The following is a 119,241-nucleotide window of genomic DNA, read 5'->3' on the forward strand; positions in this document are numbered from 1 at the left end:
ACCGTATCAAAAAGACTGTTAAAGTATCCATATGCTAGGCATTACTCATTGTTTTCTAAAAATAGCAATACACAAAAAATGATGCTATTATGGGAGGGAAACTGAATGACACAATAGCATAATGGCTCCATAATGGAAACCAAGCTGATGACTGAGGTCTGGTTAGCCCTTTTCAAAGGCCTCTGGGAAAAACAAGGCTGTATCACAGTTCAGGGTATTGTGATCTGCTGCATCCAAGCTCAAAAAGCCATTATGGCTCTGTTACTATTTAAAGAGGCAATCCAGCAAAACTGGGATGTGACTTTAATCGCTATAAAAGGAATACACTTCTTGTAACACTGAACATTCTCTTTTTTGGTCGCTTACAAATCCTCCTCACACTTGAAGAAGAGTGTTGGGTTGAAACATCACGGTATAAAACTTTAACGAGCACCAGCATGCTGATGTTTTGTGAACATAACTAATCCATGACGATCATGTTTGGGGCGTTGGAGTTGCAATTGGTCCTAAAGAAGACTGGCAGATATAAACTCAAAATACAGCAAACCAAACTTCAACAGAAACTTGTGCCAGCTTGACAGATGCAAAACTGACCAAACTAATGACCCATGAGGGGAACATACATACTGACTGGCAAACCCATTTAAGAGACAGGAGAGGTGAACACAATAGTTACATTAACTCCAAACAAACAGAGACAGTACACTTCTGATTCGGTATTAGCTTTGCAAAATATAAACAATATCACTCATAATTAAAACATTAAACTTCCATCCATCCATCCATTTTCTATACCGCTTATCCATCAGGGTCACGGAGGGCCTGGAGCCTATCCCAGCTGACAACAGGCGAGAGGCGGGGTTCACCCTGGACTGGTCACCAGTCAGTCGCAGGGCCAACACACAAAGACAAACAACCACACACTCTCACACTCACACCTAGGGGCAATTTAGAGTAGCCAATTAACCTAATGTGCATGTTTTTGGTATTGTGAGAGGAAGCCGGAGAACCCGGAGAAAACCCACACAGGCACAGGGAGAACAAGCAAACTCCACACAAAAGGCATTCAAACCTGAAACTCTCTTGCTGTGAGGCGACAGTGCTAAACACTGCATCACCGTGCCTCCCAACATTAAACTTAAAAACATTATATGAAAAATAAACAGACAAAAGGCTTTCCATGACACAGTCCATTTAATGTATATTCCAGAAAAAAGTTTCAGCAATAAAACAAGATAAGAAGCTACAAACGCTCAAACAGACTGACTTGTCATAATACAAGAAGTTCAATGATAATTCTGTTATTTAACTAAGTTATTAAACTTTTCTGATGGTGCTGAAGGTTTGCAATAAACACAAAATTATAACTGAACAAAACACAGCTGTGAACTGATTTCAAATGTCTTGTCCGAGACCCTATAATCTAGATGGGCCTAATGAAGATAAAAAAAAAATATTTAAAGGTTTTTTGAAGGGTGTTGTCGTTTGGGGGCTCTGGAACCTGTTCTTCTCAAAACAGACTTGCTCGCATATGAACAATAATCAATATATTAATGATTACGAAAATACTGCAGAAAAAACAAAGTCCAAGGACATGTCATTCTGTGCCTCACCCTAGGTTCACCTGCAAGACACCCCCCGCCTCTAAATAGAGGATGTTCAACACGTGTATGGCATTTGAGCGGCTGCGATTGGCTGCGACCGCCGCTAACTCCCGCCCCTCTAATTGTACGTCACCGCGGCAGTGTCCGTGGCGCTCTGCAGCGCTGAAGGAGAGCCGCACTGACGAATCTGGACGGGGCGAGGCGGCGATCCCAGTGTGGCCCTCATCCATCATCGCTATGGGAATTACCAAAGCGTTCTTTCAGAACCAAGCCCTGATCCCGTACTATCTGAAACCGGTCCACCTGGAGACACGGACTATAAAACACTGCAGTTGAGAGTGCCGCTGCACCAGAGCCCGACTCTGCTTCTCTCCTCCTGTAAACTGAGGAGGAGGAGGATGATGATAAACATCTAGAGATGAGAAGTGTTTCTCCAGCAGACAACTTGGACAAGAACGTTTGCTCGAACCTCATCTGTGTTTTCTAATTCAGGACGATGGCTGCCATGTGTGTGTCCGCAGTGGTGAGTGCTTTGCCTTTTATTCCCCTCCCTGCTTGTTTTTATTCTTTATTCTAAGGACTCCTTCAGCAGGTTCTGCACTTAAAGGGACAGTGCCTGTTTTTTTCATCCCAGACTGAACTTCCAATGAAATAATTTCCAAGTTTGACTGTTAGATTAACTCCAGAAATGCTATTCTTTTGTCTTTAGATTTAACATGTGTGTCTCAATCCTTTGTGGATGAACAACAAAAGAGAACAGTGGAAGGATGGAGAAAGAAAGGGCATCCAGCAGTCTATTGTTTACCCCAGTATGCACTCTGGAAATGTCAGTCAAATGACTCTTGTCTCTTGACTGTCAAAGACAAAGGAAATTCATACAGTTAAAAGTAAATGAGCTTATTGAGCATTTAAAAGAAAATGTCATAAGAATGTGAGCTCTAAAAGGGGCATTTTATTGTCATCAGAACTTAAATATCGAGGATGGAGGGATGTTTTTTTTTGTCATTAAGCACAGTACCAGGCAAGATTTTTCTCATTCGTGCGGTGAAGGTGTCCTTTTGTTAATGCCAGTAACGTGTTGACTAATCGGCTCAGTTTGGCTGTTGGAGCCGTCTCATCATCCCCAGTGAGTCAGATGAGGTTCCAGCACAAAGACTTTGCCCTTGTCTCCTCACAGAGCAGGGAGGCAACATGGTGATGTTGACTTTTTGAACAGGAAATCTCTTAATCAGGACTGTCAGTGTCATGCAGACATCCAGTTCACTTTTCAAGACTTTTCTCATGGAATTCAGTGGTTTGACTTTAGTATGTTTTAAGACAGGATAATGGTAAAAACTGGACATAACCAAAGAATTTCTTTTTCTTTTCAAGCGTATAAATGGATGTGAATTCATTGTTGCTGTATCACCACAGCCTTTTCAAGATGATACATGTACAAAAAGCTTAGTTCTGTGGGGTTATTTTAATTTTTAGGGCCACACGTTCATTTCTACAAATTTCTAAGGGCTTGACTTTTTTGAACACAGAAAATACAGAACAAGAAATCTTTTGGACTAAAACTGCGACATAATTTATATAATTCTGCTCCCTGACTCAACCAGCGGGAGTTGCGTCAGGAAGCTGGTTGATTATTTTTTATTTTCAGAATCTTCCAGTTATTTTCACCTTTGATCAATAAGTTGTTTGCTCATTAAAATGTCTGGTAGTGAAGTCTCATCATAATTTCCCAGAGTCTAAAGTGAGGTCTTTAAATTGCTTCTTTAGTTCAACCAACAGCCTAAAGCCTGAAGACTCTTCATGCACTATCATAAGTGACAAAGAAAAGCAGTAAATCCTTAATTTCCATCCATCCATTTTCTATACCGCTTATCCGTCAGGGTCGCGGGGGAGCTGGAGCCTTTCCCAGCTGACTACGGGCGAGAGGCGGGGTCCACCCTGGTCTGGTCGCCAGTCAGTCGCAGGGCCCCAATCCTTAATTTAAGAAGCTGGAAACCAGCAAATATTTGACATTTTTGAAGTGACTGAAGCAATTCATCGATTGTCAGTAGTTGGCAACTAATTTTCTTTCATTTGACTAATTGTTGTAGCTGTGCCAAAGGGTCCAAATTTCAGGTCAAGCTCGGACCTTGATATCGATTATAGCTTTGGACTTTGGACATGTTCTGGTTTGCATTTTAATATATGATAGAACTTGGTGGTATTGCACCTTTTCTCCTTGGCTCTGCCAAATGAGTCTGCGCATATCTTTTCTTTCAAGTAGATTAATATGTCCAGCGAGAACAGAGAATGAGACATAGTGTAGCCAGTGCATTGCATTTAGCCTGTCAAGATAGTGGGCAGTAAAAGCTGAAGTGAAGGGAAGATGTAGCTTTACATCGACGGTTGCGTTTGGGTCTCAGATATGGCTGTCCAGCTCTCAGATCAAGGTCTATGCAAGCCTCTGTAGGCTTTATGCATGGAAGACACTTTGGCATGACACAGTAGAGGATTAGCAGCACTGGTGTAAATAATAAAATTAATGATGGCTCAATTCCATTTAGAACGGAGCCAAAATTCATTGGTCACAGTTATGCCTTTCCTACTATGACAAATCAAAACCTCTGCTGTGAAAAAGGCTCACTCAATCAAGTCTAATGTATATTTTAACTGTTGGAAGAATTCAAACGGACTACTATTTTATCATCACATTTTTGACTGCTACCTCTTTACAAATGCACAACAAAGAGAATCTGTCTTAACCACAAAGCTAAGTCTACCGAGACGAATGTATGCACGTTGTATTTTCGCAAAGAATGAGCTCAGTTCATCCCAGTGCTTCATGCTTCAGTCATTAGCAGTAAACTCAAACATCTACACAAATAATCATCGCTGACTATTGTCAGTGATAAATTCAGTGTGACTGAATCCAAACAGAGTCTCTTTCTCTGAGCTGAAACGAGCTGCGACATGAGGACACACAGCAACAGGTGCTGCTGCACTGCCTGCCATGTGAGTAAGTGTGTGTGTGTGTGTGTGTGTGTCTGCCTGTCTGTCAGGGAAGGGGGGCAGTGAGTGTGTTTTTGCGTTAGTGTATATGTGTGCATGTGGTGGGCCCTACTTTAATTGGATAGTAATTACAACTTAAAGACCGCTACACACACATGCACACACACTAACACAAACATCCCACCCACGCCCAAATGAGTGTATGCATATGCTACATATGCTCATTATGTAGCACACGTGGTCCAACACTTCCACACACATACACACACACGCACAGAGAGGCTCGATCCAGTCTACACAGTAGATTGATTGTTATCTGTCATGATCCACTGTGTTCAGTTAGTTAATTCTTGAAAATTTTGGAAAGACTTACAATACTGAGACAACTGAAGCTCCTCTTGGGCCTCATTCTAATTCCTGCTCTGTGGTACAGCTTGTTCCTGCCATGCATCAATCACAAGTCTTGTCACACAGCGAGACTGAGTGCAGTTTGTGTGACCATGTTGCGACGGCTTGCACACAGACATCTCCTCTGTGATGCTGACATGCTGTATGTGGTGGCCTGTCAGTCCATGTGCCCACACACAGTTTATTTTAGGCTGTTGTGAAGAAATATAAAGACACTCGAAGGTGCCTCTGAACGTGGTCCATATCAAGTTTCAGGCGCTTGCGTTCTTTTGCCCTTTCAGTGGTAGTCACAGGGCTTTGATACTGTGTGCTCCAGCTGGACATTAAGAATATACAGGATTATAGAATCAATTCCAACATTGATTTTCATAAAATTACTACAGTAGTACAGTATTGATCAGTATTGGAGGCTCCTGCTGTTTCCAACACAAACAGAGCTGCAGGTGTCAGTACTTCTCATAATAGTGAATAGACTTTGGAATAAAGTCATGATTCAGCAGTTGATTGTGGTATGCACATAAGCATTTACCCATAAAACACTTCCAGCATCCTTTTCAGACAGGTCAGAGAGAAAAATTTCTAATTATTTAGGGGCTCTTTGTTAGAAGAGAGTTTTTTTATGGGAAATGTGGTTTTATTTTACAGAAAAACAGCACAAACTGGATACTAAAGCAAAACTAGAGATTTAGTGTTACACTTCCATAACGCTAGGTGACCTGCAAGCGACAAATTTTTTAAAAGATGGTCTGAATCAAAGCAGCAGAGGCTGATGTATCCTGATATTTAGTCTCTAATACAGGTCAAGCTCCAAATACACACTGGATCCTACATTTCCCATCATGTAACTTGATAGCGTCTTTTGTTTGTGAGTCTCCCTGGTAAAGGCTCATGTTTCTGTCCAGTTATTAATACTGTCTGTATATCTAATAAATTTATTGCAGAGATAATCTTGATGACATCACTATGATATGATCAGGGCTATCTTCTCAGATTTCTCAAAGCTCCTCTAAAGCCACAGAAGACATTATAAAACTGTTTATACAGGCAGCACTTCCTGTAATGAGTATTTAACTTGGATCTGTAAAATCAGTTGAGTGCCCCTTTAATGTACATTTCCACTAACAGCCACTGTATTCTGTCTTAAAGAAAACACCACCTGTATTGAAATAAATGGGAAATCCCCCAGTGTATTCCTCTAATACAAAGCCAGTACACCTTTCCACAAAAGTTTGGGATCCTTGAGAGTCTTGAGTCTTTTTTAAAATGGTAACATTGTGATGTTGATTGATGTTCATTATAAATGTACTTAATTTAATAAAAAAGACTAATAAATAAGAAGAACATGTTAGTTTGTTTGACAGGAGTCTGAATTTGTCACACTGAGTTGTGTTGGTTACCAGTTATTCATCCAAGCTCAGTGCTATTCAGGATCCATTCAGGGTTAGCTGAATATTGTGGTTTAGTTACTTGAAAAGGATGGTGGGCAGCATTAAAAATAAATCCAGGGTACATCACGTCCCTCTAGAAACTTATGAGTGACATTACAGGTATTTCTGTGCAACAATTCCACAGTCATGAGTCATTAGCTGCTCATTGTGAACCTAAGACATGGCTTCAACAACACACTGATGTTAAAAAATGCTCCAGGGAAACATATGTTGTGTGATGCATGCAGCCCATTGCACGAGGAGACAACGGTTTGTGCTCACGCACAAAAAGAGGGAAGTGAGAAGAGGTTTACGTTTAACTGCCTGTCACCTAAAAAACATCTGACCGATCAGCTGTACTTCTGTTCCTATGCTTACAAGCAAACTGGGTCCTGGGCGTGTCTCTGAACGGCTTGTAGCTGCTGCTGGAGGTAGAATTACAGGGTGTCCTGCTCAGCCTGTCAACCAGCAGGCAGGGAGTCACAAAGTCGGGAGCTGAGGTGTTTCTTTCATTCAATGTGTGTGTGTGTGTGTGTGTGTTGTGGGCGGGCATGCTCAACAGGAACCTGCTCTGCAGTGGTGCCACAGTGGTGCCTATGTGATGTAAACAAGGGCTGCCTGACCCACGTCTCCACCCTCAGATCCCTTCCTTCACCCTGTGTTCTGTCCTTTACTCTGTCCGTGAGTCGCAGCAGCTGACAAATCCCTCCACATTTTCCACTCACAGATTAAACCCCAACATACAGCAAAAGCAAAATCCTTGGGATTGGGTTGCACCATTTATTTATAAATAGATCCTTATTAATACTGGTTAGTTTTAAATTAGAGAGTATGGCACTGGTTTGTTCCATTCACAATACAGGCACTGTTTTTTCTATAACGTGTGATTCAGTTAAGAGGCAAACTATTATGCACTATGCACGTTATTTGTCAGAAACTCATAATTAATCACAACTCAGATAAGACATAAATGTGTCATTGCTCCCTAACATGGGTCAACTCCAGAAACTTAGCATAGCATTTTTTTATTTGGACCCTCTTTGCCTTCTAAACCCATATGTCATATTTTCTCAGAAAACTCCTCTAGAGCCACAGAAGACATTATGCAAACAAGGAAACTGGTGTAGTACACTTTTAACCGCTTCATATTGAAGTGGAACAGGTGTAAGGAACCAGGCAGATGTAGTTTATGGACAGTGCAGTAAGACAGAGACAAAGTTGGTTCAATAAGAGCAAGGCTGGCAGCGGTGAGACAGAAGTTGATTCATGCATTGCTGAACTAGGTCTGTAGAAAAGATCTAGACAGTGTCTGTGATCTCTCTCTCTCTCTCTCTCTCTCTCTCTCTCTCTGTGTGTGTGTGTGTGTGCATATTCCTGTAGTTGTTGGGAACAAAAACCTGTTTACACAGTCACATTGTGAGGACCCGCCTTACTTATGGGGACAAAATGCAAGTCCCCACAATGTGACTCATTAAATATTAGGGTGAAGACTCACTTTAAGGTTTGGTTGAGGTTGAGGTTAGGTTCAGGTAACGGTTAGGATTGAAACAGTGATGTTCATTGTTATGGTTAGGTGGTGGTTAAGCCTCCAGGAAATGAATGTAAGTCTATCTAATGTCCCCAAAAGTGATGGAAACAAGACTGTGTATGTGTGTGTGTGTGTGTGTATGTGTGCATGCATGCGTGCCAGCAGGAATGTACTGACAAAGTGCCAGCGCTGCACTTTGTTTCCTCTTCTGCTTTTTTGTATCTTTTGTGTTGGCATTTTATTTTCCTAATGGCAAACAGGAAATGCAGTCCCACAAGATGTTTGTGTCTGAATGGGAAGGAGAGATGCTTAGGGACACTGTCAAGACAAAACCACAGACAGACACCCACTGACCAGATGTCAGCATCTATTTTGCTGCCATTATCTTACTACACTCATTGTCTGACATGATGAATAGCAGCTGTTGCAGTAATTAACCTCATTGGTTTAAAACCTTAGCTGCAGACGGAGTTGTGTTCGTGTGCCTCGCTCAGTTTTCACTCACCTTTCAAAGGCTGTCCTGTCTTCCTTTAGCTTCAAATATCACAATGCCTCAGAGCTGTGTCATAGTGGAGGGTAAATAACACGCAGACTCAACGTAGACAGCTTTGTAAAATATTTCCAGAGTGGCATAAATCATCATGGCACAGAAACATTATGGCACATAAATGGGTGTAACAATACAGACAAGGCACTGTGTGAGAAATAAGTAATTAATAATTAACATTGATGTGTAGGGTTGCAGAGATTGCATTTGTTTGATGCTGTCACTAACCTGCTAACATTGCAGTGTGAGGCCAACTGGTCAATATGTAACTAAACTAAACTTTACATAGCTTTGTTTCATTGCACACTGTACTGGCTAAATAAAAAGAAAAAAAACTAGTACAAATACAACTTTAGGTTTTTGACAGATCACACAAATATGATAATAATATGGCATTTAGTGTGTTTTAGAGGTCCTGGTAGGCAGAATTTTTTAACCTTTAAACAGGGCTGGCTGTTTCACCCAGCTTCCAGTCTTAATGCGAAATTAAGCTAACCACCAACCGTCCATAACATCATATTTAGCATTCAGATATGAGAGTGGTATCCTAATGCCTCCTCTCATCACCAGTTTGGTGACTGGATCATGGTGTAAACCACTGTGGCTTTTATACTGGATTTTACTTTAAATCTACAACATAATCTGTTGCATGACATTGTTATCTAACTCACAGAAAGTGTGTTTGGTGTTATCCCCCCAACATTCAAATGTACTCAAAATGCACTCTTCAATATACTGACATAAAAATATAAATTAAACCATTGCCATGCTAAGATCAATCAAGCACCGTCCTCTCAACAAATCGTTAGCAAATGCACTTATAAGCATAGCTAAACTCGACAAAAGCCATTAGTGTGACAACTGGTTCTAGTGTCATGGTTCAGGTCTTCCAAATTGTCAAAGTGGTGTTGCCATACCCCTGTATAAGCTGTAACTGAACTGCTGTGGCTGCATATAATCAGTGTCAAAACTGTCCATGTTTTATTACCCTAAATTAAAAAGTGGACAATGAGAATCTGTGAGATACTTATAGGCTATATCACTGTAGATAGTTTTTGTAAAATGTTCATTCACAATTTTATGAATAGTTATGTGAAGAGAACCAAGGGAAGCAGAGGAGAAAAACCCACAGTCGCTTTGGTCTTCCCAACATTAAGTTTAAGATGCTGAGGCTATCATGTATGCATGGTGTATAGTACATACAACTCTGCATGAACTTGCAGATGCAGAAGTAGTTTTTTTAACCTCTTTGACTCTTAAGAGATGCTTGGTATTTTTTAATGAGCCTGTTTCCCCAGACAAAACAAAATCAGCGCCGTTGGTAACAGCATGAAAAGTACGAGCATCCCATACTAAGCAATCACAAAGTTCCTGTTTAATACCGCAGCATGCCATTTCTTCCACAGCCTCGTATTAAATGGTGAGTGATACACCTTAATTGTTGTAGTGTTTAGGGCATGTTGTTCCAATAATAAAATTCTACAAACAAGCAGAAAGAGCCACAGGGGGACCATCTATTGTCCTGTAACAAGCAGAATGTTCCCATTTACTGCTGCACACATTCTCTACCAACATCTCACTTGTTGTTGATGTGAATAAATGCATTGATGTTAGTGACGCAACTAAGTTATGAAGCAGCATGTCGAGAACATGCTCTGATGTTTATGGATGAGATTTCTGTGAATGAACACAAAGAGCTGAATGGGTGGTGTGGTGAAAGGGCAATGGGGCGGTGCAAGAAAGGACAACTTTTTCATAGAAGCAGATCGTATTCAAACAGGATGTCCAAAGCACATTATTGGGATGACCTAAAATTACTGGCTTTGTTCGGTGGGGGAGATTTGGATCAAAAAATTGGATGTTTATTTTCAAAGCCACAACCTTCTCCTGCTGCTTTTTTTTTTAGCTTCCTCAATGGAGTCCACAGCTTCTTGGAGTTTGATCGTGAACTTCTCCAAGTCCACATGAGCCTTCTGCAGCTGCAGAATCGGCTCAGACGTGTATCTCCTCTCTTCAGTTTGTGAGGCCTTAGTGGAGTTATGAACACAAACCATCCTCACATTTGAAGCAGTGTTAGCACTTTACAGTTTCTCTTACGAATTTTCGTGTTAGTCTTGCAACTTTTCTCTCAGAGTTGATCAAGTCATGATATGCCTTCTCTAGCTGAGTCTCCACTTTACTGATGCTCTTCTTTGCAGCTGCTAGTCTGTGTTCAGTGCTGTACTGCTTGAGTTGAGTGTCTTAAAGCTGATCTTTTAAGACAGCATTTTCTCTCATCAAATATTTTAATTTGTCCCTCAGGACAAGAGATTCGTCCTAACAGGCAAAGTCTTTGCTTTTGCTGTTTCTGGCTTTCAGCTTTCAGTTTTTTCTTTCACTGGGCCTCCGCATTTCTTCTCTTCTTAAGGTCGTTCTCTTCAAATGACGTTCTTGATTGAGGCAGTGAAACGACTGACTGAACAAACTGAGTTGTCCACGAGTTTAATTTCTTCAGTAAGATGCAGACGTATATTTATTTGTAATAAAACACAAAGTTATGGAACCAAGACAACAATAAAAGCGTTGGGTCTTTAAGTTTTCAGTATGATTATTGACATATGATATGAAGTATGACTGATACCTGATACATGGTACATAAAGTTTGATTAATTATGTATATGACTGTTAGTACTTTAGATAACAGCAACAGAAGGCAAGAATTTGCTCTGAAATCAATAATCAGAAAGACATTTCTGCTTCAATGAGAAGTTTGTGTCTCTTGTAATCATACTTTTCATATTTTGCATTGATGAGTACATTCAAATACTTTCTGTAATTACATTTTATCATCGGTGTCAAATATTCCAGTGTAAAAATAATCATAGAGTTGCCACAGAGTGACACCTGTGTCTGTACTAGTAACAATGATCTGTTTTGACCTCTTCATTTTTATAATGTATTTTTATAAAATCAACCTTGTTTTAGTTGAAGTGCACCAGGCCAAGCCCCTTAATCCTGTGTGAGGTTTCACTGTGAACAGAGACATCAATTTGTGTGTGTGGTGGTGGTGGTGGTGGTGGAGGGGGTGGGGGTTTATTCCCAACAACCCAGTGAGCTGTTGGCTTCCCAGCAGAGGTGAGAGCAGCTCCTGGAAATAAAAGGAAAAAAAAACAGAAAAACACTGAGAAAGTTAGAGTCATATGTCCAACTAAAATCTCAGTTGTGGTTGTAAAGTGAATCTGAACTTTTGGGTACTCAAATTAAGAGGGACAGGATTAGTCACGGGAGTGACTAAATGAAATGATACTGAATTAGATACATTTCTGAAAGAGACATACCATACTTTAGTGTTGTGGCTCTTGATTCATGACCTGATCAGACAAACCCAATATTAATAAAGGATTTGGACAGAGTGAACATGAGTCTCAGTTAGTTTGCCATGAGGATTTTGTATTCTTTCTGTCAGTTCCTCCATTAAGCCAGCTGTCCATCTGTCTGTCCATCTCCAACCCGATTAAGAGCAAGAGAACAAGATGCAGTATCCTACATATTCTTTGTCTCCAGATGAGGATTTCCACTGCATGTCTTCTAGTTCCACCTTTTCCTACCCATGTCTTTTGTGGGGGACTGGTTTAGAGGATTATGACCACAGTTACAATTTCATTAACTTTTCTTCAGCGCCCCAATTATGCCAGCAATTTTACATTTTACGCAAGATTGACTTATGACTACTTTCCTGTGGTATTTGTTATGGTTAGTCATATTCTCCAGATGGTAAACTTCAGTGACCTTGGACATACGTTGGTACATGGTTCCATTGGAATGACAATGCTTCTCTGTAACTAATGGATGTGTAAATAACAACTGTTTTCTAACAGGATTTCTAGATCAACTTATTAGCCGATAATATCTCATTGTTAAAAAAACAGTTCCTGCAAGTATTGTGGGACTTGGGTATTGTGTTTAAGTATTGTGGGACTTGGCTACTATATTTTTCCATACTACTGTCAACTTTCAGACTTCTCTTTAACGTCACACTTTCTTCTCTTCTCAGCTCTTATACACAGTGCTGGTTCAGATCTCAGCCCGGGTTTTGACCACAACCAGCACAGCTGACCAGCCCCTTCTCTCCTCCCGCCACTATCAGCATACTGACCCCAACTCGGGCACCCAGCTGGTCTGCGACAAGTGCCCAGCAGGTACCTATGTGTCTGTCCACTGCTCCCCGGCAGCTGTGAGGGAGTGCAGCCCTTGCCCTGTAGGCACCTTCACACGGGGCGAGAATGGGGTCCAGCAATGCCATCGCTGTCGGGCTCCGTGTCCTGCAGACTTCATTGAGAAAGCGCCCTGCACACCCACCCAGGACCGTGTCTGCACATGTCCCCCCAATAGCTTCTTGTCAGGAGATGGTGGCATGAAGTGTAAGCCCCACTCGCTGTGCCCTCCAGGGTCCAGGGTGAAAAAGAGGGGCAGTGAAACAGAGGATGTGCTCTGTAAGCCGTGCACCAAGGGGACTTTCTCAGATGTAGAATCCAGCACAACGAAGTGCCGAAGCCACACGGACTGCCCAGCTCAGGGGCTGGTGCTGCTCACTCCAGGGACTAGAGATACAGATAATGTCTGTGGACCTCCTCCTACAGACCCTTCTTCATCTGTGTCCACAACCACTGAGCTGGTGCCTGCACAGGCGGTGCTTGTACAGGAACCTCTAACTTCTTTTTCCTCATCACTGGCTGGACCTGCACAGAAAGGTGAGAACAGAGACCCAGCTTCTTCACTGTTATCTTTAATGTAGTTATTTTTTTCAGATAGTTCAGAAGTGGCGTTATTACTCATGATGACTTAATAAAATGGGCTGAATTAGCCAAAGGTTAAGCATGGATGTACTATATTGTTTCCAAGTGTGTATGAAGATGCAATTTGCATTCCTGTGCATTTAGTATGGGGTTGAATACAGGAGCCAATCAGCCTAGCTTAGCTTAACAAGTGGAAGCAGAGAAGGAAACAACTAGCCTTGTTTTCTTTAAAGTACAAAAATGTAGCTTCCTGCAGCTCTAAGGCTGACATTAACATGTTGTATCTCATTAATTACAAAATAGAAATATAAGTGAGACAATTTGTGGTTTGAGAAATAATAACAATTTTAATACTATAACCATTAGTTCATTGTGAAATAGCTCCAACACATAAATTCTAAAACCAAGAACTGTAATTCACACTGCTGTTTGTGTACAGATTGAAAAAAGGTTTTACAGTGTGTCTCCCAGGAAGTATTTTTTAGCCTTTTCCCTCTGCCTCCAGTCTTCAATTTAAGCTGGGCTCACTGCCTCCCTGCTCCACTCATATTCCCATTTGTTTTCTCTCTAAGGAAGAAGTATGCATTTGATATAACATATCCTACAACAGGCATCTTTCAAACAGAATGAGTTGAAATTAAAATGAGTTTTATTTAAGTTTATTTAACTTTCGTTACACTATACAGCAGAACCAGTTACTGAGACTCAGTTGAATTCAGCGATAATGATTTTGACACATTATTGATTGTTTCAATTCATGTTAAGTTTTTTGTGTAGAGTGGGTTATACAGGTGTCTTTACACCTCTTTATGCATCATTGCTCAAGCTGCAATAGCAGTATAATTACACAACACTGACACACTGGGGTTTTCCTGTGGGAATGCCTGAAAGGAAGATTTGTAGACATGGAAACAAACTGGTGGCAGCTCCCTATCTCAGGAATGTTACTATTTGTGATCCGGCAGAGTTATGGGTGTTTCTGCCTTTTCTGTCACCTTCCTTTTTTTCTTTTCCCTCCCTTCTTACATTTACATCAGAGAATGTGAAAACACGTCTCTGTTCTCTGTCCAAATCCCTCCCTTGTCATTTCTCTGCTTTTACATCAGTCTTGACTTAGTCAGCTGGTCATTTCTCAGAATCAACCATCTGTAGCCAGTATACCCCTCCTCCCCACACAGACCCCCACACCATAATACTGTCACCACTGTTTGTGTTGGCATGGGATCGATGGCTTCCCAGACAGTTAATTTGACCCCATCTGTGCTGTAAGAGGGAAAGTGGGGGTGGGTGGGTGTGGGTGTTGCACACTCATGAGGGCTATTTTTCACCCGTGTTTTACTGTCAGTGGAGAGGATGGGAAGGATCACCTTGGGAAAGGAGCAAAGAGTTGCAGTACACAGCTTTCACCATTTAACATAACAATAACAGCAGTGACAAAAGGCACTGAATTTACTATATTTCACTTTACCTCATTCCCTAGCCATAAAGAGACTTTGAAGTTACATCACAAATCTCAGAGCAACCACAGATGGCCAGCAAAGAATTTGCTGTGAATGTTTAAATAAATATGTTGTATATATAAAGCAAGCTCAAGTTAAGAAGATACCAGGAAATGTACATTCATGGAGAGTGGAGTGGATAGTGTTCACAGAGAGAGTGGACCTTTATTCTGCACCAAAGATCTTTTGCTTCAAAGTATGTTGATGCTTTGAATGAGAAAAGTGCAGATAAGAAAAATATATTTTGTAAAAACTATGTGTACATGACATATCTACATAACCCTCATCATGTATTTTTGTATCCATTGAAAATATATTTTAACATAGTCTGGATATCACAGTACTATGAATGCTAAGATCATAGTCATATTGAGAAAACTGTGTTAAATTTCATATTGGTACATACCTAATATGGAGGTGTATCATATGGTATCATATGATCCAAAAACCAGCATATTTTATTTATTTATCATAGTTGATCCACACACTTGACCATTTAGGACTACTGAAAAATGTTGGTCACCTTGCTCCTTGTTAGCAAATGAGCAACATTTGTTCAGGACCAAGCAAAAGTGATAAGTAAAAGTCCTCTTTATTACTCTCAAAAGTTGACTAATAGCTAACAGCTAACAACTAACAGCCTAAATTTTAGGATTAGACATTAGACCTGTACCTGTGTACCTGTCTGCTGGTAAGAGGATGAGAGGGATTAACACACATCCAAGTAACAATCCCGAATTTATAATCTAATGTCATTATAAAACATCAATCCCATTAACGGCACTACCCTGGCACAGAGCTAGGGTAGGTGGTAGTGGCCGTACTGATAATCACTATTGACTGACTATAACCGTTTGTTCTCATGTCTGAAAAACACTGTCCCTGCTGTGGTTCATTTCACAATGACAATTCTACTTGTTCTTCTTCGTTTTAACAGATGGCAGGATTGTATGGCTGTGAATTGTTAGATCAATTGACCAATCTGTTTTTCTTTTCAAGATATTTCAAATTGTTCTCATAACTGACGCCCAAGTCTGATTAGATTTGCCCTTAGCTTAAGCTTAATGAAGAAGCTGACTGTGGGGTGAGCAATTCAGAGCTCATCTGCTGTGAGATTATGAGGTGGAGCACAGCTGGGCCTCAGTGTGGTGAAAGGAGCACATGCAAATTTCTTTGCAGTTTAGGAAACACGCTGATTTTCACTGATAGCACAGTGACGCAAATTAGATATGTCTGCAGCTGATGAAGCCTGACCAATGATGACCAACTGTTACGTGTTTTATTTAAATGGGCTGATAGAAAATTGGCTGACAGGTTGTTTTCTGGATTTTTAAACTCTCAAACACCATATCAGCTTCAAAAAACCAATATAGGTCTAACTTTGGAGTACACTGCCCACCGAGAGTGGAAGAAATGAGCAGAGGAAGCAGATGAGTGAAAAGAGAAGGAGGAGGTTATTCCTCCTTCTATTTGTGTGGCAGATTGCTTGCATGGATTAAAGTGTTAGGATTCCCTCCCGTGATGCCTTCTGTCTTCATCGTCTGGCTTAAGCAAATCTCTCAAGTGAGTGAATTTAATTCCCTCTCTCTGTCTGTGTTGTCTTTCATCTCTTACTTCTGTACTTTTTTCTCTCTTTGCTCTCTTTGTTCTCTCTGATTTCTCTTCTTCTGCTTACTTGCTCTATCTTTGTCTCCGTCAATCCCTCTGTCTCTCATTACAGGCAGCTATAGTCAGTCAGCAGGTATTCAGCTGAGGGGTAACCTGGGTGGTGAAGACCACCGTGCGGAGGGGGTACTCCTCAGCCGACCCAGTACTCCCACTCCGCCAAATCACGATCCTCCACGGACTCCACCGCTTCCAGTTCCCAAGCAAGTGATGGAGCGTGAGCATCAGGAGGGGCAACCCAATTCTGACCCTGTGGAGGGTCTGAAGGGTGCAGAGATAGTCAAGGTTGGGACAGGTATCGGCAAGGAAGCTGGACAGGGGAGTGGAGGTGGAGGAGGCGGAGTCTCTAGCTACTACAGGCCCACTCGCAGGGGATCCCCAAGACCCAGCACCCACAATGAGTTTGACATCAATGAGCACCTCCCCTGGATGATAGTGCTGCTGCTCCTGCTGGTCCTGGTAGTGATTGTGGTCTGCAGCGTGAAGCGGAGCTCCCGTGTTTTGAAGAAGGGCCCCATGCAGGACCCTAGCAGCATCATGGAGAAGGCAATTCAGAAGAAATCTTCTGCGCCTCCAACACAGGTCAAAGAAAAGTGGATCTACCATTCCAACGGGCAGGGTAAGCTCAGTTTTTCTTTGATTTCTACGAGAGCGGTTCTGGTGAAAAATCATGAGAAACTTTGCTTTGGCAGCTTTGGCACACAAATGGGTGACAGACTAAAAGAAAAAAACAACTCAAAGTGTCTTGGGTCACCACAAGCACCCAGAGCTTCAGTGAGTCTTGGTTTAGATTCTGATCCTCTTCCTCCAAAAGCTGTTTTTTAATTTCATGTAACATACTGAAACAAGACCATTCGCACATGTCTACATGACAGAATCAGAATCAGAATTCCCTTATTTCTCCTTGAGGGAAAATTCTTTGAGACAGCCATCTTTATGAACCATTTCCATCTTTAAATAGTGGTTAAACAGTTTTAAAAAACTCATTATGAGGTCTTAAGAATATATGATGACATATCAATATCATTGTGAATCTTCAGCTGTAAGCAAGACCGTGATATGCCCTCAGAGAAAGTGTCTTATCACAGCTGTGCCATGGTGCTTTCTTAACCTCAGGTGGTCCTGTATGGCGAACGTCTCCATCTAACGCAGGGGTCACAGACTTCTAGTTGTGTACATATCGCAGACTGTTGTGGATGTATGTCTGCTCCTGAGCTGCGTAGAACCATCTGTTCTATCTAATCACTCCTACCCCACAGCACATGGTGTGGAAGGCAGTGGCTGCACTAGCAAGGACTTGACCCTGTTGTAGTACTATCCTGCTGTCACTATCCACACACACACACACACACACACACACAGGTTGTCTTACTGGTCTCAGTTCTTCAATTTCATCTAGTTATCCTCTTCCTTTCTTCATTTGTCTTGATTTCCCTTCTTACTCTCATTTTCTTCCCTCTTCTTGCCTCTTTTTCTCTGTTCTTCTATTTCTGCTCATTTCCTCTTCATTCCTGTTGTACTTTTCTGTCACTCTTTCTGTTTTTTCCTCTCATGTTTCATTGTGGCTTATTTATTTTTACCTCTGCCTGTCTCTAACTTTCTTTCACTTCCTTGTACCTTTACCCGTCTTTTCCCTCTTTTCAGTGCTCTCACCTCATTTTATATCCCGTGTCTTGATGCTTGGCGTGTAAAGCATTTCACACTATTATTAGATACACACACTCCTCTTTAGCTCTTGCCTGTTGACCCTGTGGCTGTCAGCAGGTAGAGGACATTTTGGCCCACAGCTGAGCTTCTGATTTCACACTGAAAGAAACCCAAACTCAGGGGACACCTCCTGCCTGATGCACTTGACTCTCCATTTTGAAACTCTGTATGTGTGCGTGCTGTGATAAAGCCAAGTCACCCGCCACCCTCTCTATGCTCCCTCAGTGCTGGACCACAGAGAACTGGAATAATCTGGTTTCAGCTGCATCAGGGTTGTTGTTTGGTTGGCAAGGCGCATTAGTGGGTCAATTGGGTCTCTTACAGAGCAGCAAAGACATATATAGACAGAGAGCAATGAAGAGCAATAGTGAGATGTGCAGGAGTTGTGTGTGTGTGTGTGTTGTTGTTGGGGGGGCGGTTATGCTGTTGTTGTTAGCTAACCACACAGGGGCTTCCCTGCTCTTGTCCTACAGAGAGGTGTAGACATAGTAAGGGACAGATAAGGGCAGACTTTCATTAAACAAGAACTGTATATAGTTAATCTGTATATAGTTAATAATCAGTTAGATAGTCAACATGTATATTGTTGTTACTGTGCACTGAATGATCAAATAATCATGATCATGATGCTTGAATAATCAAAAGAACAACTTTCCTTAAAGCGGCACCAATTATTATTCTAAATATTATTGAATTAAAATATGTGTGAATTAAACTAAGTGCGTGGGTCACTTGGACAAATGAACGTTTTTTTGTGAACAAAAGCGGTTCCTCTCAGCTCTAAATAGTGCCTTAGCATCTCTCAGATCAATGTTTTAGTTTTGATGGTCTGCATGATTACTATTTGAGTTCACTATTCCAGCAGCTGGTAGCTGATCTGGATGACCCTGACATGCCAGCAGACATGCCAACTCTATTACATTCACTAGCAAATAGCTGGTTCTGATATCCCAAAGCTGTTTGGTTGTCATTTAAATGGGTCACATTGATTTTACTGAAAACTGATGCCATCAACATTTGAAACAGTCTCTCTTTCACATTTGGTTCTTCAGGCTGCCACTATAGGTTAATAATTGTAAACATGTCTGGCTGTGTGCTACGATGAGTGTTGAAGCTCTTCAGGTCTTCAAGTGTCATTTTTAAATTGACCTTCAGTGTGTGTGTGTGTTTGTGTTTGTTTGTGAGTGTGTGCATTGCGTGCATGTCTGATTGGATGAGTAATCTTGCACCCATGTGTATGCATTTACGTGGAGATGTATATATGCACATGCAACCCAAACAGCCATTTTACACCACTATTTACTCTGGAACATAAAACAAAACAGCTTCTTAATCCTTCCAAGGTGTGTGGCTGGCTCCCCTTGAAGGTTGTAATGCCCCTTTACTAGAGCAGTTAAAGCACACGGGCAATAAAGGGAAAAAGAGAAGGGAAACGTCAAAGCACAGATCACACACATACAGCCCTTGGCGTTTGCTCAGAGCCGATCGGGAAGTAGTGAAAACTGCTACTCTTCCACAGCAGGGCTGAATAGGGCTTTCCAGGGACATGGGCCAGACTTTTATTGCACAGGATCTGAAAAACGCATTTGTTTATCTGAAACAAGGGTGCAGCAGTCAAATTAAATGAAAAGGAATCCCAAAAATGTTGTATAAAGGTCAGCTTGAGGCTATGGTACGCTGACCTTGCCGTTAAAAACACTTTTGCCCTAAATTTTTGCCCTCAGCACAAACAAATGTCGTTTCATTTTCTCACTTAAAGTGTTATGGATGTATTATGTTGCTGTTTGCTGCTCTAGATTCAAAGGCCTGAGTACCATACTTCCATTAAAATGCTTGTCGGATTGTCTTTTAGTCTTCCAAAACATCATGCAGATGTTTAAATGAGGGTGAGCTGAAACAGACAGTGTTGGTTTTATTTTGAAAAAGACAATCATGCCCACTTTACACTGTGATTGGTCAGGTAAATAAAGATGTGGAAGTATGCAGGGTTTCAAAATTTCTCTCTTTTAGCAGTTTTCAACAAAACTACATCCTTTTTTGTTTGTACAGTATGACACGCACATATCATTCTTTTATCCTGTCCACCAAAACATGCAAACATCACAGAATTGTTGGATTGTGATCCGGGAAATGATAAGACAGCCATAACTGCAAGCTTTTTGTGCTTCCTTTAAGTGTAGACATTCTAAACAGATATTTATAGATTTGATTAAATAATACTGATTCCTTAATGGACCCTGCTGGTGGTTTTACATATTGCAGCCTACTAACTATATTGCATAAACGTGACTAAACAAGGAGGTGGGAGCATATTGTTTGAAGTACTCGGGAGACATAAGATATGACCTAGGAGGTCCAGTTTGACTGAAAGATCTTATCACACTGCATAATGGTTTGTAATACTGACAGAGGATATTTTACATCAAGTTGTCAGGGCAGCAAACATGTTTTTGGTGTGTTCAGGGACACCGGGAAATCACAAATTTGAGAATCTGCCGAAAGACACATTTTGTCATTCTGTCGAAGCAGCACAAATAGCTTTATGAATGCTACGCGAAGCCAGCATTGTGTTGTTGTACTGGTGAATGTGGGTACATAGAGATGTATGGACAACAGTCCTGGCTTCTTGCATGTAACACCATGAAATTTCAGAATTCAAATCAACCTTGCATTGTCTCTCATGGTACACAAGGTAAACTCGCAAGTGGAAACTTGCTCATGTACAAAGCATCTACGCCTATTGCCGACATGCCAGGATTTGTCACTGTCTTGCAGGCATCCATGTTTGTTGAAGCTCTATTAAACTACATCTGTACAGACATACCTTGGACCACTTTGCCATTGTGACAGTCAATTGAAGTGATAGATGATGCAACTGTTGGTCTTTAAAAAACAAACAATCAAACAAAAACTCTTCAACACACTTATAACAATAAGCAGCATCAACTTCCAGTGAAAGACATAAAAGACAAAACATAATAATGTAAAACATTGAAGAAAGGGCTGCAAAATAAGAAATGAAAACTTTTTAAAATGACTCCAAGTGGATTTTCGCACTGCATTAAATAAATGTCATAGAGTGTATACATTTGGTAGTTAATGGTCATGAATATGGAAAAACACCATAATAGTCCTTTAAGAGAACTTCAGATAAAGGCAGGTTGTGCTTGGTGTGGTCACCAGCCATACTGTTTACAACATACATTTCCAAAGTGAGATGCAGATTGTAGAGGAAAACACAAAGGAAAACAGCATTTTACCTGCCCACCATCCTCCCTTGTTAAACATCCACACCGTTAATGAAGCCAAGTTCCACATCCAAGCCCAGCGGGGAGCCACGTGTTAGAATATACAGCACTGTGCAGTACCAGGGTGGGCCGAGGTAGCCTGCTCGTAGTTTAGCCTGGGTTTGATTGTGAAGAGCAGGGTTTGGGGGGGTGGGGGTGTTGCCTCTTTGGAGGTATACAGCGCCTGTTGTGCTTTCACAAAGCCACACACACATTTCACCAATTTACCGTTGCTTGTTCCCAAATTTGAATGGATGTGAGAGGACCATGTGATGTGATTAACAGAATCGTTTTTTAAAGATGCTGACGCACACAGCACCCTGCTTCACATCAAGTTACACACAATAACAGGTTGAGGCCACTTGTTGGATCCATGTTTTGTTTTTTTTTTCCTCACTTAAAATATCTTATTTGGATGTTTTATTTTAACAAAATATTGTTATTGCTTAAATCAGAATCAAGACTGTAAAGTGTTTAACTTCTGTTCCTGGCAATCACATTGTTTATATGATGTGTTGGACGTTCATGCTACAGTACTCATTAGCCACAGCTGTTGCTATGAAAAAAGATTAGCTATGGAGATTAAAAGCTTTGCATCAGAATTTGGTGCGATTGTTACTGTACATTGTAGTGAGGTTTGCAGAGTTGTTGAACTGATCCAAAATCCTAAACTGAATTCAAAAATGCAAGGTTTGTCAAGGCCTTCTGAACAGGTCAACACAGTATCAGCTATTTTTTCTAACTCAAAAGTTACCATTGATATACTCATATATTGACCACTTCCTTCCATTGTACAAAAGTGAAGCCAAAATATCCCGGATGCAAGTGCTGCCATCTAGCACTAATGATGTAATTTGGAGCCAGAGTCTGTGTGGTAGTGATTTAGCAAGCAGCATTCAGCTTTTATGATGTTTTTCCCCTCTTTCTTTTAGTATCAGATAACTAAAACCAAAGTTATCAGAAAATGAACACTTAAACATACATCAGTGTAATGAAAAGTAATCTAATCTAATCTAATCTAAAAGTGACAGAAACCATCTTTGGGAAAAATTTACCTCTTGTGTACTTAGTTGTGTCCATATTCTGTCTACTAAAATGGACATGGAGGGGTTTAATCGGGGCCTTTTAAGGAGCCAATCAAGAAGTTTTGGCTTCTCTTTTGTTGAGATTTCATGTTATCAATCTTTATATGCAGTCAGTGAAGATTACATTCCTGTGCAGCATTACCAAAGTGAGCAACAGAAAGTTTAGTGGCTACTTAGCTCCCCAAGAACAATGAAAGCCTTGCTCCCAGTAAAGGAGTTCTTAGTGTCTTCCTCACAACTGAGGTTAAGATGGAACAGGAGGCTGTAAGCATGAAGAGTCTAACAACATTCTGGCTGGATAGAAACTGTGCTCTCACTGGTAAATCCCGCGGTGATGGTGTATGTGTTTACATAAATAACAGCTGGTGCAATAATGCTGAAGTGGTCTCAAGTCACTGCTCTACAGACAGAGTTCTTGACTGTAAAATGTAAATCCTTATGTTTGCCCAGGGAATTTACTGTTATTTCCATCACAACAGTGTACATTCTCCCCCGTGCTAACACTAAAGAGGCCCTGAATGTTTTCTTTCGTTCCATCAGTGACTTCCAAACTACTCATCCGGAGGCTGTTTTCATTGTGTTGGGGACTTTAGTCAGGCCAACATGAAAACAGTTCTCCCTCATTTCTATCAGAATGTGGATTTTGCAACCAGAGGAGAGAATGCTCTGGACCTAGACTATGCTAACATCAAGAGGGCATTTAAGGCAGCACCCACCCTGGCTCCTCAGACCATCTCTCTGTGATGCTAATTCTGGCATACAAGCCCCTGCTCATCAGAGAAAAACCTGCTGTGAGGCAGTTGAGGGTTTGGCCTGCAGAAGCTATGGAAGCATTGCAGGACTGTTTTGAGTGGGATATGTTGCAGCTGCAATGTACAATCAACACACCAACATGGAGAAGTATGCTGAGTCTGTATCCACATACGTCCAGAAGTGCATGGAAGATGTCTGTGTCATCAAGAACTTCACCACACAGGCCAATGAGAAACCCTGGATGACCATGAAGGTGCGTGCAATGCTTAAAGCGCAGGATGACGATTTTTAAATCTGGCAGCATGGTGGCGCTTAGAACAGCAAGAGTCAACCTGAACCGCACCATACGAGTAGCAAAGCGGACCCATGGTCAGAAAGTTCAGAGCTTCTTCCATGACCCTATGAACACCAGACACATGTGGCAGGGTATCCAGGCCATTATGGACTATAAAGCGGCTCCACCACTCTGTGAGAACAATGCCAACTTCCTCAACAAACTCAATAAACACTCTGGGAGGTTTGAGGCACTCAACAACACTCCTGCGAGGAAAGCTATTCCTCGTCCTGATTAGCAGGCACTTGGTCTCGTTACAGCTAATGTCCAGAGGACCCTGTTAAGAGCGAACACACGGAAGGCAGGGGCCCTGATAATATACCAGTATGGGTGTTCAGGGAATGTGCTGAGCAGCTGGCTCAGATCTCACTGAACCATCATTTTTCAAAACTGCTACAATTATACCAGTACCTAAAAAACCTGCAATTACAAGTCTTAATAGTTACCAACCCGTAGCACTCACCCCATCATGATAAAGTGCTTCTACAGGCTGGTAAAGGGCCACATTGCCTCCAGACTCCCCACCACATTCAGTCTGTCCCAGTTTGCTTATCGCCCAGATCACTTCACAGAGGACGCCACTGCAGAGATGGCTCAGCTCAGCATTCAACACCATCATCCCACAGCATTTGGTAAACAAACTGGGCCCCCAGAGTTTCAGCACTCCTCTGTGCAACTGACTGTTTGACTTCCTCACCAATAGACCCCACCCTGTATGAATGAGAAACAGTGTCTCCGGTGTCATCTCCCTGAAGACTGGTTCCCCTCAGGGCTGTGTCCTGAGTTCACTTTTGTTCACTCTGATGGCCCAGGAATGCAGTGCCAAGTTCACTGTTAATCACATTGTGAAGTATGCAGACAACACAACAGTACTGGGCCTGACCTGGGACGAAAAATGAAGGAGATCATCATCAACTTAAGGGGGAGCAGGCACAGCCACACACCACTTCTCATCAAGAAGTGAGAGAGCATATTGACCAGCGGTCGGGGGCCTGCAGTGATTCAGACCTGAAGTCGCTACAGACAGAGACACTGCACAAAAACGCAGCCAGACCAGAGCTCCCAGAATTATCGTATACCTGACCCACTCACATCATGGACTGTTCTCCCTGCTGGCCTCTGGAAAGAAGTTCCACAGCTTGCGAAGCAGAACAGCCAGATTCTGGAACAGCTTCTTCCCCCAAGTCAAGTGCATACACACTCACATGGGACTGCTCTATACCAGATCACAAGTTTACACACTACTGCTGTACAATATATTTTCACACAAATTTAAGAGTACGAGTTTACGCACTACTGCTGTGCAATATATTTCATGTAAATATGCAATATATTTTTTGATTTTTTTATGCATAGTTTTTATCTATTTATTTCCCTGTTGTCCGTCTATCTATCAAACTATCGAAAATATTAAGAGACGGGTTGCTGCGTCATCAGCGGTAATGCTGACACTTACTGGACTGATGTGGTAATGAGGAAGCTGAACCTGAATGCTGAAGGTTTTAATTTACCAGTCTATCTGAAGTACATTCCAACCCTCAACTGTGTTCATGATACAATTGTTTGAAATTTGCCAGTGTGGCTGAGCCTCAGAGACCTTTCGAGAGTGAAGATCTCAGACATCTGGATGGAGTTTTGAATTCAATCAGTGCATCAAAAGAAGCCACTTAAAGTGGTTCTAGCATATCATTAGGCCTCTTCGATGAGTCCTTTTTAGAGGTTTTCTTGAATATCAAAGTGGAAGGAGATGCTTTGGCAGAAGCAGAACACACTTAAGGGATTACATGTCCCATCAGGGAATGCATCTGTTTTCTCTAGGAAGAGCTGAAGGACAGGGCTTGAGCTACCTTGCTTTATCTGCTGCCACTGTGACCTGGTGAAGATGCAGTAAATAGTTTGGTGAGTGAATGGATGGATGCCCAGCCTGAAGATATTTACTAGGGTGTAAGAAGAAAACAGAGAGAAAAGCAGAATTTAAGAAGCTGGAACTTGACACGACTGAACAATGGACCAGAACCCAAACACACAAGGAACAAGACGAACCAGCACAGGCCAAAGCGAGATGAGGACTTTATAAACACATAAGGTGAGGACACATGTGGAAACAATCAGGGCGGAGAGAGGTAATCCCAAAGGGGGGAAAACAGACAAAGGGAGAAAGCAAAGCTGATGACCACAGACCCAGACAGGAAGTAGTGACAAAATAAAACAGGAAATCACAAGACAACATAGACACGAGACAAAAGAGACTGATTAAATGAACTTAACAATGTTTCCTATACATGACAGAACTAGCAAATGATTAACATTTTCAGTGCAAGTGGATGGCTCTGAGGGTGGAAATGTTGGTTTGTCACTTGGTCGGTCCAACACTTTGGTCCATCTTGACAAATCGCTGTTGGAACCATTGCCATGAAGTTCTTTACAGACATTTATAGATAATGATTTTTTCATGAATTCTGTGATCCTTTGATGTTTTTCTCCAGTGATATTATGAGGCTGACATTTTAATGTTCAACAGGAAGAACATCAAAGTTTAGCGCAATGCACCTCTTCGCGTCACCGTAATGACTGTCGTTGATGGCCAGCAGCTCATACGTCCTGGGCCTGCGTGATAGAAAATAATGGCAGACCGTCGACTTGTGTCAGAGCCCTTGGACATATTTTGCAACAGAGGAACTGCTTCTCTCTGTCTGGGTTTTTTTTTTACTGGCCAGACGGAGGATACAAAGCAATTAGTGCCAAAAAGTCATTATCACCTGCTCTGCCAAATGAGATGAGTCATTTCTAGCACATAATGGGGATAGGATATGACACTTTTGTGTTACTTTTCATCACAACAAATGTTAACAAAAACTGTGCCTCATTATGTGCTGTAATACATGCCAAAATGACACTCATCTCTAGTCACATAACTTCAGGATAGATAACAGTTTGTCTCCTCCAGGCAGCTGTAGTGTGCTTTATATGACACAAAACATGCCAGTTTGGATAAATACCAGCAGCCAACAGCAAGTAGCTGCAGTTTGATATTTCAGTTTTCTATGGTTTGGAGAGCTAACATGTCTCCACATAATGCAGGAACAAGTGTACACACCCTAATGCACACAAATAGGCACACTTCATTCTACTACTTCACCATGAAAACACATCATCACATTCCCAGGCTGACATACTTGATCGTCACGAGACTTATATAGGTCATTTAAATGTGGTCAGTTGGCAAGCAGAGCAGGGGATTTCTCTTCTGTTGCTGTGTGTGGATGAGAGTCGACAGGCTCTCGGCCCACAAGGCTGGCACGCGAGGTCTTCTGACTCCCTCAAGGACTCACATGAGTGTATTAAATTTGAGCAGTAGTAGGAGATTGTGTGTGTATATGTGTGCACTTTACATTTAAGGCATTTGAAATGAGGACACTTTGCAGAATCAGGTCAAATAAAGCCAGATGTCACTTCTTCAGGACTGTGGTTTGGTGTTATTTAGTTTTAGGGTAAGGCTTAACTTTCAGGTTAGTTTAGGTTAGGTTAGGTTGAGTTTGACCATCTAGTGGTGAGGGTTCATGTGAGGGTTTAGAAGCAGAGATTGTGAGTGAAGGGTAGAGTGTTGTTGCAGTCATGAAGAGCGTGTGTGGCAAGCATGTGTGGAGGTTTCACATGTCTATTTATATTTACCTCCAGGCATGTGTGTGCTTCCATTTCTCTGTGTGTATACATTTGCGCACGTGAGTGTGTCTATATGTGTGTCAAACCATGAATTACTACCACTGGCTTACATCCATTTAATCTTCCTCTCTCATCCTGGATTGATGCACTTACCATGTTTGCTACACTAAACATTAATCAGGGATCAAGCTGATGCTTATCAAATGTGGTGGAATTAATTCTGTATTAATGCTCTGGAAGTTTACAGGCCCTGTAGTATAAAATGCTTCAGTGAGTAAAATATGGTTACGTATGGTGGTAACCTCAGACCTCAGGTAACGTGGGGATATGACAGTAGTCGGAGGGATGACCATATTAACACATACACTATATAGACAAAACAATTTGGACATATCACTTTATTCTTGAATTCAGATGTGGTATGGGGTTGTTTGTCAGGGGTTGGGCTTGGCCCCTTACTTTCAGTGAAGGGAAATCTTGATGCTTCAGCATACCAAGACAGTCTAGACAATGTTGTGCTTCCAACTTTGTGAAAGCACTTTGGGGAAGGTCATTTTCTATTCCAGCATGACTGTGCCCCAGTGCACAAAGCAAAGTCCATAAAGACATGGTTGGATGAGTTTGGTGTGGAAGAACTTGACTGGCCCACACAGAGTCCTGACCTCAACCCCATCCAACACCTTTGGGATGAACTGGAATGGAGATTGTGAGCCAGGCCTTTTGGTCCAACATCAGTGCCTGACCTCACAAATGCTCTACTGCATGAATGGGCAAACAGGAAACAGTGCATACAGTTACTGGACAAAAGGTATTGGAAAACAGAAGCTGGCAAATTGCTTTCCTTCATTAAAAGACTGTACTGTAAACCAATACATAAACTGTTTTTTGTTGCATTAAGCAGTAGTCACACCACAAAGTGACATTCAGTTTTCCATGTGAAATAGCTGGGCCAGATGTTTGCTACCAGGCTAGTAGTCACTGAGGCTACGTGAGATATTGTTTTAGTATCGACATTGCAATGTGCCTGTGTGCAACTGTCACATGGCAAGTCATGCGATAACTAAGGAAAATTAACTCAAGGACATCACGGTACTCTTTTTTACCAAACCATCAGGTTCTCGTTTTCTTCTTTTTTGCAGCCTGTTTGTCTTCAACCATGTGGAATAAGGAATATATTTTAACATCATCAGAAATGATGAACATAAATATAACTGTGACACACAAGTCCATTGGTAGAGTTTATTAAGAAACGTGTTTTCCCTCAATATCTCCCCAACTGTTTTCTCCCCTCTTGTCAGTATTGGTGTCAGAGTCACATACTTGAAACTGAAAGTAGACAGGTGGCAGAAGACTTGAAAAATGTCAGCTGGTAGCTACAACGCCATTTGGCAACACACAAAAACCTGCTTAGGTAATTGGATTAAGAGATACCTCTTGACCTAATTGTTCATGAACATCATCACCATCCTACCAGCTGAGTATCCCTGAACTGCTGTATCTGATGAGATATACTTTTGTCATGCTGCATGCATATTAATCACCTATTTTTATTAGGTTCCTGTGTCATTTGTGGAGGAGGTGACATTGAGCATTTGCACGATAAAAGGATGGTCATGGATATGGATAATTCACACAGGAGGAGCAGCATAGCCTTTTCTGAGTCACACAGAGCAGCTGAGATGTTATAGTTTTGCCTGACAAACAGATGAGTCAGCTTTTATATTTTCAGCCAAGTCATTGTCAAGTCACATCACAGTCAGGGAGGAAGTGGAGCAGAGAGCGTGTGAACAGGCAGCAGAACATCTGAGGGGAGAGCTGCTCGTGACAAATCAGCATTCATGGCTAGCATGTGTGTGTGTGTGTGTGTGTGTGTATGTCACCAGGGAGATCAGTATACAATGTTAGGTGTGAGTCTATTCGAGATGTATATATTTATTGGGACACACAGAGTTAAAATCAGTCACAAGTCATTTCTTAAAGTCAGGATGTACCGATAAGTTGAAAAAGCATCTGAGCTTTTTGCAGTTGCACTGTATTTCCATGGCAACTTGTTCCAGTAGTCAGAAATTACTCTGACAGCTGTCTGCACAGCTGTGACTAGTTGACTAAACAAAACATATCCAGGTCATGTGTGCATCTCTAAAAAAACACAGCTGCTCCTAACTTTACAAAGGTGCCTTTCCCAAGAGACCACATGTTATTAAAGTGTAGTTTAGCAGAACAGGGTCCAATGTAGGACTGTCACATTATTAAAATAACCTTAAAAACGAAGTATTGATATTTTGTTAATAATACATGGTGGTGTAAATAATCTAGTGCCTTGTGGATCTTTTGTTTATCAGTTCATCTGTTTGGTTTGCAATGTTCATTAATTAGAAATGCAAGGATTTTTTTTCTTCTTTATTTTTCTGCTATAAAAATGATATTTTGGAGGCCTTGCCATATTCAAAAACTCATGAAACTTTGCAAACCCAGTCATTTTGTCTCAAAAGAGCTTATCCTGTCCACACATTGCATTTGATCAGACAATTTCATCCAATCAGCTTCAGATTTGGTAAATGTGCTATTCACATGTTGATGATCAAAAGTTATTGAAACTTAAGATTTTAAAGCGGATATAATTTTTGACCATGTTCAACAGCTTAGTGTGATGCTAAAAAAACATGCTAATCTGCTCTAAACAGAAAGTACAGCTGAGATGATGGATGATGGGGATGCCAATAGCTTTGCAGCTTTTTGGTCGTGAACCAGAGTGTATTATGGCCGCATTATTGGAGTAAATGAAAAAGTTAGGTTATTGCACTTCATCTAGAGGGAAACATGAGGGTGTGTACCATATGTTACAGCAACCAAACTCTGTCTGACACTCATAGATAAAAAGTCATTTGCAAGAAAGGTTACAAACAGCAGGACTGTGAATGTTCTTGATAAGTTAACATAAAATAGTGTGAACAGCTTGAAGTCTGACTAATTTTGAGATGGAGGTTACAAAACTGTTCATCATAATAAACAGACCAACTTACTTATTTCATTAGATGACTAGTTGGAGAGGTGGGAAGAATATAAATCCAGACAGAGTCTCATACACACACCATACTAGAAGTTCAGACAGAAACTGTTCAGAGAACAATGGTGTATTGTGTGGAGAATAACATGAGGGCTCCATTAGTTAGAAATGAGGCAGTTTGTTTGGTGCTGCATCCTGTTAGCACAGCTTACAGCTACTGGCCTCCATTCTCCAAATTAAGAGGAAATCCAGCAATCATCTGAGTCTCATTTTCTTGCTTATTATATTGAATGGCTGATTAGTGGTTAAACAAATGATCACAAGCTGTCTTCATTCACCTTTAAGCTTGTGTTCTCTAACTTTTCGTTCTCTGCACAGGGGTAGATATTCTGAAGCTGGTGGCGGCTCAGGTGGGCATTCAGTGGATAGACATCTATCAGTCGCTGGCCAACGCCACAGAGAGGGAGGTGGCCGCCTTCTCCAACGGCTACTCGTCAGATCACGAGCGGGCGTACGCCGCACTGCAGCACTGGACCATCCGGGACAGCGATGCCAACCTGGCTAAGCTGATCAACGCCCTGCACCGACAGCGCCGCATTGATGTGGTGGAGAAGATCCGCTACGTCATGGAAGACAACCCACAGGTAGGCTGGATGGATGTGAGGATAAAAACTGCTTTCTTGACTAGGCTATCATCTTCAAATGTGTACTTAGAAAATAACTGTGACCTTTCTTGTATTCACATTTTTTTTTCCATCTTTACCTCTGTTAACTTCACTAGCACAAGCTCTAGTACACACTGTTCTCTGCAGCTGAAATCTAATCTAAGAAGAAAACTGTCTGGTGTCAGTAACCAGTGCCCTTGGTTTGCCAGCTTTCCTCTTGAAGCAACAGTTTATTTTGGGAGAATAATTTGATGAGTTTTGACACTCACTCTCCCAGCCATTCTCTGCATTGCATTATGGGAGGAGAGCTGGTGAGGGAGAAAATGGAGTGACTTTGGATCAGATTCTGTATGTGTACATTTAAGTTCTAAATGTTTCAATTTGTACTAACAATTTGCACTTGAGCTCAAGGAAGCTATGCATTGAATCAAGTGTAAAGAGAGACTGCAGTAAAGAAGTGTCTGCTGAACACTGACCTTTGTAACTAACATTGGTACAGTTGGTATATTTACTGTTGGGGCCAAGAGGTCTATAATGCACTAATGAAGTGAATTGAAAGTTTTCCTCACTTTCAGTTGGAACACACCTTGAAAATGCATCCGGTTGGATTCTTAGCTGCACTGCACAATGCTCAACACTGGAAGAAACTCAGTGTACTCAAACATGTTAACAGCTTCAAATCAAAGCAGCATGGGTATTTTCCAGATAATGACAGCTAAGTCCAAACATCTTTCCTGAACACGATATCACATGATCTTATGGAAGCATGATCAATTTTGCTTCGATATAAAGGTATTTCATATGAGTGAAAGGCAGAGTTCACTTTAAGTTTTACATGTTGTATTCTGGCTGGTAGCATTTATGAGTGCTCTAAAAATGTTCTCTAAAAACAAACTTAAGTATCACTTCTGTCTTTGCTACTATTTGCTTTTCACACCCACGCACACACACACACAGGGGACACAGGGGACACACAGAATCCTTCATCACCATTTACTCTCCTCCATCTTAAAGTGGTTGGTATCAAAAGAGTGCCCTTGACTGCACTCTCCAAGGTCAGCACTGCACAGTTACGGCCTTGTTCTGGTTTTAAAGACGCATGAGTCACCTGAGCTCAGTTCTTAAATTGTCTGTTGTACAGTAATTTGACCTTTTGTCACCACTTAATAATAAGCAGATCGTGTGTGTTTTCCATCTGTTTTTCTGGGTTGATCATGGATAAGGCAGCAGATGATAAAATAGTTTGGTGAGGACGAGACATGGTGATTACGATGATTATTATTATATTTGCTCAGAAAATCCAAAACACTCTCAGAATTAAGAATCACTTTATTGACAGTATATATATTTTTACATACACACACTGAATTTGTGTTCTGCATTTGACCCATCCTTAGTTGAACACACATGCAACACCCAGGACAGTGAAACACACACAGGAGCAGTGGGCTGCATCAAGCAAATTGCTTGCTCGAGGGAACATCTGCAAGCTAATGGGTTGGGGAGGGGGGGGATTTTTCACATTAATCACTCCACCACACCCAATTTTTTCCTGTCCGTCTGATGGGGGAATCGAACCAGTGACCCTCCAATCACAAGCTGCTTCTCCAACCTCGGCTGCTCCAATGTATGCTATCACCCATTTAGATTGGAAGCTTTACGTCCGTCACAGAAAACTGTTATATACACATTGCATCACTTCATTTTTTCTTGTTCTTTCTCAACAGTTTGCCCAGAAAATTTCAACCTGTTCGCTATTACTACAGTTGTCATGCGATGTTTAGTTCTGACCATTCTGGAGCTAGTGTATAGTTTACAGTCCATCCCCATCTGGAGATCCAACTCACGTCTCTGACAATATTTGTTGGTCTCATGTACCTTTTCAGTGTGCTTTTCGTCATGCTTTTTATGTTGCATGTTGTGGCAAGTACAACAGGTGAGTAATGTAGAACAAAGAGCACCAGGGACAAAACATCTGTTTAGGGAAGTTTCAACAAGAAGAAGGCAAGCAAACAAAAAGCAAAATGGGAGAGGAGGGGGTGAAAAAGAAAAAGAAAGTTGTGCTTGCAGTGTGTGTAAACTTGAAAAGGTCAGGATCAATAGATGCTGTGTGTCCTCACTCATTTCACACCAGGTCAGTGTGACTCACCGATGTTACATAACAGCAAAGTATGACATTGATGTTTTAAACACACAGTTGAAAAAAACATTTAGTGAATCGATGTTGCTCCCTTTGGAACAACTGAGTGTCAGCTGTCTGATGGATGATTCTATTTTTATCTCTGCTGCTGCATGAGAGTTGAAAGCAGACAGCAGAGTAACAGATGTGATTCTCTTCACCCGTGCTACTGTTCCTCCTCATTGTGAACAATGAAATTCCTCTGAGGAAGTGAGTTTGCAAAGCGGACAGTCTTATCAAAACTTTAACCTTCAGTAGGTGTAATCACCACAATGCCGCTGATCTGTCTCCAGATGTAAGACAGACCGAAAGTTCTGTATGTATGTCTTATTTTGCACTTTAAGGCAACAAAATGTATTGTGAACAATTGACAGGGAGCTGACAAATCTAATTTTCCAGCTATAAATAACATAACTCATGAAATTCTATTCAACCTCAGTAAAGTCAAAAAATGCATACTTTATTCATGCAATATTGAATGTTTAATAGAAATTCCATGGTGCCATTTGCTTTTCTGGCCCTGGGCGTCAGTATATACAAATAACTGATCAAAGAGCAGCCATGCTGTTTCATTTCAGTGAGTCTCCTGTGTGTGGATAATAGATACATGATGGCAGAGGCTGCTGCTGTCCTCAGGGACGAGTGAAAAACACAAGGAATCTGTAAAGGGAAAGATGGTGATTTTTTGCTGTTCTGTCTTTTCTTATCAACACAAAACAGAGTCAAGTATGTCTGTGCAAGTCCTTCAAAAGTCAAAGAAAGACTCAAGGGACAAACAAATAATAGTCCTTTAATAATAGCTCTATGAAAAATCACATTTGCTGTTGGTATGAATGACTGATCATCCTTCTCACTTATACTTAAGTCAGCCAAATCACAAATTGATATATGTATATCAAATATGTAAGGTGGATTTTTGGCATCTAAGCTTGGATGCTGGGGTGGACACATGGCTTTTGAAGACTTGGTGACTTCCCAAACTAGCTTGCTTTGCTTCATATATGTTTGTGATGGACTTTGGTAGAAAAGGAGGGAACATTGGTTGCTGTCGTAACTATAGTACTAGTATATTAACACACATTTCAAATCAGCTAGAACAAACAATGTCACAAATTAAGACTAGGTCTTAATAGGGGCTAGTAAACCAGCTGTCCAAACAACTGGTTTGTCAATGTCCATGGTTGTCTCAAGATTCACAGTTCACCTGTGCAAGCTGTAGAATTCTGGGTTGAAACTGGTCGCTATGCTTTGTATTTGAAAGAACCCTAATATTCTCAACAAATATTTGTTGTTTGTTTGTTTAGAGCAAAAAAAAAAGAAACAACATACACATATAACACATATAAGGCTAAATTGCAGTCTCTGTCTGGTCATATTTATTAGCATATTGAGGTTAGCTGTAGCAATATTGCAATGTTCCTTCAGAGATAACTTTGATGAGTACTGGTATCACATAATAAATGATGCACTAAATTATGAAAAGAAGTTCCAAGTTATAATAAACCAGAATTATTATTTGAGTTGAAGTATAAACAGCATATCACTTCTAAGTTGCAATGAATGACATTGCAAAACAACTGAATGAAACTAACTAATTCGTGTGGAGTTGCAAAGGAAGTTGCAGCTTTTCCTATCATGTATTGCACAAAAAAAGCAGGAAACTACCCTGGGCTGGTTGAAAGACCAAAAACATAATGCTGGGACACTTGTAACCCTGTGGTGTGACTGCACATCCCTACAGTCTACTGACACAGCACCCTTATGTCCTACCTGATAATATGTTTCTTTTTTAATAGATGGCACAGCTGTCCACCCAGCAGTTTTATTTAAAACCAAAATTCTCCATGTAGCCTCCCTAAAAAGACTTGGTTAAGAGGAAAAAGGTCAGACAATAAATGGCAAAAAAAAAAGAAAAAATTATAGATACCAAGAGGGGTGCAAGAAACATCATCAAAAAACAAAGACAGATGTATTCAAAACACAATAAGTACATTTAACTGTGGTGATACAGCAATTGCTGGGTTGTTGTGTATGGCTTGACTATGTTTTGGATGTTGGATGAGCCTGAGTCATTCACAGCAAGGAGTCAGGGTATGGTGTAGAGGAGTGGTGTAGGGCATACAGAAGCCCAGCTGGGCTGCAACATTCTGGTTGAGCTGCAGAGGTCCGATAACACATGCAGGCCAGCCACACCAACCAGGAACAAGTTGCAATAGTTTAGACAGATGAAGAGAAGAGCCAGGACCAGAAACTGCACTGTGTCCTGGATCAGGAATGTACGTATTCTAATGATATGGTAGAAGAATAAAGTCGGTCATCCTGTGTCACACTTGCAGTCCAAGCAGGGAGTTCTCAGTGGTAACGAAGTAGTCTCTGACATGATATGCCTCTCCTGGAGGGGAGAGCAGCTCACTGTTGTCGAGTTTGAGCTTCAGGTGGTGCACAGATCCACTCAAAGCTGTCAGTCACATAGTAAGAATGTCTCGCTCTCTCACCCTCTTTCTGCCTATCACGTAGCATTCACACCAGAGAAAAGACAGAATTAGTTGAGTATCATCTGCATATCTGTGGTAGGAAAAGCCAGGTGAGTGAATAACAAAGCAGAGTGTATGCAGAGGTAACAAGGGAGAAGTTATTACAGTTCATCTTGAGGAGACTGTGAATGTTTGCACCAAATTTAATGTTTTATGTTATTTTGATGGCACTGACCAAAAAGGATCACCAAAGTCAGTGGAATTCATCTCTTTGAGACAATGAATGTCTGTACCAAATCAATACAATAGCTATTTGTCAAGATATTTTGGAGCAAAGACCAAAGACCAAAGTGGGCCACCAACAGACCTCCTGACTGACCAGCATGGGCGTAGCTTTATAAAAGGATAAGATGAGAAAGTAAGACATAGGTGAAAGTAGAGTGTAGATTTTTTTAGAGAAATACTCTGTTCAGGGCCTAAGTGGGGAAGATTTTAGACCTGACAGGGAAAACTCATAAGGGAATGATGCATTCAGGGACACCAACCGAAATATGATGTAGTCTACCACATGAGCAGCTCAATAATCAACTTTTTGATATGTGCATGATGCCGTAATATGTATTAGGGTTTTTTTTTTTTTCAATAAGTGGAGTCTGGTTTTCAGTGATTATATTATTCACTGGAGACACACAAAGCCAGACAAAAACACACAGAGACAGACATAATCCTTCACCTACTCTCCTTGTTTGTCCCTCCTTCCTTCCTTTTTCTCCTCTTGACTTTCTGAAAGCACCAAAAACCACGACATACAGTAGTCATTTTCCATTCCTGCCACACTGATGCACAATCAAATGCAATTTCTTCCCTAATTGGGTGTTAATGACTCAGGCCCCATTAGATGCCTTTCAGTCCTTACATAATGAGCCCCATGAGATAATAAAATGAAACCACATCCAGGACTTTCTGGGGAAAAGGACAAAATTTCCCAGAAACTGCCCTGATTCTTTTAAAGGTAATTCAGAGAGATTATCTGCAAATGTTTGACATTAAGTATGCTTTAATGCGGTCTGAGAGCAGGCGTATCCCTTGAAGATCGACTTTAAATGTCATAGAGGAATATGTGGTAAATGCTAAACGTACCTTGACATCATAGAACTTCTAATAGTGGGACTGATGCAGAGTTCCTATTCTAGCTGCACCTTAGTTAACAGCTCATCTGTTTTGGGAGTAATTACAGAAGAGCGAGATTCTTCACCATAACATTTTTGAGCTAATTAATCAAAATATCCTCTCTGTGTGTGTCTCTCCCCTGTGCCCTTCAGACTGCAGCAATCTGCCAGCTCTGCCACAGTGAGTCCAGCCGGCTCAGTCTGTATGTGTACATATGAGTGAGTGTTGGGCTGCGGCTGTGTGTGAGTGTGTGTGTGTGTGTGTGGTCCCTGTCTCTAGCAGGGCCTTATACTCGGGACAGGGACTGCTGACTGATGTAGTCAGCACACAGGCACACACACACACACACACACAGCAGCCCAGAGCTTTCTAGAACAGCAGTACTGTTCTAGAAAGTGTTCTGTGCGATTTCTTGGTGCTGTGAGCACTGCAAATGAAATATCCTTTACCTCCAATGTAGTGGTGAGGAGGCAGAATTCTCAGAGGCACAAATCTTCAAACATAAAGCCAAATCTGGATAATTAGATAGTAATACAGGATAATTTTAATATTATTTATCTTATCTTTAACACCCCTTTGAATTAAAGATATAATGTGCAACATTTTCACATTAAATGTCTAAATCAGCATTTTAAAATGATTAAAATGAGGTATATATTTTGTTGTTTTGTTTTGTTCTTGCATTATCCTAAACTCCTTGTAAATATTTTCAAAAGTTCTATTCTTTTTGCTATGTTATTAGCATAAGGCAGGCCTTTACTCTAAAATGTATTTTTTATTTTATTTGTACAAGACAATAATTTAACATTGACTTGATGTGACTAACAAATAAATATGATTGTGTCTGTGCGTGTTTATAAATGAGTGACAATATAAATTCAAGCTCAGAGACCGTTTCCTGTGATAAATCAAATAAGGTAACCACGGAATTACTTTAAAAAAAAAAAAAAAACAATGACAGAACCAGAAAATTTGTGTTTTACATATGCTCTAGCTTTCTATCCCCTGGGGCTGCTAAATTTGTCACCCCTCTTGGGTCTTTGTGGTATTTATTATTTTCTACATCTGCTCTCAAAAAATATTTGTTCTAGTCACATCTGCTGCTGTGTTAAAGTCACTGTGTCTTTGCCGCAGCTTCCATGCATGCATGTATGCACGCCTTTGTGACTGAGACAGAGGCTGTTTGTTCTGCCAGAATCACACAAGTTGTGACACACTGCAGCCCCGTGACCCAGACATTATGGAATTGAGAGAGAAAACACAAGAAAAAGAGAACAGCGCTGGTGTTTCTGTGTCATGTTCTGTCGGAGCTCATTCACCAGCCACATAGTGAACTGGAAAGCCATTATAAAAGACTGAATCCACCACTGCATGAAAAGGGGTTTTCATGAGAATAAAGGGTTGCAGCCCAGTTTCTTAATTTTTGTCTGCTTGTCTGTTTGTTATTCTGTTTAGTTTTCCTCCAGTTCCATTTTCCATTTCCAGTGTGTGTGGTGAATGAAGTGACCTCTCTGCTGCTGCGACCTTTAGGCCCAGACGGGCTCACGCTGCGAAAAACAAGATGTGCTTTCATGAGCTCATCCCCAAACCAGTTACTACTGGTTCAAACCACAGGTTCATTACCACACCAAAGAGAGAGAGAGCGGTGGGTGAGAGGGGGGAAAGGAGGGGGCAAAGATGGAGAAAGGAGAGAGCGAGAAAAGAGACACACACACACACACACACACAGGATAAAGGCAGAATGACAGAAACGTTTGTAAAGCTGAAGGCTAAGGATTGGCTTAACCTGAAAAGCAATGAGCGTTTATGAGAAATGAGACAAGTATGACAGGATGTGGAGGTAAACAGATGAAATACTACAGAAAGAAACAAAGATGAAAGAACCAAGAGGGAAACATCAAAAAAATGACAGGAAGTAAGGATATAAATTATGTTCTGTATGAGTACAGCATCAGGAAGAGCAGGAAAACGCAGATTCAAATAAACCTTGCATACAGTGTGAACTTGCATGTATTTGCATATAGTTTTCTGTATAATGTGCATTTTCACTTAGTCTGATTTTCTCACTCATACCTGGCAGGAGTGGATATATATCTGTCCCACCAATAGTACAAGTTGTTTATGTGTCTAGTATGTCTTAATGTAAGAGGACCGTGTGTTCACTATTCTTCAACAGCAAAATCAACAGTCTAAGTGCTCCATGGTTGTTTTGTATTCACATCAATCCCTCACTCACTCTCGCTTGTTGAGACTCGTCAGCACAAACTTCTTGATGTGTTGCCAGTCCAATCTTAAAAATATTCTGTATTTTAGGCAGAGAGTCAGTCTGTGTTAAACTTGCTCAGATTTATCCCAAAGCATCCCATGAGCATAGCCACACCACGAAAGTAAAGTGTGTATTATTATCATAATAAATGATTCAAACCTGTTACCTTAAGTTATTATATATATATATATATATATATTATATGTGTAAATTAGTGTTCTACTTACATGCAGTAAGTGGGTCTTAGAGTAACACATTTTCAATCCTCTGTGTGTGCTGCACATATGGCAGAATTGACAATAAAGTTGACTTTCACTTTGAATGCAGTGATTCCCAGATGTGAGAGCTTATGAGCTTCCACATCTGGGAATCACTGAGACTCTGTGAAATACTGAGCCTGTGTGTCTGTGTCAGACAGGCATATTCTTCTACTTGTCTTGCTTCCCCTCCTTCCCCCTCATCATTTTTCACTTTCTCTGCTTTATCTCTCTGTTTCTATCTACAGTTTGACATCAACCAGCTGATGACCTCAGTGAATGTAAGCCAAAGCCTCAGTCCCATCCACAAGCCACTCGAGTCTCCCAGCAGCGTTGGCAGTGGCAGCAACAATGGGAGCAGCAGCAATGGTAGTGTGGGCGGATCCAGCTGTGTGGGCGTAGAGCAGTCCCCGGTGGACCGCACCAAAGGCTTCTTCCCTGATGAATCGGAGCCCCTGCTTCGCTGTGACTCCACCTCTAGCAAAGACTCAGCCCTCAGCAGGAACGGCTCCTTCATTACCAAAGGTGAGCAATTTAGCCCTTAGTCTGAAAACATACACTGTTAATAGAGTGAGTAAACACTGTCTAACTCAACCATAACTGCAAGTATTAGATTATAATCATCCATTCATTAAATCTGCGTATAAATCAGAGCAGCAGGCGTGACCAGTCTGATGAGGTTGGGGGCTCCTGTGCAAAAATGACTTTGTGGGCCCCTATTAGCCATAGGTTCTTCCTGCTCTCTGCAAAAGTTTTTTGTTGCAGAATACTACCTGGCTCCTTGTTTGGTGTGTGGAAAAACACATCAGTTTACCAATATGCATGATAGGACTTTAATGTCAGGTAATGAAGAAGAACTCACCTTCATGTCAGGTGATACGTCCTAACTTTGATTCATAATTCATTTCAGTTATAGATGTTATTTGTGCACATGTGTTCCTTATAAAGCAGGCTTTGCTGATTGGTTCACCATTATGCAAACTGCTCAGGGACATCCGTGTTTGTTAGTCCACAATCTGTAGAATGCAGTAGAACAGAACGGGAAAACTGACCGTTGTCTTGTCAGTGTATGTCATGTAATATGACATTCATTTCAACATTTATAAGGTTTTGTGTTGGGTCATTAAATTTGCAAGTTTTATATGTTGGTGCCCTCAACTGGAAGAAAAATTTGACAGACTGAAACTGTCTTCGAACCACATATCATACTGTAGTGGGGCATCAATAAACTACACGCAGTATGACAGTGTTTACCAAGCAGGCTCAGTCTCAGTTTTATAGCTGACATGATTCCTGTGTCCCGTGAGTCCGACTTTTCCTATGAACAGAGATTTTATGCTACGTTATGATAGTGCCGTGTTCAAATATGGCAAATACATTGTGTGTCTTGCACATGTTTCTGTATTACATCCTCAGTCAGCGTCAGTCTGACAGCAACACTGTATTTTCACGTTGAAAATTGTGCAGTTCTTAACTGTGGCAGCCATTTGGGCACATTTATTTTAAATGCTACAGATTTCGGTTAGCTAACTGTCAGTATATCAAATGGTCTGTACTTGTGATCACTTTCAGTTATTCAAAAATATTCCTGACATAGAAAGCCTTGTAAAGTTAAAAAAAAAAAAAAAGATAGTTTTCATTTAATTAAAATGTAAAGTTTTATAGCCCCCAGTGTAACTTTAAAAAATATCCCAAATGAGTGGAGAGACCCATGTTGGCACTGAGTATCGGCAGTTTCATATTCTTCACACTCCTAGCAAATTACTCAGACACTCATTAATGTGTCTCACACTCAACTGAAAATGATGTGACAACAACACACTCAGCTCAGACATGGACGTATGGATGCTGACTGCCCCCAAGTGCTTACTCTGGGTATTGTTCTTAAATTTTTACCTGCAATTCATAGCCACAAATTAGAAAAGAAAAAAATGTACATGGGTAACACAGTGGTGCAGTGGTTAGCACTGTCACCTCACAGCAAAGAGGGCTCCAGGTTTGAATCCCGGTCTGGGCCCTTCTGTGTGTCTACATGTTCTCCCTGTACCTGTGTGGGTTTTCTCTGGGTACTCCAGCTCCCTCCCAAAATCCCAGAGACCTGCATATTAGGTTAATTGGCTTCTCCACATTGCCCCGTGGTGTGCGTGTGTGGCTGTTGGTCTTTGTGTGTCAGGCCTGCAACTGACTGACAACCAGACTAAGCTTCTGGCAATGATAACGAACTCTAAACACATTTATTGTTTGTCCTCTAGAAGCAATAAAAACAGCCGGATTTAAAACAGTAACATATGAGATAAAATTAAAGGTTAAAAGATGTATGAAAATGAGAGAGAGAGAGTACACAAGGCAAGAATGTACATCATCCACACTTGTATGTCTTATAGCAGTTCCACATGCTACCAGCCTTTCTTCCAGTCATTTACTTCTCTTCTTCTACATATATAAGTATGTCGACCTGTTTATGTTAAGATAAATGCTTGTAAAATACAGTTACTTTCTAATAACTAACTTATTTAGATTATATTTAATGAAGTGATATTAAATGTCTCTATTTTCTTATCATAATTTGTCTCTCAAAGTAAAAATAAACAAAAGCCTGGTCAGAACAAAAAGTTACACAGGAAGGCAACGAAGGCAAACAAAACCAGGAGATTGACCAGAGTCAATATCACAAAAGCAAGCAACAGTCCAACAATCCAGGAAGTCAAAAATGGGACAGCATGCCGGAACAAATGACACAGAGATATCTAACAAACTGGCATTAGACAAAAACAGAACACAGGTACATATACACAGGGCCTAATTAGACAAAGGTGAACCTAATTAGGGAGGGGCAAGCAACCACAGTGGCGGAAAACCAGACATGGACAAGAAATGCAAAGATGGCAGCCTAACAAGAGAAGAAGCTTAACAAAATAAATCAAGAAACACACAACACACTAAGAATCCAACTTGGAGATGTGTCAGATTTGTATGTGCAAATTTGTAAAATATGTGGTTCCAGAAGCTTGGTGGCAGTCAATTATATTAATTTTTGACCCTTAATTTTGACCCTTTGTGCTGAAACCTGCAATAGCTATTTTTTGCCACTTGGGGGCAGCAGAAACAAGCTTTAAACACAACACTGATGACTTCAACAACTTGTTTTGCTTAAGCCTCCAACAAAGACAAAGACAATGAATTTGTGCACATTTCACATTACACCAACTCATTTGATCCATTGTTAATGTAAAAATATTGGTTAGAGCAGATGTGATAATTACATTAACAGTTTATCCTCTCTGTGTCCCTTCCAGAGAAGAAAGACACTGTGCTCCGACAAGTGCGCCTGGACCCGTGTGACCTGCAGCCCATCTTTGACGATATGCTGCACATCCTGAACCCAGAGGAGCTGCATGTCATCGAGGAGATCCCGGCTGCTGAGGACAAGCTGGACCGCTTGTTTGAGATAGCGGGAGTCAAGAGTCAGGAGGCCAGCCAAACGCTGCTGGACTCGGTCTACAGCCACCTCCCTGACCTGTTATAGTGGAGCAGGAAAGAAAAAGCCGCATGGATGCGAATCAGCAAGGGAATGAAAAAGAATGTCTTAGTGGGAGGGATGAATTAGATACATTAAGCTTGAGTTGATATTTGATCAGTCCGAATCATCATGCCACTTTGTTCTAAGATTTGAGCTGGGTGTTATGGACCACATCGCTCCAATGACTCTTTCAAATCTTAACTGCTACTACTCTTTACCTTCCAAACTTCTTCTGTTGTCTTGTGTGTGTACCTCCACCGTCTACCATGATACAGGGTCAACACTCATTCTGAGTGTAACAATAAGGACTATTTTTATTACACAAGCATTGTGACCTTAGCAGTGAGGCTTAAGAGCCTCCAAACAAAAACAACAAAAAAGAGCTGCTCCGAAGAAAAGCTGACTACATGGAAAAGTATAAAAAGCACTTTCTTTATCTGAACTGGCCAATGCCTTCACCTTAAAAAGATACCACTCTTTTTTTTACTGGTTGTGCCAATCATTTAGGGTTATGTTGCCTTTAACATCATGTCGGTGTTAATTATTAATTATTAAAATTATTATTATTCTAAATGATTGCAAGAAAGGAAACTAAAATAAACTGTACCTCTTACACTGGGATTATTCTTGGAGGTTTAATAGGTTTAAGGTTCTTGAAAACCACATTTACAGATATTTTCCTAGGTATGAACTGATCCTTAAAGTCATGTGCCTGAGCTTGTTACATGCCTCGACTCTCAGCCCAAAAGCCCCAAAAACCCTCCTTTTTCCTTCCACCCCTTTCTGCTGCCTGTACCTGGAATAGATTGTCTATTGGTCTTTTGGCTTGTAACTACTCTTCCCGAGTAGTGTTAGATGAGAAAACTGGCAGGCTGCTCTGGAACAAAACTCATATCAAAAATATCAGATTTAAGTCAAAATATTCCAATCTTACAATACTGGAGTAATATGTAACTTATCTAATATGAGGATATGCGGTTTTGTTTTTGAACTGCATTTGAATGGATGCTCGTAAACGACCAGTAAACTGGAATATGAAGGGTACAGTGTTAACCTCCCCTCCTTGCTTCTCTGGAACCAAAGCCATATATCTAAGACACCTTAGATACGTTGCTTTGGAAGCTCTGTCATTATTTTACTCCTGGATAATATACAATAAATACTTCTGCGAGTATGCACATTCAGATCTCTGCTAGCTGGCCCTGTTAGCCTCGACAAATGTAGCGTTGATTAAGTGTTCTTGATTCATTTTGGAGCTTCATGTCGGTGTGGTGGGTTACTGAGAGTGTCAAAATAATAGAAGCGATTTTTTTTTCACACAGTGGTATGTTGCTACAAAGTCTATGTAGGTCATATTAAAATATAATAATGATGCACTAATTCTGTTTTCTGTTGGAGTGGACATGTATTGTCCTTCATTTGTTTGTTTTTTCTTTTGTTCTGAAATGCTATTGACTAACATTTGATTTTCGTGTAATATTTTCTACTCATAGTTGATTTCTTATGTTACTGTAGCAGCTCCTTGTTAGCATTTCGACTTCTTTGTATCTTATGTTTTCATGGGCATTCACGTGTATTTCTCCCTGCTCGGCGTGACAAGATGACCTGGCTGGGATGTAAGATATGCATACTTCATACTCTACTTGAACTCTGTCTACTTATGCTACTTGATTTAAATGAGGAAGAAATAATGTACTATTTCAGCACCTTCCAAGTTCAACATTCTTAAAAATAAACATTTAAACTGAAAAGCATCACCAAAAACTCATCCACTTTTGGACAGGATTTTGCAGGCACCATGAGAGCAGCAAAGGATGGACTCAAGTGGTACTAGATGTGAACTCTCACCAGTTGGCCTGACATAGGGGGTCTTAACCCTGGACTAAAGACAATTCCAAGTATTCCAGACTGAGTGACACAGAGTGTAGGTTGTGCAGCTGTGGACTGTGGGATGTGGGCAGTGATGATGATGAGTGTGAGCTTGCTTTCCACGTCATTGTGGAGACTCAAACTGCAGGGTGTGAGCTTTTTATTTTCAAAGGAAGTCTGAAAGAATGAAGGTGAGATGTGAAACGCACATGCGACTCGAATGGATGATTTCATCAAATTTCACGTGTGTAACCAGTATGTTTACTATCATGTAACCTCTTAAAATCAACCAATTAAAGCTGAAAACATTTGTCATAACTTTGTGTATAGCTGTGACTTATTCAAATTTTTGTAAACCTACACCGAGTCATTAATTTTGTTTATTAAATTCTTTGGTTTTTTATGTCTAAATATATAATTTTATATAATATATGACATATATATGTAAATATAAAGTGATTGTCCACAAAGGACAGTCATTTGGTTGAATGTGGCACACTTATGTCAGTTAATATGCATGGTCCCTGCATAAAGAGACACATAAATAAAGTAGAATTAAGAACAGATTGCCGCATCAGTCTTTGGGGCACCCTGCTGCTCAGTAGATAGGTATGATAGGTCTTTTAGTGTGACGGGGCTGGAAGAGTTTATAGACACTGATGAGACACCCAGAAAGCGTCAGTGTTGACTTGTGTGAAGTCAAAATTCTCCATCGAAGGTTAGAATCAGAATCAGAAATCAGAAAAGACTTTATTGCCATGTAAGTGAAGAGGTTTCACATTACTAGGAATTTGTCTTGGTGATTAGTGCATACATAGAACGTAACAAGTAACATATAATAGAAAAATAAAATAAAATAAAATAGAATAAGGTAATAAGGTAATGTTTCTGGAGCAAGTCCAAAAGTGAGGTAGTGCAGGGTGGAGTATAGTGCAAGTGGGTGAGGTAAACAGTGCAAATGAACAGCAGGTGGATAATGACATGAGCAAAGGGCAGTTACTAAAGCCAAGGGCAGCATGTTAGTCAGTTGGTGTTCAACAGAGTCACCAGCTGACTCTGTTGATGTTCAACAGAGTCAGGCATATGATCCAATCTAACATGCTTATGTAAAGAAGCAGGCTAGTCAAAGGCAGGAAAGGTCTGAATTCTCAGAATGGGCACTGTCACCACCAGCTTTGTAGCAGGATGTAAAGTGATGTGGGTGATACTGGTAACCCGGAACTGTTCATTCCTGGTCTGAGAACCAGAAAGCACTCAAGGAAAAAGCATATTCTTCATATCACACTGGACTTGCAACACACAAACTCTCAGGCTGCAGTCATGACAGAGTGCACACTGGGACATTGTCTGCACAGAGATGCAACACCAGGAATCTGAAACTGAAGCAGCTTAATGGGATTTATCCATTAATGTCTTATATTAATACATAAAAACAATTATATTTTTTAGTTTTATTAATCATTGTGAATTAATTATTTATATCCATTCATTTATATTATTTTCACTTTTCCTACTGTGACATGTCAAAAGTTTATCTTCCAGGAATAAGGCTGCATTACACAGGGTGGTGAACAACTTGTGATTGGGTTTAACAACAGTATGCTATGCACATTTTTTTCCACTCCATTTCTTACTTCACTTCCTCATTTCTGTATTAAAATGCACGAATGAATAACATTTGTGATGTTTATCTACGACCAATCAAACCTTTATCAATCCCCTATACCTGCACAGTGAGTCACAGATTTTTCTCTAAGCACGCACACACACAGTGTTTCCTCTTTGTCGTATATACCTCAGTTTCTCATTAAACCACCGACAGTAAGGGTCTGCATGGCTCCAGTTATGTTGATTGAGGTGGATGAGATTTTTGAATACAATCCGACGGCAGGATTCTGTCAGTTCACTGTATGGGTGAGTGTGCATGCTAGCTCACCATACCAGGCCAGGGATGTGTCACAAGGTTGGAATCCCAAAGATGTCTCTGATCTCCACCAGTTCACAAAGGTCGTTTTACATAATAGAAGGAGATAATAACAACATGTTAGAAAATAGAAACAGAGACATTTTCCATTTCATTTTTTTGTCATCAAAACAGAATTTTGTGTTTCTTCATCACTACAGAGTTTCAGAAAATGAGTCAAACATGAAAAGTCCAATTTATCCTTGTTGCCAGAGGTTGAACCAATAAGGCTTCATAGTTGTGGCTGAAGAGGAGACCTTCATATTTGCTTGATATTGTCTGCGATCTTAACAAAATGCATTCATACTGATCAAATTGATAAATGTTGACAAGAGATCACTCCTGACAGAAGTGCGTCCTTAAGTGTACTGGCCTACTGTCTTTGCCTGGCTCCAGGAAACTGGCTGTTTTGCTTACTGCACCACATCATAATGTTTTAATTGGCTAAAATAGGATAGCTTAAGATTTAATGTTAATTACTGTTCTGTCTTCAACACATCTAAATGTCCACAGACACATTTCAGGTTGATAGAGTGAAACTGTAAGGAGTAATGCAGTCATTCTGCACAGGTCCAACATAACAGGAACATGGTCATATTTGACTCTCAACATCAGTTCTAAGCACGGAGTCAGCAATACTAAGACTACAACTATTTTCCTCAGGCGACAACATTTTCAGATCTAGGGCAAAAAGCATCTTGCATTTTTTCAGTTCTTGTTTTTTGTGTCAATGTGTCGTCTGTTTCTGGGACTAAAGATATTTAGGGTGTGTGTGTGTGTTTGTCGACAAGCATTCCATTAGTTAAGGGGACAAAAATCTTTTTATACATTGTGAGGACCCACCGTACTTACATGGACAAAATGCAAGTTCTCACAACGTAAATCATTAAATATTAGCGTGAAGACTTGGTTTAAGGTTGAGGTTGGGGTTAGGTTAAGGTAAGGGTTCATCATGACACTGATGCTTCCCTCAGAGGCAGCAGGGAGGCGCGCGGTTCTCGTTAATGTGAGATCAGGTGTAAATCACGGGGGGGGGGGGGGGGTTCTCACGGTCAGTCACTCTGGTTCAGGCTTCTGGAGGGACATGTAGGCCTCTCTGTTGTTCTGCTGAACACATGCCTACAGATCCCAACAGGTCAAACCTGCCCCTGTCCTGCTCTTACGCTCCGGATCACTGGACCTGCTCAACCAGTGCTATATCCTCAAGCTTGATAATGGAATGCTCTAAATGTTATACAGGAACAATTAATAAAAACCACTAACACCAGTCAGTCACAACAGTGTTTTAATGAGGGGTGATATTGGCCTATATTGATGTTTACATGAATGCCAGGATTAAAAGTTTCCAACAGAATGTTGCACTGTAAATCAATCATCGGTATTCTTCACTTCACCTGTCAGTGCTTTGAATGTTCCGACTGATCAGTGTGTGTGCCTTTTGAGAAAGTTCCAAACATGTCTGGAACTTTCTCAAAAGTTCCAGACATGTTTGCAGTCTTGATGTAATGCAGATGTTGATGATTTATTGGGATTGTCTTTACAAGGACACTGTGTATGCTCATATTGTAAGGTCCTTCGCTGAACTATGAAACACTGAAATGTATTTCCCCTGGAGACATTTTGTGCATGTTATGGAGCTTCATATATTATAGTAAATAATAATAATATATTAAAATCTCCACTATCTGCTAAACACTTCCCGTATAAATGATGCTAACCAACTAACTTTTGAGGAATTTGTCTGAGGAAGGAAATCGACCAAGCAAATCTTGTATTTTACCATTTGTGTACCAGGCTCCACCACTGCTGAAACTACTGTCCAAGTCTGAAGGAGAGATTAGTAGATGATAGCAGTTCTGGTGTCAAATGAAACTTAGGAGGAAAAAATAGGTTTTTCAGATTCTTACTGGAAGAGCTGTGAAACCTGGAGAACCAGTAACCCAGCCTTGATGCTGACTAGTGGTCATGTTTTCTTTTGTTGTGAGCCAGTGCCACTGTGTACAATGTCACTGCAGCTATGGAGTCTGCTGCTGAGTTTGACCAAGTACAATAGGCTTAGGTAGGTGTTGGGTGTCAGGCCTGAGGCTATTTTTAAGGACACAAGGCAAGTTAAGGGATTAAATCTGCCACAGAACAAACTGTCCTACTGCTAAACCACATGAAGCTCTTGTTGGCTGCTGATTATGCAGCCAAGACAGAAAATCACAATTCGTTACCTCTCAGTTTTCATGACAGTAAAGATGCTTATCTGTTCTGCCAGGTTTTGTAAATTTATGCTTGCACCTGAAAGCTCACATTCAAAGTAAACTCTTCCCATATTCTCAATTTAGGTTATTCAGAGGAAGGCTAAATAATACAACCAACCTTCACTTGGAAAATGGTAAATGAAGAAACTGCAGTTCGGAGGTAATACCTGAAACAAACGAAAAAGGGGGCTGTTAAGGGCTCAGGAAGGACACCAGTCTGTGTGCCATCTCCTCTGCAGCTCTGCAATGTCTGCAGGAATTCATGTGTTCATCGTCGTGCAAGTTGCCATTGCCCTCTAAAACTAAAGAACAGGTGCTGGGAACACCAAACAACCAGTAAGACTATTCATGAAGTTGAATGAAAGTTGACGTCGGCACATCCTCATTGTTGGGAACGTGTACTTCCTATTCCTTCCTCATTCTTAATGATTTTAAAAGAATATGTATGCTATCTACTGACATTATCAAACCTGTCTGTTTTTGAAAGAAGTGAAAAGGAAGCAACTGGTATGGGGGTACAATACGAACGAACCAACTGAAACAGACAGCTAGTCTTTGACTGCCTGCAACTCAACAAGCCCTTCAAAATAAATTACCCAGTGTTTAGGATTTGTGCTTAGTGAGGTAACGTCAGCATCGTTTCAGGTCTTCCCTGTTACAAAACCGGTTAACTTCTTAATGGGGCACTACATGGTAACTTGTGCTGCACACGTAAACAGCTCCAGTACAGGTTATGTTTGAGACTTTCTTAATTCATGATCAACAACCACAGATGACAGCGTTTAAGTGTCTGTCGTCCTAGTTATTTCATTATGTTTTCATATGCTGATCATCCAACAACAGAGACTAAACCATTGTACTTGTTTCACTCATGAGATATGAAAGTGAGAGTTAAAAAGACATTTTTCATTTCAGCTCCATTTCAAAAGAGAGAAAATCATTGTGCTGCATGGACTTGTAGCAGCTGCACTGAAATTTAAAGTTTAAAATTTAAAAGTTCTGCACTGCTAATGACTGCAAAAATACAGTAGAAGGGATTTAGAATGAAAGAAGCCAAATCTGGAATTTCAAAATAAAAGATCAACATAAAGGGATTAATGGGTGTTTGTCATTATTTTTAGTCTACAAACAGCAACCTATAAATCCTGCATCATTTAACCTGCTTAACCCTCCCACCTCCCTTTCCTCCATATCATGTGTAGGGCCAGAGGGGACAATAGTCACAGCAAGAACTTCTGTCAGACCAAAAAACATTTACAAAAATGTTTTCTGCAGAGTGAAGCTTAAAGGTGTAATATGCATAATTTTAATCAGTTGCTGTTTGTAAACTGTCACATATGGGATAATGAGATGATGGTGAGGAGATGGGGATGGAAGTCACTTCTGAGCAGATGAGAGATGTGAAAACAGGTGTGAAGTTGAACACGTCAGTGAGGTAATGGGGACAGTCCAATTGCGTAGGTCTAATTGAACACGACAATGAATGTTACTGCAGGAATGTGGCTCCCCAGCTCCACAAAGACAGACAGAGAGAGAAAGAGAGTGGTGGTGGTGGTTGAGCAAGCTTATTGAGCAGCATATCACATGAATAAATTATTATATTTGTATGTTTCGGGGTGGTTATATACTATATAATATAGCACAAATGAACATGGTCACACCTCACCCCTGTTGCAACACCTGCTGCAACCCCTGCTGTTTGCCTCTTTGCTCTGTATGTGAGCAGCTCAGTCCCACCCTTGTTCAAATAGCTCTTCAAGCAGCTCTTTATATATCCATGACAGACCAAGAGCAGAGGAGAGAGACAGAACCCACGTGACTGCAATGTTTTTATAGAGTCCTGATTTTACACTTAAAGTGTTGACTGCTGTTGGCTGGGGGTTACACACCATCCCAAAGAGTGATGCCTCATAACATCTCGCATGAGCAAGAAAATAAAGGCAGAGAGCAGGATCTCTGTGTATAAAATTATAATACAATACATCAATGATGACTGAGAGTGATTACTTTTACATGCTTTGTCCAGTCTTAGTTTATGCATTACATTTAGGAAAATCCTGCATGTTACATCTTTTCATAAAGGGGCTGAAATTTGGTCTGGTTTGCTAATGGAACAAAACAAGGACAACAACAAGTCAAAAGCATGTACAACATCTGGCAACGTCACATGTATTGATGGGAAAATGCACCTCCACACCTGTCATTGAAAACACAAAATGATGCTGTCTGAAGTCTCAATTTAATGCAGACTATTGGCTGTAGATGAAAATATTGAGGGTCTGTTTTAAATGCTTCTCCAGACAGAATGTAAGTTCAATAAATTTGTTTGACATGCATCGTTGAATTGCAGGGTGTTTTCCAGCAGGTAAAAAAAAAAAAAAAAGAACGTAGGTGTCATTTCTTTTGTGAAAGCTTTAATTTAATTATGTACTTTTGATGTACTGTACTGTACTGTACAAATGTACTGTTGTGTGTGTAGTTATTATCTGTGTTTAACACATAGGAATACAAAAAAAAAAAAAAAAAAGCTGACAAGGAAGTTGTGAAATAACTAAACCTGTTCAGCTACTGCCAGCAGTGTGTGTCCCTTACTATATTTCAGGAAGCTTATTGTGCAGCATGTTTCCTCTAGTTTCACTTAAGGGCTGACAGCTTAGACACCTGCAGGCTTCTGTGGTGTTTCGTGAATGCAGAGCAGCAGAAGAGAGATGAAACTAGTTATGGTAAGAAAGTTAGCTGACTGTGAATGTGCTCGTTTGTTGGAACTTGTTGAAAAGGTTTATTAGTGTTGGTGGTTTTTTTGGGAGGGAGCTCACTGAGGGAGTTGATTGTTTACAGCATGACCTATTTTCTGATGGAGGTAATAGCTGACCAGCTTTGAGACTCATCTCTATTTATATTTGTCTGCTTAGGCTGCACAGAATTTGCTGTGTGATTTCTGTGAAATTATTGTTTATTATCGGCTCATTGTTAACAGTGCCTTTTTGGAGTGACTCAGGTACTGATCATAGAAAATTGTTTATTGACACTGAAGGTGGTCAAAAGAAGTCACAGTGAGTTGTCTTTGGGGATCTGCGTTCTTGAAAGTCAGAATCATTAGTGTTTTTTTCATTTATCAGCAGATACATTTTAATACTGTTCATCATTACCAGTGTTGTTTTTCACAGTTTGGTACATCACTTAATCTGGCAGAATTAAAGGTGCTGTTTGCATAGGATCTTCTCGTATTTCCTCAACTGATTCTCAAGTGTAATTATTGCAGCGGTTAAATTGTTAAAATAAACAGTATAGTTAAACTGAGGTGTATGCAGGAAGTTGCTGTTAAACAATACATACATGTATATCTGTAATAGTAAAGAACCAATGATGCACTATTTCTTTTATTTCACGTCAAAGTGACATATCAAATACTCTAAATCACTAACATCACAAAAGACTAAAAACTAGGGCATTGGACACTGCAATACCTTTTTCACAGAATATATATCTGTCATCAGTAAACAATTACAAGTGTTTCCAATCTGTAAATAAGAAAGTAGTGTATTTAGAAAGGCAGAACTATGCACTTTTCTCTACATTTATTATGAATATGTTTTGATGTTCAAAAAGTTGAGAATTTCAGAGAAGAATTTCAAACATCTATTCTTAATATTCCAATAGTTATTCAAGGACAGAGAGACAGCTGTTACATAATCATGGAATGAATAACACAAATATTCAAAATCAAAGAAAGATCAAGGAAACAAAAAGGCCTAAACAATGTTGGCCTCAGCTTGCAGTGTGATTCAGTCTGATATTTCATTTCTGTGCCAGTTATTCTGATTACATAACATTATTAGGTTGCAATGTGGCCTTTGTGTTATCTGTTTTCTATCAAATATCTTTCTTTCAAATTAAGATTTAAAGTAACTAGCTGAAGTTGATTATTTGTCATCCTACTGCACAGGTTTGCACAACAGTAATGCAAGTTGTAGTCCCCTCATGCTACACAAGAAAAAATATTTCTGTGGGGTGTGTATGTGTAGTGTCGAGAATGAGTTCAGGAGTCTCACAGCCTGAGGTAAAAGGCTGCTCTGCAGCCTGCTGTAACTTTTTCCAAACAGCAGTAGTGTGAACAGGCTGTACCTGGGAAGTTATTGGGAAGCTATTGTTCAACATTGTTTTAATCAGGGTAGAGATGTGTGTCTCTTTTAGACTGCTAATCTTTTCTTCACAGTTTTTTTCATAATGACAGTGTGAATTTATGCACTTGTGTGATGGCCTTTTGCTGCATTTTGTTTGCCTCTGGGTTCCTTAATGTTCTGCCTCATGTACAGAGAACTGAATACATGATAATGATAAAAGCGAGGTGAAGGTGATTATGCTTGAGGGACGTAAAATTCAGGATGTTTAATAAAAGATGGTAAAAAGATTAATTGGAGCTCACAGTAGAGATTTTTTTGTCCAGACCAACCAGACTTCAATTTAAGTGACAACAGTTCTTTTGTTAAGTGCTGCACCTGTGAACCAGCTGACGTTTCCTCACACTCTTAACTTCTATTGAAACGTCACTGTCATTAATGCTCCCAATGACATGAAATGCTCTGATGAAGGCTCTGTGCTCAAACAGGTTAGTTTTTTTTATATATATAGTGATGTAAGCCAAATAAACAAGAGAAGAGTGAGTAATATATCCTCCTGAGATGTGCTACCGTTCCATATTTTTTTGGGAAAATGTTCTTTGGAGTTTGGGTTTCGCACTCCACTGAAAAATTCCATTCTTGATGCATAACTTCCTTTTCAAATACAATAAATGTCATGTGATTGTGCTGTCTGAAATCACAGCACTATGGGTGCTATTTAAGTCCGCACTTGGGCCAAACAAGCACATAGTGTCTGGAAATACACACATGATTAGAGGTACTATTCTACAGTATCATCATTAATTTCTCGCCACTTCTGATTCTGAATAGGTCTCCATTCCGACATCTTAAATATGATACATCTTCTCCTGGTGTCAAGCAACACTGGCTCTTGTTGACTTACAGACATCACTATGTGAAAGCTTCTCCCTCCATTGCAGTTAGAGTTACCTTGAAGGGGACAAGCCACTAAAGGTCTGTATACTAGAAGACAATGTGAGGTTTGTGTTTACTGTGTCTGATACAATAAATATTTGATACAATAAAAAAATCTCCCTTTACAACAAGCTTTGGTTATGCACAGTTTGAGGGATTTGAGACATCAGTCCCTTTATAACATTCAGCATTTGGCCCATTGTGTTGTTAAGTCTGTTTGTCGTTCAGGATTCTATGCAGTTAGCCAAAACTGGAAATCATCTATCACAAACTTTCTAAATTACACTTTTTGCAGATTACACATTGTACTCACTAGGGATATAATATCCATCTTAGAAATATATATGACAAAAAAATTTTGTTAGACTTATTCAATGATAGTCTATGTAACTCTTGTCTACGTGGGGAGTGGTATGGCAGCACCCTAGTGACAGCTAATGACCAGCCACCACTACTATCTAGTTTCCTCCAGCTTGCTAATGTTAGTGGTTATCCTTTTCAACATTTGCTGAGTCATTTGCAGCTCCCAGACGCTTAGTGTGGGGTTAGTATTAATCCTCTCTCTCTCTCATGGGACAGTTTGTGCAATGTGACAAGACTACCTCAGCACTCCATATTTGGTCTAGTTCACCGAGTAACTAAAGCAAGTAGTCAGGTAGACTAAACAACACTTATAATAGACTTCTAAGCTTCTAAGTTTTATTTTAGATCATTACACATCAGACACAAAGTTATAAAACATTCTTGGCATTAATAGTTGGTTTGACTTTCATCTGTTCAGTAGCAGTCAGTTATCCCTAATGTGAGAGGTTCCTTATATGTGCAAGAACACACAAACAAAACAACAGGTTGCAAAAACCATGCAGCAATAAATTCATGTTTTTTCTGTCCTTTTCTTCCTTTCCTGAAAAGAATGGAAATACCTAAGAATGGCTTGACCATCTTTGCCCTTCTAGTGACATTTATTATTTTGAAAACAGTCAACATCATTGAAATCTCAAGTCCGGCTTTACCGGTAGGTCCACTGTATTTACAATACTCAATGGAAAATATGGGACCTGTACTTGATGACAAGTTTGGCAGGAACACAAAGCAATTAGTTGAACCTGATACCTATTTGGTTTTTTTTTTTGGTTTTTTCTTTTTGTTTTGTTTTTTTTGTTTTTTTTTGGTCTCAGGAACACAATGAAGAACAACAACTTCTACCTCATACCAGGGAGAAAAGGAGTGGTTAGTCTCATTAATTTAATCAACATTATATGAACATGAAGAGTTCAACAATTTGGGAAATACATTTATTTGTTTTCTCGCTAAGAGAAAGATAAGACTGATGCCATCTCTCATATCTGATCTATATGTCTATTAAATGAAGCTAAGACCTGGAAATTAGCTTAACTCAGCACGGCTGTTCTAGTCAGGGCAAAACCAGCAGGCCTGGAGACATGTTGTTTTGTTGTTCCAGCAAAGTTTCCAGGAATTCACTACGCCAAGACAAGAAATAGTGCAAAATCCCCCTTAAACATGCAGTGTGTAGCTTGTGCCACCATGGTTTCTGCCGCTCAGTACTAACAAAAGATGAGATTGTGGTTGTGGGAGTTGTTGTCTTCATTGTTAAAAAAAAACAAAAAACATCTGACATGACTCAGGCAGGTAATCTCATCAAGTTTCATTCGTGTTAGGTTTAGTCATGTTCTTCAGCTTTGTTCCTCACTCAGACTCTCCTGGAAGTTAGAGTGACAGACGACTAAATGAAACACACCATTAGCTTTAGTAAAATCCCAGTTATGTCTGGGTTTGAACACTATCTAATACCTAATCGTAATAACCTTTGGGATAATGTAAGTACACTATCCTACAAAATATATCACAAAGGTCTAGTCTAGGTCTCTTTAGAGAGATATTAATGCGAAAATGCAAAATATATTTTTAAAACCACAAGTGGTCTTCAGTGTTCTCATCCAATGACAAGAAAGCAAATATGCATATTTCCCAAAATGCTGATTTATTACTTCAATACCTTGTGTGCAGTATGTATACATATCATAAATATGTCATCAGAAATTCACTTTGTGTATATTTCTGAACTTTCAATCTTTGCAGCACTTACAGGCCAGTGGAATTACATTATCGATGTTGTACTGAATGCCTCTAATGTAGAAACATTTGAGGGCATTCGGTCTTTCTTGAATGCTACTAGTCTTCCAATACAACTCGATAACAACACAGACATCTCTGACATTAGCATCACAACAGGTGAGTAGCAGTCTTAACTCTTTGATACTAACCTTATAACCAACGTTAATAGTGTAAAAATACTGTTCTTCTCCTTTGACAGTGTGTTCCTCAACTGCTAATGGCTTCCACTGTACATGTGAGGAACAATATGCTTGGCCATACAACATCTGTGTCTCATATGGGGCTTGTGATTACATATCCAATGGCATCTGCAAATGCATCAATGCCATTCCAGCTGATGGCCAGTCCTGTCAGCCAATATCTGGTAATCAAGTCTTAATTTATGATTAAAATCTAATCACAATGGCTTCAAACGCATTCATTTTTTGTCATTGTTTATTATAAGCATTACCTAACATGCAGAAGTCATAGTCTGCCGTGAGTTACTTTTGCAGCTATAATACATATTTTCATGGTAACTATGGATCACATGATGACTTGACATAAACACGTTCCAAATGGATGCTAATGTGACTCTATAGCTCCTGAATGTGTGTATGCTTTCACTGCCCCGGGTGGTGAAAAAGAAACATATGTTTTGCAGTATTAAAAATACTGTGCATAGCAGAACACTGCCACACACAAGAAGAGACAATAATATACATAAACATATGAAAATTGTATAAGCATATGAATACTTGTTGATGTGGAGGGTTACATCATGTGGCACAAGTGGCCAACTCAACAGGCAATAGTTGCCACTGCAGCTAAAGAGGTATGATCCTTTGCTGGCTTCCCACCTCATGTTCAACTAAGAGCCTGGGGAAAGACCTCTGCAGGAAATATTTTTTTAATGTCATATTTCAGTGAAAGAATTTTGTTTGTTTCACTGCATATGTAGTAAGTCATGCTGTATTTTCCCCACAGAGCTGCTAGCTATACATACATACATAGTGGATGTGGAGCTGAATGTAACAGATGTCATGACAGTGGACTACCTTAGGAGCCTCCTGAACAACGGCAGCGTTTCCCTGGCCTTGAGTCCCACTGTAAACATCACAGATATTGACATCACCACAGGTAAGAATGGAGCTTCTTCTGATTTGTAAACCATACTAATATTGTGAATGAGGGCACAGCTGACAATGTGATTAATTCCATCATGATGTTTTTCTGTGTGTATTGCTATTTTATTTTATGAAAACCGTATTGTATTAGCGATAGTATCTTACACTTCCTTTGGCCAGCCACCTCTTACAAGTATTTAGAGTTTAATTTATGATCTATTAACTCCAGATATCTGGATGAAACGATAGTCATGCACCTGCACTGTTGACCTTGAAGTGTTTCACTGTTTTGCCACATTTTACTGAATGTGCAAAAACAGCTAAATGCATGCTGTAATTTCCCCTTTAGACTAATGTGTGATTAATAACTCCAGACCAATGTCTATGATTCCATGGGTACAAACATTTCTTTTGAGTCTAACTAATGCAACTTTTGATCTTAAGTTAAGATTGATCATAAGATTCATCTGAGACAGTTTCTGAGGTATTGGTATATACAAACATTTCAAAAAGGACTGACTTTCTGATTTAATGTTGCAGATCATTTTGCCAGACTACCCAAACAGACACCAGCTTCTTTGTTTGGGCAGTCTTGCTTAATCAAAATTTAAGTGTAAAACTTCAGTACTTACTCACTGTGCATTTTGGTTCTATACAGAACCCAATTTAAAATATATCTGAAACATTTCTAAAATCTGTTTAAGTTTATTGTAAGCTGTTGTTACACACCAAGTCATTGACATTTACTATATCAATAGCATTTGCTCAACCAAAAGTTAATAGTTAATAACTTAATAAAGTTAATTAATTAATAGATTAGTTATTTTGTTAATAGAATTTTTAGTTGTTTTGGCTCTGGTCCAGTGAATTTGAGTGTTCTGAAGATGTGAACTTTCATCTTTAATTTGAGAAGGCTTACTTTCAGTTACTCTCAAGTTCAACAAGAAACAATAAAAAATCCATTAAAGATAATCAACACTTGAACCTCATGCACTGTATCAGTTGAAATCTTTAGCTGGAGTACAGAACCAACAGAGGAGAAAATTTGCCGCTCCTCAAACACTCCTGAACTGCGCTGTAAATCCTCTGGGGCTTCCCACAACAAGGCCTGTGCACACATTCCCAGGTTAAAGTTCAACAAGGAAGAGTATAAAATCCTTCAAATAGTGGGCACTGTAAGGAACCGCACCCTACTGATCTAAAAACTGTGTTTACTCACCGTTCTCAGCTAGGTGCGAGATATAAATCTGTGGTAATCTGTGGCATATCTTTGAACACCTTTAATCACAGACTAGTTTGCTCTCTTTCTTTTGTCCTCTCTTTTTTCTTGTTGTTTAGTGTGTTATCCAAATGGTACCAACTTCCAGTGCAGATGTGAGGATCAGTATGTTTGGTCGTACGGGAACTGTATGACATATGGACCCTGTCATGAGATCGTTGATGGCACGTGTGGGTGTATCAGTAGTTTTCCCTCCAATGGGCAATACTGCCACCCAAAGACAGGTGACAGAGACTTGTTTCAGGCTTAATATTAAAGTTGTGCTGTAACATCTCACAAAAAAAGTCTTCTTTTTTTTATTGTTTTTTGTTTGTTTGTTTTTTTTCTTGCCTCTGCAGCTAAGTAATATGTAAGTCATACACTGTATATGTATATGTATGTATATATAAGTTGTATACTGTATAATAAACTTATATAATATATATTTATTTATTAAAACTTACACAATATATAAATGTTAAAACTTATATAATATATACACAGAGCAGCGTGGGTACTAATTGCCACATTAGAATCTGTCATAGCGATACGTCCAAAACATAGCTTCAGTGCTGTTGCAGCTGATTCTCTTAAAATTAGAAAGTGATGAATAAGGGACAGCTGAAAAAACATTCAAATCTCAATGATACCCATCCCTACATGTTGCTGATTTATCAGGCTTCTGGTATGTGACGTGTAAGTTCTGCAAATGTTCTTGGTGTAATGTTTTATTGATTCTTGAAATTTTACTGTATTTTTAAAATCACAGAAACCACAACTTTTGCAACAGTGCAGAACACTACATTGTTACCAACAACCCCCACTGTCATGCCTGGTAGGTAATAATAATTCCATAAATGTGACATTAAATGTTAACTTTGGCTTTTCTTCTTTTGTTATTGATTAAGATTTTGTTACAACCAATCATGTCACTACAAAATCTTCTACCACATAACTAATATCATAAAAGTGTCTGTATTGTTATTATCAAGTCCCGTGAATGACAGCATTGCAAATAGTCTAATGCAAAGTGTGTGGGTAGTGCAGCTGATATTTCCAATACATGTTATTGACAGATCTAAACACTATGATATGGCTGTATACTGTACATCATATTAATGCTAACCCCTAACCTGTTTACACTTGAAACAATTGTTTGTTGTGATACTATTCATTGTTATAACAAAATAGTTAACGTATTGCAGAAACGTTAAAGCCTCACAGTGACTGTTTTCAGTGTTGTCAGTGATAAGCTCATGATTATAAACTGCCTTTTCAGACACATCACCTGTTAATACAACAGAGCTGAGCACGACAGCACCAACAACCGTGGTGACCAGTAAGTTTTTAGAAATAAAAGACTGGGAACACCTCTTTGATGAATTTTTTTTTTTTTTTTTAAATGTCTTTTCTGATTCAACACCTGTCGCTTCACAACTCTGATCACTGCAATGCTTTCAACAACAATTACAGCAGTAAATCGTTAAAATGGCTTGTTAAAATCACAAAGTCATGAAAAACATAGGTTAAAATATCAACAGTGCTGTAGGCTGAAATACTATTTTATCTATTGTAAGCACAAACACATTATCATGAAACAGTCATGAAATGGCAGTTTCAACAACTACCGCTACAACCAAACCTGGGTACTCACAGTATTGACAGCATGTGATGCAGCAAATGTAGCTAATGTATGCATCTCTCCTTTGAATTCTCTCCCTTCAGCTCCTCCATTTGTTCATCAGTATATCATTTCTGTTGAGTTGAACATCTCTGATAGTGCAGCGATAGAACAACTGAGGACCTTTCTGAGCAACATCAGTTACCCCATCAGCATCAACAACCAAATACAAATCTCTAACATCAGCATCTCTACAGGTAGGATTCATAACTCTAAAAATCAAATGTTAGACTGTAATGCAACAAACAGTAAAATGTGTAATTTAAATCTGCTGTTCTTTTATGATAAAACAACAACTGCTTTCTCAGTAGACGTGTATTTTTCTATATTTTATATGTCATCTGCAGTTTGCTCTCAGAGCAGTGGTGGTTTCCAATGTAGATGTGAGGATCAGTACCTCTGGCCATGTGATCTGTGTCTAACGTATGGATCCTGTAACAACATCACTGGTGACTCATGTGGATGCATCAATGCCATTCCTGATGGACAGTACTGTCAGCCTGCTGATCAATACAGTGAGTTGGTTTGTAGAAATAGGCCAGTATGTGGGGTGCCATCCCTCAGGGATCAATAAAGTATTTCTGATTCTGATTACTGTAGAAAGTCTTTTTCAGCACGAGTTGGATTAAAATAAAATGAAACTTTGAGTAACAAATAAATGAAGGTAGGGAAATATCCCATGTGTAGTATCATGTCTGAAGACAGCAAAGAGAGTAGAATAGTGCTGACATCTCTAAACTGAATTTGGCTAATCAAATACAATCCAGGAAGCATGATATTAATATTAGTGTTCTGAAGAGAATTGATCTTGAAAAGCCTTTTTCGCCTTATAATCTTTTAATGTTCCAGTCTGTGGCACTATTTTGCGACACTTTGATAACCATGATCCAAAAAACTGAATACAACTGGCAGAAGCTTTGGAAGCTCGCATATCTGCCTTCCCTTTAGCTATTTATTTTATTTCAATATGATGACTGTGTCTCTTGATGTAATTCTTGGTTTTTGAGTTGTCAAAAGACAAGTGTTTGCTTCAGTCAGAAGTAAACCTTTCCAAACAGTGCCATCTGTTGTTGAAAATACATAATGACCTTTTAATGATTCTTTAATTGTAAGACACCCCCATGCTTTCAAATGTAAGATCTCAAAGAAACATTGATTTGTATCCAGGCTAGCAAAGTGTGTAACTGCTGCATGCAGCTGTGATTGTCTGTGAGGTGTCCTTCTCTCCTTTTGTTTTATTAGCTCCTCAACTCCTATTTCTCTTCTTGCTTACAGACCTTACTGCCTGCTCTTTTACAACAGCTCCTTCACCAACAAGTAAGACTGACTGACAGGACAATATTTAACACTATAATATTATAACACTAAAATCTCAATGATATCCATCCCTACATATTGCTGATTTATCGGGCTTCTGGTATGTGACGTGGAAGTTCTGCAAATATTCTTGGTGTCATGTTTTATTGATGTTTCTTGAAATTGTACTGTATTTTTAAAATCACAGAAACCACAACTTTTGCAACAGTGCAGAACACTACATTGTTACCAACAACCCCCACTGTCATGCCTGGTAGGTAATAATAATTCCATAAATGTGACATTAAATGTTAACTTTGTCTTTTCTGATCTAAACAGACAGATCTAAATACTATCATATGGCTGTATACTGTACACCAAATTAATGCTAACCCCTAACCCATTTACACTTGAAACAATTGTTTGCTGTTTGTTGTGATGCCATTCACTGTTATAAAAAATACACTATATAGACAAACGCACTGGGACAAGGATGTTTTTCAGTGGTTGGGCTAAGCCCCTTATTTCCAGTTATGGGAAATCTCGATGCTTCAGGATATCAAGACATTTTGGACAATTATGTCCAGTTGTGCTTCCCACTTAGTGGCAACAATTTGGGCAAGTTCCTTTTCTATTGGAAGAACTTGATTGGCTTGCGCAGAGCCCTGATGTCAACCCCATCGAACACCTTTGAGATGAACTGGAAAGGAGATTGTGAGCCAGGCCTTTTAGTCCAACATTAGTGCCTGACCTCACAAATGCTCTCCTACATGAATTGGCAAAAAAAAAATCTGCAGTAATACTTAAACATTTTGTGGAAAGACCTTCCCAGAAGAGTGGAACCTGTTTCAGCTGCAAAGCGGTAGCTGGATTTAGAATGTTTATGTATTTAGAGTGGAGGCACGGTGGTGCAGTGGTTAGCAATGTCGCCTCATAGCAAGAGGGGTCCAGGTTTGAATCCCGGTCTGGGCCCTTCTATGTGGAGTTTGCATGTTCTCCCTGTGCCTGCATGGGTTTTCTCCAGGTTCTCCGGCTTCCTCCCACAATACCAAAAACATGCACATTAGGTTAATTGGCTACTCTAAATTGTCCTTAGGTGAGAGTGTGAGAGTGTATGGTTGTTTGTCTTTGCGTGTCAGCCCTGCAATTGACTGGCGACCAGTCCAGGGTGTACCCCGCCTCTCGCCCGCAGTCAGCTGGGATAGGCTCCAGCTCCCCCGCGACCCTGACGGATAAGCGGTATAGAAAATGGATGGATGGATGGATGTATTTAGAATTTAGAGTGTTATTAAAGTCCCTGTTTGTGTAATGGTCAGGTGGCCCAATACTTTTATCCTTATAGTTAGTGTATAGCAAAAATGTTTTACAATAACTGTTTAATGTGTTGTCAGTAATAAGTTCATAACCATAAACTGCCTGTTCAGATATACCACCTGTTATTACAACAGAGCTGAGTGTGACAATTGTAGTAATCGGTAAGCATTCGCAAAGATTACGTTATCACTACCTTACAGATGATCAAAAACTAGCAAGGTGACAACTTTGCTAAAAGCTATATGTCAGGCACATTGAACAACACACAATCCAGCTAATATTACTTACTCATCCAACAGCAAGAAGGTCAGCTTGGCGTCTGTCTGGCAGCCTGTTATTTTGCAAAGCTCTCCCCTGTGGCTGAGTCTGCCACTCCCTTGTGACTTTAGACTCTGACTGCATTCAAATACTTCTATATTACTGCTTTTACTCTGAGTACTTCTAAACATTGGTGTTTTGTTTTGTTTTTTTTTTTTTCTGATCCAACCCCTGTTGCTATTACAGATATGAACACTACAACAGTGGCAACACCAACATCAACACCAACAAGTAAATAATTGAAATTAATTGTTACATTACTTATTTCTGTGGCAACTAAACAATCAAGACTATTTTAAACATGTAAAAAGTTGAATATTGCAAATGACCTTGTAATAAATATTTTTTCCTTTTGCGAGAATTAATGTGTTGTCTTAAAATGTAGCTATTTCTATACTTCACTTGCAAGTCAATTTACAAGTAGAATTTAGCACAGGTGGAGATTTAACCTGGTTAACACTTTGTGAAAAAAAAATATTACACAAATTTCACTTTTAAGTTGAAAATGCAGATGATAAAATGGTCTTTTTCAGATCCAACAACAGATGTGAACACTACAACAGTTATAACACCAACAGTTGTTTCAAGTAAGTACCCATAAAAATAGCTAAAATATAAAAGTGAAAAAGGAATTTCATAATTTCATAATCATTTTTTGTTGTCTGCATGTTATGCCAAGGCAGTTAGTTTTCAGTTTAAATTATGACTTATTTGTCCAGTTGTCCTTATTTGGCCATGTAATGTATGCACAAGCGTAGTAAAATTTTAAACTTTCTTTAGCAAAATGTATTCATGTTCACAAATGTTCCTGTCTTTGTTTGAAAGTTCTAATTAACTAAATTTTAATTAATATTTGAAGGGTCAGATTCAACATCCAGCGCTACAACACATCTGAACATCACAACACCCACAATACCACCAACAACTATGGTTACCGGTATGTCCAAGAAATGAAGGATTACATTGATTAACTGTCACACTCCACTCGTTAAATCTGCTAAAAGTCTTTTGATTTTGAATTAACACGAAGTATTTTACTTTACGTATCATGTTTTTTCCCCCAGATTCAACATCTGTTGTCACTCCATATACAAACACAACAACAGCTGCAACACCAACAGCAATTGTAACAAGTAAGTGCACAAGAATAATTTACAGTATAAAATCTGAAAAAATTAAAAAAATTAAAAATCGAGCTTAGTTGGAATTATTTTCTGTATTGTAAGCAGTACTGCTTTACCTAAATACAAAATATTCTTTATATTTTGTATTTATTAGTATTTAACTACAATAATAGATGTGTACATTATATATAAAACAACTGTAATAAGTTAGTGCTTAAAATAATTGTAGGTGAATAAATACAACAAGTAAGTTGATAAGGAACAGATTTATTTTCAATTGTCTACAATACTACATATGGCTGTTTTTGACTGAAAGACCACAGTATTACTTCATTATATTGCCAGCAATGAAATGTAGTAGTTGTTAAATGATCTTTTCAGATTCAGCACAAATTACTACATCATATCTTAACACCAAAAGACAACTAACTTCACTGACAGTTGTGGTTACCAGTGACATTTTAGATTTAAGGAGTGGGGTAACATTTAGGTTGTTAGCATTTGACTAACATTTTTAATAATGTCAATAATTCATAAAAATTTGAAAGATATTACTTTTTACTGTCCCAACAATAGTTATGACAATGTTTAAAAAATCATGTGGGATAGAATAATTTAGACACTTTATCACCCAAATTACACAACATGCAGTAACAATAGTCTCTGTTCTTTACAGATTCAACTATGACACCCACAATTTCACCAACTATGGTTACAAGTACGTTCAAGAAACAAAAGATTATGTCACACCACAGTGGTTAATTTCTGAAAATCTTTCTGTGATTTTGTCATCGCATTAGGGATCATACTTTGAATATTGTATTTTCTCTCCAGATTCAACACTTGTCACTATGCACACGACAACAGCTACAACACCAACAGCAGTTGTAACAAGTGAGTGATTAAGAATAACTTAAAAAAAACATGAGAAAAGCAATTAAAAACAGGGTCCAAGCTTATTTTTTCTAATTTTTGTCTATAAACAGTAATTATTGATCATATGATAGTCTTTACTGAATAAACACCAACAACTTATCTCAACACTGCAGTATTCACTAATGTGGTTGACAGTTGGATTTTAGAGTAAATGGAGGGCCAACCTTCACCTGATTTAGATTTGTTTGAAATATGATTGTCATTTATCTCTACTTTTCAAAAGGTTACTTCTCAGTTTAATGTAAAAAATTACAAAACATAATTTTCAGATTCAACCCCACCTTTGGAAACTTTACACGACATAAAATAATTGTAATGAGTTAGTCCTGAATAATATCTCTTTAAAAAAGCAAAAATGTAAAACAGATGCAGTAATTGATGTAGGCTTGAATATGTTTTGTGTACTTTAATGAGGTTAAAGGCTGAATCAACAACTGCTGATATATTACAGAACATCTGAACCCACAGCTTGTTCAATTATGAATTGTGACTGTGGGCTTTTATTTTGTAAGAATGGACTTGAATATATTAGGTTTTTATTGTCAACAATCATATATGACCACAAAATAGTTGTGGTTTCAACATCAACAACCAAAACATTTGAAGTATTTGAACAATGATCTCCCTTGTTATAACACAGTCATTAACATTTATTTTAATATAAAACCTGATGTCGCAGTAAAAAATGTCGTAAAACTTTACTGAAACTGATCTGATTATAAATGATCATTTTTCTATTGTCAGCATTAACATGTTTGTAAAATGTTCTTTGCAGATTTTACCCGGGGCACTACAACACCCACAATTTCATCAACAACTGTGTTTACCAGTATGTTCCAGAAGCAAAAGATTATGTCACATTACACTGTTTGTTACATTCGTTTAAAATCTTTCTCCCACTTCATTGTCAAATGAGGGATTTTCCTTTACATATTTTTTCAAAGATTCAACATCTGTTGCTACAACAGCCGCAAATCCAACAGCAATTGTGACAAGTGAGTGTTTTTTTTCTATTGTAATCAGTAACAATTGATCATTACACCAAAACTTTATGTGGTATTATATAATTTATATTCATTTGAAGGATTTCACTTTTAACAGCTGCAATAACAGTAATAACAATTGTTGTAATACCTAAAATAACTATCAAAGTATGAATTTTGCTGAAAAAGTGACCTGGACTTGAATTTTTTTTATTTTTTTATTGTAAGACAAGACAAGACAAGACAAGTATGTAAGACCATAAAATAGTTGTTGACCGAACATTTATTGCTACAACATCTGAACACGACAACACCCTACCATGTTACAACAATGGTCTCCCCAGTTATAACATGGCAGATAATGTTGTTTTAACGAATATATAAGATAGCATTGCACTAACTATTTAGTAAAACTTGACAGTAATTGTTCTGACCATAAATAATTTTTTGTTTTTTATGGTCAGAATTAATGCAATTGTAAAATTTTCTTTGCCAATTCAACATCCACTGCTACAACACATATAAACGCTACAATACTCACAATATCATCAACAACTGTGGTTACCAGTAAGTTCCACAAATAAAGGGCTGCAACATTCCATTGTTAACATTTACTTTTTGGGAATATTTTGGGAATTTTATTGTCAAATGAAGGATTTTACTTCACTTATTATGTTTTTGGTTTGTTTTGTTTTTTGATCCATCTTCTGTTGCTACAACAGCTGCAACACTAACAGCAATTGTCACAAGTGAGGGTCTAAGAATAACTCTTAAAGTCTAAATATGTGAGGAAAAAACTGGATGTCAATCTGATTTCTTTTTTATTTTAAACAATAGCCATTAATCATACAATGGTCTTGGCAGAATTAACACCTATTGCTAGAACACATGTGAACACTATAATCCACTACTAATGTGATAAAATCCAGTAGGATTTTTAAAAAATGCAGATAAAATGGTTGATTCTGAGCTGTTACAACTGACAACTGAGCTGTTACATTTGAACCCACGACACCTACAGCTACGATCTGTTACAAAGTAAATAGATCATAACTGTAGGGCTTGAGCATGTTTTGTTTGTATTAGTTAACAGTCTAAAAAGATCTTTACAGATTCAGCTCTTATTAATACAGCACATCTGAGCATTAAAACACACCTAACTTCATCCACAGATGTATTTAGCAGTGAATTTTTAGTTATAATGTCAGTAATTTATATTCATCTGAAGGATTTTATGTTTCAGCAGCAACAACAGTACCAACAATTGTTGTAATACTTAAAAATAATTAGCAAAATATGAACTATGGATATTTATGTTAGCTTATTAATATATTCCATTATGCGTGCTCATAAGTGTTGACTAATCACATTTTGATACACCCACGACATGTTATAGAGTGGTAGTTCATGTTTGTTTGAACATATTTTTTCAGTAAAAAATTCAGTAAAACTTTAACATATTTGTAAATTTTTCTTTGCAGATTCAACATCCAGTGCTACAACACATCTGAACACTACAACACCCACAATATCACCACCAGATGTTGTTACCAGTGCGTTCAAAAAAATAAAAGGATTTTTGACATTACAGTGGTTAACATTTACTTGCAACTTTCAACAATTTTAACATGAAGAATGTTACTTTATGTGATGCTTTTTTCCAGGTTCAATGCCTGTTGCCACAACACACATAAACACTACAATGGTTACAACACCAACAGCAGCTGTAACAAGTAAGTGCATAAGAATAACTGCGCATTCAACACCTTTTGCTATAACACATTCAAATGCAGATAAAATGGTTGTTTCTGAGCTGTTACAACTGACAGCTGAGCTGTTACATTTGAACCCACGACACCTACAGTTATGACCTGTTACAAAGTAAATAGATCATAACTGTAGGGCTTGAGCATGTTTTGTTTGTATTAGTTAACAGTGTGAAAAGATCTTTATAGATTCAGCTCTTATTAATACAGCACATCTGAGCATTAAAACACACCTAACTTCATCCACAGATGTATTTAGCAGTGAATTTTTAGTTATAATGTCAGTAATTTATATTCATCTGAAGGATTTTATGTTTCAGCAGCAACAACAGTACCAACAATTGTTGTAATACTTAAAAATAATTAGCAAAATATGAACTATGGATATTTATGTTAGCTTATTAATATCTTCCATTATGCGTGCTCATAAGTGTTGACTAATCACATTTTGATACACCCACGACATGTTATAGAGTGGTAGTTCATGTTTGTTTGAACATATTTTTTCAGTAAAAAATTCAGTAAAACTTTAACATGTTTGTAAATTTTTCTTTGCAGATTCAACATCCAGTGCTACAACACATCTGAACACTACAACACCCACAATATCACCACCAGATGTTGTTACCAGTACGTTCAAAAAATAAAAGGATTTTTGACATTACAGTGGTTAACATTTGCTTGCAACTTTCAACAATTTTAACATGAAGAATGTTACTTTATGTGATGCTTTTTTCCAGGTTCAATGCCTGTTGCCACAACACACATAAACACTACAATGGTTACAACACCAACAGCAGCTGTAACAAGTAAGTGCATAAGAATAACTGCACATTCAACACCTTTTGCTATAACACATTCAAACACTACAGCACCCTTAACTTCACTCCCCTAACTAACAGCTATAGAAACCAGTGAGTTTTTAGATATTATATTATTGTTCATATGTTACAAAATTTTACTGCATATAATTTGGCTTGAATAATTTTGGTTTGTCACGTTTGCAGTAGCTTTATGGATATAAAGCAAGCCTGGCAGATTCAACACCTAAAACGTACAACACATCAGAACACTAAAATACCCTTAACTTCTATTTATTTATTTATTTTAACTGGACAGTTGTTGTTTTAATTAAGGAGATGCCGAGTATGCACTAAGAAAAGAAAAGAAAGTACTTGCATCTTGCATGATGTATTGTGAGGAATACCACATGTACCATAAAATAGTCTCTGCGGACTCACCACCTTATATCTTGTACCTACAGTTAGAATATTGATGATCCTGACATATCACCTATTGCTACAACACATCACATCTGCTGTTTCAGGACCCTGCGCAAAGAATAGTTACAGTAGGCCTCATAACATGGCATTTAAACTGCACATGAACAAATAATCATTGAAACAAATCATTATACACAAAATTGGGGCTCCACGCTGTCACCAGGGAGCGATAGCCCAATACGTAGGAAATAACAGTCTCTTAGGAATTAATGAAGGGTGAATTCAAGCACTGACTGTTCAAACCAGCTGTTGTCACAAATATGTTCACAATAACCACAGACAACGATGAGTTAAATTATAACAGGATTTATTATCCCTCTGTAATCGTGTTTAATTGTCCGTTTTTGACTACTTTTGATTTTACCTTTATATTTCAGCTTAAAAATGGCTTGTTTGGTATCATTTTTTTTAGCACAACTTCACAAGTGTGACTTTACTGTTATTTTTTCATTTTGACATACTGTGTTAACACACTGGATCTAAAATCACACAAAAATATAAAACCCAAGTGGGAAAAAGTTTTTCTCAGGCCTCAGGCGTTTTTTTTTTTTGTTTGTTTTTTTTTACAGCTATTTGCAACTATTTACAACACAATCAGGTGTCACAATAAAATACACCACAATTATTGGTGTCACTCCAAATTATTGGTGTCACTCTGCCCAGACATAAGCCTCTTGTGTTGTTCCAATCCTTCGGAGTTCGGAAAAGAAATAATCCATTTTTAACATGGCAGTGGGGAGGATCACCGGTGAAAAAAATAATAATTTTGTTACTTCTGTAACGTAAGATCAGCTTATTGCACAGCGATCCACGTCAAGAAAGAATAACAAAAGGAAAGAGAGAAGAAAACAGCAATCCATTGCTCAGCCCGCGAGTGGAAGACTGTGACCTTCAGTACAGTAATCCACTGTACTCGGTGCACGAGGAAAAAGCCACGTATGAGGGTTGCGATTACTTTTTATTACCTGAGTGGCGTCACCTCGGACTCCTGTGGAGATAGCTTGACCATAACCAATGCCCATGCCGGTTCTGCATTCAAATTCAGATTTTCATCTTGGTGTTAATTATGGGGGGTCAGGATGCTGTTTTTCTAACGGTCAGTCAACTCTGGCTCAGGCTTTTGGAGTGACATGTAGGCCTCTCTGTTGTTCTCCTGAACACATGGCTAGAGATTCCAACATTAGTAATAAGTAATCAGATAACTTGTCAGTGGTTTACATTTATTGGAAATTTCCCTGTAATTTACTTTAACTTGAAAGATGTCACTTTTGAGTTTAGCATAAATAATCATGTCTTTTCAGATTCAACAACAGTTGCTGCAACAAGCATTAACACAACAATAACACCTGCAACAAGTAAGTATTGGAAAATATAATTGTTCCAGATAAAAAATGTTGTTGTTGTTTTTTTTTAAAAATTACAACTACTTTGAATTTTATTTTTACTGTTTGCAATGACAATATTAAATATTTAAATATAAAAGCTTTTGTGAAATATGTTGTAACAAAACCCACTGTTGTGATTTTACTCTGCGCTTTCACAGTGAGACAATTTCAAGTACTTACGATAAAATTGTTACATTTTCAGCAACTGCTGTGACCAGCCAAGATACCACAGTTAGCTCCACAACACCCAAGTTTACCTCTTCAACAACTACAATGGCTACTTTCACAACTACCACTCCCACCATGACCACTACTATCAGTCCCCCCACCTTGAACAGTACTACCACTCCCCCCACCATGACCACTACTCCCACTACCCCCACCTCGACCACTACTCCCACTTCCACTGCCACGACCACAACTACTACTCCCCCTATCTTGACCAATACCACCACTCCCCCTACTTTGACCAGTACTACCACTTCCCCCATCTTGACCAATGCTACCACTCCCCCCACCTCCACCACTACTACTACTCCCCCCACCACGACCACTACTACCACTCCCACTTCTCTCACCTCCACCACTACTACCACTCCTCCCATCTCGACCACTACTACCACTCCTCCCACCTCGACCACTACTACCACTCCCTCCACCACAACAACTACTACCACTACCTCCACCACAACCACTACTACCACTCCCTCCACCACGACCACTACTACAACTTCCCCCACCACAACCACTACGACCACAACAACCAGAACATCTACTACTACTACTACTACTACGACACCTGCACTGCCGCCTTCAGGTATAGTTTTGAAAAAAGGATTTAAGGATGTTCCTATTAGCCACCAAAAGTATATCTTATTTTGTGCATGAATTTTTTAGCAGAACACCAGCTAGCTGTACCATTTGGTTGTCATGAAACCTTTTGGTCAAATTTGTTCAGTACAGTTCAAAATTTCCATATCTTATGAAATCATTTGACTTAATGCTAAACTATGCCCTATGCCCTGCATAATTTAGGGCATCTACAACTAAAAAAGAAAACACATTTCATCATATTGTAATGTCTTATATATCTTTCTACTCAGCAACCCAAGAGGAGCCTACACAATTTATAAGGACATTATATTTGCTTGTATTTATTTATTTTTCTGTAGCTTATTTAAGATTTGCCAACATGAAGAGTTTTGTTCCCTTTTCAAATCTTTCAAAATTTAACATTACTTAATTAATAATAGGGACAGGAGATAGTTTATGCGTTATCAACTGCCAATTTGCTTCTGCATGTAGGTATTAACCACTAATGTGAGACCTGCGACACAAAACAAGAAAAAGGGGGACAATGCCACCACAATATATTTTGTTAAACTAGCTGCAGTTTAATAAATTGCATTTCATACTGCTCAGATATTGCCTTGCCAATTTAAATTCCACCAATCACCTGACATCTCAGGTCTGTAGTAACAAATTCATTTAAGAGGATATGGGTAATTTACATTTGTCTACTGTGTGTTCTTTTGTGTCCTTTCTACCTTCTGGTGGGTATCTGTTTCTTTACATTGCAAAAAAATGAAGTGCTTATCCATAGCTGTTCTCTACTTTTTGTTTTTTTTAATACACAGGATTTGAGGTGGAAATGTCAATCAGATTAGACAAGGAATACACACCCGAATTAAATGATGCAACGAGTTTTGCATACAAAGACCTCGAATCAAGGATTAATTCAGTGGTAAGTGCATTGTTAACCCCATATCCAGTTCTAATTTGTAGTTTTAGCTCTTGATGTTCTAAGGCTGATATCATTACCCATATCTCTCCACAGTTACGGGATGAATATCAAGGAATCACAGGGTTTATCAATGTTTTTGTGAAGGCATTCAGGTATGGTAATTCTGACTTGGTTTGGAGGTAGGAATCTGTGCACATTTTACATCACCACTTTGCTTCTGTTCCTACAGAGAGGGAAGTATAATTACAGACTTTGTTGTTCAGACAACAGAAGTTAATCCAGATGAAATGGCTGACGCAAATAAAAACCTCCCAGAAGCAATGACCCCTGTTGCCCCAGTCATTGGCTCAATTACCGCATTGTACAACAGTAAGTTAAAAAAAACTGGTAGGTTTTCTCCCCGCGACCCTGATGGATAAGCGGTATAGAAAATGGGTGGATGGATGGTAGGTTTTCTTACTTTCAGTTTAACCTCACTGGATTCCTAACTGATCTCTTGTACTTTCTCCAAAGGTCCAACTTCAATCAGCTTCCCACGCTCTATTTATACTGGTCAAACCCTGACACTGACATGTGGCCCTCCTGAAAATCTGAACGTGGGACAAATTTCTAGTTCTGAGTGGAAATTTAAAGGAAGGGAAATTAAAGACAGCTCGAGGATTAAAATGACTACTTCTGACACAAAGTCCATGCTTACAGTTAAAAATGTCATCCTTGCTGATAGTGGTAAGTCAAAGCTACTTGAATTTGTCAAGTAATGATGAATCAGCAACAAAGAAATAAATAGCAGTTACCCAAGTATACATCATACAAAACTTTGTCCTCTGTTACATGATGCTGTGAAACTATGAGATTTGATTTATCATCATTTGGGACTTAACCATCAGAAATTGATTTATCATCAAAATTTTCATCAGTGTTTTGTTTTCCTGTGTTAGATTAAAGTGAGTTTTAAGGTTGATTGAGAAATGAATTGTTCTTTAATACTTTCTTCTCTTACTCACAGGACTTTATGAATGTACACTGAATGGGAGGGTAATGACTTTCCTTCAAAAAGGACTTGTAGGAGGAAATGTAATCAAACAAGCTCCAATTTTACGGCTACAGAGTAAAGTTAATGTTAAATGTACAGAGGGAAAGACTGAAAAACTTGAGTGTTGCGTGCAGTCTCCCTATCGTGTCAAGTGGTTTCAAGACTCAGCTGCTTTATCTTCAAGTAAGTATGAAATGAATGTTGAAAAGTCCTCAGTGTAAACATGCTGTGAAATTGGACACTGCTATTATCAGTTTTATTAACATCACTGTTAAATGTTCACAGCTGTCACTGACAATGCAGAAAGCTACTGCATCAGACATGATTACCAGATAGAAAGCTGCAGTGGATTCCAGCAAAAAGATATACGTTTTATATGTAAGGTGGATCAACCAGATGGTTATGAAATGACAACAGTAATGACCATTTTCAGAGATGGTAAGAGCAACATTTAAAATGTGGCGATACTGCATTTGTGATACTGTACATTTGTTGTTTTTTCTATCTCCTTGCAACACTAACTAATTATTTAACTCTTAAGAAACTAAGTGTTCTGATGATCAGTATGGGACTGGACGAGTAAACGATATATCAAGAATAGGATGCAGTGAAGGTCAAGAAGGTCATAAGACTGCAGTCTGTCAGGAAACAGGAAAATGGAAGCTTATAGAGGATGCCTGCATTGTAACAGAGATCAAGGAATTATTAATTGAGTCACAGGTAGGTGATTTACATTGGAACACATCATCCCTGTTCTCTGAGACATGCAGTGTATTGTAAATATTAGGTAGCAACACTAAATCAGTCACCAAAATTCTGAAAATTGAAGTGTGTGAAAAAACTGTGTGTAAAAAAATTATTTGGTCCCACCAGTGAGTGACTGAGTCTGGTAATGGAATCGCTGAACTCCCACGCTTAACAACTCCATTATCTCTCCTTACTCACTTAATGGCAGTGTACATCCAGATACACAAGCAGTTTCTCATTTTAAGCTAGCAATGAATATAACTTTGACCAGTTAAAATGGCAAAGGGTCCCAGCTAAAGGTCATGTCAGGAGTCACTGATCAATAGTTATTTTTTGACTGAACTGACAACAGGCCAAAATGAAACTTGTCTTTTGTCCAGTTAAAGTGCAGCTGGTTTGTCAGTGCCAAAAAACTTATTTGGGAGATTTTTAATACCAGTGTATTTTCTTAGCCTGTCCTGCACGTCCGCCGGCTCACAGTGTGCGTAATTGTTGTTTGTAAACACTCTGCAACCTCATACTGATAAAATGTGGTGTAGTTAGTTTCTGTGATTTTTTTTCTCTACTCTTTCAGGATTTAACTGTGGATGAAGTGCCACAACTTGTGGTAAATCTAAGTAAAACTGCCCAGGAAGACAAAAACGAAATTGTAAATTCATCTGCAACTATATCAGCCATAGTTGAGATCATAAGCATTGTTGCAAATGTTTCATCTACTGTCAGTGAAACTGTCATGCAGGTAGGTTAAATCTGTACATAAGAATTAGAGCAGAATTTCTCCCTGGCATAAATAATTATCAACATCAGCCTTGGATTTGTGTTATGTCCACAAAGGTACTTTTTGACTTTCTGATGAGGTTGTACCCTCACAATGAAATGTTTCGTCTTCTGCAGAATGTACTTCAAACAGTTGATGTCATCGTTGGTGATGATTCACGAGAGTCCTGGGCAGTTCTGAATGCAAATGGAACCGTCAATGCGAGCTCAGAATTTCTGGGTTCAATGGAAACACTTTCTAATGGTTTGGTTGGGGAGTTTCAAATTACAACTCAGCGGATTTTCCTCAACAGAACCACGTTTAACAACTCCTTCAGAGCAGAACTGAATTCCAGCATTGTCATAGACATTCCAGAAACAAATATTGGCAAAGTCAATATCACCACCATCACCTTTTCCACATTGAATAATGTTATGCCAGCACGAAACTCTAGCTTTGATAGCAGCCTTTTCAATGCCACCAACAATGAAACTGTCACTGATAATGCAATCAATGCTGCAGTGGTGCTGGTCAAAGTGAGTGCAGCAATTCAGAATGTGACTCTGACCTACAAAAAGCGAAACAACTCCCTGTCACTAAACCCACAATGCGTCTTCTGGAATTTCACATACTTTGATAACCTGGGTGCTTGGGATGATGAGGGGTGTGCATTTGTTTCAGACATAAATAATACGGTAACTTGCAGCTGCAACCATCTCACCTCCTTCTCACTTTTGATGGCAACAGACATCCCCCCAGACCTGAAATATGCACTGGATGTAATCACTTATGTTGGAGTTGGGATATCGCTGGCAAGCTTAATTATATGTCTCATTATTGAAGGGTATGTTTGGAAAGCCATTACCAGAAATAGCACTGCTTTCATGCGTCATGTTTCAATCATTAACACTGCCCTGTCTTTGTTGATTGCTGACATCTGTTTCATTATTGGCTCCGCAATTGCTAAGAACCCCCTTGAGGACTCAGGGGTGGACTACAAAGTTCCAGTTGGACCATGCAGCACAGCAACTTTTTTTATGCACTTTTTCTACCTTGCTCTATTCTTCTGGATGCTTGTCTCAGGCCTTCTTCTTTTTTACCGGACGGTCATGGTCTTCTCCCACATGTCTAAGTCAACCATGTTGGCAATTGGCTTCAGTTTAGGCTATGGGTGCCCTCTGATTATAGCTGTTACTACTGTTGCAGTAACGGCCCCCCAAAAGGGATACATCAGGGAAGACAATGCTTGTTGGCTCAACTGGACCGAAACAAAAGCCCTGCTGGCTTTGGTGATCCCTGCCTTGATCATTGTTTTTATCAACATTTTAATTGTAATTGTGGTCTTGTTCAAAATGTTGAGAAGGGGTGTGGGAGACACTGCCCAAACAGATGAAAAGCATACGCTTGTCGTAATTGCAAGGTGTGTGGTCATTTTGACTCCTTTATTTGGACTGACCTGGGCTTTGGGAGTGGGAACCATGGTATCGTCAACAAATAGAGGAATCCACATTGCCTTTGCATTCTTCAATTCACTACAGGTATTTGAAAGTGGTTGTAATTTTATACTTTCACTTCAGTATTTTTGTGTGATATTACATTTTGGGTGTTTTCCTTCCAGTAATGGAGTAATGTGCATGTCATCTGTCTTTCTGCAGGGTTTTTTCATATTAGTGTTTGGGACACTATTCGACTCAAAGGTATGTCATCTTAAAAAATAGCTTGATGTTTTGGGAAATACACTATTTTACTTTGCTGATGAGAGATAAAGGAGAAGATTGATTTCACTCTGACAGTAGTAGAGAAAGTTCTTGGAACCTTAAGCTAAGTAAGATTACCAGTACCACAATGTAATAATATTCAATCACACTTTAATGTCCTGCATTTAAAATTCTTCTCAATTTAAAGGACATTAGTATAAAAAGTAAGTATTAAGTATCAAAAAACAAAAGTACTTCTTATGTCTGCTTCTACTTTTTACAGCTTTATAAATTGTTGAATGGGTTTACTATCAATCCATTTTATTTTCATAGGTTTTGTATGTAACATGCAAAGCAACAGGAAACTGCAACATTGAAATAAATGTAGGGTATGTCAAAATCTGACAACTAGCAGGGCCAAAGTTAAATAAAACACTTACCAGCAACTCTAAAGCTGACTAATTAACACTTTGTATCCGATTTAATGTACAAAAATTGGAAGTTGTAGCTTTATAGGGAGTTTAGTGGTATTAGTAATTGGCACAATACAAGATATACTAAATTAAACTGCAGTAATTGTTTTAAACTAAATGTCTACTCGGTTCATATTTAGCCCAAGGTGAGAGTGTTCAATCTTCTCATTGAGTTCTTCACAAGGAAAATGTCAAATTGTTCAAGTGCTAATCTCACTAAATATGCCCCAAATTGCACAGTAGTTGAACACTATTGATTTTCACATTGACATGAATTTGATTTTGCCTGTAGATTCGTTCTCTCCTTTCAAAGAACATACCTTCGCCAAGCACAAGCTCCAATCAAACAAGAGTAAGTTTTTATATATATATATATACATATACATATCTTAAACTATTGTATAAACTTAAAGGTGTTCATTGTTCACCTTTATAGCCTACCCATATTTGAGTCTATAGATCTGTTAATTATTACCGAAATTAATACATTAATCTTTGATGAAATAATGCAAAGCTTGTGCTATTCTTGTATATCTGTCTGTTTCTACTATAGAGTACAAGTGCTGGTATTTCCTCTCTCAGTGGACTAAACTGGATAAGTCGACTGCGTGGAAGAAGATGTAAGTTGTTGACTTAAATTTGACAGCTTTTCCATTTACTTGAATATTGAAAACTGCCTCAGTAATTGTTTTGTTTGTTTGTTTGTTGTCTTTTTTTTTTTTGTCTTTTAGATATCTACCGTGTGTCAGAAGCCACAAACTCAAACAGCACTGGAGCATCAGAATCATTTGTTAATATATGAGTCAACACAACAACCTGTACACATAAAATGTATCTTGTCATTGATTAAAAAGATTGGACATTGTTGCAAGATTTTTCAGTGCACAATAAGTGTTTTTGTTTGTTTGTTTGTTTGTTTTAATGACAAGTTAAATTTCACTGAGATGATATTGTGAACTGATACAAGAAACATGGTCATGTATTAAAGAAACGGCATTATCAGATGTTTGTATGTAATAATGTTATGTAATGTAATGTTACTCTTCCCATGTATATAGTGAGGAATCGGGAAAGCAAGTGTAACATTATGTGAAATGCACTTATAAATCAGAGTAGTTTGGTAAGGAAGCAACTTATATTAAATATAAAAAACAAGTGCCTCGCAATTAATTAGATCCTGAATCATTCTGAACTATTGACTAGGTAAGCAATAATTTACTATTTTTATGTAGACTCAAGCAGTGACTAGTCTCTTTGTTTTCATGGTGATCTTGCCATTACCTTGTTAAATTTTAGAAAAGCCTTAGGGATAAGCAGGACTCCAGAGCAGATGCAAAACCAGTATAAGTTTAACTGTCTTTATTGAAAATTCAAAGTATTTCAACCATGTACAGTTCCACGGCAGGTAAGTAATTAACAGTTTCTTAAACTGACCAAAGTGACAGAAGTGACAGAATCCAGAAAACACAGGAATCCAGGAAAACTGATTTTCCTCAAAAAACACAAACCAAGCTGAAACAGGGTCAGAGCTGGGCAGAACAGCAAGACAAAAATTAGTTCCAGAGAAGTTTCTTCACAGAGAATAAGCCTGATAACAAGCTGACCACTAAACTGACGGTACAATCTGGCGAAGGTGGAGAGACCTTTAAATATCCTGAGATGAGAATGGAGCTGACAGGAGGCAATGACAAATAGGTGAGCAGGTAAGTGAATGACAGGAGAATAGGAATACTCGCCCAACTCTGCTCCAGACTGGTCCGTGTAGGAGGACAGACAAACACAGACAGAGAGGGAGAAAGCACAAAGAAATACAGAGTAGCGCGATCTTAATGGTGCCCCCCCCCCCTTCAATGCTTCTCAGGATGCAGATAATAAAAGTGGGCAATAAGTTGGGGATCTAAAATAAATGAGCAAGGAACCTATGAATGTTCCTCCAGGCCATAACCCTCCCAATCTACTAAATACTGTAAGCCCCGACCCTGCCATCTGACATCCGATAAATCATCAATGAGGCGGGGGTAGAGGTGGCGGGGACGGATGGAGGGTTGAGCTGGCTGCAGGAAACTAGCTGATGCTTAACAGAAGGGATGGCCTGGTTGGTCTCCTGTGAGGGGAACAGAGGTGGAAGATAGCCAAGGAAGGCCTCAAAGGAGTCCAATAGCAGAACTAGTCGAAGAATTGTAGGCATTTTCTATCCATGGGAGCTGGGGTTGGAAGACGCCACACACCTAGGAGCTGCTTTGGGATCCTGATTGGCTCTCTCTGGCTGTCCATTAGACTGGAGATTGGAGGTTAGCCTAAGCAGTACCGTCTGTTGGTGTATGCCTGATCTAACGTGCTGTTTCCCCTGATTGCTATGGAGACATGCTTGTAAAACTGAGGTAGAGTGTCCGTCAGCTTAGAGTGATTAAAGTCCCCCATTACCATGATACCATTACCAATGCCTCCGGGTGCTTGTTTTGGAGCTCACAGATGTGGTCACGTAGCTCCCCGAGAGCCACACTAATGTTACCACTCGGAGGAACATACAAAAATTAGAAAAGCGAAGAGGCCTGGGCGAGTCTGCAACTGCACAGATTTTACCAGGATCTACCCCTCTACCATGTAGCCTATATGTCCCTATATGAAAGTCTAGCCTATATGAAATATAACATAATACTACCCAACTGCAAAGGATTTAACTATTTTGATGATTACTATTCTTTAAGATGCTGCTAGATGTTAAGAACAACACACTTTCCAATAAAAACTACAACAATATAGACTTTTTTTCCCATCAATTAGCTTGGACTTGAGTCTTTTTCAGGTGCTGGCAACCGAGTACTTTTCATTGACAGCTGCGTGTCATGCTGGAAAACAGGGAACAGTAGAAAGCAGCATGAGGCTAGTGACAATGTGAAAGTGGTTACTTCTTTATGTCTTTTACTTCAGTCTTTCTTTCAAGCTTACTGCTGAATTATGTTTAAGTACTAGTTAAATGGAGAATGATGGGAAACATCTGAAACTTCAATGAATGTCACTTTCCCACTGAAGACAAAATTCAGTTACTTAGTTGTTAGTTGGTTTAAATGGATTTTTTCTATTGTGAAAAGGGTATATGACTCTATACAGGCTCATTGTTATAGTTGGCAGTAGGGTTGAATGAGTACTTGACTGAAACAAGTATCCAGTACAGATGTTCTTTAATAAGTAACAAGTCAGAGTATCATTGAGTCAAATGTGCCAGTATGTGTACTTGTGATGAAGGAAAATCTTCACTGGGTAGCTGCCTTACGTGGCCATAAACCATAGCTCTTTGACCTGCAGTGTTTCTTTGTGTGAGATTTGTCTCGTTTTCTAGTTAATTCTAAGGCTATACTGAAGAAAGCAGTTGTATAAGGGGTTATCAGATGTGTGGATGAGTTGCATGGTGCCCTTCTATAAAAAAGGAATGTATTTCTGGTTTGGACAAAAGTGCCCTGTAGTCTGAACTGTAAACATTGTGACAACTGAAGGTGATCATTTGAAAACTTTTTATTTTGAATCATAGCTATTTTCTTTAATTCATCACTTAAAATCTTCATACTGAATCTTGTTTTTCACTTTTCTTTGATTTCAACAATGCAACACAGTACTCAGGGTACAATTTAACTGACCTAAAGTGAGTAAAAATTTTTGAAATAAATTTCACTTTTACTTGAAAAAATTTTTCTAATAGGCCACTATTTCCATCCCTCATTTAATCATTGTGAAACAGAACTCACAAAGGCAATGCGAGTCTCCACTCAAGACTTCACATTGTTAAGGTACACATACTGCACTGTGGACACAGATCATCATGAGCCATGAAAACTGACATTTTCTTTGCTTAGTTTTGGATTCAAAGAATTTTCAAAAGTATCAAAGTTGAAACAGAATGAGGACTTATTAACCTCAATGAAAAGTGTTTTAATGATAACGGATAATAAAGTATACATCCATTAATTAATTTTCTTATCATTAAAACAGAAACAGGACAAACACAGATATAACTCTAACTTGTACAGTGAGACCACTAAGTTATCATCTTCATAATGTTGTTGACAATGCAGCACTATTAAAATTATTTATTTACAGCATACTGTAAATGAAAAATTCTTATTCAACATTATAGCAGTTATCCTACTTTATTTTACTACTTTATTTATTTCTTACTTTATTATTATTATCTTTCAGAATGATGGCACTTCCATCTATTCTTTTAATTCCATTGTCATCTACAGCCAAAACAAAATGATCAATACATTGACTGAAAGCTATTGTAAGAGACAATTCAGTTCATCATTCCACGATCTGTGTATGCATGACAGAAATGCAGAAATGTTCTCCTGCATTCAACATGCAGATGTAGCATACATTAGACAATCAGACATAAAGACTTGAAGACAAAAGATATAGAGGTAATATTAGAGTAGACACTGTTAACTATGTAATGCAATGCTTGCTGTGCATGAAGTTGTACATACAGATTTTTAATGTAGTTCACATAGTACAGTGACATTTTCATCTCTTGCAGAGGAAAAGAAGAAAATCTTTAGTGCCAAAGAACTGATGACTGAACTGTATATAATGAGTCAAAAGAGCTTACAGTTAGTAAAATTACCTTGAAATATCTTCCCAGAAATAATCATTCTAAAAGCTGATCGAAACCAGCTGTAGAAGAAGGCATAAACAAATGGATTGAGCATTGAATTTGACCATCCAAGCCATTTAAAAGCTGCAATCACAGCAACTGGTATTGTGTAGCCACTCAAAGGGTTAAAAGTCATACACAGAAAGAAGGGAGTCCAACAGATGAGAAAAATTCCCATTACAATAGCCAGAGTTTTGGTGGCCTTTCTCTCCATCTTACTGACAGTTGCTCCAGGCTTTATGCCAAAAGAGATATTGTTCTGAATGCTGCGTGCCTGTCTCTGTGCCACCACCAAAATCTTTAGGTAAATCATGGACATAATGAGACCTGGGAGAAAAAAACCAAAGCCAGCTCCTATAATGGCAAATTTTACATTTTGAAACAAAACACACCCTTTGTTGGTTTGTTCTTGGTTCACTCCCAAAACTGTGACACTAATTCCATTTAGAGCAGGAACAGTCCAGCTCACCAGGATCATGATCATAATAACACGGACATTTATCTTAGCTTTGTACCTCAGAGGCTGACACACAGCATAGTATCTGTCAACAGAAATAAAACACAAGTTCAAAATAGAAGATGTGCACAGAAATATATCAAAACTGCCTCGTACCTTACAAAGTGAATCTTGAAGATAAAAACAAGAGCTTACAGATAGTATTGTGCTAAATGGCAAAACTAAAACACCAACAAGCAGGTCAGCTACAGCGAGAGAGAGGATGAGATAGTTTGTCGGAGTATGAAGCTGTTTGAAGTAAACAATGGAGGTTATTAACAGAAGATTTCCACACATGATAAGGACTGATAAAGAGCCAACAAAAACACACAGTAAATACGTGGTGGTGACTGCTCTCATGTCAGATAAATTTGCTGATTCGTTACAGAGATGTTTTTCCTCAAAAACAACATCAGACCTGTTGACAAAGAATTTCCATGCATAAGTGATCATTAAGAACATTTGCAATTACATGAAGAAAATTGACAATATCTGTTTTCATTGTAGAAAATCTTAAAGAGATTTGCTAATTCTGTGCTCTCTATGTTTCATGTCATACCTGTTTGGTTCGTGCATCTGTTTGACAGGAGCTCTTGATCTCTTTGCCACTGAGCAGTAAACTCAGATTAGAGTTATTATCCTGTGCTCATTAGCATATCAAGGTCAAGGGAGGAGCATTTGTTATACGTCAATTTGATGACTCCCTGCATGTGCGCATGGCACTTACATAATCATAGTCATGAAAACCTCTTTTAAAATCACTTTTCTAGAAGGTAGAAAATAATCATGTTTGGAGCTTTGTACATTAGACTCCTTTAAAGCTTAATTTGTCAGCAGCTAGAAATCTTCTTTTTGCTGACCACCAGTGATTTAACTTCTCATCTTGTTGCAGTAGAATATACTGGAGTATACTCCAAGGTAGTATTGTTACGGGCGCAGCAGAGCAGACTGCCACAGCAAGGTGGCAGCATGGTAAGCAGTGTAAACTTGATGTTATTATCTCAAGAAATGTTTTCTAGGTCTTTCTAGGTAATGTGTTCTGGGTCCCCTATGAGTTGGACACACTCCAAAAAACACTCAACTGGTTCCTTTCAAGGTGAAGGAGCAGGTGCTGTACTCCCAGCTCCCTTCAGAGGTCTAACTTCCATAACCTGACCAAAGCCACACTGTAGAACTCAGTTCAGCTGTTTGGATCATTGCTCTCATTCATTTAGTCACCACCAAAACCTCATGACTGTAGGTGTGGATTATAAAGCAAATGAACTGGTAACTCAGAGGCTTTTCTAAAGTCAACTACCATTCATTCGAAAGCCTCATTCTTAGTCCTTCACACTCAACCTGGAAAATAGTACAACCAATTTTTGTTGTTGTAGTGTACCGCGCTCCTCTAAATTTCTGCTGGAATTTTCAGAGTTTCTATCTAGTCTCAGTCTAGTCCTCAAATCAAATCAAGTAATTATTGTGGGCAATTTCAATATCCATGTGGACAATGATAACGATAGTCTTTGCACAGCATTTATCTCTCTATTAGATTCAATCGGCTTCTGTCAGTGTGTACATGAACCCACTCACTGTTTTAATCACCCTCTTGACCTTGTTTTGACATATGCTATTGAAATAGAACATTTAATAGTATAGTGGCCCTTTGTCACTATCCGCGCACGCTGGTTGTTTAACTGGCTTGTACGCGTGCCAGTGTAGGTGTATGCAGGTGCATATGGATAACACAGCCAATGTCCAAACACTGCTGATTGTACTCCAGATTTATTTTGTCTACATACAATAAACTCAAAGGTACTCACTTTCACCATAACGTATTATTTCTGAACCTGAGAAGTTACACCATGGCACGGTCAAAAACCGTGTGGATTCCCCAGCGTGCACCACTACCCTGATTAACCCACCTCCCTATATAGATACAAACCATGGCCTAAAATAGATACTGCCACCTACTGGCAGAAATGCATACAACTCTTGTGAACAAAGAAAATACCGGTAACCAATTTGGCTCCTACAAATAGTCTTTGAGCAAAATCCTCATTTATCTGACCGTTGTTAAAGAACTTTTAAGTTTATAGTACTTGATTACATACCACAAAAAAAACTCCTAAACTTAGCCCACACAGTAAGAAAATATATCAACATATATGTTTTTTATCTATGCCACATATATTTTCCAACATATATGCACATATTCGAAATTGGCCTGCTACATATGTCTTTCAACTATATGTACATATATATCCATATATGCACACACATATATGTACATATATGCTATACATCCATCCATCCATTTTCTATAGCGCTTAACCGTCAGGGTCGCGGGGGAGCTGGAGCCTATCCCAGCTGACTACAGGCGAGAGGCGGGGTTCACCCTGGACTGGTCGCCAGTCAATCACAGGGCTGACACACAAAGACAGACAACCACACACTCACACAATCACACCTAGGGGCAATGTGGAGTAGCCAATTAACCTAATGTGCATGTTTTTGGTATTGTGGGAAGAAGCCAGAGAACCCAGAGAAAACCCACGCAGGCACAGGGAGAACATGCAAACTCCACATAGAAGGGCCCAGACCGGGATTCGAACCTGGAACCCCCTTGCTCTGAGGCGACAGTACTAACCCCTGCACCACTGTGCCGCCCTATATGCTATACATATATATGTAAATATATATGCTATACACGCTGGGGACTGAATAAGATACAGACATTAGGTTGTTTGATTATTATATTATCTTATTCCACTTCCTGTTACAGATATGAGATATAGTTGAAAGATCCAAAAATGTAGTTATGCATAGTGTTTTCAAGGTCTAGAATGAACGTCCTTGCTGAAAAACATACTTCTGTATGGGAGGATATAATATGGTGATATTTTTTTAAATGTTCTTTATCATACACTGGTGGAAATATATGACAACAGTTGCATGGAGATACCAGGATCAGCCGAGGTCCTTGGCTTTGGTTCCACGTAGGAAATGAAAAAAACCTCACCCCATCGAGCTTTTATTACCAAAGCGATCATGTGAACGATTGTGGCAGTTAACGACACAACACGTTTGCACCATGTTTTAACTTGTTTAAACAAAACAACAGAACACAAGAGCAGCGTCATGCATGCAGCCGACTTAAAAGCACTTTTCAGTTGCCCGCAAAGCCCACAATGCATTGCGGTTTTCCCACTACGCTACGTCACACTTTCGAGCCCTATAGCCTTCTAAGCCCGGTGTCTCGCCCGTTCGCCCGTCGCCACAATGTGGATCGAGTTGATGATAGATGATAGAGTGTGAGGTCCCTTTAAAAATTGCTGCATGCAATAAAACAATCAAAAGCTATTGTCTTATACATTGAATTTCATTCTGCAAACCTCAGTCTGCATTGAATTAAAATAAATACAATCATAAATAAATTTTGTTTGAACATATATGCACATTACATCATTTGCAAATAAAGTGAGATATAGGCATTATGTATGGCATATATGCAAAAAGTCTGACATATATGAGCTATATATAGACCCCAGTCTGTGGTCCCAGTTCTTCCCTCTCACTCTGCTGCTGACCTTCGTTCCTTGGAGGAGGCTGATCCCCTCCTGAAGGAAGTACTTGTGTTCTGGGGGCAGAATGCGTCGCTTACTTCTGTGGAAGCGTGTGTGTGTCAGTTCCCAGATGATTCTTTCCTGGTGTGTTTTGGTGTAGCGGGTGATTGAGCCTTTTGTCCTCCGTCTCTCTTGGGCGTGACTGTAGCTTTGCAGAGTGCTATGTATGAGTTTATTTGTCTGAATGTTTTAATTACATACATTTATGCACTAAGTTATGGTTTGTGTGCCTTTTTTTAGAGGCCGTGGTAAATTGTTGGCCTGTATTCAGCCACCCCTCCCTGAATCCACGCTGCTGTTGTGGCTCTGTTCAATTTGTGGATGTTCTGGGCTTTCCTGGTGACTTCAGCTTGTTTCATATCGAGTCTTGCTTGCTGTATAATCACTGTGGCTGCCAATGAATGTGTCCTGCCCTAAGTTAAAGTAACTAATAGTGATTTGAGCCGCTTTGGCCTGGCCCACCTGGCCCACCTGGCTCCTCAGGGCTTTGCCACAATTTCCATATGGCTGAATTGTTTAAAGGAAATTCCGCTGTTTTAACTCGTTTCCTTTTATGCTTCTTTACTTCATTTAATTGTTTTATCATTTAATTGTTTCTTCTTGCTCATGCCACAAATGTTTTTAATGTGTGTCCTAATAGCTGCGGTACCAGCAGTGTAAAACAGACACTGGTAGCAATTTAAAACTAACCATTTAAAGTGGTTATTTAAAGTGGTCTATTGTTATTGTGACTTCATCATTCATTGATGAAGAGAGTGAATTATTCAAACATTCAAGAATAACTTGCAATGCAACCAGTTTCTGTACAGTCTTGTGTGCATCTTCCCCACAGGTACATGCAGGCTCTCATTTCCAAGTAATAAAGAACTGAACACTTAGAACTATTTTTCATTTGACCCCGACTTGATGCCACAAGTTTTTTCCTTGCCACAATACTCATCTTATTCTTGTAGAGTGGCTCTGAGTTTATTTCAAGTTTCAAGCCCATCATCTTGTGCTTACACAGCACAGCACTTTAAATTTATTTAAAAATGTATTCATACTTACTAAAAAAAGAAAGAAAAAAGGAAAAGACCAGTATGCCTATAATAGAAACAATAAACAAAGTCAAATAAAACTGAAGTCTAAACTCACAGTCAAAGGACTCCAACCTCCCTTTAAAAAAAGGAAGTAGTTTAAGCTAAGCTACTCAAGCTCAACAAAACCTCAAGTCTGGTTAACCAACACGCGGTGCAAATGCTGCCAGCTGGCACAGGATGGCAGCTTTTCTCGGGCTTCTCTTCTCCTTTCAGCCTCTTGGTCTTGACTGATGAATGGCTTTAGGTACGATCCCTCACTCACTAAAGTTAAGGCGAGTGAAAAGTCGAGATGTGGTGAGAGATGCTCGAGCAGAAAACACACACAAATATACTCACAGCACAATAGCCATAATGGTGCTTAATCATGTAGATAGAAACTATTTAGTCACTAATACAACGTATACAGAGATTCAGAAACTGTATGGTCAGTATCTGCATAAAGACCATCTTTATCCTGAATGTTAATTTAGCCTTGCCTAAACTGACACATTAGTTTAGTGTCTGATGGCAACTTTATATCCACCTTGCACAAAATGGAACTGGATTTATATAACCAAGCTTGTACTGTTTTGGAAACCTGAATCATTGTGAAACTGTCTTACAATGTGAAGAAATTCACATGCTGCACAAGGGATACACTAAATGGCCTTTATCATCATGGGCTGTAAAGGTTGACCTTGTTGTCTGGTTTGTATTAGATTAACAAGCAAATATGCAAACTGAGTGAATTAGAATTAGAAAGACAACTTTTTAACTTGCACAAAAAGTTTTGCACAATAAAGGATAATAAAGTATATGTCCATATTTTTGTTATCTCAGTGTGTTAAAGGGATCTTACACAGCCATCCATCCTTATTGTAATGTAATTAATGGTGTTTTGCTGCTAAAATTACTGATGTAGATCGTACTGTAAATGAAAAAGTCTTATTTAGTACTTTGAAGATTTATTTAACATCATTTAGATACATGATATATGATTCATACCTTTAATAACATGCATTGAGGTTAGCATAAACATTGTTTATTATGTGCATTAAGATGTATACAGGTACCTTATGAATAGCACAGTACCATTTTTATCTCTTGCAGCAGGAAGAATGAAAATCTTTAGTGCCAAACCACAGATAACTTTACCAACATAACAGAACTGTAAATAATGAGTCAAAAGAGCTTACAGTTAGTAAAATCACCTTGAAATATCTTCCCAGAAATAATCATTCTAAAAGCTGATCGAAACCAGCTGTAGAAGAAGGCATAAACAAATGGATTGAGCATTGAATTTGACCATCCAAGCCATTTAAAAGCTGCAATCGCAGCAACTGGTATTGTGTAGCCAGTGAAAGGGTTAAAAGTCAAACAAAGAAAGCAAGGAGTCCAACAGATGAGAAAAATTCCCATGACAATAGCCAGAGTTTTGGTGGCCTTTCTCTCCATCTTACTGACAGTTGCTCCAGGCTTCATGCCAAGAGAGATATTGTTCTGAATGCTGCGTGCCTGTCTCTGTGCCACCACCAAAATCTTTAGGTAAATCATGGACATAATGAGAGCTGGGAGGTAAAATGCCAGGATGGTTGCAGTTATTGATAAATTTAGACTTACATTTTGAAATAAAACACACCCTCTGTTGGTTTGTTCTTGGTTCACTCCCAAAACTGTGACACTAATTCCATTTAGAGCAGGAACAGTCCAGCTCACCAGGATCATGATCATAATAACACGGACATTTATCTTAGCTTTGTACCTCAGGGGCTGACACACAGCATAGTATCTGTCAACAGAAATAAAGCACAAGTTCAAAATAGAAGATGTGCACAGAAATATATCAAAACTGCCTCGTACCTTACAAAGTACATCTTGAAGATAAAAACAAGAGCTTACAGATAGTATTGTGCTAAATGGCAAAACTAAAACACCAACAAGCAGGTCAGCTACAGCGAGAGAGAGGATGAGATAGTTTGTCGGAGTATGAAGCTGTTTGAAGTAAACAATGGAGGTTATTAGCAGAAGATTTCCACACATGATAAGAACTGATAAAGAGCCAACAAAAACACACAGTAAATACGTGGTGGTGACTGCTCTCATGTCAGATAAATTTGCTGATTCGTTACAGAGATGTTTTTCCTCAAAAACAACATCAGACCTGTTGACGAAATTTCCATGCATAAGTGATCATTAAGACATGAACATTAGCAACAACATGTCTTAAATGAAGAAAACTGACAATATATTTTTTACTGTAGAGGATTTAAAGGTTTTTCTTTAACAGTTTTTGTAGTCTGTGTGTCTCATACCATACCTGTTTGGTTCATGCATCTGTTTGACAGGAGCTCTTGATCTCTTTGCCACTGAGCTGTAAACTCAGACTGGAGTTATTATCCTGTGCTCATTAGCATATCATGGTCAAGGGAGGAGCATTTGTTAATAACTTGTAATAATCATATCACTCAATATGATGAGTAATCATACATCTTCTTGTACATGTGCATGTCTATGTCTCACCTGCCATAGTCATATAAAAATTATATATAGTCTCTTTTAAAATCAGGTCAGCACAATTTCAAGACTTATAAATAAATAAATTCAGTAGGTTATTCTTAAAAAAACATGTCACTTTTGCAAATCTGTGGAAATACTTTTCTCTTTTCTGGAAGTGAAAAAAGTATTACAGTGTGGGGCCCTGTACATTAGACCCTTTTAAAGTGTAGTTTGTTTACAGCTTGAAATTTTGCATGACTTCCAGTGGCCATTACTTCCTATGTTTTTGCATAGTATACTTCAAAGTGAGCCAGTGTACTGTGAAATCACTGTGCAGTCAGGTTAGAGTTGCATTTGGAGTTTTTGAACACAGAATTGCCAGCTTTTGTGTGAACACAAAAGATATCTTAAGTTAAGTAACTGATGTATCATGTAGCTACTAGTTTAAATAAGAGAACCGCAATCTTGTGTGACTGTAACATGTTCAGTTAAATTTTTCAGTGAATGAGTTTTACTGTGAAAGGCAGTTTAGAGACTTGATCCTTTTGTGTAATGGTACATCATGGTGCTTTTCCATGAAGAGGGAACAATGCCTAATAAAAATGTTTGGATAAAAATATGTATCTGCCAATATAAAGACAATTTAATGGGGCTAGTAGATGAAGAAGATACAAGTGAACATTATCTGAACCACTATTTTTACATAATTTCAATCTACAGAGAACATCATATACATCTATGCTACACTATCTGGATAAAAGTATTGGGACACACCTCTCTATTATTGAATTCAAGTGTGGTGTGGGGCTGCTTTTCATGGGTTGGGCTAGACACATTATTTCTGATGAAGGGAAATCTTGAGCGTGATTCAGCATACCAAGACATTTTGGACAATGCTATGCTTCCTACCTTATTTTCACTTTTTATCCCAGCAAAACTGTGCCCCAATGCACAAAGCAAGGTCCATCAAAACATTGTTGGATGAGTTTGGTGTGGAAGAACTTGACTGGCCAGCACACACCCCTGACCTCAACGCCATCCAACACGTTTGGGATGAACTGGAAGGGAGGCAGGAGGTGGGACTGAGATGAGTACTTAAGATGCAATATAGTGTTCCAACATCTAGTGGTACTGTTATAGACACAGAGAGCTGATTGGTATTAAGATGACTTAGCCACCCCATGACCAATTGCAGAGGCCCGGTCCATTTATTTACTTGCCAATCCCAATTTTACAAAGTCATGTTATTCTCTAACTCCATTCTCTCTTTTCCCTGATACCATGGAGCTGACAGCAGCGCAGTAACTCCAAAGTTGTCAGAGCTCAGGGCCACCTGTAGGTGCCATAATTTTTGTTTGTGTCACAGCCTCAGCTACTACTCTTTTCCTATCTGGTTGGCTAGGTCTTCTCAATGTCTTCACCACCCCAGTGTTAACGTGGCACCTGGTAGTTTTTGGGCTCTGACAGGCTCAGTTATCATAGTGCACCTTAAAATCCTGTTATTTCCCAGGACCTCCCTCTGCTATGTGCTTATGTCAGACATTAGGAGGAGAAACCCACAACCACACTCTCCTCCACACACTGGTCAAGAGGTTTTTGATTCATCCCTTCAGCCACTGGATCTCAGTTGGTTATTGTCCTCTGCCAGTTGTCTCATTTCCATTCTCAGACAGACAGCTTGTACTTTTCTTCTGTCTACAATTACTTTGTTAAAAAAAGGCATTTATAATCAAATATTAGAGCTGAAACAGAATGAGAACTTATTTACTTGCACAAAAATGCTGGTACAATTAAATATGATGACGTATCCAACCATAATGTTTGTACAAATAAAGATGATGAAGTATTCATCCATAATTTTGTTCTGAACAGGTTGATAGGGATAGACAGAGACAGAAGTTATCCATCACTTTTTACTTTAGCCGATTTTATACAATCAGTCCAAGAGGATATCCCATGATATGAAAGACATGGTGGGTTCAGTCAATTGTAACAACTGAATACGAACACCATGAGACACACGGTGAGATATATGGCTCTGCATTTATCAACAGACATCAAGACACAGAATACACTCTATTGAAGGGGCTGTGTGCTTTGGGCTGTATATAAAGATACTATATGCATAGTACACTGAAATGTTTATGTGATTATGTTATCATGAACAGTGGAAATGAGATTGTGTTTCTCGATAAGCTTCATTATTAGTGATATGTCAGCACTTAAAATGAAGAGTCAAAAGAGCTTAGAATTTGTAAAATCACCTTGAAATATTTTCCCAGAGAGCATCATCCTGAGAGCTAATCGAAACCAGCTGTAAAAGAAAGCATAGACAAATGGGTTGAGCATTGAATTTGACCATCCAAGCCACTTGAACATTTCAATCAAAGGAAGTGGTATTGCACCATTACTCAAAGGGTTAAAGGTGATGCAAAGAAAGAAAGGAGTCCAACAGATGAGAAAAATTCCCATGACAATAGCCAGAGTTTTGGTGGCCTTTCTCTCCATCTTACTGACAGTTGCTCCAGACTTTGTGCCCTGACAGGTTCTGTTCTGGATCCTGCGTGCCTGTCTCTGTGCCACCATGAAAATCTTTAGGTAAATTGTGAACATGATGAGAGCTGGGAGGTAAAATGCAAAAACAGTTCCCGGAATTGCTGAATTTGTATTTTGAAATAAAACGCACCTCCCGTTATATTGTTTCTGGTTCAGTCCCCTAATTGTGATGCCAATTCCAACTAGTGCAGAAACAGTCCAGCTCACCAGGATCATGATCACAATAACACGGACATTTATCTTAGTTTTGTACCTCAGAGGCTGACACACAGCATAATATCTGTCAACAGAAATAAAGCACAAGTTCAAAATAGAAGCTGTGCAAAGAAACATATCAAAACTGCCTCGTAACTTACAAACTAACTCTTGAAGATAAAAACAAGAGCTTACAGATAGTATTGTGCTAAATGGCAAAACTAAAACACCAACAAGCAGGTCAGCTACAGCGAGAGAGAGGATGAGATAGTTTGTCGGAGTTTGCAGCTGTTTGAAGTAACTGATAGACATTATTACAAGAAGGTTTCCACACATTGTAAGAACTGATAAAGAGCCAACAAAGGTACACAGTAAATATGAAGTGGTGGCTGCTGTTATGCTAGAAACATGTGCTGATTCATTACAGAAACGTATGTCCCCAAAAACATCAATCGAGCCGTTGAGAAATAATGTAGCTTCCATGCATAAATGATCATTAAAATTGTAAGTACCATAAGCAATAACAAGCCTTAAAAGAAGAAACTAAAATGCAGCATGCAGTTTTCCGTAGAGACAGGGAGTTATAGTTAATTTCAGTACTCTGTAAGTTTCAGACCATGCCTGTTAATCCTGGCTTGTACACCTGTAGTATGTGCCACTAAGCACAGAAGGATTAAATTCATTATTCTGGCCTCATTTGCATATTGTATTCAAGGGAGTGGCATTTCATGTAGACCAGTATGATGAGTAATCATACAACTCCTTTGCATGAGTTCAATTTCCCACAAATAGCACACAAGCTTAAGGTGTCTCTTTTAAATGACTACAACTTCAAGCATCTATTTCAAAGCAAATAAACTTCACCATCTGCACATTAGTCACCATAAAATCCCAGCTATTCATGTGATCCTGGGACATGAAGCAGCATGAAAACCTTACAAGCACAATCAAGCTAAGTCATCCCTCAAGCCTTTGAGGGGCAATTCAAGGTTAACTGAGTGTTTGGTCTCACTCAACATGCGTGGTGGAGTGGTTAGTGCACTTTTCCTGTGTAAAGAAGGTTAAAATCCTTGGCAGCAACCAGGATTTGAGTCTGACCTGTGGTCCTTTGCTGCATGTCTTCTCCTCTCTCTGCCCCCATTTCCTGTCACTCTCTCTGAATATTATATACATTAAAAGTATGAATGGCCAAAAAACATCATAAAAGTCTTTGATCTCAAGTCTAATGTGGTTTTCTTAAGTGTTCTATTATCAACTGCATGCTATTCACTCTACTTAGAATACTGCATAGCGATTCCAAAAAAATGAAAGCGTGAGCTGCAAAAGTGTCTGCTTTGGCAGCTACTTTAGTTTTAGCCTTAGTGTGTACACAAAAAGATGAATAAGTCACATTTTTATTTTTTTTAGTTGTAGTAGTTTTAATTAATGACAACTGAAAACATTTTAGTGCAGTGACAGTTAACTCAGTTGAATAGCTTTACGTATGCTTGCCTTAAGCCTTCTATGGCCAATCCTCTCTGAATTGCACTGTAAACAACACCAAACAGATTCGAGACTTCTGTGCTTGGTAGACTGGACAACACAGAGGTTGCAATGATATTGTATGGAATATCTAACGGTGGGTGTGCTGTACCAGTGCTTAAAGAATGTTAATTTTTTGGGGCCATCTTCCCAGGGGCGTAGCACCAAATTCTGGGCACCAGTAATAATCCTCGTGAAGGAGGACAAATGTGCTCCTGCCTTCAAGCTGTGCTAAATGCCGGAAAGGACATGGCTACACTAACTGCATTGTTGTCGTAGCTCAGATCTCAAAGCGATGTTGCCTCATTACATTTCGCGAGTCCTACCAGGTGGAATGAACCATATTGCATTTTTGTAGGGGGGTGCAGGTAGTCTCAAACAGTACTAATTTGATGAAAGCAGCCTTGTTATTGAACTTTTAATATTAATTATGTATTTTTTTACAAATGACATATGTAGATAAAAGAAAAAAAATATTAAAAACTTTACAAAAGCCTCGGGCCCCCTCATGCTTGGGGCCCCAGTACACCTCTCCCATTTGTACCCCCACTTGTACGCCCATGCTTCTTCCTCATGAACACAGTGCTCACTTAGCCTCAAATAACTTAAAATGTCATTATTCATGTCTATATCTTGATGAGTCCTTATTCTAAATTAAGTGTTAATGTTTCTAAAAAGTCTTTAAGAAAGCCAAAAAATAGTATCCACTGGTGCACTATGTTGATCAGCTTGATCTACTAGCAATAGCACAATATCCACCAACATTTACTTATTGTCCACACAACAGCTTGCTCTGCTGTTCAAATTCAGTGGCCTGGCAAAGGGACTGATGCTACTGCTGCTTCTCTGCGAGAGCTATGTCTCCTTATTTACGTAATATAGACAGAAATAAAAAGAGCTGGGGAATAAATGTTCCTCGAATTAAATAAAATTGAATTGAACTGAAAAACTGAATTATTTGAAAAATGTTCTTAAACCTACATTTATTAATACCAGGTATTAATAAACATCCTTCCTGTTAACATCCTTCCTGGGTGTCCTGTCACTTTACGCTGTGCTACATATTTTTTACAAGAAACCCCCCCCAAAAAAAAAACTGAATATATTGTATTTCATGCTGAGCCAACAAGAAGGCACTGATGATTTTTCATTTCCACAGCTGTTTCATAAAATGTAGGGTCTGGGTCTAAGCTCTTTGGTGCGAGTTTGCATGTTCTCTCTGTCCCTGCGTGGGTTTTTTCCAGGTACCCCGCCTTCCTCCGACAATCCCACAATACTTGCACATTATGTTAATTGGCTACTCTACATTATCCCTAGGTATGAGTGTGTGAGCGTGGGATAGGCTCCAGCCCCCTTCAACCCTGCACAGATAAGTGGCACAGAAAATGCATGGATGAGGAATTGTGAGGTCAATATGTGTTCAAAGTCTATTTTTCTCCCAGAAAGCCCTATAGGGCTACTTTGGCCCTGCCTAAACTGACACGAGTTTTTGAGATCAAAGTAGTTCTTGGTGGCAACTTCATATCCACTTTGCACAAAACGGAACCCTGATTACACATTTTTCAGATGTATAAAACCAAGCCTGTATTGTTTGTTAAATTTGAATCATTGTGAAATGGTCTCACAATGTGACGAAATTAATATACAGCAAAAAGGACACATTAAATTGCCTTTATCATCAAGGGCTGTGAAAATTGACCTTGTTGTCTACGTTGTCATGGATTCACAAACATATTTCTAAGTGTCTGAGTTGAATGAAGCAGAATGAGTGCAGAATGACAACTTCATAATTTGTCCTAAAAGTTGTACAATAAAGGATGATATGCATCCATAATTATGTTTGCTCACTGTGTTAAAGGAAACCTATCGTCATCCATCTTCAGTGTAATGTAGTTATTAGTGTTCTGCTGCTACTGTACTGTAAATGAGCAAGTCTTATTCAGTACATTGCAGTGTAAAATATGAAATATAAGATATCTACATATGTACATATACAATTCCAGGGTTTTCTGCAGCCAAAACAAAACGATGAAAACTACTGTAAGATAATCATCTCACGCTCCTTAGTTCCTAAGCTTGGCATGCAAACACAGATGAAGCACTCCTACATTTAACACACAGACAAAAATTGAATGTGTGCAATAAAAGTGCAAATGATGATGTATGTGGTTCATACAGTGGCTTGCGAAACTATTTGGCCCCCTTGAACTTTGTGACCTTTTGACACATTTCAGGCTTCAAACATAAAGATATAAAACTGTAATTTTTTGTGAAGAAACAACAACAAGTGGGACACAATCATGAAGTGGAAGAAAATTTATTGGATATTTTTAACTTTTTTAACAAATAAAAAATGAAAAATTGGGTGTGCAAAATCATTCAGCCCCATTGAGTTAATACTTTGTAGCGCCACCTTTTGCTGCGATTACAGCTGCAAGTCGCTTGGGGTATGTCTCTATCAGTTTTGCACATCGAGAAACTGATATTTTTGCCCATTCCTCCTTGCAAAACAGCTCGAGCTCAGTGAGGTTGGATGGAGAGCGTTTGTGAACAGCAGTTTTCAGTTCTTTCCACAGATTCTCAATTGGATTGAGGTCTGGACTTTGACTTGGCCATTCTAACACCTTGATATGTTTTTTGGTGAACCATTCCATTGTAGCTTTTGCTTTATGTTTTGGATCATTGTCTTGTTGGAAGACAAATCTCCGTCCCAGTCTCAGGTCTTTTGCGGACTCCATCAGGTTTTCTTCCAGAATGGTCCTGTATTTGGCTCCATCCATCTTCCCATCAATTTTAACCATCTTCCCTGTCCCTGCTGAAGAAAAGCAGGCCCAAACCATGATGCTGCCACCACCATGTTTGACAGTGGGGATGGTGTGTTGAGGGTGATGAGCTGTGCTGCTTTTACGCCAAACATAACGTCTTGCATTGCTGTAGACCTCTGCAGTTCATCCAGATTGATCATGGGCCTCTTGGCTGCATCTCTGATCAGTCTTCTCCTTGTATGAGCTGAAAGTTTAGGGGGACGGCCAGATCTTGGTAGATTTGCAGTGGTCTGATACTCCTTCCATTTCAATATTATTGCTTGCACAGTGCTCCTTGGGATGTTTAAAGCTTGGGAAATCTTTTTGTATCCAAATCCAGCTTTAAACTTCTCCACAACAGTATCTCGGACCTGCCTGGTGTGTTCCTTGTTCTTCATGATGCTCTCTGTGCTTTAAACAGACCTCTGAGACTATCACAGTGCAGGTGCATTTATACAGAGACTTGATTACACACAGGTGGATTCCATTTATCATCGTTAGTCATTTAGGTCAACATTGAATCATTCAGAGATCCTCACTGAACTTCTGGACAGAGTTTGCTGCACTGAAAGTAAAGGGGCTGAATAATTTTGCACACCCAATTTTTCGTTTTTTTATTTGTTAAAAAAGTTTAAAATATCCAATAAAGTGTGTTCCACTTCATGATTGTGTCCCACTTGTTGTTGATTCTTCACAAGAAATTACAGTTTTATATCTTTATGTTTGAAGCCTGAAATGTGGAAAAAGGTCACAAAGTTCAAGGGGGCCAAATAGTTTCGCAAGCCACTGTACCTTTATAACAGACATACCTTTATTTACCATGCATATTGTTAAGGATTTGCATTAAGATGTATACAGGTACTTTATGAATAGTACAGTGACATTTTTATCTCTTGCAGCGGAAAAGAAGAAAATCTGCCAAAGAACTGATGACTTTACTGACATAACAGAACTGTAAATAATAAGTCAAAAGAGCTTACAGTTACTAAAATCACCTTGAAATATCTTCCCAGAGATAATCATTCTAAAAGCTGATCGAAACCAGCTGTAGAAGAAGGCATAAACAAATGGATTGAGCATTGAATTTGACCATCCAAGCCATTTAAAAGCTGCAATCACAGCAACTGGTATTGTGTAGCCACTCAAAGGGTTAAAAGTCATACACAGAAAGTAAGGAGTCCAACAGATGAGAAAAATTCCCATGACAATAGCCAGAGTTTTGGTGGCTTTTCTCTCCATCTTACTGACAGTTGCTCCAGGCTTTATGCCAAGAGAGATACTGCTCTGAATGCTGCGTGCCTGTCTCTGTGCCACCACCAAAATCTTTAGGTAAATCATGGACATAATGAGAGCTGGGAGGTAAAATGCCAGGATGGTTCCAGTAATTGCTAACTTTAGGCTTACATTTTGAAATAAAACACACCTTTTGTTGGTTTGTTCTTGGTTCACTCCCAAAACTGTGACACTAATTCCATTTAGAGCAGGAACAGTCCAGCTCACCAGGATCATGATCATAATAACACGGACATTTATCTTAGCTTTGTACCTCAGAGGCTGACACACAGCATAGTATCTGTCAACAGAAATAAAGCACAAGTTCAAAATAGAAGATGTGCACAGAAATATATCAAAACTGCCTCGTAACTTACACAGTACATCTTGAAGATAAAAACAAGAGCTTACAGATAGTATTGTGCTAAATGGCAAAATGAAAACACCAACAAGCAAGTCAGCTACAGCGAGAGAGAGGATGAGATAGTTTGTCGGAGTATGAAGCTGTTTGAAGTAAACAATGGAGGTTATTAACAGAAGATTTCCACACATGATAAGAACTGATAAAGAGCCAACAAAAACACACAGTAAATACGTGGTGGTGACTGCTCTCATGTCAGATAAATTTGCTGATTCGTTACAGAGATGTTTTCCCTCAAAAACAACATCAGACCTGTTGACAAAGAATTTCCATGCATAAGTGATCATTAAAATGTGAACATTTGCAATGACATGAAGAAAACTGACAATTTCTGTATTCATAGTAGAAAATTTTGTGCTCTCTATGTTTCATGTCATACCTGTTTGGTTCGTGCATCTGTTTGACAGGAGCTCTTGATCTCTGTGCCACTGAGCAGTAAACTCAGATTAGAGTTATTATCCTGTGCTCATTAGCATATCATGGGAGGAGCGTTTGTTATACGTCAATATGATGACTTCCTGCATGTGCGCATGCCTGTGTTTAACCTGCCATAGCAATTACATAATCATCATCATGAAAACCTCTTTTGAAATCACTTTTCACCTTCATGACTGTAGGTGTGGATTATAAAGCAAATAAACTGGTAACTCAGAGGCTTTTCTAAAGTCAACTACCATTCATTCGAAAGCCTCATTCTTAGTCCTTCACACCCAACCTGGAAAATAGTACAACCAATTTTTGTTATTGTAGTGTACCGCGCTCCTGGTCCACACTCTAAATTTCTGCTGGAATTTTCAGAGTTTCTATCTAGTTTCAGCAACATTACAATAATAAAAGAAAGTGTTACGCCAGTTGCAGTCCCTCTCAAATCGACCATTTTGTGGACAGTACTGCAAGCTCATTAAGGACATCAATCGACTCTATTGCTCCTCTCTTTGAGACATGATCAGTTTGTCCCTCATAACAGGCTATGTACCCCAGTCCTTTGAAGTAGCTGTAGTCAAATGTCTTATTAAAAAGCACACACTTGTCCCAGAAGTTTTAAGCAACTACAGACCAATATGTAATCTTCCATTTCTCTACGAGATCCTTGAGAGAACAGTTGCCAGTCAGCTATATGACTTTCTAAATAGTAATAGTTTATTTGTGGATTTTCAGTCTGGCTTTAGAGCTCATCATAGCACAGAGACGGCATTGGTAAAAGTCACAAATGACCTTCAAAACAAAAGACTTATCTCTGTCCCTGTACTGTTAGACCTTAGTGCTGTATTTGACACCACTGACCATTAATCTTATTCATCCATCTTATTACACAGATTGGAACACCTAATTAGAATGGCATTAAGCTTGTTTCAGTCCTATTAATCAGATTGATCTGTATTTGTTCCTGTTAATGATGCATCGTCCATACTCACAAAAGTTAGTCACAGAGTTCTCCAAGGTTCTGTACTAGTACTATTCACCCTTTATATGCTCCCCATCAGTGATATTTTTAGGAAATACTCCATACATTTTCATTGTTATGCAGGTGACACACAATTGTACTTGTCAGTGAAACCAGATGAAACAAATCAGCTAGCCAGACTTCAGTCGTGTCTTAAAGACATAAAAAAAAAAACCTGGATGACTTGCAATTTCCTACTTCTAAATTTGGACAAAATTGCAGTTATTGTTCTGGGCCCTACACACCTTAGAAACAAATTATCCAATCATATAGCAACGCTAGATGGCTTAGCCTTGGCCTCAAGCTCCACTGTAAGGAATCTAGGAGTTATCAGGACATGTTCTTTTATTCACACATAACACACATTATAAAGACTGCATTCTTTCACCTCTGCAATATTGCAAAAATTAGGCACATTCTGATTTAGAAAGATACAGAAAAATTAGTCCATGCATTTATTACTTCCAGGCTGGATTATTCCATCCATCCATCTTCTTCTGCTTCATCCGGGACCGGGTCGTGGGGACAGCAGCTTGAGCAGGGATGTCCAGACTTCCCTCTCCCCAGACACTTTCTCCAGCTCTTCCGGGTGGACCCCAAGACGTTCCCAGGCCAGCCGAGTGACATAGTCCCTCCAGCGTGTCCTGGGTCTTCCTCGAGGCCTCCTCCCGGTGGGGCATGCCCGGAACACCTCCCGAGGAAGGCGTCCAGGGGGCATCCGAAACAAGTGTCCGAGCCACCTCAACTGGCTCCTTTCGATGTGGAGGAGCAGCGGCTCTGCTCCGAGCTCCTCCCGAGTGACAGAGCTCCTCACCCTATCCCTAAGGGAGTGCCCCGCCACCTTGCGAAGAAAGCTCATTTCAGCCACTTGTATCCGAGATCTCGTTCTTTCGGTTATGACCCAAAGTTCATGACCATAGGTGAGGGTAGGAAAGTAGATTGACTGGTAAATTGAGATCTTCACCTTACGGCTCAGCTCTCTCTTTACCACGTCGGACCGATACAACGACCGCATTACTGCTGTCACTGCACCAATCCGCCTGTCAATCTCACGCTCCCATCTTCCCTCATTCGCGAACAAGACCCCGAGATACTTAAACTCCTCCACTTGAGGCAGGAACTCTCCTCCAACCTGGCGGGGACAGACCACCTTTTTCCGGTCGAGAACCATGGCCTCGGATTTAGAAGTGCTGATTCTCATCCCAGCTGCTTTGCACTCCATAAAAATAATGAACAGGACCGGTGACAAAGGGCGGCACGGTGGTGCGGTGGTTAGCACTGTCGCCTCATAGCAAGAGGGTCCCAGGTTCGAATCTCGGTCTGGGCCCTTCTATGTGGAGTTTGCATGTTCTCCCTGTGCCTGCGTGGGTTTTCTCCGGGTACTCCGGCTTCCTCCCACAATACCAAAAACATGCACATTAGGTTAATTGGCTACTCTAAATTGCCCCTAGGTGTGAGTGTGAGAGTGTGTGGTTGTCTGTCTTTGTGTGTTGGCCCTGCGATTGGCTGGCGACCAGTCCAGGGTGTACCCCGCCTCTCGCCCGTAGTCAGCTGGGATAGGCTCCAGCTCCCCTGTGACCCTGACGGATAAGCGGTATAGAAAATGGATGGATGGATGGATGGACCGGTGACAAAGGGCAGGCCTGCCGGATGCCAACGTGCACCGGCAACAGGTCCGACTTACTGCCGGCAATGCGGACCAAACTCCTGCTCCGAGAGTACAGAGACCGCACAGCCCTTAGCAAAGGACCCCGGACCCCATACGCCCAGAGCACCTCCCACAGGATGCCACGGGGAACACGGTTGAATGCCTTCTCTAAGTCCACAAAACACATGTGGACCGGTTGAGCAAGCTCCCATGAACCCTCAAGCACCCTGCGGGGGGTATAGAGCTGGTCCAGTGTTCCACGACCAGGACGAAAACCGCATTGTTCCTCTTGGATCCGAGGTTCAACTATCGGCCGGATTCTCCTCCCCAGTACCCTGGCATAGACTTTCCCGGGGAGGCTGAGGAGTGTGATCCCTCTGTAATTGGAGCACACCCTCCGGTCCCCCTTCTTAAAAAGAGGGACCACCACCCCGGTCTGCCAGTCCAAGGGCACTGTCCCTGACTGTCATGCGATGCTGCAGAGTCGTGTCAACCAAGACAGCCCCACAACATCCAGAGCCTTAAGGTACCCAGGACGAATCTCATCCACACCCGATGCTCTGCCACTGAGGAGCTTCCCAACTACCTCAGTGACTTCGGCTTGGGTAATGTGTGGATCCGCCTCAGGGACCTCAGCCTCTGCTTCCATGACGGAAGACACGTCAGCAGGATTGAAGAGATCCTTGAAGTTTTCCTTCCACCTTCCAACAACAACCAGTCGAAGTCAGCAGCTCCCCACTTCTACTGTAAACAGTATTAGCAGGGCACTGCTTCACCCTCCTGAGGCGCCGGATGGTTTGCCAGAATTTCCTTGAGGCCAACCAATAGTCCTCCTTCATGGCCTCCCCGAACTCCTCCCAGACCTGAGTTTTTGCTTCCACAACCGCTTGGGCTGCCGCATGCTTGGTCCTCCGATACCCATCAGGTGCCTCAGGAGTCCCACAAGCCAACCATGTTCGATACTTCCGGTGTCCACCACCGGGTTCGGGGATTGTCGCCACAACAGGCACCAGAGACCTTACGACCATAGCTCCGAGCAGCAGCTTCCACAATGGAGGTGGAAAACACGGTCCACTCGGACTCAATGTCCCCAGCCTCCCTCGCGATCTGGTCAAAGTTCTTCCGGAGGTGTGAGTTGAAAACCCCTCTGACGGAGGGTTCCGCCAGACGTTCCCAGCAGACCCTCACAATACGTTTGGGTCTGCCAAGTCTGTCCGGCTTCCTCCTCCACCAGCGGATCCAACTCACCACCAAGTGGTGATCAGTGGACAGCTCAGCCCCTCTCTTCACCCGAGTGTCCAAAACATATGGCCGAAGGCCAGATGACACGACCACAAAGTCGATCATTGACCTCCAGCCCAGGGTGTCCTGGGGCCATGTGCACTGATGGACACCCTTATGCATGAACATGGTGTTCGTTATGGACAAACTGTGACTAGCACAGAAGTCCAACAACAGAACACCGCTCAGGTTCAGATCGGGGAGGCCGTCCCTCCCAATCACGCCCCTCCAGGTGTCACTGTCGTTGCCCACGTGGGCATTGAAGTCCCCTAGTAGAACTATGGAGTCCCCGGTCGGAGCACATTCAAGTACCCTTCCCAGGGACTTCAAGAAAGCCGGGTACTCTACACTGCTGTTTGGCCCATAGGGTGAAACAACAAGGAGAGGCCTTTCCCCGACCCATAGGTGTAGAGAGACGAGTCTCTCGTTCACCGGGGAGAACTCCAACACATGGTGGCTAACCTGGGGGGCTATGAGCAAGCCTACACCAGCTCGCCGCCTCACACCATGGGCGACTCCAGAGTAGAAGAGAGTCCAGCCTCTCTCCAGGAGTTGGGTTCCAGAGCCCAGGCTGTGTGTGGAAGTGAGCCCGACTATCTCTAGCCGGTACTGCTCAATTTCCCGCACAAGCTCAGGCTCTTTCCCCCCCAGTGAGGTAACATTCCATGTCCCCATAGCCAGAGTTTTTGTCCGGGATTTGGGTCGCCGGGATCCCAGTCCACAGCTGTCGCCCAAACCACATTGCACCGGCCCCTTCTGAATCCTCTCGCAGGTGGTGGGCCTACGAGAGAGTGGGCCCACGTTGCTTATTCGGGCTGTACCCGGCCGGGTCCCGTGGGCGGAGACTCGGCCACCAGACGCTCGCCTGCGAGCCCCAACCCCAGGCCTGGCTCCAGCGTGAGGCCCCGGTAACGCCAATCCGGGCGATGTACACATCCTTGCTGTTTTGTCTTTCATCAGGGGTTTCTGAACTGCTCTTTGTCTCCTAATATTACTACTGTTACTACTATTGTTATCATAATCAAAGTACCTTCTGTATACTTCATCATTATCATTATCCAGTGGCGAGCCGTCAGGGCCAGCAAGGCCCTCTCTGCTGGCATGATCACTATCAGAAGCACTGACCTACACTGACAACCTAAATTCTAGTATTTGTTCCATGAAATTGTATTAATTTATTCCCAACAGTTTATTCCCTTCATTTCGTAGCATGTTTCTCGGCTGCACTGCTTCCAATATGTGTGTGTGGATGTTAGATTTTTGTCCAATCAGATTTCAGCCTCTGTGTGTTGCCATATCAGTCTAATCTGCCCAGGGCTTTCAGAATCAGTAGTGCTGGCTCACGCAATTTAGACTATATGAGCCATTGGCTGTTTCTTTAACCAATCAGATTTCAGAATCGTCACTGTGACGCTTCCCAGGGCCAGCTAGCTCAGCATTCTTCCGCCCTCTGATTGGTCGGTCAGAGCAAAAGTGACAGCCAAGTGTGACTAGCAGTTCTGAACTGCTCCGGATGATGTACATGGCACAGTTGCAGTTGTAGTGTAGAGATTTGGAGTTGTCTTAAGTGTGTTTCTTGTTGTATTAATAATGGTAGTTATCCTCAATATGCAAAATTCCTCTCTCTCTAATGCCACGTCTTGTCATATTGCGTTTTTGGATAGTACAAAAAAATGTTTTGTTTTTTTTTTTTTAATAATTGCGATGTGATAGTGGTTGTATTAAGAGGTGGTCTAAGTCAGGTATGTCCTTACTGAAGGTACAGGTACCAGATTCAAATACTTCTGGTATAATTGCTGTTGCTACGTATCTCTGTTTGTGTGCTCCTTCTTTCACCACCCACCCACCCACCCACCCTCTCTCTCTCTCTCTCTCTCTCTCTCTCTCTCTCAACCCAACCGGTAAAAGGGAGATGACCGCGCATCTACAGCCCAGGTCTGCTCAGAGATTTCTGCCCTCTTAAAGGCAATTTTCCTAGCCATTGTCGCCAAGTGCTTGCTCAAGGTGAAATGTTGAGTTCTCTGTATTACAAATTTAATTAAAGTTTGGTTTAGACCTGCTCCAATTGGAAAGAGTCATGAGATAACATTTGTTGTAAATTGGTGCAATTTGAATAAACTGAATTGAACTGAACTGAATTTTTTACTGCCTCAGGTTACTCTTCCCCACAACAGCCATGACCCCTAAATACACCTGCTCAGGGGACGGAAAACATCAACTGTTCCAAAATTAGCATGGAATCTGATTTGGTTCTCTTGAATCTGAAGTGGGGGAAGTCTCCTTTACAGCACGGCAGCATAAGCTTTCCAAATGAGACTGAGCAGTGGAAAACACCCTGCCGGGCCCATCAGTTTGTCATTTCACTGGCACTTTCCCCAGTGAAGAGGCTGAGCAAACAGTGAAGAGGTATATCAGCCAAGAAAGTGCAACAGTGCCTTGCTGACCCTGAAAGTGGTTTTCCCTGCTCAAAAATATTGCCTTTCCAGATCAGGAGAATTCCTCTCCTGCTGAAAGTAGTTTTAGCCAAGCAACATCTGAGTCATCTAACATCACGAAAGACATTGTTTGAGGCCGAGGCAACGTCCTTCTCTCTAGCCTATCAGAGACCTAGTGAAACCTAGACCTTGTGCATGTGGGCCTTAGCAAGACCTATCCAGTTCACTCTCACTACAGGTTTCGATTACTGTGTGTGTCTAACAGTCTCCCTTGCAATCTGATCCAAGTGAAATTAATTTTACTGGTTGAAAATTTCTAATCTGTGTTCTAATATCTACCAGCAGTGTAAAACAGACACTGGTGGCAATTTAAAATTAACCATTTAAAGTAGTTTTCTAAAGTGGTCTATTGTTACTGTCACAATTGTCGGCGTCGCTGACGCAGAAAAGGGCTGAACCCCGATGCAGAGTGAAAGACGGGCAGGGAGGCGAGGTGGAGGTCCAAAAACAATAAGTCTTTATTTTAATAAGCAAACTCAAAAAATGCTCACACTTACTGTGGCATAATAGCTCCTGGCAAGAACATGGCATGACATGAGAAAACAAGGCAAGGCATGGCATGGCATGGCAAGGCAAGAAAAAACAAACGTTCCTGGCATGGACACTGAAGACACTGTAGAAACGACACTAACACTCTGACAAAATGTGGCTGGGAAGACAAGGACTAAATAGACAAGACAACGAGACACAGGTGACACACATTAGGAGGGAGAAAGCAATCAAGAAAACCAAAAGCAAAGTTACATGAAAACAGGGCACACAGGGGAAGTGACGCTTTTCAAAATAAAACAGGACATGACAAAAACCTTGAACATAATACATGGAAACAAGACACACATGGAACATGACACAAGGACTCAAAAACCAAAAGACAGAGAACCAAGGCATGACATAAATCTGAACTTAAAACATGAAAAACACATGAGAGACAAACATGGAACATGGCATGTGGACCACAAAAAATCAAGTTACAGTCACAGTTACTGTGACTTCATCATTCTTTTATGAAGAGAGTGATATTCAAATATTCAAGAATAAGTTGCAATGTAACCAGTTTCTGTACAGTCTCATGTGCATCTTCCCCACAGGTACATGCAGGCTTTCATTTGCAAGTAATAAAGAATCCCTTTGAACTGCTTTTCATTTGACCCTGATTTGATGCCTCAAGTTTTCTCCTTGCCACAGTACTCATCTTATTCTTGTAGAGTGGCTCTGAGTTTATTTCAAGTTTAAATCCCTTAATTTGCATCATCTTGTGCTTACACACCACAACATTTTAAATTTATTTAAGAATTTATTTATACTTCCTAAAAAACAATCAAAGATCATCACCCTCCCTTTAAAAAAGGAAGTAGTTTAAGCTAAGCTACTCAAGCTCAATAAAACCTCAAGTCTGGTTAACCAACACGCAGTGCAAATGCTGCCAGCTGGTCCAGGATGGCAGCTTTTCTCGGGCTTCTCTTTCTCTTTAGTCACTAATACAAAGTATACAGAGATTAGGAAACTGTGTGGTCAGTATCTGCATTAAGATCATTGTTTTCCTGGATGTTAATTTGGCCCTGCCTTAACTGACACATTAGTTTACAAGGTCAAAGTAGTGTCTGATGGCAACTTTATATCAACCTTGCACAAAATGGAACTAGATATATGAAGCCACACTTGTACTGTTTTGGAAACCTGACTTACAATGTGAAGAAATTCACATGCTGCACAAGGGATACACTAAATGGCCTTTATCATCATGGACTGTAAAGGTTGACCTTGTTGTCTGATTTGTATTAGATTAACAAACAAATATATAAACTGAGTGAATTGGAATCAATAAGAAAGACAACTTCTTAACTTGCGCGAATAATTTTTGCACAATAAAGGATGATAAAGTATATGTCCATATTTTTGTTATCTCAGTGTGTTAAAGGGATCTTATACAGCCACCCATCCTTAGTGTAATGTAATTCATGGTGTTCTGCTGCTAAAATTACTGATTGTATTGTAAATGAACAAGTCTTATTTAGTATGTTGCAGTTACTCTTTATTTAATGTCATTTAGAATGATGAAACTTCCAGCTATTGATTTATTTACTTCTTGAGCCAAAACAAAATGATAAAAACTGCTGTAGGATAATTATTAATAACATTCATTTGTTCCTAAAGCTTTGTATATAAAAACAGATGATGAATACTCATGTATTCAACATGCAGGTACAAACTGAATACAGGCAAAAAAAAGTGCCAACGATACATATTATTCATACTTTTATTTACAGACATTCACGTTGAGCTTACCATAGACACTGTTTACTATGTGCATTAAGATGTATACAGGTACTTTATGAATAGTACAGTGACATTTTTATCTCTTGCAGCAGAAAGGATGAAAATCTTTAGTGCCAAACCACAGATAACTTTACCAACATAACAGAACTGTAAATAATGAGTCAAAAGAGCTTACAGTTAGTAAAATCACCTTGAAATATTTTCCCAGAAATAATCATTCTAAAAGCTGATCGAAACCAGCTGTAGAAGAAGGCATAAACAAATGGATTGAGCATTGAATTTGACCATCCAAGCCATTTAAAAGCTGCAATCACAGCAACTGGTATTGTGTAGCCACTCAAAGGGTTAAAAGTCAAACAAAGAAAGCAAGGAGTCCAACAGATGAGAAAAATTCCCATTACAATAGCCAGAGTTTTGGTGGCCTTTCTCTCCATCTTACTGACAGTTGCTCCAGGCTTTATGCCAAGAGAGATATTGTTCTGAATGCTGCGTGCCTGTCTCTGTGCCACCATCAAAATCTTTAGGTAAATCATGGACATAATGAGAGCTGGGAGGTAAAATGCCAGGATGGTTCCACTAAATGCTAAATTTAGACTTGCATTTTGAAATAAAACACACCCTCTGTTGGTTTGTTCTTGGTCCACTCCCAAAATTATGATGCTAATTACATTTAGAGCAGGAACAGTCCAGCTCACCAGGATCATGATCATAATAACACGGACATTTATCTTAGCTTTGTACCTCAGGGGCTGACACACAGCGTAGTATCTGTCAACAGAAATAAAACACAAGTTCAAAATAGAAGATGTGCACAGAAACATATCAAAACTGCCTCGTAACTTACAAAGTAACTCTTGAAGATAAAAACAAGAGCTTACAGATAGTATTGTGCTAAATGGCAAAATGAAAACACCAACAAGCAGGTCAGCTACAGCGAGAGAGAGGATGAGATAGTTTGTCGGAGTATGAAGCTGTTTGAAGTAAACAATGGAGGTTATTAACAGAAGATTTCCACACATGATAAGAACTGATAAAGAGCCAACAAAAACACACAGTAAATACGTGGTGGTGACTGCTCTCATGTCAGATAAATTTGCTGATTCGTTACAGAGATGTTTTTCCTCAAAAACAACATCAGACCTGTTGACGAAATTTCCATGCATAAGTGATCATTAAGACATGAACATTAGCAACAACGTGTCTTAAATGAAGAAGACTGACAATATATTTTTTACTGTAGAGGATTTAAAGGTTTTTCTTTAACAGTTTTTGTAGTCTGTGTGTCTCATACCATACCTGTTTGGTTCATGCATCTGTTTGACAGGAGCTCTTGATCTCTTTGCCACTGAGCTGTAAACTCAGACTGGAGTTATTATCCTGTGCTCATTAGCATATCATGGTCAAGGGAGGAGCATTTGTTAATAACTCGTAATAATCATATCACTCAATATGATGAGTAATCATACATCTTCTTGTACATGTGCATGTCTATGTCTCACCTGCCATAGTCATATAAAAATTATATATGGTCTCTTTTAAAATCAGGTCAGCACAATTGCAAGACTTATAAATAAATAAATTCAGTAGGTTATTCTTAAAAAAACATGTCACTTTTGCAAATCTGTGGAAATACTTTTCTCTTTTCTGGAAGTGAAAAAAGTATTACAGTGTGGGGCCCTGTACTTTAGACCCTTTTAAAGTGTAGTTTGTTTACAGCTTGAAATTTTGCATGACTTCCAGTGGCCATTACTTCCTATGTTTTTGCATAGTATACTTCAAAGTGAGCCAGTGTACTGTGAAATCACTGTGCAGTCAGTCAGGTTAGAGTTGCATTTGGAGTTTTTGAACACAGAATTGCCAGCTTTTGTGTGAACACAAAAGATATCTTAAGTTAAGTAACTGATGTATCATGTAGCTACTAGTTTAAATAAGAGAACCGCAATCTTGTGTGACTGTAACATGTTCAGTTAAATTTTTCAGTGAATGAGTTTTACTGTGAAAGGCAGTTTAGAGACTTGATCCTTTTGTGTAATGGTACATCGTGGTGCTTTTCCATGAAGAGGGAACAATGCCTAACAAAAATGTTTGGATAAAAATATGTATCTGCCAATATAAAGACAATTTAATGGGGCTAGTAGATGAAGAAGATACAAGTGAACATTATCTGAACCACTATTTTTACATAATTTCAGTCTACAGAGAACATCATATACATCTATGCTACAGAATCTGGATAAAAGTATTGGGACACACCTCTCTATTATTGAATTCAAGTGTGGTGTGGGGCTGCTTTTCATGGGTTGGGCTAGACACATTATTTCTGATGAAGGGAAATCTTGAGCGTGATTCAGCATACCAAGACATTTTGGACAATGCTATGCTTCCTACCTTATTTTCACTTTTTATCCCAGCAAAACTGTGCCCCAATGCACAAAGCAAGGTCCATCAAAACATTGTTGGATGAGTTTGGTGTGGAAGAACTTCACTGGCCAGCACACACCCCTGACCTCAACGCCATCCAACACGTTTGGGATGAACTGGAAGGGAGGCAGGAGGTGGGACTGAGATGAGTACTTAAGATGCAATATAGTGTTCCAACATCTAGTGGTACTGTTATAGACATAGAGAGCTGATTGGTATTAAGAAGATTTAGCCCCTCCATGACCAATTGCAGAGGCCCGGTCCATTTATTTACTTGCCAATCCCAATTTTACAAAGTCATGTTATTCTCTAACTCCATTCTCTCTTTTCCCTGATACCATGGAGCTGACAGCAGCGCAGTAACTCCAAAGTTGTCAGAGCTCAGGGCCACCTGTAGGTGCCATAATTTTTGTTTGTGTCACAGCCTCAGCTACTACTCTTTTCCTGTCTGATTGGCTAGGTCTTCTCAATGTCTTCACCACCCCAGTGTTAACGTGGCACCTGGTAGTTTTTGGGCTCTGACAGGCTCAGTTATCATAGTGCACCTTAAAATCCTGTTATTTCCCAGGACCTCCCTCTGCTATGTGCTTATGTCAGACATTAGGAGGAGAAACCCACAACCACACTCTCCTCCACACACTGGTCAAGAGGTTTTTGATTCATCCCTTCAGCCACTGGATCTCAGTTGGTTATTGTCCTCTGCCAGTTGTCTCATTTCCATTCTCAGACAGACAGCTTGTACTTTTCTTCTGTCTACAATTACTTTGTTAAAAAAAGGCATTTATAATCAAATATTAGAGCTGAAACAGAATGAGAACTTATTTACTTGCACAAAAATGCTGGTACAATTAAATATGATGACGTATCCAACCATAATGTTTGTACAAATAAAGATGATGAAGTATTCATCCATAATTTTGTTCTGAACAGGTTGATAGGGATAGACAGAGACAGAAGTTATCCATCACTTTTTACTTTAGCCGATTTTATACAATCAGTCCAAGAGGATATCCCATGATATGAAAGACATGGTGGGTTCAGTCAATTGTAACAACTGAATACGAACACCATGAGACACACGGTGAGATATATGGCTCTGCATTTATCAACAGACATCAAGACACAGAATACACTCTATTGAAGGGGCTGTGTGCTTTGGGCTGTATATAAAGATACTATATGCATAGTACACTGAAATGTTTATGTGATTATGTTATCATGAACAGTGGAAATGAGATTGTGTTTCTCGATAAGCTTCATTATTAGTGATATGTCAGCACTTAAAATGAAGAGTCAAAAGAGCTTAGAATTTGTAAAATCACCTTGAAATATTTTCCCAGAGAGTATCATCCTGAGAGCTAATCGAAACCAGCTGTAAAAGAAAGCATAGACAAATGGGTTGAGCATTGAATTTGACCATCCAAGCCACTTGAACATTTCAATCAAAGGAAGTGGTATTGCACCATTACTCAAAGGGTTAAAGGTGATGCAAAGAAAGAAAGGAGTCCAACAGATGAGAAAAATTCCCATGACAATAGCCAGAGTTTTGGTGGCCTTTCTCTCCATCTTACTGACAGTTGCTCCAGACTTTGTGCCCTGACAGGTTCTGTTCTGGATGCTGCGTGCCTGTCTCTGTGCCACCATGAAAATCTTTAGGTAAATTGTGAACATGATGAGAGCTGGGAGGTAAAATGCAAAAACAGTTCCCGGAATTGCTGAATTTGTATTTTGAAATAAAACGCACCTCCCGTTATATTGTTTCTGGTTCACTCCCAAAACTGTGACACTAATTCCATTTAGAGCAGGAACAGTCCAGCTCACCAGGATCATGATCATAATAACACGGACATTTATCTTAGCTTTGTACCTCAGGGGCTGACACACAGCATAGTATCTGTCAACAGAAATAAAGCACAAGTTCAAAATAGAAGATGTGCACAGAAATATATCAAAACTGCCTCGTAACTTACAAAGTACATCTTGAAGATAAAAACAAGAGCTTACAGATAGTATTGTGCTAAATGGCAAAATGAAAACACCAACAAGCAAGTCAGCTACAGCGAGAGAGAGGATGAGATAGTTTGTCGGAGTATGAAGCTGTTTGAAGTAAACAATGGAGGTTATTAGCAGAAGATTTCCACACATGATAAGAACTGATAAAGAGCCAACAAAAACACACAGTAAATACGTGGTGGTGACTGCTCTCATGTCAGATAAATTTGCTGATTCGTTACAGAGATGTTTTCCCTCAAAAACAACATCAGACCTGTTGACAAAGAATTTCCATGCATAAGTGATCATTAAAATGTGAACATTTGCAATGACATGAAGAAAACTGACAATTTCTGTATTCATAGTAGAAAATTTTGTGCTCTCTATGTTTCATGTCATACCTGTTTGGTTCGTGCATCTGTTTGACAGGAGCTCTTGATCTCTGTGCCACTAAGCAGAAAACTCAGATTAGAGTTATTATCCTGTGCTCATTAGCATATCATGGGAGGAGCGTTTGTTATACGTCATTATGATGACTTCCTGCATGTGCGCATGCCTGTGTTTAACCTGCCATAGCAATTACATAATCATCATCATGAAAACCTCTTTTGAAATCACTTTTCACCTTCATGACTGTAGGTGTGGATTATAAAGCAAATGAACTGGTAACTCAGAGGCTTTTCTAAAGTCAACTACCATTCATTCGAAAGCCTCATTCTTAGTCCTTCACACCCAACCTGGAAAATAGTACAACCAATTTTTGTTATTGTAGTGTACCGCGCTCCTGGTCCATACTCTAAATTTCTGCTGGAATTTTCAGAGTTTCTATCTAGTTTCAGCAACATTACAATAATAAAGGAAAGTGTTACGCCAGTTGCAGTCCCTCTCAAATCGACCATTTTGTGGACAGTACTGCAAGCTCATTAAGGACATCAATCGACTCTATTGCCCCTCTCTTTGAGACATGATCAGTTTGTCCCTCATAACAGGCTATGTACCCCAGTCCTTTGAAGTAGCTGTAGTCAAATGTCTTATTAAAAAGCACACACTTGTCCCAGAAGTTTTAAGCAACTACAGACCAATATGTAATCTTCCATTTCTCTACGAGATCCTTGAGAGAACAGTTGCCAGTCAGCTACATGACTTTCTAAATAGTAATAGTTTATTTGTGGATTTTCAGTCTGGCTTTAGAGCTCATCATAGCACAGAGACGGCATTGGTAAAAGTCACAAATGACCTTCAAAACAAAAGACTTATCTCTGTCCCTGTACTGTTAGACCTTAGTGCTGTATTTGACACCACTGACCATTAATCTTATTCATCCATCTTATTACACAGATTGGAACACCTAATTAGAATGGCATTAAGCTTGTTTCAGTCCTATTAATCAGATTGATCTGTATTTGTTCGTGTTAATGATGCATCGTCCATACTCACAAAAGTTAGTCACAGAGTTCTCCAAGGTTCTGTACTAGTACTATTCACCCTTTATATGCTCCCCATCAGTGATATTTTTAGGAAATACTCCATACATTTTCATTGTTATGCAGGTGACACACAATTGTACTTGTCAGTGAAACCAGATGAAACAAATCAGCTAGCCAGACTTCAGTCGTGTCTTAAAGACATAAAAAAAAAAACCTGGATGACTTGCAATTTCCTACTTCTAAATTTGGACAAAATTGCAGTTATTGTTCTGGGCCCTACACACCTTAGAAACAAATTATCCAATCATATAGCAACGCTAGATGGCTTAGCCTTGGCCTCAAGCTCCACTGTAAGGAATCTAGGAGTTATCAGGACATGTTCTTTTATTCACACATAACACACATTATAAAGACTGCATTCTTTCACCTCTGCAATATTGCAAAAATTAGGCACATTCTGATTTAGAAAGATACAGAAAAATTAGTCCATGCATTTATTACTTCCAGGCTGGATTATTCCATCCATCCATCTTCTTCTGCTTCATCCGGGACCGGGTCGTGGGGACAGCAGCTTGAGCAGGGATGTCCAGACTTCCCTCTCCCCAGACACTTTCTCCAGCTCTTCCGGGTGGACCCCAAGACGTTCCCAGGCCAGCCGAGTGACATAGTCCCTCCAGCGTGTCCTGGGTCTTCCTCGAGGCCTCCTCCCGGTGGGGCATGCCCGGAACACCTCCCGAGGAAGGCGTCCAGGGGGCATCCGAAACAAGTGTCCGAGCCACCTCAACTGGCTCCTTTCGATGTGGAGGAGCAGCGGCTCTGCTCCGAGCTCCTCCCGAGTGACAGAGCTCCTCACCCTATCCCTAAGGGAGTGCCCCGCCACCTTGCGAAGAAAGCTCATTTCAGCCACTTGTATCCGAGATCTCGTTCTTTCGGTTATGACCCAAAGTTCATGACCATAGGTGAGGGTAGGAAAGTAGATTGACTGGTAAATTGAGATCTTCACCTTACGGCTCAGCTCTCTCTTTACCACGTCGGACCGATACAACGACCGCATTACTGCTGTCACTGCACCAATCCGCCTGTCAATCTCACGCTCCCATCTTCCCTCATTCGCGAACAAGACCCCGAGATACTTAAACTCCTCCACTTGAGGCAGGAACTCTCCTCCAACCTGGAGGGGACAGACCAACTTTTTCTGGTCAAGAACCATGGCCTCGGATTTAGAGGTGCTGATTCTCATCCCAGCTGCTTTGCACTCCATAAAAATAATGAACAGGACCGGTGACAAAGGGCAGGCCTGCCGGAGGCCAACGTGCACCGGGAACAGGTCCGACTTACTGCCGGCAATGCAGACCAAACTCCTGCTCCGAGAGTACAGAGACCGCACAGCCCTTAGCAAAGGACCCCGGACCCCATACTCCCAGAGCACCTCCCACAGGATGCCACGGGGACACGGTCGAATTCCTTCTCTAAGTCCACAAAACACATGTGGACCGGTGGAGCAGACTCCCATGAACCCTCAAGCACCCTGCGGGGGGTATAGAGCTGGTTCAATGTTCCACGACTAGGACGAAAACTGCATTGTTCCTCTTGGATCCGAGGTTCAACTATCGGCCGGATTCTCCTCCCCAGTACCCTGGCATAGACTTTCCCGGGGAGGCTGAGGAGTGTGATCCCTCTGTAATTGGAGCACACCCTCCGGTCCCCCTTCTTAAAAAGAGGGACCACCACCCCGGTCTGCCAGTCCAAGGGCACTGTCCCTGACTGCCATGCGATGCTGCAGAGTCGTGTCAACCAAGACAGCCCCACAACATCCAGAGCCTTAAGGTACCCAGGACGAATCTCATCCACACCCGATGCTCTGCCACTGAGGAGCTTCCCAACTACCTCAGTGACTTCGGCTTGGGTAATGTGTGGATCCGCCTCAGGGACCTCAGCCTCTGCTTCCATGATGGAAAACACGTCAGCAGGATTGAGAAGATCCTCGAAGTATTCCTTCCACCTTCCAACAACAACCAGTCGAAGTCAGCAGCTCCCCACTTCTACTGTAAACAGTATTAGCAGGGCACTGCTTCACCCTCCTGAGGCGCCGGATGGTTTGCCAGAATTTCCTCGAGGCCGACCAATAGTCCTCCTTCATGGCCTCCCCGAACTCCTCCCAGACCCGAGTTTTTGCTTCCACAACCGCTCGGGCTGCCGCATGCTTGGTCCTCCGATACCCATCAGGTGCCTCGGGAGTCCCACAAGCCAACCATGTTCGATACTTCCGGTGTCCACCACCGGGTTCGGGGATTGTCGCCACGACAGGCACCAGAGACCTTACGACCATAGCTCCGAGCAGCAGCTTCCACAATGGAGGTGGAAAACACGGTCCACTCGGACTCAATGTCCCCAGCCTCCCTCGCGATCTGGTCAAAGTTCTTCCGGAGGTGTGAGTTGAAAACCCCTCTGACGGAGGGTTCCGCCAGACGTTCCCAGCAGACCCTCACAATACGTTTGGGTCTGCCAAGTCTGTCCGGCTTCCTCCTCCACCAGCGGATCCAACTCACCACCAGGTGGTGATCAGTGGACAGCTCAGCGCCTCTCTTCACCCGAGTGTCCAAAACATATGGCCGAAGGCCAGGTGACACGACCACGAAGTCGATCATTGACCTCCAGCCCAGGGTGTCCTGGTGCCATGTGCACTGATGGACACCCTTATGCATGAACATGGTGTTCGTTATGGACAAACTGTGACTAGCACAGAAGTACAACAACAGAACACCGCTCAGGTTCAGATCGGGGAGGCCGTCCCTCCCAATCACGCCCCTCCAGGTGTCACTGTCGTTGCCCACGTGGGCATTGAAGTCCCCTAGTAGAACTATGGAGTCCCCGGTCGGAGCACATTCAAGTACCCTTCCCAGGGACTTCAAGAAAGCCGGGTACTCTACACTGCTGTTTGGCCCATAGGCTGAAACAACAGGGAGAGGCCTTTCCCTGACCCATAGGTGTAGAGAGACGAGTCTCTCGTTCACCGGGGAGAACTCCAACACATGGTGGCTAACCTGGGGGGCTATGAGCAAGCCTACACCAGCTCGCCGCCTCACACCATGGGCGACTCCAGAGTAGAAGAGAGTCCAGCCTCTCTCCAGGAGTTGGGTTCCAGAGCCCAGGCTGTGTGTGGAAGTGAGCCCGACTATCTCTAGCCGGTACCGCTCAATTTCCTGCACAAGCTCAGGCTCTTTCCCCCCCAGTGAGGTAACATTCCATGTCCCCATAGCCAGAGTTTTTGTCCGGGACTTGGGTCGCCGGGATCCCAGTCCACAGCTGTCGCCCAAACCACATTGCACCGGCCCCTTCTGAACCCTCTCGCAGGTGGTGGGCCTACGAGAGAGTGGGCCCACGTTGCTTATTCGGGCTGTACCCGGCCGGGTCCCGTGGGCGGAGACTCGGCCACCAGACGCTCGCCTGCGAGCCCCAACCCCAGGCCTGGCTCCAGGGTGAGGCCCCGGTAACGCCAATCCGGGCGACGTACACATCCTTGCTGTTTTGTCTTTCTTCAGGGGTTTCTGAACTGCTCTTTGTCTCCTAATATTACTACTGTTACTACTATTGTTATCATAATCAAAGTACCTTCTGTATACTTCATCATTATCATTATCATTATCCAGTGGCGAGCCGTCAGGGCCAGCAAGGCCCTCTCTGCTGGCATGATCACTATCAGAAGCACTGACCTACACTGACAACCTAAATTCTAGTATTTGTTCCATGAAATTGTATTAATTTATTCCCAACAGTTTATTCCCTTCATTTCGTAGCATGTTTCTTGGCTGCACTGCTTCCAATATGTGTGTGTGGATGTTCGATTTTTGTCCAATCAGATTTCAGCCTCTATGTGTTGCCATATCAGTCTAATCTGCCCAGGGCTTTCAGAATCAGTAGTGCTGGCTCACGCAATTTCGACTATATGAGCCATTGGCTGTTTCTTTAACCAATCAGATTTCAGAATCCTCACTGTGACGCTTCCCAGGGCCAGCTAGCTCAGCATTCTTCCGCCCTCTGATTGGTCGGTCAGAGCAAAAGTGACAGCCAAGTGTGACGAGCAGTTCTGAACTGCTCCGGATGATGTACATGGCACAGTTGCAGTTGTAGTGTAGAGATTTAGAGTTGTCTTACGTGTGTTTCTTGTTGTATTAATAATGGTAGTTATCCTCAATATGCAAAATTCCTCTCTCTCTAATGCCACGTCTTGTCATATTGCGTTTTTGGATAGTACAAAAAAATGTTTTGTTTTTTTTTTTAATAATTGCGACGTGATAGTGGTTGTATTAAGAGGTGGACTAAGTCAGGTATGTCCTTACTGAAGGTACAGGTACCAGATTCAAATACTTCTGGTATAATTGCTGTTGCTACGTATCTCTGTTTGTGTGCTCCTTCTTTCACCACCCACCCACCCGCCCTCTCTCTCTCTCTCAACCCAACTGGTAAAAGGGAGATGACCGCGCATCTACAGCCCAGGTCTGCTCAGAGATTTCTGCCCTCTTAAAGGCAATTTTCCTAGCCATTGTCGCCAAGTGCTTGCTCAAGGTGAAATGTTGAGTTCTCTGTATTACAAATTTAATTAAAGTTTGGTTTAGACCTGCTCCAATTGGAAAGAGTCATGAGATAACATTTGTTGTAAATTGGTGCAATTTGAATAAACTGAATTGAACTGAACTGAATTTTTTACTGCCTCAGGTTACTCTTCCCCACAACAGCCATGACCCCTAAATACACCTGCTCAGGGGACGGAAAACATCAACTGTTCCAAAATTAGCATGGAATCTGATTTGGTTCTCTTGAATCTGAAGTGGGGGAAGTCTCCTTTACAGCACGGCAGCATAAGCTTTCCAAATGAGACTGAGCAGTGGAAAACACCCTGCCGGGCCCATCAGTTTGTCATTTCACTGGCACTCTCCCCAGTGAAGAGGCTGAGCAAACAGTGAAGAGGTATATCAGCCAAGAAAGTGCAACAGTGCCTTGCTGACCCTGAAAGTGGTTTTCCCTGCTCAAAAATATTGCCTTTCCAGATCAGGAGAATTCCTCTCCTGCTGAAAGTAGTTTTAGCCAAGCAACATCTGAGTCATCTAACATCACGAAAGACATTGTTTGAGGCCGAGGCAACGTCCTTCTCTCTAGCCTATCAGAGACCTAGTGAAACCTAGACCTTGTGCATGTGGGCCTTAGCAAGACCTATCCAGTTCACTCTCACTACAGGTTTCGATTACTGTGTGTGTCTAACAGTCTCCCTTGCAATCTGATCCAAGTGAAATTAATTTTACTGGTTGAAAATTTCTAATCTGTGTTCTAATATCTACCAGCAGTGTAAAACAGACACTGGTGGCAATTTAAAATTAACCATTTAAAGTAGTTTTCTAAAGTGGTCTATTGTTACTGTCACAATTGTCGGCGTCGCTGAAGAAAAGGGCTGAACCCCGATGCAGAGTGAAAGACGGGCAGGGAGGCGAGGTGGAGGTCCAAAAACAATAAGTCTTTATTTTAATAAGCAAACTCAAAAAATGCTCACACTTACTGTGGCATAATAGCTCCTGGCAAGAACATGGCATGACATGAGAAAACAAGGCAAGGCAAGGCATGGCATGGCATGGCAAGGCAAGAAAAAACAAACGTTCCTGGCATGGACACTGAAGACAATGTAGAAACGACACTAACACTCTGACAAAATGTGGCTGGGAAGACAAGGACTAAATAGACAAGACAACGAGACACAGGTGACACACATTAGGAGGGAGAAAGCAATCAAGAAAACCAAAAGCAAAGTTACATGAAAACAGGGCACACAGGGGAAGTGACGCTTTTCAAAATAAAACAGGACATGACAAAAACCTTTAACATAATACATGGAAACAAGACACACATGGAACATGACACAAGGACTCAAAAACCAAAAGACAGAGAACCAAGGCATGACATAAATCTGAACTTAAAACATGAAAAACACATGAGAGACAAACATGGAACATGGCATGTGGACCACAAAAAATCAAGTTACAGTCACAGTTACTGTGACTTCATCATTCTTTTATGAAGAGAGTGATATTCAAATATTCAAGAATAAGTTGCAATGTAACCAGTTTCTGTACAGTCTCATGTGCATCTTCCCCACAGGTACATGCAGGCTTTCATTTGCAAGTAATAAAGAATCCCTTTGAACTGCTTTTCATT

The 119,241-nt window shown here is 40.0% G+C and overlaps 8 protein-coding genes across 9 annotated transcripts; 2 read left to right on the top strand and 6 right to left on the bottom strand.

Annotated features, from left to right (window-relative positions):
* The first annotated feature begins 1,726 nt into the window (after positions 1-1,726).
* On the top strand, positions 1,727-45,013 carry tnfrsf21 (tumor necrosis factor receptor superfamily, member 21). Its single transcript, XM_046373374.1, has 6 exons — positions 1,727-2,127; positions 12,533-13,229; positions 16,494-17,057; positions 30,653-30,918; positions 39,534-39,810; positions 42,582-45,013. Exons 1-6 carry the CDS (start codon positions 2,101-2,103, stop codon positions 42,809-42,811), a joined length of 2,061 nt encoding a protein of 686 aa, XP_046229330.1. The 5' UTR covers positions 1,727-2,100; the 3' UTR covers positions 42,812-45,013.
* A 6,472-nt stretch (positions 45,014-51,485) lies between these two features.
* Positions 51,486-77,979, top strand: LOC124050638 (adhesion G protein-coupled receptor F5-like). 2 transcript variants are annotated; one of them, XM_046373371.1, is made up of 41 exons: positions 51,486-51,606; positions 53,836-53,979; positions 54,853-54,955; positions 55,119-55,170; positions 56,041-56,193; positions 56,276-56,440; positions 57,043-57,195; positions 58,521-58,685; positions 59,210-59,275; positions 59,720-59,779; positions 60,166-60,318; positions 60,469-60,636; positions 61,397-61,438; positions 61,626-61,691; positions 63,236-63,280; positions 63,583-63,636; positions 63,909-63,986; positions 64,114-64,182; positions 64,850-64,891; positions 65,008-65,067; positions 65,885-65,938; positions 66,054-66,104; positions 67,574-67,645; positions 67,757-67,825; positions 68,417-68,488; positions 68,599-68,667; positions 70,443-70,496; positions 70,729-71,343; positions 72,164-72,270; positions 72,364-72,422; positions 72,500-72,639; positions 72,784-72,996; positions 73,277-73,486; positions 73,589-73,741; positions 73,845-74,023; positions 74,625-74,789; positions 74,945-76,345; positions 76,463-76,504; positions 77,270-77,329; positions 77,531-77,597; positions 77,709-77,979. In XM_046373371.1, exons 3-41 carry the CDS (start codon positions 54,854-54,856, stop codon positions 77,777-77,779), a joined length of 5,616 nt encoding a protein of 1,871 aa, XP_046229327.1. In that variant the 5' UTR covers positions 51,486-51,606; positions 53,836-53,979; position 54,853; the 3' UTR covers positions 77,780-77,979. The 2 variants fall into 2 exon arrangements, with proteins under 2 accessions (XP_046229327.1, XP_046229328.1); XM_046373372.1 differs by having other exon boundaries at positions 51,544-53,492.
* A 1,285-nt stretch (positions 77,980-79,264) lies between these two features.
* LOC124051048 (trace amine-associated receptor 1-like) lies at positions 79,265-84,321 on the bottom strand. The gene has a single exon (XM_046374077.1). The coding sequence runs from the start codon at positions 82,584-82,586 to the stop codon at positions 81,570-81,572; it is 1,017 nt and encodes a 338-aa protein (XP_046230033.1). The 5' UTR covers positions 82,587-84,321; the 3' UTR covers positions 79,265-81,569.
* A 3,607-nt stretch (positions 84,322-87,928) lies between these two features.
* LOC124050609 (trace amine-associated receptor 1-like) lies at positions 87,929-89,217 on the bottom strand. The gene is made up of 2 exons (XM_046373324.1): positions 89,105-89,217; positions 87,929-88,948 (listed from the first exon to the last, which is right to left on the bottom strand). Exons 1-2 carry the CDS (start codon positions 89,119-89,121, stop codon positions 87,970-87,972), a joined length of 996 nt encoding a protein of 331 aa, XP_046229280.1. The 5' UTR covers positions 89,122-89,217; the 3' UTR covers positions 87,929-87,969.
* A 1,740-nt stretch (positions 89,218-90,957) lies between these two features.
* On the bottom strand, positions 90,958-93,898 carry LOC124050949 (trace amine-associated receptor 1-like). The gene is made up of 2 exons (XM_046373949.1): positions 93,882-93,898; positions 90,958-92,563 (listed from the first exon to the last, which is right to left on the bottom strand). The coding sequence occupies exons 1-2, from the start codon at positions 93,896-93,898 to the stop codon at positions 91,519-91,521; spliced, it is 1,062 nt and encodes a 353-aa protein (XP_046229905.1). The 3' UTR covers positions 90,958-91,518.
* A 3,256-nt stretch (positions 93,899-97,154) lies between these two features.
* Positions 97,155-98,465, bottom strand: LOC124051019 (trace amine-associated receptor 1-like). Its single transcript, XM_046374038.1, has 2 exons — positions 98,432-98,465; positions 97,155-98,304 (listed from the first exon to the last, which is right to left on the bottom strand). Exons 1-2 carry the CDS (start codon positions 98,446-98,448, stop codon positions 97,326-97,328), a joined length of 996 nt encoding a protein of 331 aa, XP_046229994.1. The 5' UTR covers positions 98,449-98,465; the 3' UTR covers positions 97,155-97,325.
* An 8,303-nt stretch (positions 98,466-106,768) lies between these two features.
* Positions 106,769-108,686, bottom strand: LOC124051020 (trace amine-associated receptor 1-like). The gene is made up of 2 exons (XM_046374039.1): positions 108,494-108,686; positions 106,769-108,337 (listed from the first exon to the last, which is right to left on the bottom strand). The coding sequence occupies exons 1-2, from the start codon at positions 108,508-108,510 to the stop codon at positions 107,359-107,361; spliced, it is 996 nt and encodes a 331-aa protein (XP_046229995.1). The 5' UTR covers positions 108,511-108,686; the 3' UTR covers positions 106,769-107,358.
* Positions 108,687-110,350: 1,664 nt separating this feature from the next.
* LOC124050587 (trace amine-associated receptor 1-like) lies at positions 110,351-112,392 on the bottom strand. The gene is made up of 2 exons (XM_046373285.1): positions 112,012-112,392; positions 110,351-111,884 (listed from the first exon to the last, which is right to left on the bottom strand). Exons 1-2 carry the CDS (start codon positions 112,026-112,028, stop codon positions 110,912-110,914), a joined length of 990 nt encoding a protein of 329 aa, XP_046229241.1. The 5' UTR covers positions 112,029-112,392; the 3' UTR covers positions 110,351-110,911.
* Positions 112,393-119,241: the final 6,849 nt, after the last annotated feature.

Source organism: Scatophagus argus, chromosome 19 (assembly GCF_020382885.2).
Source record: "Scatophagus argus isolate fScaArg1 chromosome 19, fScaArg1.pri, whole genome shotgun sequence".
In the NCBI taxonomy this organism is placed as follows: domain Eukaryota; kingdom Metazoa; phylum Chordata; class Actinopteri; family Scatophagidae; genus Scatophagus; species Scatophagus argus.

Coding starts and splice junctions, on each gene's coding strand:
- tnfrsf21 (XM_046373374.1), top strand. CDS start 2,101: ATGGCTGCCATGTGTGTGTCCGCAGTG. Junction 17,058..30,652: donor CTACCATTCCAACGGGCAGG/GTAAGCTCAGTT, acceptor TTCTCTGCACAG/GGGTAGATATTCTGAAGCTG. Junction 30,919..39,533: donor TCATGGAAGACAACCCACAG/GTAGGCTGGATG, acceptor TTCTATCTACAG/TTTGACATCAACCAGCTGAT.
- LOC124051048 (XM_046374077.1), bottom strand. CDS start 82,586: ATGTTCTTAATGATCACTTATGCATGGAAATTCTTTGTCAACAGGTCT.
- LOC124050638 (XM_046373371.1), top strand. CDS start 54,854: ATGGAAATACCTAAGAATGGCTTGACCATCTTTGCCCTTCTAGTGACA. Junction 70,497..70,728: donor AACAATAACACCTGCAACAA/GTAAGTATTGGA, acceptor TTACATTTTCAG/CAACTGCTGTGACCAGCCAA. Junction 76,346..76,462: donor CATTCTTCAATTCACTACAG/GTATTTGAAAGT, acceptor GTCTTTCTGCAG/GGTTTTTTCATATTAGTGTT.